At 33.6% G+C, this 144,179-nt stretch overlaps 1 long non-coding RNA gene across 2 annotated transcripts, besides 2 other annotated features; it reads left to right on the plus strand.

The window, feature by feature from the left end:
- Positions 1–20,400: 20,400 nt before the first annotated feature.
- LOC105370301 (uncharacterized) lies at positions 20,401–87,194 on the plus strand. Of its 2 annotated transcripts, none has more exons than XR_931624.1 (3): positions 20,401–20,511; positions 65,145–65,252; positions 87,133–87,194. It is a non-coding gene; the product is annotated as an uncharacterized LOC105370301 (long non-coding RNA). The 2 variants fall into 2 exon arrangements; XR_931623.2 differs by lacking the exon at positions 20,401–20,511 and adding an exon at positions 24,252–24,322.
- Positions 78,669–79,868: an enhancer, noted in NCBI's record as "P300/CBP strongly-dependent group 1 enhancer chr13:87694909-87696108 (GRCh37/hg19 assembly coordinates)". NCBI's record gives its function as "activates an origin of replication core promoter dependent on BRD2, BRD4, P300/CBP, MED14 and CDK7 cofactors, with strong dependence on P300/CBP, by STARR-seq in HCT116 cells {active_cell/tissue: HCT116}" and the evidence as "EXISTENCE:reporter gene assay evidence [ECO:0000049][PMID:35650434]".
- Positions 116,567–117,066: an enhancer, noted in NCBI's record as "H3K4me1 hESC enhancer chr13:87732807-87733306 (GRCh37/hg19 assembly coordinates)". NCBI's record gives its function as "activates a minimal SCP1, AML or CMV promoter by ChIP-STARR-seq in naive H9 embryonic stem cells {active_cell/tissue: H9 hESC(naive)}" and the evidence as "EXISTENCE:reporter gene assay evidence [ECO:0000049][PMID:30033119]".

Genomic DNA, 144,179 nt, shown 5'->3' on the forward strand with positions numbered 1-144,179 from the left:
CAATATAGCATGAGGAAGTTCAAGCTTAAGGTAATTCTCAAGAACAGTGAAAGTTGTAATAAAAGGAAAATGGGAGGAAATATGTGAATTTAATGAAGATAAAGCATAGACTCTAGGTCAGCTAGTTTACAGGAGGAACCACCAGGAAATCATTCTCTTGAACTCGGAACAAATATCAAACATGGATTTCCAAAACTATCCCTTCAAAAGAATTACAGTTTGATACAGTAATACTGTAGAACAGTTTATGCCCTAGGGAACTGTGGAGAACACACATCAATCAGCCAGCAATTAGTGGAATTTAACAGCTGGATTTGGTCAGGGAAAGAAGAACCTGTGCCTCCTGGGGAAGAATAGAGGCTTACCAATGTCTGGGGTGAAAGAATTTAGTAAAATAAGCCAGGCACTCCTATAAAATAAACAAGCCAACAACAAGAGCACATTGCGGAAGGGACAGTGGAAGTGCCCAGAGTGTCAACAATATATTAAATGTTCAATTTTTTTGCTGTGAATTATGAGGCATGCAAAGAAACAAGAAAGTGTGAACCATATTCTTGGAATAAAATTTGTTAATTATGTCCAGAAGTAATTTTTAAAGTACTTTCTGTTTTGCTGGCACAAATTCACCATTCCTATGACAATTCTGATTCACTGTATTAGGTTTATATTGATTGATATTACATTAACCTTTGAAGCTAACTGCTAACAACTACCTTCACCAGGTCTAAACAAGAATAATAATTGACTTCAGGTATAAGTCTCATTTTCTGAAATTAATTGCTTTCATTTATGGTCTTCGGAACTTATAAAGTTACTTAATTCATGCTAACAATATCAAATTTATCTAGAAAAAAATTTAGGAAATCTTATCACAAGATTTTTTAAAAATTATGTACATGTATACCTTACAAAAGAAAATAATATGTATTATATGATGGCTTACATCTTTGAGAAACGACTTCTGAGGCAGAGATTTACATAAACATTAGGGAGTACACTCAAGAACAGCCTCTGTCTGTGAGTGAGTGAAATAGGATTGTGTAGAGGCTGGTGTTTAACTTTAATGCAGTTGCCTTATCTGACCTATATAATACACAGCATATGCTGTAATCAAAACAAAAAATTAAATATATATAATATTTAAATACTATAAAACAGAAAGCCAATAGTTAATAATAAGATGCTATGAATACATCTTTCTCTTTATTTACTCATTACTGATAATTAAAAGTATTTACCTTCTCAAAAATGAAAAAGAAAACAAAAAAAATCAACTTAGGGAAAGAAAATATGTGTATAGCGTTCAATTGATCATTCAACATATATATTTTGTCTACTGAATGTGAGTCAAATATTATACATGAGACTGAGAATAAGTCAGAATTATTCATGAATAACCTGGAGCCATCATAGAAGCAGACATAAAGCCAATATTAATACAAAAATAACTATTTTTAATGTTACCCATTATTCTGAAGGAAAGCTAGAGGGTATTATAAAAGTATGTGTTAGGTTATCAAAGCTCCTTGGTGTGGGGATTAGGGAGTGTTTCCATCAAGAAAGGCCCTGAAGTATGAGTTTGAGTTGATATCAGATATCAAAGGCTAATCAAAATCTCAAGACTAAAAGTAATATGGGGAAGGTAGTTCAAAGAAAATAGCTAAACTTATTTAGGTTATTGGATATATATACCTAAAGACTTTATTATATAGTAATAAAACCATATTATATAGTTTTGTTTTATTAGCCTACATATGTAGACACAGGCTGAACCAATAAGTTTACATTTAAATGAATTATAATCAAAGAATATATCAATTGCCAATATGTACTCAAAAGATGTTGAATGTCTAAAAGATTTATTATTCAGAAAAAACACAGTTAAAGTCCAACATGTTTGCTAATATGAGAAATAAAACAGAATTTCTAACATTATCACTCTTATGTAAGTTTATTATAAAAATTATAACCAATGAAATAATGAAGATTATAATTTAATGACAACAATAACTTTCCTAACAGAAGCAATAAAATTTCCTTCATAATCAGATTTTATATTTAACCACTTAAAACAAAAAGAAGAAACAACTCAACATTATTAAGCTTATAAAGTATTCAATAATGGTAAGTAAGTATGCAAAAATCCATTACTTTTTAAATACAATATATTGTTAGAAGAATGCCATACATACCCGCTATGAGGATTTGCTACAAATGAGAATTAATTTGAAATACATTTTTAGGGGTTATTTAGAATGTTGAAAACGTCTAAATAATCCCTTAAAGCAGTAAAGAAAAAGATAATATTACAGATTAGGAAGTCTAGAAATAGTCATTTATAAATTTTCTCTAAATAAATATGAGTGCCCTAGCCATATAGTTTTTTTTTTTTTCTGGCAATGCAGAGTAGTCTGATCTACACATTAGGACTGTTAACTAGTACTCCTATCATAAATAACTAGGATACTAGAAAAATTAGACAAAATGACAATTTCAAATAGTGACAACAGGTGATAAGAACTGAGAGAACAGGCACAAATGAGGTGAGGGGCATAATTGTACCACCTTTATAATTCATGAATTTCCTGAATACCAGCTTAGGAAGAGGGACCCAAGAAGGTAGTTGTACTCTCACTTAGTTGGAAAGACAGAGATCTACATTTAGAGATGCTTAGTTTCCTTGTGTATGGGGGGCGGAAATGCCGGATGGGAAGAGATGAAACAGATACATAGTTCTAGAAATCTGCATAGAGATCTCCTTGGGTCTTTTGTTGAATAGCAAGTTGTGTATGCTGAAACTGAGTGTGATGGTTACTGTTGAGTGTCATCTTGATTGGGTTGAAAGATGCAAAGTATTGTTCCTGGGTGTGTCTGTGAGGGTGTTGCCAAAGGAGGTTAACATTTGAGTTAGTGGACTGGGAGAGGCAGACCCACCCTTCATCTGGGTGGGCACAATCTAATCAGCTGCCAATTTTGCTAGAAAAAAGCAGACTTGCTGAGTCTTCCAGCCTTCAGATCTTTTTCCCTTGCTGGATGCCTTCTGCCTTCGAACATCAGACTCCAAGTTCTTCAGCTTTTGGACTTTTGGACTTACACCAGTGATTTGCCAGGGGCTCTCGGGCTTTCAGCCACAGACTGAAGTCTGCATTGTCGGCTTACCTACTTTTAAGGTTTTGGGACTCGAACTGGCTTCCTTGATCCTCAGTTTGCAGAGGCCTATTGTGGGACTTCACCCTGTGGTCCTGTGAATGATACTCCTTAAAAAACTCCCCTTTATTTATACATATATGCTATTAGTTCTGTCTCTCTGAAGAACCCTGAGTAATACACTGGGTCTCTGTTAAAAGGGCAATAAACAACTTCTATTAAAAGAAAATGTACTATAGAGCTATATGCTAAGCAATGAGCAGCACAGGACATGTTCAAGTCCCAAACAACCAGAGTGGACACATGTCATTAAAAACACAGGGCATTCTAGAGAGGAAGGCCAGAAAGGCCTCACATTACAAGTTGGAGTCCACTATCTCTAGAGAACGCTACTAACAAAACTTAAATGAAGTTTAAAAATAAACTACAACAGTACAGACGAATGTACACATAAATTAACTACATGCTTATAAAATGTCCACATTATTTGAAAGAAATAGTGCAAAAGTTGGACAAAGTTAATGTTTGCAATGCACTATATCCAGGAGAGATTTCTAGATGAGTGAAGAACCAGGAAAATGGGATCTATAACCAATAGGACATTTAGTCATTAGAAATAGACCCAGAAATGACATAAATGATGGAATTAGCAAGTAACAACTTTAAGATATCAATTTGATAGAGGGGATGACAGATGAATAATCAGACAGGCTGATGGATGGAAGTTCTGGGATTTAAAATAAAATATAAACAGAAGAAGAGAAATAGAAATTACACAGCAGAACCCAGTAAAAATTCCAAGACAGAAGAATAAAATGTCTGGAAAAAATTAACTGGATGGACTTAACAAAATATGTGACAGTGCAGAGAAAAGTTAAGTGAACTTAAAGAAAAATCATAGAAACCATCCAATTGAAGGACAGAGAGAAAAAAAATTGAAAATAAATTGAACATAGCGTCAGAGAACAAATGAGATAATATTAAGCATTGTAATCTATCTGTAGTTGCACTCCCAGAAATAAATGGAAAATTTGGATTTAGAAAAATATTTAAAGATACATTGCCACTTTTTGGAAAATTTAATGGAAATTATAAACACAGCAATCAATAAAGCAAAAGAAAAATCTGCAAATTCATTCACATACACACACACATCCCTCAAAGTGGCAAATTTCTGTAAACAAGTGATGCAGAAAAAATTAATAAAAGCTGCCAGAAGAAAAAAACTTCAGACCAGGCGCAGTGGCTCACGCCTGTAACCCCAGCTCTTTGGGATGCCAAGGCTGGTGGATCAGGAAGTCAGGAGACTGAGACCACCCTGGTCAACATGGTGAAACCTGTCTCTACTAAAAATACAAAAATTAGCTGGGTGTGGTGGCACGTGCCTGTAATCCAGCTGCTGGGGAGGCTGAGGCAGGAGAATTGCTTTAACCCAGGAGGCAGAGATGACAGTGAGCCAAGATCACAGCACTGCACTCCTGCCTGGCACAGAGCGAGACTCAGTCTCAAAAAAAAAAAAAAAAAAGAAAAAAGAAAAAAAAAAAACTTCAAATGCATTCAATGGAACTAAGATAAACACAATTACAGATGTCTCCTTCGAAATAATATAAGATATAACAAAGTGAAAGGATATTTGAAAATCTATAATTAAAAACCTCGAATCTAAAATTCTATACCCAACGAATATGACAAAGTAGTGTCACACATGTAGGAGCTTAAAGAAATTGTTAACAACAGACCTAAATAATAAGAAATTTTAAAGGAAACATTGAGAGTAAAGGAAAACTAGTCTCAATAGAAAGTCAGATTTGTAAAATGAAATTAAGAATATCAGAAACACTCAATGTGTACTAAAGATAAAAAACAGTTCTTTTCCCCTAAATTTTGTCTGCTTTAAAATATAACACAGTTTAAAGTTAAATAATAGCACAGACGTGTAAGTTTAGAATATATGTAGAATTTAATTGTATAACCATAATGACAAAGATGAGGTGTTACAAAATGGAATGTACTGTTTGTTTATGTTTTATTTAAGGTGGTATATTTTTAAAATAATTTCCAGGATTAAAATAATTAAAACCATTATTAAGCAATCATGACAAAAATTTTCTAATACTAGATATAAAAATTCAACATGAGGCTATTACAAGGCTTTTTTCCCAAACAAATATAAATATACGTATCAATGAAAGAGAATGTGACATAAAATATTCAGAAATACGTTAAAAGATGGAATCTTAAATTAGTGAAACAGTCACTAATTCACTGTACAATAAAATATATATGAGAGGATTTTTACAGAAATATGATATCGTAGGCAAACATCCAAGGAGCACAAACATAAAAGCTAGCATTGGTTTACTTGAATGTAGATTATTCCTCCTGCTTGAGTATGAACTGCTTTCATTACATAAATAAAAAGCACACAATGTCTCATTTTCTATCTTCTGTTAAAAGAAAACATTTTTCCTTCTCCATCCAGCATCAATAATAATAATCCATCAAAATCCTTTTGTTGCTTTACTCTGTATCGATATATTATAAAATATTGCTCAAGAATTATTAATCTTTGAACAACTTTAAAAGGCTTATGTATTTTGTTAAATTAAACTCTTTACTATCTAGATTAATTTATCCCTATCAATATATATTCTTGAAATTTTTTTTGCTTTCTCAAAGATCTAATGCTATTAAACTGCTAACTATTGGGGAAAGCTTTAGAAAAACATCTTAATTAAGTTAATGCAAAATTATATTAACTATAACATCTTAAATGTAATAAATATAAAATTAAATGCAAAATAAATTGAAGACAAAGTTTAAAACAGATGCTAAATATTGTAGTAATGTACATCATATATTTTGCATGTAAAGAGAAATAAAATTTAAATAATCCAAATAAAAATACTATTTTTAAAAATTATGTATTAGAAGCAAACAGAAAACAAAAGCCAAAAAAGTGCCAAAGGTGTACATATATTACTTTGGTCATGTATTCTGTGTATATGAAAATGCAAATATTATTTTATTTTATTAACAGTGTTTTATATTTTTATACTGTTCTTTAGTTCACCTTATTGAACATTAAAAGGATATAATAAAATTAAAATCATATTAAAAACTAGTGAAATGTTTGTAACATATCTTATTAAAAAATACACTCAATAGAAAAATGCCAAATGATAAACTTGGTTATATTTACATGAAAAATATATTCAACTTCACTAGAAATTAAATGAATGCAATATTAAACAGAAATTTGGTGCACTTTAATGGTTCAATAGAGATTATTTAGTTAAAATGCTGATGTTTAAGAATTCAGTCATAAGATTTATAATTCACACACAGATTTTACAGATTTTAATTGGCCCTCTGGTAACAGGTATCAAGAGCCTTATATGTGTTTATACCTCTTACGTGGGAGTAAGGGTGAAGAACTGAATTATAGTGATATTACATATCAGTTTGTTTAATGACACTGAAAAATGATGATGCTATGTATATGTAAAATGGTAAAGCAAAATTACATAAAATTCAAACTTTTTGCTTAAGCCACAAAATGCTATTATTCCTATTTTTTTTCAATTTACTCTCTACCCAGACTCAGCCAATTTTCATCAAAGAACTATGGATCTTCAGCTGACTGTGTTGCACCTTCACCCAATAATCTCATCCCACGTCTCAGGAAATAGTGGCGTTAAAGTTTCGTGAGGGTTGATTACCTAGACAGTTCACAAAACAATTTTCATCAGCTGAATAGATCTATGGAGGTTTTTTCTGGGCACAGAGTTTGTTGTGCATAATGCTCTTCTGCTGGAATATAAAGTAAAATGTTTCCTTGTTCATTGGCAAAGACAAAGTAACAAAATTCTGTCAGTATTTGGAATTGTGTTATATAATAATAGCATAGGCATGTTTAAACTAGACAACATATAATATTAAAAACAACAAGCAATATTTTTTGAATTCTTAATTTGTTTCAAACTTGGTGTTTAGCACTGTTTAAATTATTAGTACATCACATTTATTCCTTATAAACCTAAAGACATAAATAAAAACTAATTTGAAATGTACAGTGATAGTTTACAGATTATTTATGCTCTTTCTAAGTTTCCCTGTAAATGCTAAAAATTAACGAAAGGCCTTTCTGACAATACAGTACCATTTAAAAACTTAATTTCATAATGTTTGCACAATTAATAAGATGTTTATTATTAATGTGTTTACTTGTCACTATCTGGTATGTTTTGTGGGTCAATCCAGAGTAAATCTGATTAGAAAAATGTTCACTTAAACTAGCATACATTCCAAATGTGTGTTTTAGATGTTATTCTTAAAATAGTCTATAAATAGAATATATGTTGTCATAATTTATTGCATGCTATTAAACACATATTGTATTTAAATGAAAAAATGCATTTCAATGCCATATTACCTGCTGACTCCTTTTATGTAGTGTGCTATTTTATTGCATCACTTACATAAGATAATTGAAATGATCAGTGATGTAGGTGAGTGGTTAATAATGCTGGCTCTTGAGTCAGAAATTGTTAGTAGACTCCTGGATTCATCAACAATTAAATGTGAGGCACTGAAAAAGCTACTTTACCTTCCTTGCCTTAGTTTTCTCAATGATAAAATAGGATATTATTTTCTTAATCATAGAATGGTTTCCAATATGTAAGAGTACTTGCACGACACCTCCTAGGCATATAAAAATATATCAAGAAATAATCAAACATTGCATCTGAGAAAATATTTATTTTTCATTTTTTGACACTTAAGAACATGATTATATATGTATTACTTTAAGTAAACAAAAGCTATTTTCCCTAGTTTTAATGCTCTTTAATTTCCTTTTCTATTCCTAAAATGCTACCATATTTTATTTCTCCAGATAACCTCTCCTCTAAACAAAAGTCCTGAATAATCAAATTGAGCCAGTATAAGCATTTGGATTATGTATGTATAACAAAGCAGAAAAAATCTGAAATTGAAATTATTATATCATACATCACATGATATTGTGGAAAGACATTCTAGGTTTATATAATACAAATTTAGAGTCTCCATGAAGCATTCTTTAATTTACCTAAAATTATTACAGAAGTATTTCATCCAAAAAATGTTCTGGGGATAAAAATAAAAAGTCTGACATTGAGCTTATGCCTTAATATGTTATTCTTTTATTGAATTAGAAATCAAGAAGATAACATGTCATACTTCAATATAGTGGTAAAAATTAAACAATAGAATATTTAAAATACTCACTTTCCACTTTAATCCTTCTAAAACATTCTGTATGGTGGGTTTCTATTCAGTATACTTTGAGACATAACCCTACTTATCTTCACAAATTGTTTTACATGTATTGATTGTTGGAATGTTCATTCTTTAGAAGTTAGTTTTGTAATAACATGTTTCCAATATTAATTTATGTGGAAAGTGCAAATTACTAATTTGTTGGTGTTTATTACCAGGGGGAAGACAATTTTTCCATGGATGGAAGTGCGTGGGGGAAATGAATCTGTTCCACTTAAGATCATTGGGCATTAGATTCTTGTAAGGAGCATGCAACCTAGGTCCCTCACATGCACAGTTCACAATAGGTTTCACACTCCTATAGAATTTATTGCAGCTGCTGATCTGTCCGGCTCAGGTGGTAATATTCAATTGACAGTGGCTCGCCTCCTGCTGTGTGGCCCAGTTCTTAACAGGCCAGTGGCTTGGGGGTTGGGGACCCCTGATACAGGGTGCATTTGACTTCTGCTTAAGAGGGCAGAGAATAAGCAGAATAACTACTGATCAAGTTTACAGCTAGAATACTCATGCACATCATATGATTTTAATTAACCATATGCATAATTATCTGTTTTATCATATTTAACTTTTTCGTTTTCAGGTTTTACTTCCTCCTACTCTCTTGTTCTGTCTGAAACAGAGTAATTACATGATAAAAGATTCAAAATAATGAATGAATCATAGAAACTATAACAGGTAATGAATGTTGAGACAAGAAGTTACCAGGTTCGTCTTTGTTGTGGGGAAAGATGCAGTTCATTTATGCTGTAGTACATTTGTGTCTGAACTCAGAATCAGAGTTCCTAGAAGACTGTTCTACTTTACAACCTGCAAGAACTTTGTGTTTTCAGAATTTTAAGCCTTAGGGCAGACTTACTCTTTCTGGTAGTGGTTTGAGATCAATTGCCTGTTGCAATGTTCTTCATCTTAGGTTTGCCTTCCCTGAAGTTTTGTGGAAGGGTAGAAACCTGAGAGAGTGCTTGCTGGGATTTGAAGTGTTTACTTTTATACCTGGCATTTATTTTGAAGTTTGGGCATTCTCTGTCTTCAGTTTATGCCAAAGGCATGATTTCCATCCAGGTATTTTTTTTTTCTTACAGCTTTCATTGTTTTGTGAGATAAGATTGAAAAATTTGAACCTTGTAATCTGCCATTGTCTTTAGTTAACCAGTGTCCCCACATGTCACCCTGAAATGAAAACCTTGAAATTATAAGAAAAACAAGGATTTAACAAATGGAAATCCTGGATTTTCTTGAATATTACAACAAAACTAGATTTTAAAAAGTAGTCTGAGAAGCTGAGAATGTTCATGAGCTTACGTCTGCCTCATGTTATGCAGTGAATGAATATGAGAATGTTTATTATAGTCTTAGAAGAGTATTCTTAAAACTGCATAAATGTAAGATGTAGGACTTGAAATAATTTTGAAAGCCGCTCACAATTTTTTTTGTGTTAATGAAGTCAAACATGTTTTCTCATTCCCCAGAATTCCACCTGTCATAGCTAACATAAGTACAAGTTAATTAATAAAATCACGCTGTTTTTTTTTTTTGGAATAGAAGCACTATTCCTAATATTGACTTATGCATGATAATTTTATGATTTAAATTTCAAGTAAAATATTATAGTATATTTTTATGAAATAATCATTATGTTAACATAAAATATTTATACCTTTTGTATATACTTATTTTTTGACAAATAATAATTGTGTATATTTATGGAGTACAATGTAAAATTAGTTGGTGAGGTGAAGGATATTTTAATTAGCTTGATTGAATCTTTCTACAAATGTATACATAAAACAAAATGTCATACTGAAGCTCAATATAAAATATTTTTAATGTGCTTTGTGAATTAATACCTTCTTTTGGATGTTATCTCTCACTGATGGTGGTGGCAGCCTGTCTGGAGCAGCCACTACGGGGATGCCAGCAGCAGCAGGAGAGGCACAGCTGGGACTGCATGCTCTGCGGACCAAATGGGGGCCAGAAACAAGGTGGAGCCCCACCCCTAATGACCTGGTAGGGTGGGAGCCCCGCACTCCCAGTCACAGCTGCAGCCACCCAGCAGCAGCTCTGGACCAGGGCATCCTGGCACTCTTGGGGGCCCAGGAAGCTCCCTGCCCCCACAGGCTTAGAAGTGCCTGCTCCCTCTCCCTGGCCTCTCCCCACTCCTTGTGCCCACTCCAGTGTGGAGCAAAGTTGTGGCCAAGTCCCGGTGCTCTCGTGTGCTGGCCAGATGTGCACACACTCAGGGTGGTGCTGACATGCCAGTCTGCTGCCATCTCAGCCCCCTCCAGAATTTGAGCATCAACAAACACAGGAGGGAGGCCAGGGGGCTGAAGGCAGCTCAGCAAAGATGCCCCTTGGCATGAACAGCCTGGGTTCCATGGACGGCTTCTGGCTAGATGCAGACAGGTTCCTAGGCAGGAAGGGGGAGGTCCCCAGTGAAAGCCCACATTCAGGCCAGGGACAGCCTGAAGCCTGAGGGCCGGGCTGCCTGTTACAGGTGAAGTATGTGGCCTGCAGTGAGATCTTCATTGATAATCATTTGGCTGATCTGATGGTGCTTTCTCCAGGGCTGCCTGTGACCACCCAAGGACTAACAGCATGCACTTTCTCCATTCTGAGAATGTAAAAACCCCAGACTCAGCCAGACTCCCCAACACTCCTTGGGATGACCTGCCTGTGGAAAGGAGCTACCCACTAGGGGTCTCCTCTGCTCTAAGAGCTGAACACTCATTGATGTGACCTGCCTACAGGTTTAAAAATATTAAACTATGGTTTAAAAATATTAAGCTATAATTCCCTAACAGAGATTCACAGAGAAATCGATAATCTTCACTATTAAATTACACACTTCTATGTAATTCATGAATCAAAGAAAATGTTTTAATAAAAACTAAAAAAAATTTTAAACAAAATAGAAAGAAAATACAACGTATCAAAATACAATGGATTCAGCTAATACAGTGCATGCAGGAAAACTTATAGCATTAAATGCTTATATTAGAAAAACAGAGAGGTTTCAAATCAACAATGGAAACTTCCACTTTTGAAAATTAGAAAAAGCATGGAAAAATCAAGTTAAAGCAAGCAGAAAGCAGGAAACAATAAATATATAAATAAAAATCAAAAAAATAAAAATTAAGAACATATAGAAAAACACTGTCTATTTTCACAGACGATAGGATTCTCCATACAGAAATGCAAGGAATCTATAAAAACAAACAAATAAACAAAAAACACTTAAAAATAGAAAATGATTTTTGCAAGGTCCTAGGATACAAAGTCAATCACATTTTTATGTAGTGGAAAAGAGTAAGTGGAGAGTAAAAATAAAAGTTTATAATAACTCAGAAATTATTGGGTATAAGTCTGATAAAATATGTGCAGTTGTGTGTAAAACTACAAAACTCGAATGATAGAAAAAAATGTCTTACATAAATGGGGAGATATAAAATGACCAGAATTAGCAGACTGAACATAAAGATGCGAATTCTATCCAAATTGACCTATGAGTTTACTGATTTCAATAAAACTTTAACAAATTTGTAAAATTTATGTTAGACTGATTCTAAGTTTCTAACTTTTATATATGTGTAAAGCATATAAGGAGAGAAAAAAAAACTAGACTACATAAAGCAATTTTGATTAAAAAGGCTTAAAGTGGGAAGATTTACTTTAATGTTAAGACTTGACTTAAAGTTACAGAAATTGAAACAATGCAGTATTAGTGAATTGGGTAGAAACATAGATCAACAGAGTAGCATGTGAAACCCAAAGATAGATTAATGCAGTCATGGCCAAATGATGATCAAAACAGTTCTCAAACAATTTAATGAAGAAAGAATAGTCTTTTCAAGAGGTTTTCTGGAACAATTATACACCCATGTATCCAAAACTAACAAAACAAAAAAAATTAAATACCTCAAATTCAAACTTTATATAAAAGAAGCAAATCCTGATTACAACATATATAAATGCAAAGCCTAACATATGAAACGTGCAGGAGAAAATCTTAGCGACCTAGGTTTAGACAAAGAATTCTTAGAAGAAGTGTGATTTGTAAAATAAAAAAATCAAATTATTAAAATTTTTGTTTCCACAAAAGATGGTTAAGAGAATGTAAAAGATAACTAACAATTGAATATATTAATAACTACAACTTATAAAGAATGTAAATACACATTCATACATACACAGATATATGTAAAGAACCCTAAGCAGTAAGAAAAGAACTGATCTTATTAAAAATGGGAAAACTATTTGAACTAGCATTCCATTGAGGAGGCAACAAAGATGACAAATATGCATGTGGAAAGATGTTTGAACTGATTATCCTTTAGGGAAATGTAAATTAAAACCATAGTGAAGTATTATGATATATATTTTAGTGTTTAAAATAAAAATGCTGACAATATCAACTACAAACAAGTTTGTGGAGCTGCTGGAACCTGCGTGTATTCCTGGTAAAAATGCAATATAATATAACCACTCTGGAAAACAGTTTGGAATAAAACTGATGACACACTCACTCACCATATGACCAAGCGGTCTTACTCATATGTTTCTGGGAAAAAAATATTCTGTTCAGACAAAAACCTGTGAATGTTTGTGGCAGTTCTATTCAGACAATGTGCCATAATTCAGCAATCAAAACAAGCCAACTTTTGATACATCCAACCACTTGGATGTATTTTTAAAGCATTATATTGAGGGAAGCGCTGGGTTTCAGTTACATGAGGTATGATTCCATTTACAGTAAGATCTGTAACAGGTAAAATTACAGTGTCAGAGAACAGACCAGTGGTTGACATGAGTCATGAGTCAAGTGTGTGAGTGGGTTTGTATGTTGTGAGTGTGTGATTATAAAAAGATAAAACGAAGGAGTTTTGTTGTTGTTGTTGTTGTTGTTGTTGTTGTTGTTTTTGACGGACTCTCACTCTGTCGCCCAGGCTGGAGTGCAGTGGTGCCATCTCGGTTCAAGGCAAGCTCTGCCTCCCAGGTTCATGCCATTCCCCTGCCTTAGCCTCCGGAGTAGCTGGGACTACAGACGCCCGCCACCACAACCGGCTAATTTTTTGTATTTTTAGTAGAGACGGGGTTTCACCATGTTAGCCAGGATGGTCTCCAAAAGTGCTGGGATTACAGGCGTAAAACGAGGGAGATTTTTTAGATTTTTTATTCAATTGATGAATTGAATACTACTATTAATACTACTACTGTAAATGATTGGCATGACAAAAAGGAGCATGCACCCCAGGTGCAAAGAAGAAAACATGAAACCAAAAAAGTAATTTCTAATACATAAAAAAAAATCTATGTTTTCATTTGCCTCACTTCAGTCACCGTATTTATTTTGCTGTCATTTTTACTAGGAAAAAATCTTGTCTCAGTATTCTTTGACTTGACAGATGATTTTAACTAAGACTTAGTTGAGATTCATTAGTATTTCCAACATGTGTGTTCTACAAAGCAATGTGTTAATTCAATGTCAATAGACATATCTTTAGTACATCTTCAAATACATTTTTCAAAGAATTAGCTATCAATAAAACAAAGAAATGGTATGCAATATTACTTTAGTGATTTTCAAGTTTGCTTTTTTGGTTTATTTTATGTTCATGTAGTGATTATTAATCCACCTAATTTTATTGAGAAAATTTAAAATAATCGGTATTTTAAATTATTATTATTATTAATAGTAGTATTCAATTCATCATCATGGTATGTATTTTAACAAAGATAAAAGTGCATAGAGTGGAGAGTGTGTGTCCCTTTCCCACATGTCTTAAGTCTATCCAACCCACAAGTTTACCACTTCTGCAGTTTTAATTATTTATGAATCCTAGGTATTGGGTCATGTATATGTCATACATTACATAAATGTTTCCTCAGTCAAAATAAGATTATAATTTCTGCCTTTTGTTTTTAGTGATTTTATTATTTTACATATATTTTAATTCATCCCAAATTTAGTCTGGCATATAATTCAAATGGTAGTTCTAATTTTTAAAAAATCTCTATATTGAAATATATCATTAATGCAAAAATAAGACAAAATTTTTGAGTGCAGTTTTCTTAATTTTTTACATAGTTTTTTCACGCATGTCAAAATATGACATGTCAAGAAAGGGAATATCACTGATAGCCCTGAACCTCTCTTTGCAACTTACTCCTTGACCTTCCTCCTCCTCAAACATAACCATTGTCCTGACTTATATCATTGTAAACTAACTTTGGTTTATTTTGAACTTTATATAAATTAATATATGTCATATACATTAATTTATTTCTATTTCATTCAGAATTAGATTTGTAAAAAATCTTTAGTATATACTATTTCTTTACATTTCTACACTAAATTATATTTAGCCATTTTACTGCTGGTGGGCATTTGAGTTATTTTCAACTTGTTTATAACTATAAATAATGAATGAATTTTTTGTTTGACATTTTTATTTACTTTTGTATTTTTGGCCATTGTGATGTGTTTGCATTTCTCCTTGGTATATTCCTCAGAGTAGAACTGCTTTGGTGTAAGTTATGGTATATATTAATTTAACCTTTAGTACATGCTACGAAATACTCTCTCAAAGTGTTTATATCTCTACGTATATCACTTTATGTCCCTAAAGGCAGTATATAATAATTCATGTTGATCTATATTCTCAACACTTGATATTGTCAGTTTTTAAGTTTAGCTATTTGGATGTATGGATTGGGCAACATTTGACAAATACTTTAAGGACTGATTAGATTAATTAACTTTTATATGTTTGTTGGTCACTTGGCTATTCTCCATTAATGAAGACCTGTTCAAGTATTTGCCCTTTTTTTTTTAATAGATTTTTCTCCTTTTTTATCTTCTTGATTTGTGGGATGTTTTACATAGTTTAAATGTGAGTTTTTTGTTTTTTTTTTTTTTTTTTTTTTTTTGGTTAAAGGTATACAAATATCTCCCAGCCTGTGACATGCTTCATCATTTTTTAAAGAAATATTTGTGAGAATTTATGGTCACGAATTTAATATCAACACTGTCCTATAAGGTCAGTAGTAGTAGTTTCCAATTAAGAGAGAGTTGTTCTCATTAAATGTATATCATGGCATGTTTATATCTCCTGTCTCCTAGAAATGTATTGTTTTTCCTTTAACATTTAAAACTATATTCCACATGGAATATTTTTGTATGATTTAATGGGGTCCAATTTTTTGCTTTTCTTTTCTCACTTCTTTTTCCTCACATTCTATCATTTCTCACACTCTCTTCTTCTTCTTTATCTCTCACCCTAACCCTCTCTCTTACCTATGTGCATTTAATTGACTTGGCAGCATTTATTTTATTTTAATTTTTAATTTTTACAGGTACATAGTAGGTGTATATATTTATCGATTGCATGAGATATTTTGATACAGAAATATGTGAAATAATCACATTGGAGTAAATGGTATATCCATCACCTCAAGCATTCATAATTTCTTTGAGTTATAAACATTCTTTTAATTCCAAAGTTATTCCAAAATGTGCGACAAATTATTGATGATGATAGTCACCCTGTTGTGATATCAAATATTAGATCTTATTCTTTAATTTAAAATAGTTGTCTTTCCTTCACAGCCCTAGAGTATCAACTTTGATGTTCATTAAAAGTTTAATACAGTTAAATCTTTACCTGGACTCTTTATTCTCTAATTAATTTGCTACATTTATTGATTTGGTTATTTTTATGCCAATATGTGTTTTTAATTTCTGGTGCATTCTGATAAGTATTGATATTTGGTAATGTGATTTCTTAATTAAATTTGCATTCTACCAATGCAATCAATGTAGTCTTTTATTTTCATTTAATTTTTTTGAAATTTTTTTCAATAATATGATATTTAGCAGATTTGTACTTCTTTATTTAGCTTCATTCCCATGTATATAATATTTTTTGGAGCTAGTATGAATAACACCTGTTGAAAAATTTTGTTTTCTAAATATTTTTTGCTGATATAGAGAATTAAAATTAATTTATATATATTAAACTTATACAAGCAGAAGTTTTAATGGTAAATTTCACTCATTAATTGCTAACCTCACTTATTAAATGAATTTATTTTTGTATCTATTATTTTACATTTTCTAAGTGCATAATCTTATGAGCATAATGCTGTTTTATTTCTTTCTCTCTAATCTTAATACTTTAATTAGCTTTAAATGCCTTATTACATTGTTGAATAGAAATTCTTTGAAGGGGCATGATCACTTCAATTTCAGTTTCAGAGAAGTCAGTCAATATTTGAACATTAAGTAGGGTATTAGTCTTTTTAAAAAGCTATTATTTATTTCATTAAGACAATTTCTAGTTTACTAAGCGTTGATAGATCCAACTTTATCTTCCTTTTACTGATAAGAGCTGTTATTTTTATGACCTAATAAATCCTCTTTTATATTTGATCCTTGCCCATTTGGTTTTTAATTTCTTTACTTTAAAATTTTATAAATTTATAATAGTTTACATACTTATGAGATACGTATGATATTTTGATACAAGTATGCTTGCTTTTCCATTTTCTAGTCTTAATGTTTGTCTTTTCAAAATCATTATGTCACTGTGTTTGTTACTGTATCTCATAAATGCTAAAATAGGTAGCCACCCCTCTATGTTATTTTCAGAATGTTTCTGTGTTTTCCCATTTATTTAATTTTTTAAATAAATTTTAACTCTTGTTTGATTTCAAACAAATTATTGTTATTTGATATACTCATAAGTAATTTTTAAAGTATGATTAATATTTAATTTTTATTTCAGGGCTTTTTTTTCCAGTTTCATTATCAGTGTTGACTAATTTACAAAAATTATGGTAGATTTCTTTTTTTCATGCTCTCAAAATAATATTCTATACTTTAACTTTTTTCTCTAATTTTTAATTATAATTTATCTATTAAATGTTTTTTAAATAAGAGTTTTCTGTAGGTATATGAATTCTTTTAAAAACCAATTTATTATTAATAATAATTAGTTTTCTCATATTTTCTATGTTTTGTAAAAAAACTTTGGTAGTTTTTTTTTCATAGAATACTAACTTCATCCAATTCCACAGAATTAAAAAAAAAATTGTTACATTCTGCTTTGAACTTTATTTATAATTTCATCAGCTTATGTGTTGCCTTTGGTTATTACATTTTTCTATTTTATAAAATAACAGAAGTTTTTATATTTAAATTTTATATTTCATTTTTGACTATGTTAGCTAATGGTCTAATTGTGTAGTTTTAAAAATGTGTTTATTAAAGAACCAGCAAATACATGTATTTATAACGTATTTCTTAGTTCTATGGATTAACTTGCTTTCTATTTCATCAATTTTTAATTTAATATTTACTAACTTTTCATCTTTCTTTTTTTCAGGCTTCCTTTGATATATTTTATATATACTTTCTTTCTGAAACTCTTACAATGTATGCTTAATCATTTACTTAATTACCCCACATCTTAAAATACATCTTCAAGAGTACAAATTTTTTGCTGATTAATGTTTCCTAGTTATCTCATTAGTTTTGATGATGTTTTTCAATTCACTCTGTTCTTTTTCAAAACTAATAATTTAATATCAGTTGGTACTTTTCTCTTTGACCCAAGAGTTAAGGTTTTGCTTTTCTCTTTTCCTAATTGATAGAGTATATTTGTTTATTGATTTTGTTTTCTTGTTTTTTGCATTTATTTTAAATGGTTAGTACTCTTTCTATAATTCAGAAATTTTTAATTAGTTTCTTAGGGCCTTTCATAACTCTGCTATCAGATTATCTTTATATGCCACTTGGTTGAATGGACAATGATAATTTCACCTTGTATGGAAGTCAAGCACGCTCAAGACTGTGAATAATGCACTTTCAGCAATCCTGCACTTGGGTAGACTGTTATGTGATGATTTTCACCATGGTCATACTAGTGAATATAAATCAAACTGAATTTACTGAATGTTGAGATACTTAGGAGATTCAGCTTTAGACTTGGATATTAAGCATAAGGGAAATAAAAGCATCTCAATTTTGGGATTTGGAATTATATAATAGATGATGATGCCTTCTATTGCTATGAGGCTGGATATGACCCCCGTTCTTATAATAGGGGAAGCTTTGAGAAAATTAAACAAGAATTTTAGTTTTTAACATGCTAACTTGAAAAAGCTTTTCAAAATATAGGAAAGAAACTTGATTTGGAGGTGTAACTTAGAAGAGTTCAATGTCTGAATGGCATTTAAAGGCGTGGACTAGAATAGATTACCAGATTATCATTATAGGTAGATGAGAGAAGTTAGCCTTGTACACAACCCTATTCTCTCAAAATAAAGTCTCCAGTTGGAGCAATGGCTTTCAAAGAACATGTGTATGAATGGCTGGTGGGCTGAATGAGAAATGATTAGAATATAATGTAAAGAAAGTCAATAAAATGAAATATCTAGAGAAGGCAAGCCTTTACATGTTTGTTCAGAGGGTGAATAAGATGAAACTAGGTAAATGGTTTCTCAACACAGCAATTAGTGGCTTTAGTAAGTCATTTTTGAGACACTTCACCTGATTTAAGTGGGATGAAAAAGATATGATGTACACAAGTATAAACAGAAAACAATTGTAAGAAACTCAGGAGAAAATATACTAATCAGCTGCTACAGTGAAGTATATGCCAAAGGAGGATATTTAATAGGTAGATGAGTTAATATATTATCAGAGAAATTGAGTATGTTTGTATGCTGATGTGAATTACCTATATATACACTAAAATACAATTCATCTTGTAAAAGACAAAGGAGATGGCTATTAGAAAAAGCTTCTTTGAAGAGACAGGATATGAAATTTACAGTAGGGCAGGGGTTGACTTTGAGAGGAGCCAATTCAGCTCATGTAGTACAATCAGAAGAAGAAAAGAGTAGCAGCATGTCCCTGCAAATGTTTGTTCAATTGGAGGCATAAATATGTTGTTCTGCTTCTCTTTTCTCGATGAAGAATAAGCCAAAATAGTATGTTGAAAGGAAGGGAGAGGAATAGCACATGGACAGTTTCACTAACGAAGTGATAGTTGTGAAATTGACATTTCATGAAATGGCAAAGCAGAAATATAACTAAATGCGGTAATATAGGTGGCAATATTGGGTGTTCATTGAGATTTGTGGTAACAAATTTAAAGTAATACAAGTCAGCAGATTTGTGTTACTTTTTTTTCAACAATATTTTGTTGCTCAATTATCCCAGGGAACAATTGTTTTCAAGTAGGGCTGAATTTGTCCCAAGGAAGATAATCAAATGAGAGAGAGGCTAAACCATTAAGAGTGTTCCGAGGAGTGACTTTAATAGTTAGGATAACTAAACTTTTCTTCTTTCTTGAGTTCTGAGCAAGTGAATAGAACAACAGAATTAATAAACTGAAGATAAAACTGTTAGCTTTATTTCTGGGGAAAGTGGCATGGAGGATATGGTTTCCATAGGTGAGGCACAGCATGCTTTCTAATAATTCCTGCCTTACTGCTCAGTTTAGATTATAAAACAGTGCAACAGGATGAAACCTTAAGTATGCACAGTACACTCGCTTACTGAGATTATTACTTTGCACAAACCTAAAGTTTATGGCAAGTGTGTCAAGAAAGTAGGGAAGCATTAGAAAGAAATCTACCCTTCCATGCTCAGGAATTTTGATAGAAAATATAAAAACCCATCCAGAAATCAGTAAGTGGCTGCCACCTACTTCTCACGTAAAACACTCTATCTCTGTGGAGTGATAAATGGGATGATTCAAAAGACCAGGACTATTTAAGGGGAGGAAAATCATCTACATTAAAATAAGAAAAATAGAAAAAAAATGTTCCCCACGTTCCCAAATAATTATATAACGGAATTTAATCAAGTTGTGTTACAAGTCAGATTTAGTATCCAGAAATATTTTTTTTTTCTTTTGCAAGGTGCTGCAATCAAGAGAAAGAGACAGAGCCACACTGACAAGACCACGTTCTAGAGAGAAGGAAATATGAGAGGCTCAAGGGCAGGGCTGTGAGGACAAGCAGGGGAGATGAGATGAGGTAGCATGAATCTCTTCTTTTTTGTACTTTATGTAAAAATTTATTTGACCAAAATGTTTAAAAAGTGATACTATTACATATGATACTACCCAGGAGGTAGCATGAATCTTAACAGCAACAGGAGGTCACCTCTGCTCACAGGTAGCAATGTGACTCGAACCACAGACATGGAGAGAGCTGCCTCCATCCTCTAATGAAATGAAGAGAAAAATTCAGTCTGTTATTGTACTTCAAATTAGACAGGAATGGGAATTTTAGATGAATGCCATTCATTTTCAAGTGTTAGAAATCATATTATCATAAGGAGGAATCAGGATAAATCAAGTATATTTATCTTCACATAATTTCCTGATTGCTCCTCATTACATGGAGAAGATCTGGACTTCGTTAAATTCATTATTTCAAATTTCCTGGGAAATCAAGAGTTGTTGAGGTGAAAAAAGAATTGTATGCTAAATTTTAAAATTCATATTGAAATGATATAAATATTAATAAATAATTAGAATATCTAGAATGCTACTTTATTTTTAACTTTTATATTTTATTAACTAACATTGTTTTACATTATAAATTCTTTTCTATGTTAATGATTTAAGAATTAATAAATAATTTGTATTTGACATTTAATTAAATTTGATATCAAAAATCAATTTACCATACCTTGGAAGAGCCAAGAGTTACTGACAGAAACACATTCTCTGTCAGACTTTTCTCCATTAAAAATAATGAGGTATAATCAATATTTTTTACATCTGTGATTTGAAGTTGAAACTCGGAAAGAACATTTGGACATATATCCTGATTATACAAGGTTATAGATAAAGTCTCACAGAGAGAGTTTTCATTTCCTTTTATCCATGCCCTTGAGTTCAGTAAATTAAATAGACAAATATAGGAAACATTTTTCAACAAATGAGAATCTATTTAATATGACTGAGAAACAATGCAACTTAAAGAAATTTTTAAAACAAATGCTTAGACAATGTAATGTTCTTCTACAGATTTCATTCTGACAGAGTTGTGTTTCTATATTTTAAAAAATATGCAATGATATTAGCTATTGATATTTCAAAGCATTGTATCCTATACTATTGACTTGTAAATAATATGCCTAGTTGCAATGTATGGTGAATGAGTATTCATTGGAATTATTAATTCACAAAAAAGCTGTAACATTTTCATGTAGTTGAGGAAAACATACAGTTGGTCAAAGGATAAAAGCCAGGCATAGACAATAATTTAATACTCACATTATAAATTTACTTTTCAAATGGTAATAATAAATTTTAAAAATTGGAATGTAAAAGGTTTCTCTACACAATATAGTAGCTATAGAATTCTGAGATTACTTATATATATGAACAAGAAGGGATAAAAACTTTGTACTAGCTCTAATAATGGATAAATTATTGATTTGCAGGTTAAAAACAGCAAATATTTGAAATAAAATAATGCATTCAATTTTCAGAAACTTAATGCTAAAAAGAAATTGTTTTTATGATTCTTATATTTATTTAATTTTAACATTGTTTTAAAAAATCTTTCAATATCCCTAATAACAGATGCTTACAGTGAATGTGATAAGAAACTTTTTATAACAGATTAATTGGCTGATTTTACTTCTTCAAGTCTGTAAGATGATGGTAACTTTAAAAATCAATGGCATCTTAAGTTTATGAGGGAAACATATTTTACAATAAAATTAGAATAAAAAGTAAAATTTACCCCCATCGCCTAAGCCAACACTGAATCTTCCTAAAATATTGTTTTGAATATTTTTGAAAAGTCTTTTATATGCTTAATTTTCTAGTCTTTTTGTTCAATTTGTTGCTCCAAATAATTGATTTAGAATCAACTGAGAGTCATTTTGTTAATTTGACTCCTATTTAGGCATCTTACCAACACATACAAATTTAGTTAACTTCATTCTTCAAAACACAAATTGATAGACATGAGATTATCCTTTCCCCTTCCTCCCTTTCTCCTTTCTTTTCTGTCAGATGGCCTTTGTTGCCCTAACCGAAGGCTGCTGTGTGGGAAGCTTCCAAAGCACTCTGTGTGGAATCCATCTGTCTTTTTGTACTTGGAGGCTTTGTTTACATTTATACCTTGTTTGTACACCACTTTAATAACGTGGCTAATCATTTACACAAGTGCTCTGAGACTTTATTCTTTGATCTGGATAGGATTTCCCTTCAGCGTGGGATAAGTACGTACCCATAATGTCATTACAGATAGCAGTGGGCTGTCTGTGGCTTTGTGTTGAATATCTGGGATGTTTTAAAGAATGCCTCTTCCAAGCTTATTCCTTCAAATTGCCCTAAGCTCAGAGTGCTTCTTGGATAAATTCTATTATAATTTGAATAAATATATAACTTAGTGGCTATTTAAATGCTCCCCAGCATAGACAGTGAAGAAATCTACAGTAGTATGAATCCAAAACAAGACTAAATTCAACATGTTAAGAAAAACATTTACCATAAATAAATCTACTTTAACCTAAACAATACAACTAACAAAATATATCTTAAGTTTCTGAAATAAGCATTATGCTTCTGAAGTTTTTGTGAAAAAATAAACATAAGAGAATAGCTGGAAAATAATAGTTTTGAAAATAAATGGTAATACGAAGACCTAACTTTACTGGAAATTGAAATACCTTCTACTGACAGGATGCTTAAGCTAATGCTTCTAAAGCCATAAATACTTATAACAATAAGGCAGAGCTTAAAATACAGAATACCCATGGGAACCTAAACTACACTAAATGTTTCATTTCAAAATAACATGGGAGAATTGATGATTCAGAAAAGTGTTTTACAAGTCATCCTTTAGAAAAATAAATAAGACTAGATATCTATTCATTATTTCAATAACTTCTTCATGAATCAATGACATAAAATTAATGATACATTTAAAATATAAAAATATACAGGAACTCATATTAATAATATTGTAATGGAAGAAGATATTTTAATAATAATGAAATCCGAGGAGCTGCAATGGAAGGACTATGATATTGGACAGATAAAATTTATTAACATATCTGTAGGGCAAAAAAAAAGAAGAAAACCCCTAAACAAAGTAAATTAACCATATAAATATAAAACAATAAGTATGTTTTAAAAACACACTATAAAACAATAAATATATAGTGTATATATAATATACACTACCATGTATATGTATATATATGTATATATAATTTAGGTAAAAACTTGCTAATAGCACACATGGCTATTACAGTTACAAATTTCAGAATACTTAACAGTAAATTTACTTTAATATAATTTTTTATTTTGAATACACAGAGTAATATTTATAGAAATGTATACAAGTATTGTGTATCCACATATTCACATATAAATATGCATATATGCTCAAACACGGTGAGTGAGTTGGAAATACACCTCACTCCTTTTCTGAGGCAAGTGCAATTTGCATTGCATTCTCTGCCACTGTGGAGGTGGGATGGCTATGTGATTTGCTTTGGCCAATGAAGTTTGAGTAGTTGTGGGGATATCTTTGGAACAGATTTCTAGAAGAGCAGTTTTGGCATCAAAAATAATATGTGCTTTAAATTTCCAGGTATAGTTTCAAATTGTACTATAAAAAGGTTGTGTAGACTTACGCTCTGATCATCCTTGCTTCTTAGGAGTTCTTTAAAGCAGAAACATTTAAGATTTATTATTTAACTCGAGAAATTTTCTTTCTTTTGTAAAAGTGGTTGACCTTATTCCAGATAATAAATGTTTCGTCTTGGGTTCCAAGGAGCTGGCTGCATCCAAACTGCAATGAACCTATACCATAGGTAAGAAATAACTTTATATATATATATATACATTATATATATACATATATATACACATTATATACATATATATAATGTGTGTGTGTATATATATATATATATATATATAAACATATAGCAATGAGATACTGAGCATGTTTGCACTGCAGCATAACCTGATATGGTTTGACTGATACTCTGGCTAAATGATAAGTCCTATGTTAAACCATGCTTTCCTTTTTTTATTTATGAAGTTTTGGGAAAGTACCTAAATCTCCCTAACCCTCAGCTTTCTTATATTGAAAGTGTTAAATCCAAGTACTTATATCACACAGTTAATAAATCATAAAGAAAAGTTATGTTTTCCTATTAACTTTTAATAAGAGAAAATTAAAAGTTGAATGTATTTCTGATTCATCACAAAATTAAAAATACTTCCTCCATGTTTTCTCAACATTTTGGAAAACTTTCTTTTTTTTTTTTTTTTTTCTTTTCAGTAATGATTCACAGTTCCCATAGATGTGAATAGGAAATCTAACTAAGATTATCTATTATGTCTTGGGATTCTTGAATAATTTATTTTAACCTTTGTAGTAGAGGGTAATAATATTGCTTAATACTTTATTTGTGAATCTAAATATTAATAATATGAAGACAGTGCAAAAAGATTGTCATTCATATTGAGAAATATTTTCACAGGTATTTCTTAAGGTTTATCAATGGAACTGAAGAAACATCTAACTCCTACATAGGTTTAGACTACAAAACTGATGTTTTGGTTTAAAATGTAGAAACAACTAGAGGTGATTTAGAATTAGTCAATTGAAACTAGCCAAAATATTTTTATTTTTGTTATTGAAAAATTGTGTTTGCTTAAGTTAGATACATTCAAATCAAAGGCTGCTCCTCTGCTTCATTTTAATGTGGTACCCTTAACTGCATGTATTCAGTAGAGACTTGGCTCTGATGCAATCCAAGGTCTATGAAGGGATGTAGTGGATGGGACTAGGTGAAACAAAATCACTTCAAATTTTGAGCATTATCTAGTTGTGACAAATCTATGTAGCTTGCTTCATGAGATGATGCAGCAGGAATTATTTGGTCAAAGAAAGTATATTAATATCATATCTACATTTAACATCAGTCTACTGAAGAAGGACTGATGTGTTGCCTTAGAATAACAATCACTGTCTTGCTAGTAGAAGTCAATACAGCTCAGGCATTAAAACTATTCAAAATAGAGCATGGAATAGTGTGAAAAGTACTACATAATTCAATTATAAAATTTTTTAAAAATGAAACAGAATGTTGGGTCTGTAGATATTTAACCTGATATACATTTTGAGTTAGTAATATTATTATTCGTATCATTAGTAATATAGAGTAAATATATACTTAAAAATTTACTGCTTTCTAAGATATAGGCCTTCCTACACACATTTTGAAATTATTTCCCAATACAGTTACTTAAAGAATGCTGTTCATATACACTAAAGTTGAAATCTATGCTAATATATATTTTAGGACATAGAGGTTCATACAAAAATTTTTGGTTTTCTGGTCCATATTTTCCCAAAGCTTAACTTTAGGTTATATGCTCTTTAATGGTAAAATGATTTATAAGTATATACCTTAAAAATAGATGTCAAAGATGCTAACTGAATAAGTGTGTTTAAAAGTCCTAAAAACATATTTAATCCAGGTTAATCTTTACCAAAGCTAGATTAACTGTCTTATATATAAATTCATTCATGAATTTGACTTCATGTTTAATGAAAAATATTGCTTGAAACATTTGACAGACTTCCTGTAGAATGACTAAAAGAATAGACAATATGCGATATATCATATAGTTTATTCGTCAAGGAGCATTTTATTGCATTTCTTGACTAATAACAACATTCACGAGAAAGACTAGCCCCCAGCATCATACTACATCATTGGTGACAACTAAAGAATAAAACAAACTCATGAATATTTAATGTTTAATAACAACATACAAAATTAGAAACCATAATAACAAGAGAAGATTAGGTATTTGAATTATCTTGTTACTAATCATGTAGCATACATAATAATACTAAAAATGTATTAAAGCAAGATTTTGTAGGTGACAATAATTTAATAAAAAATTTAAAAATAAGACAATTCAATAAACAATGTATAGCAGCAGTATTATCTTCAAATGACAGAAAGTAATTATTATATTATTTACTTCTTGGAGCAGGATTAGTGCTATAAATGAATGCAAACATTAAAATTGGTCTCAGATGACCTAACTACTAATACAAAATACAAAGGCTAATTAAGTCCATTTCATTAAGCGTGAAATGAAGGTTAAACTCCTCTCTCAAAATGAAAAGTGTCACTATTTTAAAATCAAAATCCTACATTGTAGAGCCAACCTTTGACTAAAAAGTAATTACACTATATGTGAGCACTTGTAGGCACAGACTTTTTTATTTTTTAATTACAAAATTTTACTGAGCTTTATTGATAAACTTTTTTATTTGTATTTTTATTTTTTTTGAGACAGACTCTTGCTCAGTCACCTAGGCTAGAGTGCAGTGGCACAATCTTGGCTCACTGCAACCTCCACCTCCCAGGTTCAAGGGATTCTCTTGCCTCAGACTCCCAAGTAGCTGAGATTACAAGCGTGCACCACCACACCTGGCTATTTTTTTGTATTTTTAGTAGAGACAGTGTTTTCCCATGTTGGTCAAGTTGGTCTTGAACTCCTGACCTCAAATTATCCACCCGCCTCGGCCTCTCAAATTGCTGGGATAATAGGCATAAGCCACTGCACCTTGCTTATTGATAAATTTTTAACTAAAAGTTATATGTACTTGATAGAATAAAATCACTTTCACCAACAGTATAAGGAATTGAGCTTTTGCAAATGGCATAATTTTTTATGCAATTGAAATCTTGTTTATTAAGTGTAAATGCTTGCTAGATTAATCACGATATCAGGTTTTTAATAAAATGTCCTGAATATTTTCCTGTCTCTTAAAACACATCTTTTTTAAGTAACCTAATAACGAATCATAAACATCCTTTATTGTATTAGACAGTGATGTATGCAAATAATTATTATTAAAATTAGAAAAAATAGATCTTCCACTTTTGATTAGGATGTAGAAGTATAAAAAGCAAGCTTGTTCTCATGTATATATTTTTAACAGATAGAATAACACCATATATTTCTCACTATGTCATAAAAAAAGGGCCAACATCACAAATTCTTATAGAGCTGATTTACACGAAGAATAAGCCCCTCACAGGGAAGTAGAAAGCTGTTTATTCAATAACAAAGACAAGTGGATAATGTATCTGTTACACAGTATTTCATGTATTTACAATTTTCAACTAGGCGAATATTTCCTAGATAGGGCAAAACTATTAATTATAAAGGAAATTGAATGACAAATTTAATCAAAATAAAAGCAAACATTTATCTAAGACACTATTAAAAATGAAATGTCAAGATACAGACCAAAATAATATTTAGAATGTTTCAGACATATTTATCCAATAAAAGACTTGTGTCAGAATGCATAATTACTCCTAAAAATGAAACAAACAATTAAAAATGAGTAAGCATTTACGAAGACACTTTTCTCTCTCTTTCTCTCTCACACACACACACAATATACAATTTACTGATAAATACAAAAAAATTAATAACTTTATTTTTATTCAAGAAACTTTACATTAAATTATCACAAAATATCACTTGCCTGTAAATATGAAAAGATAAAAGTGTGCTAATCCAAAATGTTGATAAAAATTCGAACAATTGGAATGGTAACACATTTCTGGTCTTATTGTAAAATAGTAAAGCCACTGTTAAAAAATGCCTTTGATCATTTCAATAGCTGCAGAAAAAACAATCATTAAAATTCAGCATTTCTTCTTTACAAAAATTCTCAACAAACTGGAGCACAGAAGGAAGGTATTTCAAAATATATAAAGCCATATACTACAAACCCATAGTTAACATAACACTAAATGGGAAAAAGTTAAAATCATTTTCCCTAAGAACTGGACCAAGACAAGAATGCCCACTTTCACCATTCCTATTTAACATATTACTGGAAGTCCTAGCCAGAGGTGTCATGCAAGAGAAAAAAATAAAAGGCATCCAAATAGTAAAAGAGGAAGTCAAATTTCTCTTTTGCTGATGTAATCTTACACTTAGAAAACTCTAAAGACTTCTCTCAAAGAATTCTAGATTTGATAAATGAATTTAGTAAAGTTTCAGAATAAAACATCAAAGTAATTATATTAGTGGCACTTTTATGCACAAATAATGATCAAGCTGAGAACCAAATCAAGAATTCAATCCCACTTACAACAGCTACAAAATAAATAAAATTACTAGGAATACATTTAACCAAGGAGGTAAAAGATCTCAATAAAGAGAACTGCAAAACACTGATGAAGTAAACCATAGATGACACAAAGAAGTAGAAAGATTTCCCATTCTTATGGATTGGAAGAATCAATAATGCTAAAATAAGCATACTGCCTAAAGCAATCTACAGGTTCCATGAAATTCCTATCAAATTACCAGTGACATTTTTCACAGAATAAGAAAAAATAATCCTAAAATTCATATGGAACCAAAATAGAGCCAATAGCCAGAGCAATCTTAAGTCAAAAAAAAAAAAAAGAAAAAAAATCGAAATCAATCAAAACACACAAATTTAAAAAAAGAGGCATCACATTACTGGGCTTCAAATAATACTAAAAGATTGTAATATCCAAAATAGCATTGTACTGGTATAAAAATAAACCTGTAGATTAATGAAATAGAATAAAGAACCCAGAAATAAAGTCACATGCCTACAACCATCTCATCTTCAACAAAGTTGACAAAAAACTGCACTGAGGAAAGGACATTCTATTAAATAAGTGTTGCTGGGAAAATTGTATATCCATATGCAGAAGAATAAAGTTGGACCCATATCTCTCACGATATATGAAAATTAACTCAAAATATATTAAATACTTAAATGTAACACTTGAGACTATTTCAAGACTATCTGCTCTGGCTATTTGCACTAAGATATAATGAGAAAACCTAGGAAAATCTCTTCTGAACATTGGCCTAGGCAATAACTTATGACTAAGACCTCAAGAGCAAATGCAACGAAACCGAAAATAGACAAATGGGGCTTAATTAAACTAAAAAAAAACCTTCTGTACAACAAAATAAATAATCAACAGAATAAACAATAACTTAAAGAATACAAAAAATATGTACAAACTATGCAGCCAACAAAAAGCTAATATTCAGAATCTACAGGGACCTCAAACAACTCTATAAGAAAAATAGAAGTGGAGAGGGGCCAAGATGGCCAATTAGAAGCAGCTGTGGTCTGCTGCTCTCATGGAGAGCAATGAAAAGTGCCAATGAATTCTGCACCTTCAACTGAGGTATCCAGGTTCTCACACTGGGACTGACTAGGCAGATGCCTCAACCCATGGAGAGTGAGGAAAAGCAAGGTGGGGCAACAGCCCACACAGGAGTGGCATGAAGCCAGGGTAGCCCCCATCCCTAGCCAAGAGAGGTTGTCAATGACTGTGTGACCCTGCCTGGGAAACTATGCTTTTCCTATGAATCTTTCCAACCCATGGATCAGGAGATCCTCTCATGAGCAGACACCGCCAGGTCCTGGGTCCAAAGCACAGAGCTGTGGAGTCTTGTTAGAGTGGCTGCTCACTCACTTTCTAGGGCATGCAGGGAGACCCAGGAGTTTTACATACTCCAGACCTGGGAATTCTGGCAAGGCAAGAGATCCCATGCATTCCCCTAGGAAGTATGCTGAATCCAGGGAGCCAAGTGGCGTTGCTCCACAGGCCTCACTCCCCTGGTACCTCACAAGTTAAAACCCACTTGTTTGGAATTCCAGCCAGCCAGTGGCAGGAGGCAGGAGATGGCCTGAGACAAATTGAGTTCCCGGGGGGAAGGGTGGCCACCATACCTGACGTTCCAGTTGGCTGTCTAGCCTTCCAACACCAGGGACCGGGAGGAATTCCCCACAATGCAGCACAGATGTTGTGCTTGATCGTGGACAATCTACTTCTTTAAATGGGCCCCCAATATACCCCTCAACATTGGGCAGGGCCTCCCTGTGTGAATTTCAGCAACTCCAGCCAGGGTTTTATGGACAGAACTCTGGTATCTCCCTGGGATGGAGACCCTGGTGGATGGGGTAGCCACTGTCTCTTCAGTTCAGCGACATAGCCTTTCCAGGCTGCTGGCTCTGGAGAGGCAGAGCAGTCAGCACAGCACACCTGCTCTGCCAAAGCGCAGCCAGACTGCTTCTTTAAGTGGGTCTCTGATCCCATTCCTCCTGACTGGGTGAGACCTTCCAATAGGGGTCTCCAGACACCTCACACAGGAATGGGTGCCCACCTGAGACAGAGCTCCCAGAGGAAGGGGAAGGCTGCTGTCTTTGCTGTTTCATAGCCTTCACTGGTGACATCACAAGGTGCAGGAGGGACCAAGGTGACTAGGGTCTGGAGTGAATCCCCAGAAAAATGCATCAGCCCTATGGAAGAGGGGCCTTACTGTCAAATGAAATCAATCAGAAAATGACAACAAAAAAGACCCCACAAAAACCCCATTGAAAGGTCAGCAACTTCAAAGATCAAAGGCAGATAAACCCACAAAGATGAGAAAGAATCAATGCAAAAATGCTGAAAACTAAAAAAGCCAGAGTGCTGCTTCTCTTCCAAATGACTGCAGCATTTCTCCAGCAAAGGCACAGAACTGAGTTGAGGCTGAGATGGCTGAATTGTCAGAACAAGGCTTTGGAAAGTGGGTAATAACAAACTTCACTGAGCTAAAGGAGCATGTTCTAACACAATGCAAAGAAGCTAAGAATTATGATAAAACAATACAAGCTGACAACCACAATAGCCAGTTTAGAGAGGAACATAACTGCTCTGATGAAACTGAGAAATGCAACACTAGAAATCCACAATGCAATCACATGTATCAATAGCTGAATAGACCACAAAAATGAAAGAATATCAAAGCTTGAAGACTATCTTCCTGAAATAAGACAGGTAGACAAGAATAGAGGAAAACAAAATAAAAAGGAACAAACAAAACCTCCATGAAATATGGGATTATGTTAAAAGACAGAACCTGAAAGAGACAGAGAATTAAGCCAAGTTGAAAAACATACTTCAGGGTATCATCCAGGAGAACTACCCTAACCTAGCAAGACAGGACAACATTCAAATTCAGAAAATCCATAGAACCCCAGTAAGGTATTCCATGAGAAGATTAACCCCAAGACTCATAATCTTCAGATTCTCTAAAGTTGAAAATAAAATAAAAAAAATGTTAAGAGCAGCCAGAGAGAAAGGCCAGATCACCTACAAAGATAAACCTATTAGACTAACAGCCAACCTCTCAGTGGAAACCCTTCAAGCCAGAAGAGATTGGGGGCCAATATTCAACAATCTTAAAGAATTTCCAACCTAAATTTCATATCTGGCCAAACTAAACTTCAAAAGAGAGGGAGAAATAATATTTTTTTCAAACGAGCAAATATTGAGGGAATACATCACCACTATGCCTGCCTTGCAAGAGCTCCTGAAGGAAGCACTAAATATGGGAACGAAAAACTGTTACCAGCTGCTACAAAAGCACAATGAAGTACACAGACTAGTGACACTATGAAGCAACCACATAAACAACTCTGCAAAATAACCAGCTAGCATCATGATGATGGGATCAAATTCACACATAAAAATATTAACATTAAATGTAAATGGGCTAAATGCCTCCAAAAAAGACACATAATGGCAAGTGGATAAAGAGTCCCATGGTTATGCTCTCTACAACAGACCCATCTCACATGCAAAGACACACAGGCTCAAAATAAAGGGATGGAGGAATATTTACCAAGCCAATGGAAAACAGAAAAAAGCAGGGGTTGCTATCCTAGTTTCTGACAAAACAGACTTTAAACCAACAAAGATCAAACAAGACAAAGGAGGGCATTACATAATGGTAAAGGGTTCAATTTAACAAGAAGAGCTAACTATACTGAATATATATACACACAATACAAGAGCATTCAGCTTCATAAAGCAAGTTCTTAGAGACCTTCAAAGAGTCTACAATAATAGTGGGATATTTTAACACTCCACTGATGATATTAGACAGATCATTGAGACAGAAAATTAACAGATATTCAGGACCTGAACTTAGGTCTGGATCAAGTAGACCTGACAGGTATCCACAGAACTCTCCATCGAAAAACAGCAGAATTACATTCTTCTCATCACCACATGGTACAAAAGAATTTAAATCATAACAAACAGTCTCTCGGACCTCAGCACAATCAAATTAGAGCTCAAGATTAAAAAGCTAACTCAAAACCACAAGACTACATGGAAATTGAACAACCTGCCCCTCAATGACTCATGGGTAAATACTGAAATTAAGGCATAAATCAAGAAGTTCTTTGAAACTAATGAGAACAAAGAGACAACATACCAGAATCTCTAAGACACAGCTAAGGCAGTGTTAAGAGGAAAATTTATAGCACCAAATGCCCACATCAAAAAGCTAGAAAGATCTCAAATTGACAATCTAATATCACACCCAAAAGAACTACAGAACCAAGAGCAAACACACCCCAAAGCTAGCAGAAGACAAGAAATAGCCAAGATGAGAGCACAGATGAAGGAGATAGAAAAATGAAAAATCCTTCAAAACATCAATGAATGCAGGAGCTGGTTTTTTTTTCAAAAAAAAAAAAAAAAAATAGACCACTAGCTAGACTAATAAAGAAAAAAAGAGAAGGGAACCAAACTGACACAATCGGAAATGATAAGGGGAATATCACAAGTGACACCATAGGAATAAAAACAACCATCAGATAATACTGTGAATACCTCTATGCATATAAACTAGAAAATATAAAAGAAATTGATAAATTTCTGGACACATATACTCTCCCGAGACTCAAGCAGGAAGAAATTGATTCCCTGAGTAAACAAATAACAAGTTCTGAAATTGAGGCAGTAGTGAATGGCCTGCCAACCAAAGAAATCCCAGGATCAGATGGATTTATTGCAGAATTCTACCAGAGGTAGTACAAAGAACAGCTGGTACCATTTTACCCAAACTATTTCAAACAATTGAAAAGAAGGGACTCCTCCCTAAGACATCTTATGAGGCCAGCATCTTCCTGATACCAAAATCTGGCAGAGATATAACAAAAACAGAGAACTTCAGCTCAATATCCCTCATGAACATGCATGCAAAAATTCTTAATAAAATACTGGCAAACCAAATCCAGCAGCACATCAAAAAGCTTATCCACCATAATGAAGTCAGTTTCATCCCTGGGATGCAAGATTGATTCAACAAACACAAATCAATAAATGTAATTACTCACATAAAGAGAAATAAAGACAAAAACCACGATTATCTCAATAGATGCAAATAAGGCCTTTGATAAAATTTAACATCGCTTTATTTTAAAAACTTTCAATAAACTAGGTATTGAAGGAACATATCTCAAAAGAATAAGGGTCACATGTAACAAACCCACAACCAATGTCATATTGAATGGGCAAAATCGGGAAGTGTTCCCCTTGAAACACAGCACAAGATCAAGGATACCCTCTCTCACCACTCCTATTCAAAATAGTATTGGAAGTTCTGGTCAGAGAAATCAAGCAAGACAAAGAAATAAATGGTATTTGCATAGGAAGAGAGGGAGTCAAATTGTCTCTGCAGATGACATGATACTGTATCTAGAAAACCCCAGCGACTCAGCACAAAGCTTCTTAAGCTGATTAGCAACTTCAGCAAAGTCTCAGCATACAAAAACAATGTGCAAAAATCGCTACCATTCCTATAAACCAACAGCAGGCAAGCAGAGAGCCAAATTATTGATAAACTCTCATTTACAATTGCTACAAAGAGAATAAAATAAATAGGAATACAGCTAACAAGGGAAGGGAAGGAGCTCTTCAAGGGAAACTACAACCCGCTACTCAAATAAATCAGAGAGGACACAAAAGAATGGGAAAAAAAATTCTATGCTCATGGATAGGAAGAATCAATGTTGTGAAAATAGTAATTTGTAGATTCAATGCTTTTCCCCTTCAACTGCTATTGACATTCTTAACAGAATTAGAAGAAACTATTTTAAAGTTCCCACGGAACCAGAAAAAGCCCAAATAGCCAAGACAATCCTAAGCAAAAAGAATAAAGCTGGAGGCATCAGGCAACCCGACTTCTAACTACACTACCAGGCTACAGTAACCAAAACAGCATAGCACTGGTACAAAAACAGATGTATAGACCAGTGGAATAGAATAGAGAACTCAGAAATAAGACTGCACAGCTACAACCATATGATCTTCTACAAACTTGACAAAAACAAGCAAAGGGGAAATGATTCTGTATTTGATAAATAGTACCGGGAGAACTTGCTAGCCATCTGCAGAAAACTGAAACTGGACCCCTTCCTTACACCTTACACGAAAATTAACTCAAGAGGGATTAAAGGTTTAAATGTAAAGACCCTAAAATAAAATACACAAAAAAATAGAAGAAAATCTAGGTAATACCATTCAGGACATAGACACAGGCAAAGATTTCATGACAAAAACACCAAAAGCAATAGCAGCAAATGCAAAAATCGACAAATGGGATCTAATTAAACTAAAGACCTTCTGCACAGCAAAAGAAACTATCATGATCCAAGCAGACAAGAAATATGAAAAAAAGCTCAATATCACTGATCATTACAGAAAAGCAAATCAAAACCACAATGAGATACCATCTTATGCCAGTTAGAATGATGATTATTGAAAACCCAAGCAACAACAGATGCTGGTGAGGCTGTGGAGAAAAAGGAACACTTTTACACTGTTGGTGGGAATGTAAATAAGTTCAACCACTGTGGAAGACAGTATGGCAAATCCTCAAAGATCTAATGGCAGAAATATCATTAGAACCATCAATCCCATTACTGTGTATATACCCAAAGGAATATAAGTTATTCTATTATAAAGATACATGCACGTGTATGATCATTGCAGCACTATTCACAATAGCAAAGATATGGAATCAACCCAAACACCCATCAATGATAGACTAGATAAAGAAAATGTGGTACCTTGACACCATGGAATACTATGCAGTGAGAAAAAATGACATAATGTCCTTTGCAGGGACATGAATGGAGCTGAAAGATGTTATCTTCAGTAAACTAATGTAGAAACAGAAAACCAACTACCACATGTTCTCACTTATAAGTGGGAGCTGAACAATGAGAACACATGAACCTATGGTGGGGAACAACATACACTGGGGCCTGTCGGGGTGGGGGGAGAGAGAGAATCATGAAGAACAGCTAATGGACACTGGGCTTAATACCTGGGTAATGAGTTGATCTGTGCAGCAAACCACCATCGCACATATTTACCTATGTAACAAACTGCACATGTATGCCGGAAGTTGAAATACAAGTTAAAGGAAAAGAACAACAACAAAGAAAAATAGAAGCAAATAACCTCATTAAAAATTAGGCACAAGACATGAACAGAGATTTTTCAAAAGAAGACATACAAGGGCCAACAAACATATGAAAAAATGTTCAACATTACTAAGCACCAGAGAAATTCAAGTTAACACCCCAATGGGAAACTGTCTTACACCAATCAGAATGGCTATCATTAAAATGTCAAAAAACAACAGATGTTGGTAAGGATGTAGAGAAAAGGGAATGCTTATACACATTAGCTGGAATGTAAATTAGTACAATCTCTATAGAAAATATTACGGGACTGTGCGCGGTGGCTCACACCTGTAATCCCAGCACTTTGGGAGGCCGAGGCAGGTGGATTACCTGAGGTCAGAAATTCGAGACCAGCCTGGCCAACATGACAAAACTCCATCTCTACCCAAAATACAAAAATTAGGCGGGCATGGTGTCGGGTGCCTGTAATCCCAGCTACTTGGGAGGCTGAGGCAGGAGAATCGCTTGAACCCTGGGAGGTAGGGGTTGAGGGGGTAAGAGGGGAAGATTGCAGTGAGCCGAGATCGTGCCACTGCACTCCAGCCTGGCGACAGAGCGAAACTCCATCTCAAATAATAATAATAATAATAATATAGTAAAATAAAGAAAATACTATGAAGATTTCTCAAAGAACTAAAAATTGAACTACTCTTTGATCCAGCAGTCACCCTACTGGGTATCTATGAAAAGGGAAAGAAATACATATTAAAAAGACACCTTTGGGAGGCCGAGGCTGGCGGATCACGAGGTCAGGAGATCAAGACCATCCTGGCTAATACGGTGAAACCCCGTCTCTATTAAAAATACAAAAAATTAGCCAGATGTGGTGGCGGGTGCCTGTGGTCCCAGCTACTTGGGAGGCTGAGGCAGGAGAATGGCGTGAACCCGGGAGGCGGAGCTTGCAGTGAGCCCTGATCGCACCACTGCACTCCAGCCTGGGCGACAGAGTGAGACTCCGTCTCAAAAAAAAAAAAAAAAAAAAAAAAGACACCTGCACTTGCATGTTTACTGCAGCATTTTCAGAATAGCAAAATTATGGAATCAATGTAAATATCCATTAATAGATGACTGAATAAAGAATGAAGAATATGTGGTGTATATATCCCATGGAACTACTCAGACAAAAAAGAATGAAATCATGTCTTTTGCAGCAACATGGATGGAACTGAAGACAATTATCTTAAGTGAAACTTAGAAACTTAGAAAATCAAGTACCATATATTCTGTCTTATAAGAGAGCTAAACAATGTGTACACATAGACATAGAGAGTTGAATAATAGACATTGGGACTCGGATGGGTGGGAGAGGGGTGAGAGATGAAAAATTACCCATTGGGTACAATATACACTATATGGGTGATGGTGGCACTAAAAGCCTGGACTTCACTGCTACACAATGTATTCATGTAAGAAACATGCACTTCTGCCCTGTAAATCTACAAAAAGCTTTAAAAACAAATTGCCAGCAACCAATTTTATGCAAACAATATATCCTTATCAATAATAATTAATAAACTAACAAATGAGTGAAACTGTGCTCTAGAGAATAAAACAGACTTTAGAATTTTTTTAATTAGACTTATTTTTGGAACCCCACACTCATTCTCAATTCTGATGAAGAAAATTAGATTTTTTACACTTGTGACACAAAACACTGAACACTTTAAAAATAATATTCATGCTAAAATTATTTTTCTTTGTACTTTATTATGTCTGAACTAGTTTTTTTAAGAACAAATGTAATATCTATACTTTAAATGCAAGAAAATACATATCTATCAATGATCCAGCAATTCCACTTCACAGATATTTTGCTGGCATAGGCAAACATTTGACCACAAGGTAATCATACAAGAACATTCATAATAGATATTCATAATAGCCCAAATCTGGATGCAAATGTTCACCAACAGGAAAATGATAATCACAGTGTGGTCTATTTCTTCAATGAAATATTTCTCAGGAATACAACTACAGTAGGTATACAGAAAATGCCATGAATACATCTCAGAACCACTATGTTGTATAAAAGATGACAAGCAGGAAAGATAGTATTGTGGTTTCACACTTACATGAATTTTTAAAAGGAGCTAAACTAAACCATGATCATATAAATCAGACAGGTTATTGTGGAGAGTTAAAGGTGGTTGTATAGTAAACAAATAAACTAACAAATGTCACTGAGAGAATTTTCTAAATGAGAGAAATGTATTTATCTTGGTGTGGTGGTAATATGAACATATACATTTGTCAAACTCATCAAAGTATATTTAAAACAGACTTATTTTTTTCTATGGAAATTACACCAGAATAATAATTGTAGAAATTATGTTGCAGGATGTTGGGAACAGAAAATAATGTTATATCAATCATTTCACATAGCTATTTAAAATTTACTCCTGGGAGAAATACGTTTATTAATACTTGAGTCAAAATAATGAGATTTTGAAGCTACATTTTTGTCTCATATTTATTTTTGTTATGATGACTGAGTGGTGGGTAGGCTCAAGGGAATGCAGAGGTATGAAGGAGAAGAGATTGATTAGTGTTTCCTCCAGGGACCTGAGATGTTTGGCATGGAGATTTTCCGGGGATATTTAATGCTACAGAGCAATGCTGTTAGGTGGAAGGGGAAAGTGAGTCTGAGACTATGAGGCTACTTCTTACTATTTGACAAGCTTTTATTATCAGATAAACATGAAGAATTATGATGGATCATGTAATCTCATTTAATCATGTATAGGCAACTAACCAACTAACCCATTCCCCAACGCTTACTTAGGTATAATTTGTATAGTCAGGTGTCCATAACAACATTTTATCAACAACAGATTGCATATACCAGGACAGTCGTGTAAGTGTATAATGGAGATGAAAAATTCATATCACCTAATGACATCATGGCCATTTTAAAGGTACAGTGCAGCACATTACTCCTATGTTTGTGGTGATCCTGGTATGACCAAACCTGCTATGCTGCCAGTTGTATAAAAGCATAGGACATGTAATTATGCACAGTACATAATACTTAATAATGATTATAAATGACTGTGTTACTGGTTTTATGTATTTCCTATGCTACACTTTTATTTTTATTTTAGAGTGTACTCCTTCTACTTAAAAAAATGTAAAACAGCCTCAGGCAAGTCCTTCAGGAGGTATTTTAGAAAAGGCATTGTTATCATAGGCAATGACAGCTCCATGTGTGTTATTGCCCCTGAAGACCTGCCAGTGGGAAAATATGTACAGGTGGAAGACAGTGATATTGATGACCCTTACCCTGCATAGAGCTGGGCTAAAATGTGTTTGTGTCTCACTTTTAAACCAGGAATTATAGAATGTGAAAATAAACACAAAAATAGATAAAGTTTGTAGAAGGATATAAAGAAAAATATTAATATTTGTACAGTTGTACAAGGTTTGTCTTTAAGCTGTGTTATCACAAAAAAGTCAAAAAGTTAAAAAATTTGTTTATAAGAAGGAAAGTTACAATAAGTTAAATTTAAGTTGCAACCAAAGAAAGACTTTTTAAAATAAATTTACTATAACTTAAGTGTACAGTGTTTATAAAATCTGCAGCTGTGTGCAGTAATGTCCTAGGCCTTCACATGCACTCACTATTCATTCACTGACTCATCCAGGGCAACTTCTAGTCCTGTAAGCTCCATTCATGGTAAGTGCCCTACACAGGTATACAATTTTTTGTCTGTATTTTTACTTGACCTCTTCTATGTTTAGTTATGTTGAAATACACAAATACTTACCATTGTGTTGGAATTGTTAACAGTATTCAGAATAATGGCATACAATACAGGTTTGTAGCCTACAAGCAGTAAGGTAAGTCACATAGCCTGAGTGTGTAATAGGCTATAGCATTTAGGTTTGGTAGGTGCACTCCATGATGTTTGCCCAATGACAAAATTGCCTAATGATGCATTTCTTCTCAGAACATATTCCCATTGTTAAATGATGCATGACTGTACTTAATCCTTCCACAGCCTGTTTTCATAGCTCAGCTGCCTTATGTAAGTATAATGCTATATTTTGAATTGCTGTGGGGGCCAGAAATGTTTATATCTCCTAAGTAGAGTGTTAATAGACAGCCTCAAAGTTTGTGAAAACAGAATAATAAATTTTAAAAAGAATAGACTGGATTTCAAAAATTATAAACATTGCTTATTGATTTTATTGGAAGGATGTGGTTTGATACATGGTTTCCAGGTGCTGAAAATTTATTGATTAGTAAATAGATATTTGGCAGTACCCACTATGTGCTAGAACAGTCTCTGTGTAAGATGAGTGATGTTTAGCAGAGGACTTCACTTTTCTGCTGATCTCACTCAGTCCAAGAGTTGATAGCAGCAGCGATGTCCACCTTTATAAGCACATCTTCATATTTTCCAGTTTCCAAATCCGAGGGGTCTGAGGAGTTCATGATGACCTTTCAGCTCTGTCTATTGCTGCCAGTTTCAAGACTCTTTTCAACAGTCTTCCTAAAAGATTTCCTCTTTTATTAGTATAAAGTTAAACTGGGGAAAGATTTAAGAGAATTTAAGACAAGATGGACTTACGTAAGTTGAATATTGTTCAACTTACAACTTCAAGCACCTGAGACACTTTCTCAGCTCACAGGAGCCCACTCATTTCAACCCAAGTGCTTGTACCAGGCAAGTATCAGACAGCCAACCAATTCCTTGCAGGAGTTTTTAACCAGTGTCTGATGGAATTTGTCCCTTGCTTGTGATAAATTTGAGGCATTAACAACACGGCCTCTTAAAGCTACCAAGAAATACTACTATGTTACTCACCTTGAAACCTGCTCAGAAGGAAACACCCTTCTCTTTCCCTGATTCAATTATTTACTCCTTATCAGTAGGCTTGAACGGCTGGAGGTAGGTAGGGTGGTTTGACTGGGGTCATATGTCTGGGGCCCTGGTTTAGATAGTGATCTGGCTTCCTAGGTTTTTCTTCACATTACATCCTCTGTGAACAGAATGTTTCAGCTGAGGTGCACAAAATTATGAAAGAATTATTTTATGACACTAACTCCTAGGTTATTTTGTTATGCAGCAATAGATTACTAGAACACACTAGGAGTGCATCAAACTTCTGTCACCAATATAGTGGATCAATGCAATATTCTCCAGAAGACTAAGATGTTCAGGGTCTTTTGTACTATATGACTAAAAGCAGAAAAATTAAAATATATGCATGAGGCAACTCAGTGGGTATGTACTACTTTCCATGTTAATGTGAACAATGTTTGAGTCTTTTTATTGAAGGGTATCTAAGGAATTGATTCAACAGAACTATATATCAGGTGCCAGAGGCCATTAATTTATTAATCTATAAAATTAAATATAGCACATCTTGCACAGAAAGTGATATTCAATTAAGTCAGAAGTTATGAAATACAATTACTTTTCACCATCTGTTTCTTTTTTGTTTTTATTTATTTAGTTTTTAGAACCTAAACCCATAAATTGAATAGGAATATTATATGGCTGATCACCTCTAGTTACTTACATTTTATATGGTGGCACCTAATTATGTAATTTTACCTGAAATGTCGTAGTTATTCTGACTTACTTTTTGCCTGAAGAAGTAATTTTCAGGGGCTTCCTTTGGTTTATTCCATCATAATGGCTCTTAATCCATAGATTGGCAAGTCATGTGAGTAATTTGTCAGCTACCAATATAGGATTTCAATTATGCACCTAGGAACTGAAGAAATGAACACAGAATGAGTCTTCCTGGAGCTTAATTGGTATGTAGGAGTCATTAATTCAAAGCCTGTTTCCAACAGAAGTTTAAGAAGCTGGGTGTTTCCCTTCCCTCAGTGTACACTCATACCGGGAAACTGGTAAGAGCTGTAGTGTACTTCTAATCTTCAAACTTTCTACTCCCTTGAGGGGTTTAGGCAGAGAGAAAAAAAAACCCTAATTTATAGCATTTTTAAAAAATTCCATGGTGTAAATACACCCACCATGGCTGATTTTAACATACCAACATGATAATATTAAACATGGAGTTGAGCAAAGATGCGAACAATAAGCTCTTGAAAACTGATATAAACTGGTTCCATTACACAACTGGTTAGACGAATGTTTATTGTATAGTTTTTATTTGGTATTACAGGTTCCATCCTCAAGACAATCCAAATCCCCCTTCATTTGACATTATCTGGCTCTAGAAACTGGTTCAAATACAAAAACTGAGTAAATATATATTTTTTTAAATTAGCGGTTGACATCTGCCATCATCTTGCATGATTTTGGTCTTTCTTGACCATACATTCTTGTTTGCTATACATCTATTTTCCCTCAAGAATTATCAATGTCCTTTTACTTACTTTTCATTTATTGTTATATATAATCCCGTTGCACCATTCACTTTCTGTTCCTTATTGTGCTAACTGGATCTTTCAGGGAACATGGTTTTGTGATTCTTTCCTTTTTAATTTCTGTCAATATTCCCACTTTAAAATCACCACCTCTATTAAACCCTCAGAATGCTTGCTACAACTCTTTCGAGAAATATTAATGCTCTTACCCTATTTGACTGGAGTTATGTCATGTCTAATTTTCAAATATCTATCCTATTAGTATATCAAGACCAATTCCAGGTGATTTAGTCAAGATGTTGACTCTTGATTCAGAGGAGGGTTTTCCATATCTTCAAACTTTACCTTTTGTCACTTAATTCTCTGAAACTATTAAATGCTTGATTTTCAGCATAGCTTCACCCTGCCAAGTCAAGTGTTAAGGCCTTCTTATATGTTGTCTTGGACATTCTACTTCCTCAAGTCTTCTGGGCAGTTGACAAAAACAATCCAACTCAACAATGTAAAAATTGCCATTGTACCCATATCTTTTGAAAGCCAGAACTTTCAAATAATCCATTTCTTACTCTTCTACTTGCACCTAATCTGAATCCACCATGGGCAAGGGTTTTACAGACTTTTATTTTATAGTGCCCCATGACTATTACATCTTTATTTACACTAAACAGGTTCTAGTTTTTAATTGCATCAAGTGATCCAGTTTGAGATTTCTAACACGAGGTTATGCTTTCTAAGACCACTGTCAGATAATTGCCTAAGTAATTGTTCTCTCAAAAGTGGAATGTGGGGCAATACTGGAGTATGGGAAGTAGGTAGTTGATTTGAAGAAGGTCCTAGGAAACAGTGTGTGAAAGCAGAGAGGTGAGACCAGAAAGACTAAGGACCGTAAAGAGTGACTTGGCAAATGAATCACTGCCAAAGACAACTGGAGCTCGTGCTTGTTAATGAGCCTTAGAATAATTTTATGCAGGCTTTATTGCTTGAAGCTTGTCAGCAAACATCTCAGAATTTCAGGCTGCCTTATACTTTGACAAAGGAGAGTTTCTGGCTCTAGAGAAATATTTTAGCAAGAAAAAAAGGGTGCTTTAGATGGAAAGCTGACAATTAAAATAGGAGATGCCCACTGTTCTGTCAGAAGAACTCAGGGTGGACCAGTGTGAAAAGAACAATGTAACAATAGCATCTGCTACCAGTGAGGTTCTCAAAATGTTGTCTGTGGACCAGCAGCATCAATATCACCTGTGAAGTTCTTAGTTTCATGTTCTCAGACCTTGTTTAATGATCAGACTTTCCAGAAGCAGAGCCCAGCTAATTGTTTTAATAAGCTTCCCAGGTGCTTACAGTGCTCACTAAAGTTTGAGAATAACTATGATATAGCATTAGATCATTCTAGAATACTTGAATTTTTAGCAAAGTAGTTGGCAATTTTTATACATCTTAGATTTTATATTAAATAAGCGTAATAAAATACAAAGATGACTTTTAAAAGAACATAAGTAGCATTAATAAATTTCAAGCCAGCAAATGAAGAAATGGTTTGAAAAAATAAAATTAACCAAAACTAACTTAAACAGAAATTTTTGACAACCATTTACTTTATAGAGCAAGTGCTGAAAATCAATCTAAAAATGAAACACTGGACCATACCGCTATGCCTACATAGCCAATTTATGCCAAACATTTCATGAATAGTTATTTCTAATATTACAAACCTTTTGTATTCTGGAGAATACACAATATATTAATTTCCTAATGCATTGTGTGAGTCTTCAGATGAAAACAAGACAAGAAAAGATAATAATTGCAGGTCATTGTCATTCATAAAAGCAGATTTAAAGAACTGAAACAAATTTTTAATGAAAAGTGAAATACAAAGACACATAAGAATGCAAAGGCATAAAGGTGGACATTCCCTAGCAGATATCAGTTTTAATTTTGAAACTGTAGTAATTAAGAGCATGTGGTAATGACACAGAATTAGACAAATCAACCACTATAAAAGAGCAAGTACTCAGAAGCAGACTTTGTTCCATAGCAGAATGCTAATAAATGACCATGTAACATGATAAAGCAATGGGAAAGAAAGGAGCTATTGATTAAAGAAATATTAAAAATATGTAAAAAGAAAAACAAAAGCATTTTCAGTCTCAACTATATACAAAAATTAAACTAGTTCAATAATTTAAATATCAAAATCAAGACATTAACATTTCAGAGGAAATATAGATGAATATACATCTGTCTTTGAAGGAGAAAGACAACGCAAAAACATAGCACAGATTATTTATTTAAAAAATAAACTAAAACACATGTTAAATTTAAGTATTCACTTGTTAACCAAAAGATATCTATAAAACCATGAAAATGTCAATTACCAATTGAAAGAAGATATTTGCAACATATAAAATTGACAAATAAGTAATATTAATGATATGCAAACACATTTTAATAATATATGAGAAATATTAAAACTAATAATCAGAGAACTGCAAATAAATGTAAAATTGAAACACTTTTGTAACAATATTATTAGTTTTAAAATGGAATAAGAAACACTATATGTTTGAGATACAATGTGTTTATTTTTTAAAAGGACTAATCTGTTTACTCATTTAAGCAACAATTAGTGTGGACCAACTATGTGCTGGGGCCTACTCTTGACACCTAAAATATACAATCGATTTCACAATGAGAGATCCATACTTTCATTGAGCTTACATTCTTGTGTGGAGCTAATCAATTAAAAGAAGTATTTCAAACAGAATTATCTAATAAAATAAATACAAAGAAAAAAGTTACAGCTAATAAGAAGAATTGGGAGGGCCAAATAGGGGCTACAGGAGTAAGTTTTCAGTATTGAACGTAATGGCCATGGAAGTTTCTTAAGAAAGTGCATTTTAACAGAAATTAAAATGTTAAATTTGGACTTGAGCAGAGTAGTGACATGATCTGACTTGTTTCTAGGAGACCATTGTGTTTTTCATGTTGGTAAAAAAACTTCCAGGAAGCAAAAGTAAAAGTAGGAAGATCAGTCAGGAAATTATGCTGGTGATGCAGGGGAGAGGAAATATGTTTTGAATGACATTTGAAGAGGTGGAGGTAGTTAGGATAGAATAAATTGGGACATAAGTTTTGTTAGAAAAGTATTTAGCCAAAGTAACTGGAAGGAAAAAAATCACTTTAATGAAATGAGGTGTCATCAGATATAGTTTTTTTTTTTTTAATCTCTGAGACTAAATGAAATCACCTCAGAGTGAATGGAATTAGAGAAGCAAAGAAGACCAAGAACTGAGCTGTGGGGATACTAAAAAATAAAAGAAGAGTAGAAATTCATATAGTAGAGTAAGACAGCTGTCAGAAAATAGTAAATCAAGGAAAATATGTGTCACATACTTTACAAATGGAATTGAAACCTGCCCAGTTGTCCCATAGAACTGATGTTTATGGTTTCTTTTGAATAAACATAGAAATGGATTGTCCCAGTCATAAAACTTGAGAAAGTTTCATTTGTCTTATCTGAGTTCCTTTACTCAGGAAACCAACCATCAGGCCTCCCAGATAATATCAAGAAACCGAAACATACCAGATTGTTGCATCTGGACAACAAGATGCCAAACTCCTCACCCATCATGATTACTGTCCATATGCTTCCTGTTGGCCAACTCCTCTTCTTCACTCTTCCCTAATTCCTGTTTTTCCACACAAAATTACATTTTTCCCCAGCTATATAAACCCCTAATTTTAGTCAGTTGAGGAGATGGATTTTGACTGATTTCCCATCTTTTTGCCTTCAGTACACAAATAGAGCCCTCTTTCTTGGCAATACTCATTGTCTCAGTAATTGGCTTTCTTTGCAGTGAACAGCAAGACCTAGACCGAACCCCTAGTGCTTTGGTAAGATTTGGGTCCCTGACCAGGAACGCTTTGCTCATGGCTTGGCTGCTATAGGTAGGGAGAGTTTCAGAAGTCCTCCTAAGCAACTGTCTGACTTTTTCTTTGGCCATTGGTGGGGTTCGGTCTCTTGCCGGCCCCATTGCCGTTGGCCCCAACTGCTTTTCTCATTCCTAAAAAGAACAGCCTTTGAAATTTATCATTTGCATCCAGATGAGTAAGTGACTTTTATGGGTATCAGACAATAGGATTTGCTCCTGTCGATCTGGGTAATTCAGAAGGAATTTCAATAGAACAAAGCAATCACTACAACAATAACAACAAAAAATGATTTAATTACATGGGAAATTATTTGGTCAATAAGCAGCTGAAAATGTAATCAACATCATTATTAAATAGACTTACAAATTTAAAACAAGAAGATAAATATGTCTCTACTCATTTGGCAGAAATTTTGAAGTCTAAAAAGTTCATGCATTCATGAGGATATCACATAATTGACATAGTAATAAAATATTAGTTCAAATTAAAGTTAGTAAATGATTTTTGAGAAAAAAATTTAGGTCATAATAACATTTAAATAAATGGATTATAAATTATGACCTAGCAATTGTACTTCTAGTTAAAAATATATATAAGAGAGGAAGAATATTCATGTCAGCACTTATTTCTAATTTCATTAGAGACAAGATTTTCAAAAGACAAAAAAATAGGTGGTGGAATATTCATATAACACTATACAGAAATGAAAATGAGCAATTTATCTCTCTGCATAATATGGATGGATCTCACAAAATAGCACTGTGCCAAATTGTTTCAAATTAATACATAGAGCATAATATATTTATGTAAAATAAGGATAAGCAACAAGATAATGAAAGACAAAATTTGGAATGATGTCTACCCTTGGGAGAGAGAAGAACTATTGGGTACTATGCCCACTACCAGTGTGATGGGATTGACTATAATCAAATCTCAGTGTCACTCAATATATCCTTGAAACAAAATTGCAAATGTACTTCCTAAATCTAAAATACAAGTAAAAATTTAAAAAATAACAAAAAAGGAGGCATAGCAATATGATGTGTGCTTGTGGTTGTATGTGTCTTTCTGTGTGTATTTGTTTCCTCAAGCAATATTCATCAGCTCAATCCAGGCACAGAATCAGAGAGGAAAAAAAAAAGAAAAACTAACTAGGTTTGGAGTTTTGACAGAGTATGAGAGAGGAAGAAGGAAGAAGAGAGTATTATTCAAATGGAATGCAAAAGGTAACTGTAGTGAGCCATGAAATATAAGGTTAATAAGAAAGAAGAGAGTAAGCAAATGAATACTCAAAGAACAATGCACTGAAATACACAATTTCTAAGAAATGTGTTGGAATTGGAGTGCAAGAGAAACTGAGATGAAACTGTGTGGTTCCCAGATAGTGGAATGCAAAACTACTAGAACTGATAAAGGATACGGACAATAACATCATAGTAGGGTAATCAAGTATTGCACCAGGGGTTGAAAGGAGTGTATTGTACAGTACAATATGGCTTCTATCTATAAAGAGGAGTGAGTTATAAGATCAAACAAAGAAGGAGTTCTGATTTGGGAATGAGAATTTGTTACAGGTATTTTTATTTTCCTTTATTTTGTATGCAGAAAAAGAAGGAGACATATAAAATTATGATAGGTCAACAAGACTACATATGCTCTAGCATTCTGTCTGTCCACATATTTTCCTATAAATCCAACCATTAATCAGAAGAAATATATGGCTAATTAACACCTCAAGCATAATCCATTGCATAAAAAATCAGCCCATGTTATAAATACCATTTTTTCCCAAAAAAGAGTATTTGATCTGTGTATGCGACAACCTAAAAGTTTAATGTTATCTACATCTGGTCTTATTTAGATCAAGAATTTTAAAAACTGTTATTAACTCTCTCAATAATTAATTGTATTGCTACAATCATATAAATTTTGAAAGATAATCTTTGTGGATGCAAGCAAGTAAAAATAAAAAATTTCATATTTCTTTGAATGATTAATTATACAAATGTATTGTAATACAAAGATAATTTATTTTAGTCAAACATACCAGAAAACAAGCATATGGTGACTATAAAATGTATTTCAGTTTACTGATAAATATACTTATTGTTTTATTATTAACAATATTTTATTGAGGCTAATGCACTATTTTAATCATTGCCATGACAATCACCAAACAATCTCTTTATTTTTTTAATCTGTAGCCTGCAACAAAATTTTATTTACTGAAAGACACCTATTGAATAGCAAATATAGAAAAAACGCTTTAGCAAAGATTTAGATCGTTATTCTAAAACACTTGTAACCTAGTTTTTAGGGCAACATGGTGACATTCTTTATTATTATATTACTCTTATTAGATTAAGCTTTGATAAATAAGTTTTTGAGAAGATGTAATGATTAATAATGAGTATGGTACATTTCATATGTAAAATAAAAATTTGCAAGTATAAATATACACAAACAAGTTTCAAATTACAAGTTAAAACTGACTATCAAATGATATATGTGTCACAATTCTATTCCTGTTTTAGGAACAAAGATATCCAAACTGGTAGAGTTTAAAGTTATACTCATAAAATTCAACAGTTCTGTAAGTGGTTATTGGGTGTAATAATGAAGGAAGTCACATCTACTTCCACACTTTGATGCATTTTTGCAATGGTAACAACAGCAACGTACTTGGTTGTATTCTGTAAGAAAGAACCCCACCGTTTCGGCATGTAATCTCCCAACTTTTATCATCATCGAGTCTTCAGTAGGCCAATTCAGTTATGTTAGCCAGATACTTCTGGTTAACAGGGAATGTGCATAGAATTCCCTATCATGATGACATGATGATAACAACTTAGGAATCCTTTAATTTCATGGATTGTACTGAAAACAAAGCACTAAAAGTAGAGAAGGCATACATATATCCAGAATACATGTCTATTCTAGTGAGAAAAAGTCAATGCCCATTCCATGATGGAACTGTTCCAACATAATCAAGCTTACTTACACATGGTAGCTGCCTAGATCATCTGAGCAATGTCAACAAATTGGAGGGTCAGCTGCTGGCAGGATAGGCATTTAGCAGGTCAGCCTTTGTGCAAGGAAGTTCATGTTGTTGATCCCATAGACAACCTCTGTCTATCCTGCCATCACAGTTATTTGTACATGTTCCCACTGAGGAAGCACTGAGGTGATTGGGAAAAGAAGCTAACCGATATCAGTAGGAAATTTCTTCTCATTCACCTCATTATTAGAGCATTTTCTACATTGGAAGCCATTTGGTGAACATTCACCTGAAACACAAATATCTTCACAGTCTTTGCCCAGTTAGAGAGATGCCTAAACATATCGTTTTACCAGAGCTTTTGTGTTACCAGTTTTTCAGTCCTATTCATTCCATTTAGCCAAAACCTTAGTAGCTCACCTGAATTGATGTTGCTCTGTGCTGTAGGCCATATGTAGGACCAGAGAAATTGGACAACCACATTTACTGCTTCAAGAATTTGCATTCACCGCTAACCTTTGGTGATAACCATCCATTCCTGCTTGATCCTAGCCTATCCTGTAGAATTGTTTATAAACCAATGTGTTTTTTCCTCCTAATAAACTGTTTACAAGAAACCAGTTTTCTTGAAGTCATAGGTGTAGATAGAGGGAGCGAAGGCAATGCAGCAGGACTAAGTGTTGAGGAAGCTTGAAGCACTTACTACAAGTGTGCCTAAACCCTTTCATATCATTTCTAGTTGATGATAGGTCATTGCTGTACATTCCTATTCTCGTGACATTTTGTGTCAGATAATATCCAGTCATTTTATGTCCCACAGTTCCGTATTCAGACTTTACCTGATTCTAGGAGCAAGACTGGCTTCATTAAAGCCAGTTTCTCAAAAATAAAATAATTACTGGCAAATGAGCACACAGATAGACATCAGAAACCTAAAAGTCAATGCTGTGATTTTGCCACTGAAAAGCATCTGATGCTTTATACAGTATCCTTACTGACCACAGATTCTTTAAGTACCATGAGGTCTGCTGGTTTATAACAACAAAATGGAACAACACAGTACGGTTTAGCCTGGTTTGGTTGTAGAGATTTCTCTCATCCTCCTCCCCATTCAAAACTGGAATCCTTATGATTACACAATACATGCTTTTCTCAAATGTGGACCACATTACCCATATATTCAAAAAGCCCTACTGGGTGCTGGGCCTGGTGACTCACGCCTAGCACTTTTGGAGGCCGAGGTGGGTGGATCACGAGGTCAGGAGTTCAAGACCAGCCTGGCAAAGATGGTGAAACCCCACATCTCTACTAAAAATACACAAATTACACAAATTAGCCTGGCATGGTGGCGGGCGCCTGTAATCCCAGCTACTTGGGAGGCTGAGGCAGAGAATTGCTTGAACCTGGGAAGCGGAGGTTGCAGTGAGCTGAGACTGCGCCACTGCGCTCCAGCCTGGGCGATAGAGTGAGACTCCATCTCCAAAAAAAAAAAAAAAAAAAGCCCTGCTGGTTATGTCATTTTGTTAGTGCTAGATGACACGAGGCAAATTAACTTGGTTTTACCTTGGAGGAAGATATAGTAACATTTTAAAAAATACTGACCTTAACAGTCTTTCACCAAGGTCTATTCTCAGTTTTTGAATTTGGGTGTGATTTATGTGTAATTATTAGGTATATATGTGTTTGTGCATTTTTTGTCTCATTCTGGAATGCTTCATTTGACAAGCTCTTTTATTCTTGACTATCAAAGACTACAGTAGAATTTCTGGTTGAGTATATCCCATTTTATTTTAATATTCTTGTAAGGCATTCAGTGGAACTTTTGAAACTAGAGCTTGTTTACAAATTTAGGGAAATCATAATTGTATACATATATTTAGAAAAATTATATATAGGGAAATGATATATAGGTATACATATATGTACACCTATATGCATCTCTCAGGTCTACCTCAATTTTATTCTCTCATACATTTGCTATCTTTATATTTTTGTCATATATCCTAGATAATACTTAAATTATATCTTTAAGAACACTGCTTCACTTTTCAACTGTGGTAGTGTATGATTTAACAATTTTGCTGAAATTAATATTTTGATTTTTCTTATTTCTAAAACTTTTATCATGTTTGCTCTTCTTTATTATAGCAATATTCTCTTTCTTTGTAATTCTACCAACTCTGTGCTTTGATGGTCTTTACGGCCTTCTCCCTAATCCTTTTCTCTTATCCTACAATCTCTTTATCAATGTATTAACCCACATAACTTCAAACACAGTTGCACCCCCTAAAATTAGTCATCAACCTGTATCTGTGTGTCTAACTTCAGATGCATAGATCCTGTGCCTTGGAATCAGAAACATCTAAGAGATACATGAACGTTAGTGTGTCCCAACCTGAACTTCTGGTTTTTATACCAACTATATCTAATGGTCTAGTATCATCTATCACCATGAATGATCTTTCATGCAATGTTTCCTCCAGAAACCTCAGAGGAAATAAAACGTCATCATTCTATTTCACCTCTTCATTTCAAACAATTTCAGGCCTTGGTGATTTTCTTTTCATTTATTTATTTATTTATTTAGAGATGGAGTCTTGCTCTGTCGCCCAAGCTGGAGTGCAGTAGCGTGATCTCAGCTAACTACAATCTCCATCTCCTGGGTTCAAGCGATTGTCCTGCCTCAGCCTCCTTCCTGAGTAGCTGGGATTATAGGCGCCCGCCACCACCCCCAGCTAATTTTTGTATTTTTAGTAGAAACAGGGTTTCACGATACTGGCCAGGCTGGTCTTGAACTCTTAACCTCAGGTGATCCGCCAGCCTTGGCCTCCCAAAATGCTGGGATTACAGGCATGAGTCACCGTGCCCAGCCCTTGGAATTTTAATTAGATATGTTTTCCCGATCTTCATTGCCACTATGCTAGACTACGGTGGCATTATATCTCACCAGCGTGCTTGTCTTTTTTATATTCTTCCAATAGATTTTCTAAAGAGCAAGTTAGGTAATTTTTTTTTGATATGTAAGTTTAATGTGTCATTATCCTGAATGAAACAATTCAGTTTCTACTCACTACTTTTAAGTTAGAGGTCAAATATCTTTATATAAGTCAAATGGCTCTCATGATAGGCATCTTTACTCCCTCTGTTGATTCATCACTGTTTTGTTTTTTAATTTATTATTATTATTTTTTAGGTTTGTGGTTACATGTGAAAGTTTGATACATGGGTAAACTCCTGTCATGGGGTTTGTTATACAGATTATTTCATCACCCAGGTATTAAGGTCCACAGCAAATAGTTACGGTGACACTAATTATCAGAAGTTTTTAAAGTTTGTATAATCAAGAGAGGAAAGTACAAAAGAGAGTAGCTAACAACTGAACTTACCCCTATTTACATGCATATTCTTTGTTTGGCTGAGTAGTCACAATTGATTTTAATGTATAAAATAGTAATTTAACATGTATGCTATATATATGTGTGTATGTAATAACAAGAGACAGCTACATAAATATACGTACACATATTCTGACAAATGTCATAGCACACATGAATGTTAACCCTTATTGCTACGACTACTGAAAATTTAGAAGAGCCATTGATTTGGACATTTGTTCTACTTCTACTCATTTATTCTAATGAAAAAAATCTAGAAAATGTGTAACTTCCAAGAATATATGTGTACCTGCTGGCAAAGACTAATGATCTGATCCAATGGGCATTGCATCAGCTGTATAATGAATTCAGTATTATTTAAACCACCATCATTTACTATGAAAAATTATATGAATCATATATTAATATGATAATAAAAGGTTTTATATAAAAGATAAAACCAAAAATTACTAAATGCATACTGAATTAATTTATCAATCAGCAGGCTGGTAAATATACAGATCAACAGAACATTTGAATAGTTAATATCTAATGCTGCTAAGTAAAAACAAGTCCAAATATGGGATCCAGTGTTTTAATGTCATAATAAAAAATGTAATTTAAAATAGTACATATATTTATACTTATATCTAAATCTGCATCTACATATGTGCATGTGCACACATATGTATATCTTTATGTACATATACACTGTAAAACATTAGAATATGTAATATATATAATAATATTACAATTCCTATTTGAAATAAAATGAAAACAAAATGGAGGTATAACACTTGTTTATGGTTGGTTTCTGCAGAATATTGGGACGAGGTTAAAGCTCAGTTGTAAATTCCTGTATTCCACCTGAATACCTCAGATAGGGATCTATGTATTTGAAAATATTCCATGATGCAGTATTCACGGGGAAGTTCTATCTTGGGCAACACATTTTTTAAAAAGGCTTTTTCTCACTATATTTTTTAAATTATTTTTTTTCTTTTTAATTGATTAAGTTTTACTACCTTCATGTGAAATCTCTTCAGCTTTCATTAACATTTTTTTCTCAAGTATTAATGAAATATGACCCACTAATTCACATTTAATTTCCTAGGTGCTACACTAAAGTTGTTGTTTGTGGTCAGTATAGTTTATTATAATTAATTAGAAACTTTTTTAACTTTTATATTAGGTTTGTGGGTACATGGAAAGGTTTGTAACATAGGTAAACACGTGTCATGGGTGTTTGTTGTACAGATTATTTCATCACCCAGGTATTAAGCCCAGTACCCTATAGTTATCTTTTCTCCTCCTCTCCCTCTCCCACCCTCCACCCTCAAGTAGACCCCCGTGTCTGTTGTTTCCTTCTTTGTGTTAATAAGTTCTTATCATTTAGCTCCCACGTATAAGTGAGAACATGTGGTATTTTTTTTAATTTTGGTATTTTCTATAAATTTATTCAGTAGAATGTTTGAGGGTTTGATAAGTAATGCAAACCAAATGTGTCTAGACAGAATTTATTTGCATAGGGAATAATACGTTTCTGATAAGTGAAAAGGTCAGTGTTAAGTGCTGGTGGTTGCTGGGCACCTCAAGGTCAGAAGTCAGATGTAGTTCTTAGAAAGAGAATATAGAGACATATTTTAGGATTATGTTAATTCTCTCATTCTTCATTAAAGCTGTTGTTAAATTGGTGGCTTTCTTTTTCATTTTTTTAATAAAAAACCATGCTGTACACTCATTATCTGTGTAATTTTCCATTAACTGGAAATTTATACAATAATTTCCAGTGTACATAATATGTTTGTTTAATTTTCTAATATTGTACCTCCTTTAGAAATATCATTGAAGCATATGAATCTTAAATCCAAAACTAAAAACTGACTCAATGTTACTCAGTCGATTGTATCCACTTTCCTGACCGGATTGTTTAATGAGATGTAATTTCTTCTTGCTATGTTGACCTGGATAAAGTGGATGGGCAGGCATTGCATGTGATATTACAAAGAACAGGACAGATGGAAGAATAACTTTAAGGGATTCCAATACTAGAAGGTATGTATAACAAATAATTAGAAGGCATACATGACAAATATACAATTATTAGCTGGTGACACTATCTAAATAACATTAAAGTTATTTCCAAATATAATCATAAATATAATATATTTTACAGACTTATAAAAGTCTTGATTAAATTACAGAAATCACTAGTTTCATTCAAGCAACTAAAATACCTTTTGAGGCAGGTGGGTAGAAGAAAAAAATAAGAAAAAAATAAATTATAAACAAATCAAACAACACACCTGCCTCTTTCACAAGAATGTTCTAAGTTTTAGATGAGAAGATATGCAAGAAACTTATTTCATCTTTTCACTCAACAACATTCTGTCATTCAACAATAGTTTACTAATGTGCTCTAGTGCCAAGTATATAATTTCAAAGAAGACAAGAAATATCTTGGTTTTCAAGTAAATTATACACAGGCAGGGGGAAATTAATATAAACAAGCAAATAAAAATAAAATACAATGATTATACAAAATCATAAATAATCTGAAGGAATAAACACAATGGTGTGATTGCCCACAGCTATGTGAAGTAGGGTAATTTAATTTAGACTAGACAGTCAATAAAGATCTAATTGAACATATGATATTTGAGCTGACACCTGAAGAATGAGAAGGAGCCAACCACTCATCCAAAAGAATAACTTTTAATACAGAGAAATAGCACTAGCAGGCCAGAACTACGAGCATTTCATCAAGAAAAAAATAAAATTTCAGGAAAGTGGAAGCGAGTAAGGAGATCATTAGAAAGAAATAATTCTGCAGAGCTAGTTAGAAACCATCACAGGGTAGAAAATTGGCTGTGATTTGCTTTGTGGTATGCTATACAAATACAAAGTCATTAAAATGTTAAGCTGAGTTTGTTGCTACCTAATTCAAAAGACTCTGAGTATTGCATAAAATATTTAGAATATTAATTATTACCAGATAAAAGTCAAGAAGAGTCTACTAATTAGGTGGGTACTGAATTTGAATTAGAAAAATGCATCATCAATACAGACAAAAATAGGTGCCCAGCAATGGTGGATTGGATAAAATATGGTACATATACATGATTAAATACTATGCAGCCATAAAACAGAATGAAATCATGTCTTTTGTGGCAGGAGGGATGCATCTGGAGGCCATTCATTGTCAAATGAAAATGCAGGGACAGGAAACCAAATACCACATGTTCTCACTTATACCTGGGAACTGAACATGGGGTACTCATGGACATAAAGATGGCAATAATGGCAAGACACTGGGAACTTGCTTGAAATAAACAGGGGAAATGGTGGAAAAACTAACTTTTGGGTATTATGCCTACTATATGGGTGATGGAATCATTTGTATCCAAAATCTCAGCATCACACAATATACCCATGTAACAAACCTGAACATGTATCCCCAAAATCTAAAATAAAAGTTGAATTTAAAAAAAAATTAAAATATTTAGCTGAGTGCAGCGGCTCACACCTATATTCCCAGCACTTTGGGTGGCTGACAAGGGCAGATCATGAGGTCAGGAGTTCAAGACCAGCCTGACTAGCATGGCAAAAAACGATGTCTCTACTAAAAATACAAAAATTAGCCGGGTGTGGTGGCGTGCACCTGTAATCCCAGCTACTCAGGAGGCTGAGGCAAGAGAATCGCTTGAACCCAGGTGACGGAGGTTGCAGTGTGCCGAGACCACCCCAGCTGGGAGACAAGAGCGAGATTCTGTCTCAAAAATAAAAATAAAAATAAAATAAAATAAAATATTTTGGATTTAGAACTTTGATGGTTTATTGATGGTTTGGATATTTGACATAAGGAACATAAGACAGTTTCCACTTTTTGACTGATGCAGTTGTTGGATGCTATTTACATTATTGAAATTTATATGGAAAGGAACTGGTTTGGTATAGTAAAAATCTAGTGACATATCAATTCAGAGATAGATATCTCTTAGAAATCAAAGTGAAAATTGCAACCTTCACATTTTATATCTCTTTTTGCACTTTGGTTTTCACCTTAGCAGTAATCATCAACTGATTTTTAACACATTGATCTAACTATGTTCCAGCTTCTTTAGCAGAATGAAAGCTTCATGGGGCTAGTTAATTTGTCTATTCTGTTTAATGCTTTAATGTTATATCCTGATGATATAGAACAGAATAAGTGTTACAATATATGTATTAAATGAATGAATATATATATATAATGAATCTAAATATATATGTAAATATATATAATGAATCTAAAAATATATAAATATATATAATAAATCTAAATATATATATAATGAATCTAAATATATATATAATGAATCTAAATATATATATATATAAATTTTGTTTTCTTGAGACAGAGTTTTGCTCTTATCACCCAGGCTGGAGTGCAATGGCGTGATCTTGGCTCACTGCAAACTTCACCTCTCAGGCTCACGTGATTCTCCTGCCTCAGCCTCCTAAGTAGCTGGGATTACAGGTGCCCCCCACCATGCCTGGCTAATATTTTGTATTTTTAGTAGAGACGGGGTTTCATCATGTTGGCCAGGCTGGCCTCAAACTCCTGACCTCAGGTGAGCCACCTGCCTTGGCCTCCCAAAGTGATGGAATTACAGGCATGAGCCACCGCACCCGGCCTAAATGAATGTAATTTTATGTAGATATTTTATTGTACGAGTCCATAGCACAGGGAAGAGTTTGAGGCTCTGGAAACAATTTTGAAGCTTATCAGCATAGATCCTACATGCTATGGGTTTGGATACAGTGACCTCTGCAGAGAAATTCGGACACAGATTTAAAGTGTTATCAAACCAAATCCATTCCTGAAGTTTCCCAGACTTTAATAGGTGGAAGGATTAGCAAGGAGACCAAGAGAAAAAATACAGAGGAAGAAAAAACAAACAAACGAAAAAACAAACGAAAAAACAAACAAACAAAAAAACAGAAAAACAAAGATAAGTGAAGAGAGAAACCAAACCCTGAAGATGCATGAAAACAAAGACAAATTATTCAAGTGAGACAGAATGGTAGAATATATTCAAATGTGCCGCTAAGCCAGTAAAATGATATCACAAAGTGCCCACTGGATTTGGACAAGTTGTGATCATTGATGAACTGGATAAGTGTAAGGTCAATAAAGGGGAATGAAGTAGATGGACAAGTGAATGGAAAGAGGCATAATTTCTGATATTATGGCTGAAAATGAATCTAGATTTATGAAACTCCTAAAATATTTGATTATTGATATCTATATATCTATCATCTATCTATCGATTTTAATTCATTCATGAGCTAATAAGGTTGTAAGGATATATCATGCCAAATGCAGTAAAGTAAAGCAGTTATCAGCACTGCTTTTCCCCTGAGAAATTTGTTATATAAGAAAAATGTAAACACTGGTTTTCATAGATTCAAATTTTGTGGAAGTGGAGACAACACTTTATGCCAGTACACATGGCAAGTTTAGTAAGATTCTTGCTCATATTATTACAATTCCTAAGGGATACAGCCTTGTCTTAAAGAACCGCAAAAATTAAAAAAAAAGTCAATTTGGCATTTTGTAAAGTGGAGCAGTTTATTCTTAGATAAATTTTAAAGCCAAGCTGACATTCATAGGTCTTTATATACATAATTTGCCTTACTTGGATGTTCGAAAACATCAGCAGATGAAAATATTGAAAGTGATCTGGCACAGTACACACTATTCCAGTGACATGTTCTCTTAAAGCCCAGACCTCATCACTATACAATTCAACTATGTAACCACAAACAATTTGTACCTATAAAGCTATTGAAATTAGAAAATGAATAAATAAACAAATAATAAATAAAATGAAAATATTTAAAGTGATAATAGCCAAGTAAGAAATAGTTTTTAGAGGAATATTGCTTTACACTATTCCTCAGAGTAAACACACAAATATTTTCAAAATAGCATAAACAGCTTAAAGAAAAATAAGTAAATAAGCACAAAAAGAAACAAGGCATGATTTGTGAAAATCAGCAGAAAATGTAGGGAAAAACTGTTCTGCTTGATTTGACATTGGGTATAGTATAAAATAACTATTCCTACAAAGTTTAAATTTAAAAATACAATATAGAATATCTAGAGGAATGAGGAAATTATTGAAATAAGCAGATTTTAAAAAGAGCATATAATTTTTTTTAGAAATTAAGAATATAATTATAGAAAAATAAACCCTAATAAAGTACACTCACTTCTGACTGAGGTAAAAATGGCAGCTGGCTATTCTTTTCTTGCACCAATCAAAGGAAGGAAAAAAACTGAGATACATAAAAATATATAGTTTTTAAAGAAGTAAGAATACTTTGTAAGAAAATCAGATTTAATAAACTGAAATTACAGAGGGACAGCCTTTACAAGGTAAGCAGTTTATCACTGGTATTTCTTCAGAGGCTGTATTTGCTGATTCTGGGCATGGGCTGATTGAACTTCGCCTATAAATAGGTAGCCTGCTGAGGAAAGAAAATCTAGCAAAGATTTGCATGTTTGCAGAGCTCTGCAACAATAATTTTGAAAGTTCTGGAGTCAAAAATGCCTGATTGATTTTATTCCATGGTTCATTAGCTAATTTTTTTTTTCTAAATAGGAGGTGAAGAGTTTCTGGAAGGAAAATATCATTTCTTATAGTCTTGGAATATTTGGAAGAAATAGTCTGATCTAAAGAGAGGAGCCTCTCTCAAACCCAAATGCTGTTTTCTATCTAAGACATTTGCTGTGACTGGATATTGCATGGGGAAGGAAGACAAACTGCAAAACTTGAAACTTCCAAATAACAAACTCCCACAGTTCTCCATTTGAGAAGACAGAAAACAGTCAGATCCTCAAATACAAATCTGTTAGGACTGTTAGGAGTATGCACATAGAACAGAAACAACCAAAGGAGAAGTGATTCTTTCAAAAATTGCAAAAGTTTCCAGACCCGACTAGATCCCTGACTGAATTGAGGTGATCAACCACTCTCTGTCTCCCGGTGGAAAATAAAAATGATCCTCTAAAAGGTATCACTTAGAACTCCTTCTTTTCCTTTCTGTATCTTGCCTAGAATACTATTAAAAAATTAAATGTGGCCGGGCGCGGTGGCTCACGCCTGTAATCCCAGCACTTTGGGAGGCCGAGGCGGGTGGATCATGAGGTCAGGAGATCGAGACCATCCTGGCTAACAAGGTGAAACCCCGTCTCTACTAAAAATACAAAAAATTAGCCGGGCGCGGTGGCGGGCGCCTGTAGTCCCAGCTACTCGGGAGGCTGAGGCAGGAGAATGGCGTGAACCCGGGAAGCGGAGCTTGCAGTGAGCCGAGATTGCGCCACTGCAGTCCGCAGTCCGGCCTGGGCGACAGAGCGAGACTCCGTCTCAAAAAAAAAAAAAAAAAAAAAAAAAAATTACATGTGACAAGACATAGGATAATAATACTGGTAATGAATAGAAATTAATAAACATTGGAATCAAACCTACAGATAACATAGACATTGGGGTTAGTAAATAAAAAATTTAAAATAATCATCATAATAATATAAATACAAAGGTATTAGTAAAAATGCTAGAAAAATAGATAAAATGATGAAGAAAAGTGACATCAATAAAATCAATCACTTCTACATGATACAAATGCTTAAGAAAATATTTTTAAGTAAGAACCCTTTGTATAGGATTAACAGTAGAATGAGGACTTCAAAATATTACTAGTTTACTTGAAAGCAGGTGATTACAAAATATTTAAACTGGAAAAATAGAAAAAGAAAATATCTGTGACACATTCAGAACACAGTACGAGTCTAAAACATGAGTCAACGGAGTTCCAGAAAGAGAGGAGAAAGAACAAATAAAGCAGAAAAGAAAATATATTAAAAAATTATCAAAGGTAGCAACACATAAATTCAAGAAGCTAAGTGAACTCAAAGTGGGAGAAATACAAGGAAAAACATGATTGGAATCATACTGAAACCACTGAAAATGAAAAAGGAAAAGCAATTTTTCAAAGTATCTTGAGGGGAAAAAGACATGTCATCTTAAAGGATCATCAGTAAGATCTGTATCTAAAACAAAAGCAATGATTTGGAAAACATGAAATCGGTCAAATAATTTCAAATACATGCTAATCCAAATATTTAAAAACTATTCTCAATATACATATTCATGGCAAATTAATGTGAAATAATATAATTGCAGACAAAAGAAAACATAGTCTGTCATCAATAGTTCTGCATTACCAGATGTGCTTAGATTGAAACCTACCTTCACTTAACTAGCTAAGTAAATTTTTATAAGTTAATTCATCTCTCTGTCTCAGTTTTATTACCTATAAATATGAGATGTAAATATTGTCTAATTTATAGGGGTATTTAGAGGATTAACTGACTTAAAACATTAAGATTCTTAAATCTATTTTAGGATATAAAATCTTTCTAACATGCTATTTTTCTCAGTATTAAATGTTACAAGCAAAATTACGATTTATGGGTGCAGAGTATCCCATTATTAAATTAATATGCTTTTGTCACTTAGACAATATTATAAGAATACTAAGAGCTAGGTATTGGAATCAATTTAAATCATTTTTCTTGATATAAATCTTCACTTTTCTGCTTTTAGCCTTTATTATGCTGGGCAAGTTATGTTACCTCTTTGTGCCTCTATTTCAGCACCTGTTAAATGCAAATGCCATTTGTAGCTAAAGTATACGGTTGTTGTGAGTTTTAAGCCAGTTAATGTATGTTTAGACATCATCAATTTATAGTAGTAGTTTTTAGTATATGTCATTTATACTCAACACTATAAACAGTCTTGCAATAGCAACTACCACATGTATTGCTATGATCAATTTCCTCAGATAAAATCCTATATTTGGAACTCTGAAGTAAAAAGCTATTAACATCTTAAAGTAATATGCTTCCTCAAATTGCCCTTCAATCAACTCTAGAAATTTAAACACTCACCAGAAATGTAGCAAGTAGCGCATTTATACACATCCTTGATAACAATGAATCCTCTGATTAATTATTATATTCATACCATTTGTTCTGTATTTTACAGCTGAATAAAATAGTTCCTCACATTTTTCTTTACATTTTTCTGTTATTATAACATGATAAATCACTATCATAATACAATGTAATAAATTAACATATTAGGTGGTATTCTAACAGAATTCAATTTCTAAAAGCCATTTGGACTACTAATTAAACACCACAAAACAGACAATTTTTTATCTGCTTATGATTGTCCACATAATATTTATTATAATTATGTCTATTTGATTGGTAAGCAACAATGATATGAATGGATAATTTTCACAGGAAAATGATGACATTCACTCCCTTTAAACTTTTGACTTTTTAAAATTACTAAACCTAATTAAAACTATTTTTCTTCTGATATAAAAGGATGACATACAGTTGTGATTTTATTTCCATTATCTTCTTTGAACTAAAAACAAAATGAAGTAAATGTGCTGAGGCTAATTAAAAGTAGAATGGACACTTTGAACTCATAGATTGTTAGTTTCAGATGTCCTCAGAGATGACTTTAATATGATTTCTCTTCTAATGCTGAAACCCCTTTACAATGTCCCTGATTGTTATGTATTGCACATCAGAAGGGAAATGACTAGTCGTTAGAAAATACTTTCTAATATTGACCCAAGATTTCTCTTTTAGCCACTTTCACTTGCCTGCTTTCAATTCTTCCCTAAGATGTCTTAAGGCATCTTTAGTATATCAGTTTTATAATATTAGAAGAGAGTTTAAAAACCAATAATTTCCTACTTTTTAATAAACCAACTTTATTTTTGGTATTTTAATGCTTTCCGATTTCTACTTATCCTGGCTACTCTCACTGAGGAGCTCAATTTCTCAACATCTTTTTGTACCTAGAAGAAAAACTTTTACATAATTTTATTCAAATTTTCTTAAAAGCCTTACTGAGTATTTAAAATTTTTAAATGACATTTAATTATCTGGGCATTTATTCAATCCACCATGGAATAGTAGTTTAAATACATGGATCTCTCCCCATAAATTCCAGCAACTAAAAGAAACACAGAGGATAACTGAGAAGCATATATATATATATAAATATATAAAATATATATTATATATTATATATAACAAATCAAAATTATTTAATATGCAGCTGTGTATTATTTTATCCTCTACAAAATGTTATTTGAAAAAGTTAAATATGTATGACAATATCCTAGTCTTGACCCTAACCAAACTGAAAATCCTATTAGAAAAAAATTCCACTAGCTCAGTGTACTAAAGATTTAAAAAATGAAAGTCTCTGGAAATATAAATTGAAAGTGATTGCATTGTTTTATTCACAATAACTAAACTTAACTTGGAAACAAATAAAAATTAAGAAGAAATATAAAATCTTTTATAATTATGGTTTAATTAAGTAGAATACAAAAATCGGAAAGAGTAGCAATATTCAACCTTTAGGTACTTTATAGTCAGTGTCTAACTCATATATACATACTTTTTAAAAACGAGGTATCTATCATGAAGTATAATAAAAACTCATCCCAGAGAAACAAAGGATAGGCTTTAAAAAGGCAATTCTTTCTGCTGCTGCAGCTAAAGCTAAAATTGCCCTGCAGGAAATTTTGATTCTCTGGCACATTTAAGTATTTCTCATTTACAAAAGTGAAGTAAGGCAAAAGAACCTGAGGAAAAGCCTCTTTGTTGCATTTTTGTTCACAGCAGTTCCCACAAAAGATCAAATTTTAATGGAAGAAGATTTAATAGATGTTTAGATGATGAGGCAAAAAAATACAACTGCTCCTGCAACTAGTTCTTTTGAAAATGGAGAATCTAAATAATTACTCTTGAGAAATCAGCTTACATGTCTATATCATAGCTTTCCAATTATATATGAATGAATAAAATTGCTGGAGGACATATTTTTTCCCCTCCTTCTCAAAATTGGGTGATAATCTGTTAAAGTCATTGCTAAATGTACCTTCAGATTTGTGGTGTTCTGCTTCTCAACAACCTACTTTAGCTCTTATAAATGCAAGAACATACCCCACATTAATCCTTTCTGCTTAGCCTCTCAGCAGGATAAATTTAAAGCCATCTCAATGGCCCCAAGCAATATTTTTAAAAAGAAGTAAAGAAAAATCCTAATAGGTCATCCCGATCATTCTGATGTCAGAAAAGTAACAATGCTAAATACAACCTTCACTGTTTTATTTCAGACTCATTTTCAAATTCCAAAGTAATAGAGTTTTAATAACAGGAAGATACATTAATGAGGAAAAATGTATACAGTTACGCAAAAGTAGCTCAGTGTGAATTTGCTTGTTATGATACTAAATTTGAGTTACTCATCATACCATCTATACTAAAAGCATGGGTTTGTTCTTAAAATTGATGCATTTGATAAGATGAAATATTCAGATTTATTGTAAATAACAACAGTTATTTAAAATTATGTAAAAGAAATTAACTATACCACAAATAATATAAGAAAATAATTAGTTGAAATTATGTTAATTTTGTCAAAATAAAATGGAAATGTACTTTCAAATATAATTTTGTTAGCAGACCCATAAAATCTATTTTTATTACAATGGACACATACATTAATGTATAAATTATAGGGAAACTTGTATAACCTATATATATATTCTTTACAAATACATGGCATAGATAAACTTAGCTCTTTCTAGATAAAACCTAAAGATATAATAGAGGACTTTACTGTAAATGTATGCTTATAGAGCTTCAAAATTACTAGAAAATTTGAAGTACCAGGTTTTACATATTCTGTTAGAAATTTATTTTTTAAACCATTAGTTCTGGTTCTTTGTGTGGTGTTTGCATGGATATGAGGCTGAGATAATGTATATATTACGAAAAAGAAACAATGCCTGTTCTTTCATACATATAGTCATGGGAAATACGTGATATGATGATTGGAGTTTTTTTGGGGGAGATGCCAACATTTTTTTCCGTTCAAAAGACATAAAGTTTACAGCTGTAAAAGACAGAAGTACACTGTTGTATTTTTTTTAACTTAACATTCTATTTAAATCAAGGGTTATTTTAAACTGATGACAGATTTTCTTAATAACTCATAGAAGAGACCTATAGGTGTTTCCATGAATGAGATAGCATTTTTAAATGTTAAGAATTTTAAAAAATCAATGATGAAGAAAAAGTCTTGATAGTAGAATGTGGATGGAATAGTAGAATGTGCATGGAATAGTAGAATGTGGATGGGATAGTAGAATGTGGAAGGTATCCAAGTTCAAGTGTTAGATATGTTATTATGACCACGCCTTTGAAATTAATTAATCATAATCATTTACTAGCTCTGTGAAATTGCACAGTCCGTATGATAAGAAGCAAAAAATTATCAAACTAAATAATCTATATTATCAATTGGAGATGGTGAAAGGGTGAGCATTAGCAATGTTTTATCAAAATGATTTTATCATCTAATTTTTTCTTCAATGCAACATATAAAATGCATACATATTCTGATCACAATACAAGAATGTTTGTGTCCTGGTTCCCAGTAAGATGAAGTAAGCATATTTTACCTAATTTCTCCCACAGAACACAGAACACAAACATTGAACCTGCTGAGCCTGTATGAAGCTACTATCCCAGGACTGTGAAAAGTAGACTAGTTGAGGAAGAATTCAAGTCGACACTGAACTAGTGGTAAGTTACCAACAATTTGTCCCTGTTTTCAGGGCCAGGACACTACGCAGACATATTTGTGGTTTACACAAAAGTGAGAATTCATGTTCAAAGGAAGAGAACACCACGAAAAGCTTTTGTCTGATTCAAGGAGCTGAAAAGTGAACTCAGGATCACAGAGTGGAGGGATTCACGGAGATTACAACAACGTATTACAAGAGTTGGAACTCTTATAGGTGAATATTCCTTTCTTAGTGGTAAGGCAGTGGTCCCAAGAGGCTGGAACAAACCACTATTGCTCTTAGACCTCTCTCTCTCTTTCTCTATCTCTCTCTCTCTCTCTCTTTCTCTCTCTCTCTCTTTCTCTCTCTCTCCCCTTCTAAAACTTAAAGATTGAGATAGGTATAGTCATCGAAGTGTGCCAGAGATTCTGGTAAGTAAAGCCAAACTTTCTAGATAAAGAAGCAGAAAGAAGAGCCCCAGAGAACCAGAAAGCTCTAGGAAGATTACAAGGCATCAGTGGGTGGGAAAGTGACCCTCTAAAGTTTTCCATGAACTCCTAGGCTCACTCTTGAGCAGAAGCAAAACAAAATGAAACAGAAAACCTCAAAAAATAAATGAAACATATAAAGGAGAATTAAGTGGAAATGTTAACGGACACAACATAAAACAGACTTACTGAAAAATGCACTAGATGAGCTTAACAGCAGGATGAAAATGACAGAAGAGACATTGAACGTCAAGTTAAATCGACAGACATTATCCAATCTGAACAACAGAGATGGAGAAGGTGCAAAAAAGAAGAAGCAATCCTCAGGGACCTGTAAGAAATTAACACCATGATAAATATTTATGTAATAGGAGTTCCAGAAGGAAAGGAGAAAGAAGGTGGTGCTGAAAATATTTACAAGATTAATGGCTGAAAGTTTCCTAGATTTGGCAAAAAACTTAAATCTATAAATTCAAGAAAGTCAGAGAATCTTAAATAACATTAATTCAAATAATGCCATGATTAACTACATAATAACAAAACTGTGCCAGACTAAGAAAAAGAAAAAATTCTGAATGTAGCCAGAGCAAAATGACACATAACCTGCAAGGGAGCAAAAATTTGTAGGACATCAGAGTCCTAATAAAAATATTAATAATAAAGAAAAAGGGACATACTATTTTTAAAGTGGTGAAAGAAAATTCTAGTTCTATTGGATATATAATTTAGAAATGAATATGAAATAAAGACATTTTCAGACGAAGAAAATGTGAGAAAACTTATTATCTGCAAATCTGCTATAAAAGGATTGCTATTAAAATAAATTATTCAGACTGAATGGAAATAATGCCAGTGAGAGACTTGGAGCCTTTGCAGTGAAGTAAGAACAACTAACATGGGCAGATATACTAATTTACCTTTTGAGTTTTTATAACACACTTGATGATTGAAAGCAAAAATTATAGCACTGCCTAACTTGATTTTCACTGGATGTAGATGAAATATATTATAAAACTAATTAGATATACAGGGACTGATATGGTAAATGTTGGTTGCACACAGAGTGTGAAATTTGAGTACATATGTTGCAATCTCCAAAGCAACTACTAAAAGAAACTGGTATTGAGATAAAATCAAAATTATATATCTTAAAATGCATTACTAAAAAATGTTCAAATGACCCAAAGGAAACACAATGTAAATCAGAGGGAACAAAGGAAAACAAATAAGGAAATTATAGAAGTAATTCCAAATGTTTCAATGATTGGAATAATGTAAATGATATAAATGTAAATGACCTAAATACACCAATAAAAAGATAGAAATTGCCAAAAGGGATAAACAATTATTCAACTATATGCTGTCTTAATAATTGATTTCAAACAATTATATATTTTTAAAGTAAAAAAGATAATTAGTGTTTGTATGTTAAGCAAACACTGTATATTAATACAGTATCTCTCATTGCCTAAAAAAGGCAGAGAATGAGCCAGTCCTTACCTGACTTCAAAATCACTTTACCTTCATTGCAGATAGCATGTGCTTATCAAATTCATTTTATCAAATTACTTAAGAATATCAACAAAGGTATTGTTCACTATGTCCTCCTCAGCAGAGAAGAATTGCTGTAAGTCAGGGAAAGTCTGATGTTTCTATGTGAAAACTTCAACCAATTCTATCTTTAATATGACCAGTAAAATAGGCAGCTCTACCTTTTAGAAAATGTTCATTTGCTATTAGATCCAGAAGCTTCTTAAAAGAATCATAAGAGGACATTAATAAAGTCAATGTTAATGCTATGCATTATTATTATTATTATTAGACAGAATTTCGCTCTTGTTGCCCAGGCTGGAGTGCAATGGCGCAAGCTCGACTCGACTCAACCTCTGTCTCCTGGGTTTAACTGATTCTCCTGCCTCAGCCTCCCGAGTAGTTGGAATTACACGCATGTGCCACCACACCCAGCTAATTTTGTATTTTTAGTGGAGATGGGATTTCTCCATGTTGGTCAGGCTGGTCTCGAACTCCCGACCTCAGGTAATCCGCCACCTCAGCCTCCCAAAGTGCCGGATTACAGGTGTGAGCCACTGTGCCCAGCTGCATTATTTTTATTATATATATATTTTTAGATGGAGTCTCACTCTGTTGCCCAGGTTGGAGTGCAAAGCCGTGATCTCAGTTCACTGCAACCTCCGCCTCCCAGGTTCAAGTGATTCTCGTGCCTCAGCCTCCCAAGAAGCTAGGATTACAGGCACCCGTCACCATGCCCAACTAATTTTTGTATTTTTAGTAGAGGCGGGATTTCACCGTGTTGACCAGGCTTGTCTCGACCTCCTGACCTCAGGTGTTCCGCCCGCCTCAGCCTCCCAAAGTTCTGGGATTATGGGGTGAGCCAACTCGCCTAGCCGCTATGCACTATTTTAAGCTGAGCTTTTCTCCTATTCCTAGATCAACTGCATTATCCGTCGTAACTCTTAGTCATTTTAGTAAAATGCATAGTACATTTAAGAATTCAAAAAATATGTATTGAGTTATTTTTGAGTTAGATATTGAAGATAAGTAGAAAACAAAACAGATAAACCCCCTTCCCTTATGAGGTGTTTATCTACTGAAATAACTGTTGGTATATCTCAAAGAAAATGATGTCAACACTAGCAAAATCACTGAAGTATTAATTTTGCCATTTCCTACCCAATATCAAGTAATACCTATTTTTAAATTATAAGTTACTGTCGAAAAAATTATTAAAAATTTTTATGAAAGTCAACATTTCTAAATGTAATCATCTTCTGTTTTTTTTTTCTTTAATAGAAGCTCTGTAGGAAATCCCAAGTCAAAGTATCATTGGCCAAATATTACTTATTGGAAAACTCACATAACTCTAGCAAAAGCAAGAGGATAGATTATCCTCAGCATCAAATTCTAGGTGCTTCACCGTGAAATCTCTTTCACTTCATCTTTTGTCAGTATTTCCCATTCCTTATTGGCTTCTTTCTCCCAAGCAAGTTTCCAACACATGCCAGGAAACAATGCCAGTGGTAAAAACTGAGCATGCTTCTACCCAGAGAAACATGGAGCCCCACTATTAGTTTTGGAAAATTGTTTAGTGTAACTTTGGTGAAATCAAAATCCCTAGATCAATCAATAGATCAGTCAAGGTGATAAGAATTTAAAAAGTGGTAATTATTACATAATTCGTAATTGCACATGCAAAATCAATGTGTCTTTGAAGGAAAGCTGCTGGGCAAGGAAAGCAATACGTGTCTCCAGTATTTGTCTGAACCCCAGGTTAGTTACGCTTTCCATCCATATAGCTTCATTTTGGACTTTATTCTTTGTAATAGCTGACCCTTTATAAGAATACCTAAAGTCAGTTTATAAAATTTATCTAAACTGTACTTCTCAAGCACCTCACATTTGCCTAATTCCAAAGGACAGAGGGATATCAAACCTCTAGCTCTGCACTCTTATATTTCAAGTCGATGAAGAAAATGATTGCTTCAAAGAATATCATTCTCTAATATTTATTATTCTATTTTAGAAAACAAAATCATCTTAGTTTCATACTAAATCTAATCTGTCCATGCAAGCTGACTAGAGCTTATGAAAAAAATTGAAAATCAGATAACAGAAATCATCCACCAGGAAATTAATTATGATCCTTTCCTATGCCTGTATTTTCTGCAATGACTTCTTTAATGGCAACTTCTCCCCGTTAATTGACCTTCTGAATATTTGAAATCATTTAATTTCCATTTCCTTCTCTAACAATTTCATGCAGGAATTACAATGCAGAGATGAGCTCTTCCAGGGACAGAATAAATTTTCTATTTTGACCAGGGCACTCCAAATTTAGGACAGGTCACCGTTAACATCCCAGCTTTTATCTGATTCCCATTTCATGCTATTCTGTCTGCATTGCTTGAGTCTCTGGAGAAGCTTAAGAAATTTTTGGAATGCATTCTACCGGGTGTCTTTCTTCATTCTCCTTCTTTCTTTTTCCTCCTGAATTATTTAGTCCATAAATTGAGGCTTTTGAAAAGGCTCCCCTCTTGTTCGAACATTTCTACCAGCTGGAGAATCATCATCAACAGATTTCTGAACTGAAGCTGCTTCCTTGATGTGTCCAATTTTTGTAACCTTATGCACCCAGTAAGAAACTACATGTACTTAGCCAGGTGGTCCTCCCCAAAGCATCGCCTTCCTTCAGCATTTCAGCTTCCAAGGACTTAAATAACTTGCACTACATCAGTGACTGCAAAAACATTCCAAATTTGCTACCTCCTTCACTATAGCAAGAACATATCCTTTTAATCTTTCTTTAATGTTTAATTTTCCTCTGTTGTTCCTCTAATCCTTTGAAGTAGACACAGCTGTTAAAGATATTTTTAACTTAATTCTCAATTTATCCTTAGTCTACCTCTGCCACGTTTTGCTGGATCAGAGTATCTTCCTCTCTATTTGCTACAGGCCAATACATTGATTTTTCTAACAAAGTATTGCTTTGTGGAGTTGAGAGATGGGAGTTGGCAATTTCAGAGATTTTGACTGCATATTCCCATTAAGTTAGCTCTCACTGCACATGCAGGGATGCAATGTAGAAATTATTCCAATTATCATGTCTATAAATCCTACTTATAGACGATAGGTAGGGGGAATATTATCAGTGGATCTGTAACCCACTGTAAAGCATGGTGTCATTTATTACTTGTTCCTCATAAACCCCCACTCTCACAGGAAGCTCATGGTGATACATGGGTGTCTGGGTATTCATGTCATATCAGAACTTTGTGTTCAACAGTTTTCAAAATTTCTACTCATTCTCCTTTCCTCATCGTACAGTCAACTGACTAAATGGCCATAGGTTCTTTTGGAGAAGAACTGGGGGAATAAGTGTGGATAAGCTTACCATGCAGTTGCAGAATACTTCCTACTAAGCATTCAGACTCCTCTTCAGTCAATGGATTTCACAAGTGAAAACTAATTAAGGTCTGGGAACTGAGAATGTGGCATTTTGGTTGAGGTAACCACTCTCACACCTACATGTGCATCATTGTTGAAGATCCCAAGGGATACCATTATCTATTAACCATCGACACAATTCCCAGCTGGCAGTCTCCTTGCCTGCCCTTCCAAATTTGTTATGTATTACAGTAATTGCAGCCTTCTGGCTCCTGGTAATTAAGTACTGTCAACTGGCCTCTATTAGTGTGGGGTCACATGGATGTTGATGAACTCAGCACTGTAATCACTACTCCTAATGTTTTACCTAGCCGGCAATGAAGAGACATTGCTTGGCTTCCTGTAGCAATGCTGGCATTGCTACACCAACACATTCCTAAAATGCAATTCTCTGGCAGCGAGGTGAGGAAAATAGCCAGAAGATTGTGTTCCACTGGGAAGACAAAAAGAACACACCACTTCCCAAGGATATGAGGAATGCCAGCATGCACATTTCCATCAGCCTCTGTCTTCTTTGGTCTACTGGGAGACAGGACATAATTACACACTTCATGTAAATATAAAAATAATTACCTATTTCTGTCAGCTCACATCCTTAATCAAGCAGCCTCGATATTCAGTATCTGTGATACTCCCATGGTTGACTGTAATATGTCAGTCATGAGTATTTAAATACTCACTAATTCTGTACCTCTAAATACTTGATACTTTATTTTCTGCTCAGCTATGTTTATCTTACAACTACAGGAGATAAAGTACTACTCATAAGCTGCAACATAGGCACTTTGACTCTCAAAATTTATCTGATATTAATCACCTTAAGTCTCTCATCCCTCTGCAGAATGTCAGAAATAACCAGCCATCAATGCTATGGTCCATAATTTTCTAGTACCTGGAGCATTGCCCCTGCAAGCGTAACTCTCGCATGTGTAACATTTCCCAGGGCACCTCAGTGAAGTATTTAGTAAACCTCCACTGCCACACTATATATGCCATACATACAACTCTGGATATCATCATGTCGGCTAACCATGTGATGAGTAAGCGATTTCAGAATGCAGCCTCTTTGCTTCAGATCACTGCTGGAACCACATGCTTTAGTTTGAGTCCTCCAAGAAGCAAAGAAAATAGCATTAAACGTGCAAGAGATTTATTAGGCAAGAGAGAATGGGTGGGAGCCTAAAAAGTTCAGGAAAGTCATCACACCATGAGGCAGGGCTGACTCAGTGAGAAACGTCGGATAGAAAAAAAAGAAATCTTATCGACAGTGGTACAGTACCAACAAAGATATAGCAAGAACAGTGATAAGTTTTCAAGCCTAAGTCATCTGTTGTAAACTAAACTGAAAACTAAATAAAATCCTAAGTCCCCCAACCAACTGAATGGATCCACTCTTGGCCAAGGGGACCCTAAAGAAACCTTAAAACTTGAGTTCCGGGCCGGGCGCGGTGCCTCACGCCTGTAATCCCAGCATGTTGGGAGGCTGAGGCTGGCAGATCATGAGGTCAGGAGATTGAGACCATCCTGGCTAACACGGTGAAGCCTTGTCTCTACAAAAATAAAAAATAAAAAAATTAGCCTGGCGTGGTGGCGGGCGCCTGTAGTCCCAGCTACTCGGGAGGCTGAGGCAGGAGAATGGCATGAACCCGGGAGGCAGAGCTTGCAGTGAGCCGAGATCGCGCCACAGCCTGGGTGACAGAGCGAGACTACGTCTCAAAAAAAAAAAAAAAAAAAAAAAAAAAATTGAGTTCCCAGCCAGGATGGGATGGGAAGCCTGACACATCTTGTTACAGCCCCTACCTTTTTTGTTTAGATGCAACAACTGACCAGCATTAATGTTACAATAGAGGTCATAAGACTAACGGAACAAACCATCTGCGGCAATAAGATATCAAATTATAAACAGGACCTGAGGTCATGCCAAGCAAGGGTTAAGCCATACACCCCGTACGCTTAAAGAACAAACTATGCTCTAATTACCACAAGGCTTTTCTTTTTCTCTGGCAGCTAAACAAGCACTAGCCTTGAGATAAAACAAAATTCAAACAACTGAAGCTCATTACCAGTCACTGACTATCTGACCCTTTGTTCCACAAACCATAACTACAGCTTGGATTGGACAAGAGACTGATTTCTATAACTCTCCTTAGAAGAGGCCACTAACCATGAACTGTTTCTGGCCAGTTTCACAGGGCTGCACATTACCGTGCCTTCCTGTCCCTGCTTCACCTTTTGACATGTAGGATCTAATTGCGATGCCTTCAAATGTTTTCATGGCCGGGCGCCGTGGCTCACGCCTGTAATCCCAGCACTTTTGGGAGGCCGAGCTGGGCGGGATTGCTTGAGCTCAGGAATTCGAGATCAGCCTGGGCAACACTGTGAATCCCCGTCTCTACTAAAAATACAGAAATTACCCGGGAGTGGTGGCACGCGCCTGTGGTCTCAGCTAGCTACTCGGGAGGGTGAGGCAGGAGAATGGCTTGAACCTGGGAGGCGGAGCTTGCAGTGGGCCGAGATCAAGCCACTACCCTCCAGCCTGGGTGACAGTGAGACTCCGTCTTAAAAAAAAAAAATTTTCATATGTTACATACGACTCAGTGAACATGAGTTATATGTAACATGCATGGTTATTTGGTATGCATGTGTTAGAACCACTTTTATAAATAATCAGAAATCCCCCTTAACCTACTGAATATGTATACGTGGCCAACCCATTCAGCATAAATCCCTGTTTCACTCTCCTCTCCCTTGAAGTGCCTGCTAATCTCCTCTGCTGGAGGCTAATATTCCCAGCCTGTCGGAAGGGCAATCTTGAAGATTGTGATGCTTTACAAGAAATAAATAGAAAAGAAATAATTCTCCTTTCCAACTTTATGAAGACCTCTGGATTTTTCAGCTGATAACGTGTGTTATATCTCCCAGGAATGAGATATCTTCACTAACCCTAACAGGGACACTCAGTCCTTGCTGAGAGGATCCTATTGAAAGTATGACCGTGCTGAGTGTGCTGTAATGGACTTCGGGGCACAGCAACTGTGTCCAATGCTCAATTATGTTTCCTGCAGTCAGATATCTGATAGGCACATTTTCACGACAATGATTCCTATTTCCTGACGAGGTTTCATTAGCATGCAACCTCTGCAGTTTCATAAGGTCCCAAGCTGAAGAGACTTTACACTTCATTTAATGCTTCTTAAATTTCTTAATGATTTTAAAAGAAGGAGCCCCACCTTAGGCTCTAGAAATTATATAATTAGTCTTATGTGTTATTGTAACTATAATTAACATTCTAAGAAAACTTGGTCATTTTCACCTAGAGTAGTGTATTTTTGAATAAGAAGTAATTTTCACTTATCAGTCTAACATGTATCTCAACTGATATTTGGTCTATTATGACTTGCAATTACTCTGTTATTGTTTCTCATACGCTCCAACTCTAAAATCCTCCTAGATTTGTTTTCTCATATAAAATATAGTTTTTGTTATCACCCATGCAAATGTTACTTACATTCCAACAGTCTCATGATTCTATAGTGAATTTTACCTTCATTCAAACATCAAATTTGTGTAAAGCACATAATTAGTCCAGCTTTTTAGAATATTATACTCAATAGAATTTACTTTTGACTCCCTTTTGTGTATTTTAGGGAATACCTTTCCAAAATTTGCCATTACCTTCGATTATCTGGGCATTTCATTCAAGTTTGATTTCTGAGTTTATTCCTTTTGTATTTTGATATATGTTTGGCACAGACCTCAAGATATAACAAAATATAATTTATAATCACCTAGATTATGGCTTAAAAGTAACTAACTGTATTAGTTTTTTCTTTTGTATAAAGTTCTAACATTGCCTGGTCATCATAAAATAGTGCCTTTTTCAGAACAATGATTATTTTTTTTCTTCAAGTTGGTTTCGCATTGCTTTTCTTCAGACCATTTCTAATATAATTTTATTACAATGTAAGTTTTCCTTTTCATGTTTAATGTTTAGTATTCCCTTTGAAAAGCTTGATTAATGTTTTTCTATTTCAAATTCTTGTTCTTAAGTCTTTTCATCTTGTCATTGTGTTTTTTATTCAGTTCATAAAGCCAAAATTTTTAAAATTCTTTCTCCTTGTATTTTACAAGAATATTATTAAAGCTGGTCCCTCATTCTAACTTCCAAATATAATAATTTATCTTGATAATAAAGGCCTCCTTTTTATACACATTGGCTAAAAGGCTGCCTTGTAAGCTTTTACCGAATCCAGAGTTTGAGTCATTTAAATTTATAGTCATATGCAAGACTTACTCTATGAACTAACTAGAGGTGATTTGAAAACAAGTAGCGAAAGTTAACTGTGAGGTTGCTGTCAAACCCCTGTGAAAAGTTGGGTACTACGGTCTGAAGTCCACAGGCTCTGTCATCTGGAGAACAGCTGGAGTGACCTCTTGCCAGGAGAAACCTGAGTGTGAGAATCTACATGAACATGTTCCCCCAGTCAACCCTGTGTTTGTGGAAACCATTGCCTATAGAAAATGCTGCATCAGTGGTGTAGCTTTGGTCAATGTTGCAAAGCTTCTATCCACTGTGTTGAGGACAGTTCCCATCATTTTGCAGTGTTTTGACAAAAACATCAACAAAAAATGCTTTTACATGGTAGGCTGCATGATACACATTGATGAAAAATCAGGACAAATACAGTCCCAGCTGTCTGTATATTTTGAAATAGGGTGAGAGAAAAACCTTATATGTTTAGAGGCCTTTGGTCTTGCTCATGTTAACGCCTGTTTATTGGCCATTGTGCACACATCGCCTAAAGTGGATGTAGTCTCAATAACTATTAAGCTTTGCCAACAGCCCATATTTATTTGGTGTGATATTTACTCTCTTCCCAAAGCTTATTTTAACATTTTCAGGAAGCTTGTGCCATGTTTTCAAAAGGAAGTGATTAAACTGGTCTATTTGTACTTGCTTTAATCTAGTCTCATTTGCAATGGATACAGTTAAAATTGCATATTGAATTTTGTCATGGGGATTTTATAATTTCAAAAATTCAAAGGACCTAAATATCTTCTATACTTAATTTCTTTGGTCATTTTTGTTAGCTAACTGATGGTGGGAAGAGTAAAATATAGCTCATAAACAAGCATATGTTTTGGAAGTGTGGGGTTCAAATGGTCATTAGAGAAACATTTTTGAATGTGGTCAAAATGAGCACTAGTATAAAATCAATGAGTTCTTAATAAATAATATTTTATTTTATCTATTCATGATTATAAATGCATAATTAGCCACTGCAAATGCTAATAGGCATGTATAAAGAGCTTTTAATTCCCTTTTCAAGTTAACAATTGAAACTGCTAGTGAAATCAAAGATCAGAAGATATATGGATGTATTGGCAGATCTATTCTACTCTATTAATGCCAAATGTCTGGATTGATTATAAATTCTTATGTCCTCAAAAGGTCTGTTAATACTTACTTCTAAAGATGAAACATACATGTAACTGTGTTTTATTTTCTTTATTATTTTGAATTTTGTTTTTTATCTTTGAATTTCTACTTTATGAATTTTATGATTAATATGCATAGGTATAGAAGTTAAATTATATTGTATAATTTAAAAGTTCTCATGAAAGTGAAATAATTCCAGTAAGATACACTAAAATGTTCAAATTTATAATTCAGGATGAAATAAGAAATCATTATAATGGGTAATTTGGAAGAACATGAAATAGGTAATGCACTGATAATGAAAAAGATTTAAAAAAAGTTTGAGTAATCAAGAGCTAAGCTATATTGAAGATAAAATAAGTTTTTTTTTCTATTGACAGAGGATAATTTGCATATTGGAATCAAAAGAAAAAGTTCCCTGAAAAATCATGATTCTTATAGTAATGACTATAATTCTTATAATACTTTCGATTTACATGACATTTCTAATTAAGATGACCTTCATGATACATATAAAACAGCATCTAGAATATATCAGCAATTATCGTATAATAAGCACTTAATAAATGTTAGGAATAGAAGGCTTTACCAATTCATTTTTTAGCAGGAAGTGAAATTCAACTCAATCCTTTTTTTAAGAAAAAATAGCAATAATTTTGTCTGCATCTGGGGAATCACAGGATATAGTTGCTTTATGCACTACTAGATCTATTGCCCTTTTGAATAAGTCATTAGTAAATCTGATTTTTCTCCACTTTTCAACTAGGTTCCTTTCACATCCACTAAAGTATATTATAGTCATATTGTTAGGGGTAGGTCTCCAAGTTACTGACGGTGAATCTGTAGGGGTCTGCAGAAACCTCAATTCATGCCTCCTCAGAAAAAATAATTCAATTGAAGGGAATAAGACAGAAAAAGAGACCAAGGCAAGTTTCAGAGCAGGAGTAGAAGTTTATTAAAAAACTTTAGAACAGAAAAAAAAAAAAGAAACTACACTTGGAAGAGACCCAAGTGGGCAACTTGATGGACAAGTGTGGCGTTTAACCTTGATTCTAGAACTATACATGCTTGCTCACCTCCAGTGGCTTGCTCCCCTTTCCCTTCATTTTTCCCTAAGGGCAAGCCACCCACATGCACAGTGCTCTCCTTACACTTGGGAGGTGAGCACGCACAGTGCGTTTAGGAAGTTGTACACATGGCCATGTGAGGTTTTCTTCCCTTTTCTGGTGGAATGCCTCCAGAAGACCATACTCCGTCATTTTGTCTCTTAATCTGCATGCCTGGGCTCACTCGCCCAATTCCTGAAATTTTATTGGAAGCAGATTCATTACTAATCTCAAGTATTTTTATCTGTTTGGAAAGTTGCCCCTACCTGGTGCCTATAATCAATTAACACTTTAGTGTGACATGTGTGGACCATTAGAAAATGGCCTCTCCCTGGCACTGGCTGCCAAATTATTTTTAGTGAAGCAGTGTGATAACCGCAGAACCATCACCTGATGGTCACCTGACATTCGTGGTGGGTGGAGGAAGGGAGAGGCCTCTCCTGCCTCGCTCATGCCTGTCTAACTACCTGTAACTACAATATTGCATTAGGACATTCTCGCATGGCTATAAAGGCATACTTGAGACTGAGTAACATATAAAGAAAAGAGGTTTAATTGGCTCACAGTTCTGCAGGCTGTACAGAAAGCATGGTGCTGGCATGTGCTTGGCTTCTGAGGAGCCCTGGGGGAGTTTTTATTGATGGCTGAAGGTGAATTAGGAGCAGGCACATCACAGGGCTTGAGTGAGAGCAAGTGGGTTGGGGGCAGGTGCAACACACTTTTAAACAACTAGATCTCATGCAAACTCACTTGCTATCCTGGGGATAGCACCAAGGCGATAGTGCTAAATCATTCATGAGAAATCCATCCCCATGATCCAATCACCTCCTACCCAGCCCCACCTCTAACATTGGGGATTACATTTCAACATGAGATTTGGAGGGACAAATACCAAAATACATGAAATATGAATTTAAAAAGTGGAGGATTTGATTCAATGAACAACCACCCACAGCTTTGTTTAAAAGTATTTACAGAAAGAGTTGTTTTTGTAAAACAACATATTAAAATAGCATAAATTTAGGATATCTTTAAATAAAAGTTGATTAATTACTTTAAATAGGTAATATTGAGAGAATGAAAAGTCAGTATGCAGTGAACTAGAAGCAACAACTATATTACACTGAGGTATTCCCTAGAATAAAATACGAAGAATTAAAATAGAAATCACATTTTGCAAAAGTATATGGCCTAATTTTCTTTTAAGATGGGCTGAAATCTTCCTGGGGAGGGAATAGATCTGTGATTTTTATTGTTTTTGATTTGATGAGTTAGAGTTTATAGGAAAATAAGAGCAGTGTGAAGTTTTTTAAAGGAGGATCAGAAACTGAACATAAAAGAGAAGTACCAGGGAAGCATAGAATTGTTAAGACATGGCATATCCGTTAGCATAATAAGGGGAATAAAGAGTAAAGAATGTTGTAGTTACTTTATTTGAATATAAATATGTTGTTTTTTGTGCCTGCTAAAGTGACAGAAAAATAATGAACAAAAATACATCAAGTACTGTGGCTTGTAAAACCTTTGTTAAATAAGATAGCCTTCCAAAATCCTCTACAATGCTACTTTATTTCCCATGCCTACAAAAGGATCTTTGCTGTCTGTTACTGGGTTCAAAATGTTCCTTCTTCTTAGCATGATATTCTTAAATTAATATGTGATAATTTATGTAAAACAATTTTAGTTTTTGCATAGGCATCAAGAGTGTTCATTTTCATAATATGAGATGATACATAATTTTTAAATCTTAAGCTTACTTATACAGTGGTCCTACAATGAAATTCTCCAGCTTCAAATTCATTCATAGCCGCACTTTTTCCTTGGATCTGAAATGTTCTGAAAGTAATTTAATTGTCTCTCTCCACTACTTAGTGAATCATATTAGTGACTAAAGATCTCTGAATAAAGGTGAAAAAGGCACTCATAAGTACTGAGTCAACATGAGGAAAGTATTATGTCATTATGATAATAACACAATATATTTGTACAGAGCTTTATAGTTTATGAGGTGCTTTTATGTGCTTTAAATCATTTGATCTGTAAAATAACTCTGAATAAGTAAGGGTATTTTTTATTGCACATTACAGACATATCAGCCTAAAGTAGTGTAAGAATTTAGAGAAATTTGGTGGCTGGCAAGATGGCCAAATAGGAAGAGTTCCGGTCTGCGGATCCAGCGAGATCAACGCAGAAGGATGGCGATTTCTGCATTTCCAACCAAAGTATCTGGCTCATCTCATTGCGACTGGTTAGATAGTGGGAGTGAAAAAAAGAAAAGACCCATCAATGTGCTGTATTCAAGAGACACAAATCACGTGGAAAGACACACATAGGCTCAAAATAAAGGGATGGAGGAATATTTACCAAGCAAATGGAAAGCAAAAAAAAGCAAGGGTGGAAATCTTAGTCTCTGATAAAACAAACTTTAAACAAAGATCATAAAAGACAAAGAAGGGCATTACATACTGGTAAAGGGATTAATGCAAAAAAAAGAGCTAACTCCTAAATATATATGCACCCAATACAGGATCACTCAGATTCAAATAAACAATGGGGAAATATTCCCTATTTAATAAATGGTGTTGGGAAAACTGGCTAGCCATAAATCAAGTTCTTAGAGACCAACAAAGAGACTTAGACTCCCGCACAATATTTGTGGGAGACTTTAACATCCCACTGTCAATATTAGACAGATCAATGGAACAGAAAATTAACAAGGATATTCAGGACATGAACTTAGCTCTGGACCAAGCAGACCTAATAGACATCTAAAGAACTCTCCACCCCAAATCAACAGAATATACCTTCTTCTCAACACCACATCGCATTTATTCTAAAATTGACCAGACAACTGGAAGTAAAATGCTCCTTAGCAAATGCAAAAGAACGGAAATCATAAGAAACAGTCTCAGACCACAGTGCAATCAAACTAGAACTCAGAATTAAGAAACTCACTCAAAACCTCACAACTACATAGAAAATGAACAACCTGCTCCTGAATGACAACTGGGTAAATAATGAAATTAAGGCAGAAATAAATAAGTTCTTTGAAACCAATGAGAACAAAGACAAAACATACCATAATCTCTGGGACACAGCAAAAACAGTGTTTAGAGGGAAATTTATAGCACCAAATACCCACAGAAGAAAGTGGGAAAGATCTAAAATTGACACCCTAACATCACAATTAAAAGAACTACAGAAGCATCAGCAAACAAATTCAAAAGCTAGCAGAAGACAAGAAATAACTAACATCAGAGCAGAACTGAAGGAGATAGAGACAACACACAAAAACGCTTTAAAAATTAGTGAATCCAGGAGCTGTTTTTTTTGAAAAGATTGACAAAATAGATAGACCGCTAGCCAGACTAATAAAGAAGAAAAGAGAGAAGAATCATATAGACACAATAAAAAATGATAAAAGGGATGTCACCATTGATCCCACAGAAATACAAACTACCATCAGAGAATACTATAAACACCTCCATGTAAATAAGCTAGATAATCTAGAAGAAATGGATAAATTCCTGGACACATACACCCTCCCAAGACTAAACCAGGAAGAAGTCAAATCCCTGAATAGACCAATAACAAGTTCTGAAATTGAGGTAGTATTTAACAGCCTACCAACCAAAAAAATCCCAGGACCAGATTGATTCACAGGCGAATTTTACCAGAGGTACAAAGAGGAGCTAGTACCATTCCTTCTGAAACTATTACAAACAATAGAAAAAGAGAGACTCCTCCCTAACTAATTTTAAGGCCAGCGTCATCCTGATACCAAAATCTGGCAGAGACACAACAAAAAAAGAAAATTTCAGGACAATACCCCTAATGAACATCAATGCAAAAATCCTCAATAAAATACTGGCAAACCAAATCCAGCAGCACATCAAAAAGCTGAGTCCACCACGATCAAGTCGGCTTCATCCCTGGGATGCAAGCCTGGTTCAACATATGCAAATCAATAAATGTAATCTATCACATAAACAGAGCTAATGACAGAAACCACATGATTATCTCAATAGATGAAGAAAAGACCTTAGAAAAAATTCAACACTCCTTCATGCTAAAAACTGTCAATAAACTAGGTATTGATGGAGTGTATCTCAAAATAATATGAGCTATTTATGATAAACCCCACCACCAATATCATACTGAATAGGCTAAAGCTGGAAGCATTCCCTTTAAAAACTGGCACAAGACAAGGATGCCCTCTCTCACCACTCCTATTCAACATAGTACTGGAAGTTCTGGCCAGGGCAATCAGGCAAGAGAAAGAAATAAATGGTATTCAAATAGGAAGAAAAGAAGTCAAATTGTCTCTGTTTGCAGATGACATTATTGTATATTTAGAAAACCCCATCATCTCAGCCCAAATTCTCCTTAAGCTGATAAGCAACTTCAGCAAAGTCTCAGGATACAAAATCAATGTGCAAAAATCACAACCATTCATATACACCAATAACAGACAAACAGAGAGCCAAATCATGAGTGAACTCCCATTCACAATTGCTACAAAGAGAATAAAATACCTAGGAATACAACTTACAAGGGATATGAAGGACCTTTTCAAGGAGAACTACAAACCACTGCTCAAGGAAATAAGAGAGGACACAAACAAATGGAAAAACATTCCATGCTCATGGATAGGAAGAATCAATATTGTGAAAATGGCCATACTGCCCAAAGTAATTTATAGATTCAATGCTATCTTCATCAAGCTACCATTGATTTTCTTCACAGAATTAGAAAAAACTACTTTAAATTTCACATGGAACCAAAAAAAGCCCATATTGCCTAGTCAATTCTAAGCCAAAAGAACAAAGCTGGAGGCATCACGCTACCTGACTTCAAACTATACTACAGGCTACTGTAACCAAAACAGCATGGCAATGGTACTGAAACAGATATGTAGACCAATGGAACAGAACAGAGGCCCCAGAAATAACATCACATATCTACAACCCTCTGATCTTTGACAAATATGACATAAACAAGCAATGGGGAAAGGATTCGCTACTTAATAAATGGTATTGGGAAAACTGAACCTGGACCCCTTCCTTACACCTTGTACAAAAATTAACTAACGATAGATTAAAGACTTAAACATAAGACCTAAAACCATAAAAACCCGAGACGAAAACCTAGGCAATACCATTCAGGACATAGACATGGGCAAAGACTTCATGACTAAAACACAAAAACAATGGCAACAAAAGCCAAAATTGACAAATGGGATCTAATTAAATGAAAGAGTTTCTGCACAGCAAAAGAAACTATCATCAGAGTGAACAGGCAACCTACAGGATGGGAGAAAATTTTTGCAATCTATCCGTCTGACAAAGGGTTAATATCTACAAGGAACTTAAACAAATTTACAAGAAAAAAATAAACAACTCCATCAAAAAGTGGGAAAAGGATATGAACAGAGAGTTCTCAAAAGAAGACATTTATGTGGCCAAAAAACATAAAAAAAAAGCTCATCATCCTTGGTCATTAGAGAAATGCAAACAAAACCACAATGAGATGCCATCTCACACCAGTTAGAATGGCAATCATTAAAAAGTCAGGAAACAACAGATCCTGGAGAGGATGTGGAGAAATAGGAACACTTTACACTGTTGGTGGGAGTGAAAATTAGTTCAACCATTGTGAAAGACAGTGTGGCGATTCCTCAAGGATCTAGAACCAGAAATATCATTTGACCCAGCAATCCCATTACTGGGTGTATACCCAAAGATTATAAATCGTTCTACTATAAAGACACATGTACACGTATGTTTATTGCAGCATTTTTCATAATAGCAGAGACTTGGAACCAACCCAAATGCCCATTGGTGATAGACTGGATAAAGAAAATGTGGCACATATACACCATGGAATACTATGTAGCCATAAACAAGGATGAGTTCATGTCCTTTGCAGGGACATAGATGAGGCTGGAAACCATCATTTTCAGCAAACTAATACAGGAACAGAAAACCAAACACTGCTTTTCTCACTCATAAGTGGGAGCTGAACAATGAGAACACATGGACCCAGCGAGGGGAACATCCCACACTGGGGCCTGTTGCAGGGTGAGGGGCTAGGAGAGGGATAACATCAGGAGAAATACCTAATGTAGATGACGGGTTGATGGGTGCAGCAAACCACCCTGGCACATGTATACCTGTGTAACAAACCTGCACATTCTGCACATGTATCCGAGAACTTAAAGTATATTAAAAAAAAGAATTTAGAAGAATTTATATAAAGGTCTTCATCTGATACTTTGAATGCTGTGGTCAGAAATGACTGAAGAACATACAGACAGCAGCTAAAAAGTACTCTCTCTATCTCTCTCTCTTTCTCTCTATCTGTACCCTGCTTTTTCCTATTCCTGTATTTGCTCTCATCCTCCTGCCCTCCTCTATTTCTACTTATTTTATTCATTCTAGTTTTACACATTTATCAGGTATGCAGTATAGAAAATGTCTCCACTGGTAGACTCAAAGCTTTATGTTTTGGGAACAGACAAAGAAAGACTTCTCTTTCTCAATACCCTTTCGAAAATATTTTGTGAAGCATCCCCTAGACCAGCAGGAAGCTTCTGCAAAAACCATTCAGATGAGTGGAAAATAGGGACAAGTCCATTTCACAGAGGGATAAATGAGTCTTATTCTCTAAGAATATCACAAGGTACATAAGAATATCAAACCAAATTTATAAATAAGGAGCCAGGTAAGGCCCAGAGATCTTAATTTATTTTCAACACATTGTATAAAATTTTATCCAAAATATTTATATAAGACTATGTGATTAAATTAATTTGGAATATTACATATCACATATAAACAGTTATTAAGTGATTGCAAAGTAGATGTATGTTATAATTTTTACAACTAACTTAAAGGACTTACCTAGTCTTAGTTTTTAACTTATAGATAATTGAATGAATAGACAAATATATACATGTATATAACACTAGACATACACATATGTATGTATGTAAATATATGTGTATATATACATATATATAATTTATAGTCATGCGTATATTTCTGTTTGTTATTTGCAACTCTAATGGAAACTAATATGTATTGATTAAAAGATCTAGACTGATATATGTTGAATATGAAAACAACTGGTTGTGGTGGCACAATGCTTTAGTCCTCACTACTTGGAAGACTGAGGTAGGAGTATTGCTTGAGTCCTGGAGTTTGAGACTACAGTGCACTATGATCAGGCTTGTGAATAGCCGTTCTGCTCCAGCTTGGGCAACACAGTGAGACTCTGTCACTAAAAAGAAAATAGGGAATGGAAATTTATAACTTTAAAGTTAACAGTATACTATTTGGTTGTCTAAGTTGATCTGTATCCAAAAGAAAAAAACACCAAAATAAGCCAAATTAGCCATCATGGTGGTAGTGTTACCTAAACACCAGGGGGTTAGTCTGGGTCCTGCTGCTCTCCACACAGAAAGCCAATCACTGACACAATGAGTATTGCCAAACAAGAAGGCTTTATTTGGTGCTGCAGCTGAGGAGATGGGAGATCAGTCTTAAATCCATCTCTTTAACTGATTAAATTAGGGGCTTAGAGCAGAAAAGAAAATGTAACAATATATAGGAGAACAGGAATTCAGGAGGGGTAAGGAATTAATCATAATGAATACGGGGCCTGTCATCTCATTGTGTGTACACTATGATCTGGTGAATTTCAGTTCTTTGATGCTTTTTGAGAGACCTGGGGATCCTTTGCTGAGGAAGGAACTCAGATAAAACAAATTTAAGTTCCAAGCTTAAGAACAGATTCTCAATTTCTATATTTATCAAAAAAAAATGGTCTATGAGACTATTGGGTCAGTTTCATTAAGAGACTTACATACTCTAATAAAAGATGTAATCAGGTGTTCTTTGTTCTGAAGTAACTCTAATTTGCTACATAGTCAATATATTTTTGAATATTTCCTGTATGCCAGTCGCTTATCTACCTGCCTTCCAATTATTCACTCAAATAACATCACATGGTAGTCTTTTTAGTGCTCAAACTTCTCTAAATTTTTGTAAGACAGTATGTTTCTAAATTTATTTCCCATTTAGTTAGTCTTAGAGCCTGTTGTTTTGGCTATCGAAAATATTACAGGTAGTAGAATATCAAATAGTCAAGTCTCCTGTCTTCCAAAAATATTTCTGGTATTTCTCAGATACAATATTTAATACTCATAGTTATTCCATAACAATTAACCATATCTATAGTTGGAATACCTATAGGTAACATCATCTTGCAAATAACAATCATTCATGCAAAACTAATTTGTTGATTTGCTTTAAAAGTGCTACACTTCAAGTAAAGACCTACTTAGATAATACAATAATATTCATTTTATTTTTAATGTCATGTGTCATGTGGAGGGAAAAAACTTTTCACATTTTTTCAAATAATGCCTAGGCACTCTGCTGTATGAAGACACTTATTTGATAATTTTATCTGTTGTCATACTCCAGGTAGGGACACAGATGAACATACATGTACACCCACATATGCATTTTTTTTTGCTTTTCTCAAGTATAATTTTATGTTGTGACCTTTATTTATTTTTTTATTTTTGAGTTGGACTATCACTTTGTCAGCAGGTTGGAGTGCAGTGGTGCGATCTTGGCTCACTGCAACCTCCGCCTCCCAGGTTCAAGTGATTCTTATGCCTCAGCTTTCCAAGTAGCTGGGATTACAGGCATGCACCAACATGCCTGGTTTATTTTTGTATTTTTAGTAGAGACAGGGTTTCGCCGTGTTTGCCTGGTTGGTCTCGAACTCCTGACCTCAAGTGATCGCCCGCCTTAGTCTCCCAAAGTGCTGGGATTACAGGGGTAAGCCACCTCACCCAGCCTTTTACGACTTTTAATTAACTCATTTTCTTGTCAAGTTGTTTAAATAAATCTCATATTCGTAAAAGATTTTTCAGCTTGTAGAGAGAAGACAACTATCAGTGTATTTTACAGAAACAACCATTCTCTGTATGACTTTATATACAAATATGCAAATATTTGATGAAATAAAAGTTGCAGAATTAAAATGTTTAATAATGAATTAGAAGTAATCATATCATAATGGTTGAGGATTCCTAATCCAAATATCTGAAATCAAACATAATCCAAAATTCAAAACTTTATAAGTGTTGACATGACTCCACAGGAGGAAAGTTCCATATTTGACCTAATGTGATGAGTTGTAGTCAAAATTTTGTTTTATAAACAAAGTTATTAAAAATATTATCTATCACGCCTGTAATTCCAGCACTTTGGGAGGCCAAGGTGGGCGGATGACCTGAGATCAAGAGTTTGAGACCAGCCTGACCAACATGGAGAAACCCTGTCTCTACTAAAAATACAAAATTAGCTGGACATGGTGGCACATGCCTGTAATCCCACTACTCGGGAGGCTGAGGCAAGAGAATCGCTTCAACCCGGGAAGCTGAGGTTGCAATGAGCCGAGATCGTGCCACTGCACTCCAGCCTGGGCAACAGGAGCAAAACTTTGTCTCAAAAAAAAAAAAAAAGTATCTAATATTACCTGCAGACTATATGTACAAAGTGTATATGAAACATAAATGAATTTTGTGTTTAAACTTGAGTAGTATTCTATAAGATGTATCATTATGTATACACAAAAATTCCAAAATCCCAAAAATCCAAAACTCTAAAACACTTCTTGTCCCAAGCATGTCAGATAAGGGATACTCAACCTGTACTACCACATTTTAGACTTCTTTCAAACAAAGCACTTAATAACAATTGTTTTAAAATAGAACACTGAGATTATGGCAAGTAGAATTAAAGATGTATATTGATAAGTGACTGTTTGAGAAATGTATTTATTTTTATAATTTTGCTTAATGTCAACTGTATTCTATTTATGTAGGTAGAGCTCTCATCATACAGATCGTTGGAAAGTAGCATCCCGACAGTTCTGAGAGAAAAAAAGTGAGTATGCATAAACACAAACACATACACACACACACACGCACAGTTTCTTTTTTGCCATTATTACGGGCTAGCTATTTACTTTGCATTGTCATTTTCTGACTTCTCTTGGACTTCTGAGCTTCAGATACCTGATCAACATTGTGTAAAGGAGACAAGAAGAAAAGAAATTGATTTGTGCTGGCCGGGTACGGTGGCTCACGCCTATAATCCCAGCACTTTGGGAGGCCAAGGCAGGCGGATCACGAGGTCAGGAGATTGAGACCATCCTGGCTAACATGGTGAAACCCCGTCTCTACTAAAAATACAAAAAATTAGCCGGGCGTGGTGGCACACGCCTGTAGTCCCAGCTACTTGGGAGGCTGAGGCAGGAGAACCGCTTGAACCCGGGAGGCAGAGGTTGTAGTGAGCCGAGATCGTGCCACTGCACTCCAGCCTGGGCAACAGAGCGAGACTCCATCTCAAAAAAAAAAAAATTGATTTGTGCCTTAATGCCCACAACTGTGACACATGACATCTTCTATATTCAATGTAGGCTGAAAAATTATATTTTTAACTTTTAAAGAATCAATAGTTTAACAAATATCTCTTCATGAGGTTGGAAATGATAGATCAAAAAGCTTTGGCTTTTGATACAAACCATGATATACAACACCTCTTGAAAATTACTTTTGTAATCAAGACATGTAAACACCTGTCTCTCTCTCTTTCACTCCTTCTCGCTCACTCTCTCTCTCTCTCACACACACACAAACACACAAAGGTAAATGCAAATATAGTAACACATAAATTACTGGAATTTCACTTATTTGTTCCATACTCTTTTAGTTACTCCATAATATGGCTTTAAATACAATTAAGTGTATTTCCCTACTTTTTATTAAGTTCTTCTCATGTCCTTGTGTTAATGTGTGTCCTACCTCAAGATACTTGCTCTGCCAAAAAATAAGATATTTCAAGATAGAAAGTTTTGACCAACTTTTATAATGGAACCCAATACATGAAGAATTCTCTCTTTAAAAATGTTTTTTTTTCTACAAAGAATAGATTTATGTTTTATTGTTAGCAAAATTAGCAATCTATTATTAGCAAAATTAATGAAACTCCAGAAAACATACAGATCAGGTATTATTTGCTGGACCAATAATGACTGGAGTACTAAAGTGATCGGAGTGGAAGTTAGGTAGTAAATTAATTAATACCAGAGACTAAAACAAGGTATAAAAAACACAATGACAGAAAGGAAACAGAGTTATCTTTTGCTGAACTTAGATGAAGATAATAAAAGTAAAAGTTTGTCCTAAGTGAAAACGTAAGTCAAGTCACAAGAAGAAACCAAGAATAAAACTGCGTCATACATAAGATTAAATGCACAATTATACACAGAGTAAGAGAGCATAAATATTCCATGAGTAGTCCCAATAGCAATACCAGTTATAATAGTCAACAGAGTCTGGAAAATATTGTAGTAAAAACAATGAAAATGTATCAGTACTTCAAAAAAGAAAGTGAGATGTTTCTTCTCCATTGCAGGTATGCATGAAACTTTGTTTTTATCCTCTGCCTATTTTCTAATCTGACAGAGGTTCCACCTTCTGAAATCACACTCGTTAAAGCAGCAGGAGGAGAGGACATCAATTACTAGGAAATGTTGCTTAAATACTTCATATAATTTTCCCTCATATCCCTTTGGTCATAGTGACTCATATGGCCACTGCCAACATTAGTGATGATATGGTTTGGCTCTGGTTCTGTGTCTCCACCCAAATCTCACCTCGAATTGTAATCCCCACATGTTGAGGGAGGGACCTGTAATCCCCACGTGTGGAGCTGCAATCCCCACGTGTGGAGGGAGGGAGTTGACTGGATCATGGTGGTGGTTTCCCCCATGCTGTTCTCATGATAATGAGTGAGTTTTCATAAGGTATGATAGTTTTTAAAATGTCTGGCATTTCCCTTGCTTTCATTTCTCTCTCCTGTTGGCATGTGAAGAAGATCCTTGCTTCCCCTTTGTCTTCCACCGTGATTGAAAGTTTCCTGAGCTCTCCCAAGCCATGCTGAACTGTGAGTCAATTAAAACTCTTTCCTTTATAAATTACTCAGTCTCGGGTATTTCTTTATAGCAGTGTGAAAATGGACTAATACAAATGGATATTGTGATTATCTTTTATGTCGATAGTTTGAGGAAAATGTTAGTAATGTATACTATAGCAGTGATTGTGGTAGGTGTTCTGTAACCATTTGTTATAGGCATCACAACACACTCAGATTCATATGCTGAAGTCCAAACTGCCAGTACTGCAGAATGTGATTGTATTTAAGAGATAGGGACACTGAAGAGGTAATTAAGTTAAAATGAGACTAATAGTGTTGGCCCTAATACAATCTGATTGGCATCTTTATAAGAATAAATTATGATGTATGGGGAAACAGGAGGGGTGTGTGTGCGCAGAGATACCACTATGTGAAAAGACAGCAAGAGGAACATCATCTGCAAGCCAAAAAGAGAGGTTTCAGAGGAAAGAACCCTGATCGCACCCTGATTTTGGACTTCGACACTTTAGAACTATGAGAAAATAATTTTCTGTGTTTTAAGCCACTCAGTCTATGAGATTTTGTTATGGCAGCCACAGCCAACGAATATACCAGTTGTACTGAAATTATTGGCCATTTCATAGATAATAGACAATGTTTGAGATTCTTATTATGAGAACCACATGAGAAATTTTTAAATGAAGCAAACAACTTTATAAAAACCTGGCAAATTATTTAATTATTTTCTCAAGTTAAACTACCTTTCTATGAACATGGCATGGTCATTCCTACCTCTGGGTTTATATGTTATATTTATGCTGCTGTGTCAGTTTCCCATTGCTGTTGTAACAAATTAACATGGAATAGTGGCTTAAGGCAACACATATTTATTCATTAACTGAAAGTTCAGGAGGTTAAAATTCAAATTGGGTCTTATTGGGCAAAGTTGAGAAGTTAGAAGAACTGTATTTCTTCTGGAGTCTCTGTAGGCTACTCTTATTTTCTTTACTGTTTCAGCTTCTAGAGGCCATCTGAATTTGGAATTTTGAACCTGTCGTTCATCTTCAAAGGGAATAGGGTAGCTCCTTCCAAAATATTTCAGACTCTAAAGTCTGTTACCACATCTCTTACTCTGATGTTTCTGTCTCTGTTTTAATTTCATTTACAAACACCCTTGTGATTATGTTGGGTCTGCTCTGATACTCCAGGATACTCTTCCCATCTCAATATCCTTAGATTAATCATATCTGCAATGATTCACCATGTAACATAATGTATTCGGGGTTTCCAGAAATTCAACCATTATTCTATCTACCATATATACCTAGAACATTCTTTTTCCCCTTTGCACCTTCTTATAATATAGATCTCAGATTATTTCCTACTCAGGAAACCATCTCTTGCCTTAGCGAACCCATCAGATCTCTGTGTTATAAATGGTTATGGTATTTTATGTATTTCCGTTAAACTGCTTAAACGTAATCACTTGATATAAATAATTCTATATTTATTATTTTTTCTTGTTTTTCTTCATAGAACATATGATGGGAGGGACAAATTCTGCCTTGCTCACTGCAGTGTCCTGAATGCCTTGCACAGTATTTTAGTGATAATATTTAGCAGATGAGTGTTGATTAGATAAAAAACTCACACTGTAATGAATATCTATTAATACTTTAATTAGAATGAATTTATTTTAAGCATTTTAAATATATTTGCAAACGATCGGTGTTACTTCAGAAAATAAGAAAATATTTGGAGTCATACAAACCTATGGCCAAACCTCACTTATTTAGGTCAGTTTCTGGCCATACAATCTTATACAAGATATGGAATGATATATGTAAAAAAGGGATGGTTACATACTCTAAGATTCTTTGGCAATTAAATATCAAAAGTAGCTCCTGTAGTTCCTGGGCACATTTTGAGTACTAAACGAATCACATTCTTCAAAACCGTTTTAACTTGAATAAACTTTATATTTTCTATCATACATTTTTGTTCTTCAGTATTTTATTGTTCAGTTGTTAAAATCTTCATAAATTCACGTTGTAATCATATAATTCTGTGTAAATCTAGCCAAATAACAAGAGGTTCCTATAGTAAATTTTAGGGCTTTCTAGGGCCAGATCCATTGTAAAACTATACTCCAAAACAGAATAAATTCACACATATTTTAACTAGGAAATATAGCAAGTAATGAAAGTCAAAATTGCATATTAATGTATTTAAATTTATAAGCTTATATACTGATTATGTTCTTTATGAATTCTATGTATGTTATTGAAATATTTAGTCTAACACTTGGATCAATTATTATTTGCTATGTGTTTTTCTTTTGTTAGTAGACATAGGTGTTTGGCAGATCAAAAATATGCCTAATTAAACTGTGAATCAAAACATCTAAAACTTGGTAGATGCTCAATAGATGCTGGTGAATGAAATATATGACTTAATATTATATCATATCATAGTTAATATAATTTGGTATCTATCAAGCATCAGGGGAAAAATTTTATGTCTCTCAAAAGACAGAAAAAGTTCACTCATACCCCATTATAATTATTGCAGACAATTCTGATGCCAAAAGAAAATGGTTTACATTTCTGTGATCTTAGGTAAACTAATATAAGCTATGCAAAACTAAACACAGAGAAAAGAAATTCATTTTTTAAAATGCTGAATATATTCATTGCATTTGTAAAACTGGTGCATAATTTGTTGTGAAGCCATAGATGCATGCATACCTTAAATATTTATAAAACTGACTTTATGTCTTAAAATGTTTTTCTATATATAACAGTGGGATTTTATTTCTTCTATTTTAATCAATTACTATTTTTAGGCAAGGTCTTTTTATTGATGCTAAAATGTCAGGGTTCCTGATGATGTCTATTAATCATGAACTTTATGAGATGTGCTACTAAGTGTACACTTTTTAAATAACTAGGTCCGTACCACTTGATTCAAAGTTGGAGCATGTATTCATCTGATATGATGTTGTATTTTGGACAAAAATATTTTGAATTCAGCAAGTATAGTAAAAATTAAACCAAGAAAAGTAATTGAAAAATTTAAATCTTCAGGTAATTAACCTCAGGGTCTTCTTCTACTAGAAGAAAATCAAATACATTTATTTATATTGTACTATAATGTAAATATAAATCACACTAAAATAAAATATAATTATATTAGCAACTTATGTATTTAATACATTTTCTATATTCTTTGTTTCCTATGCAATAAAGATGATAATTTAAATGTTTTGCAGATAAAATAAAATAATGCTATTTTTAGTTATTTTGAATTTTTAGTTGCTTTCTTTATTAAATAATGATGAAGTGAAACCAGCTCCCTATTTTCTGCTATATAGACACACAGCTCCTCCTACAGCTATATGTTATACTTAAAAATTTAGCTATTTTTATTCTCATAGTCTTCCAATAAATGGTCTCTGAAATAGTATTAAAATAATAGTTTTCTGTAGTTGATACTTTGGAATATTGCTGATGTGAGTATTCATTTTTACTCATTTATTTTGTAATTTTAGATAAATGCTATACATATTCAATGTGCATTTCTCAAAGTAAGCATGTAGATTTAAGTTAATAGTTAATATAGCTTGAGGCAAAATTATTATCAAAATACTTTATAAATGCTTCAGCTGAGCATTTTAATACACATCTGAAACAAGTTAAACATTATCCCAAGAGTTCACTCTCAATTAAAGCTTTAAAAAAGAGATAACATAAATTATAAATCAGTATTGCACAAAGCATAGTATTATAATGTCATGGTTGTAAGAACAATAAAGCTTTAAATTTCCCTACAGGCTACTCTTGCCTATTTGGAAATGTTGTTCAAGTTATGCATTGCCTAAAGGGATATATTCGCTATGAACAATACTTTATAAACAAATTGATGTTCTGTATCACAAGTTAGGATTTGATTACTGAAAATGTATATAATGTAAAGCTAATTATAAAACCCCAAGATTTAAATGTAGTTTTTTCAGGGATTTACATTTTTTCTAATTAGGAAGAGGACTTTTCAATATGCAGAGAGCTAGCATTGTGCTTCTACGAAATAGTAAAATAGCTCAAGCCAAGTAACGCTTTCCAAAATTTTTCTCTAACATTTCTATGTGGCTTTAGAGAAATTCCAAAATAGTGCTTAGGATCATATTCTACATAATGCTTATGCCTAAATGAAAATATGCATCACTTTTCTTTCTGAAAATGTCTTTTATGTATAGAGATGCTGTATTTCTAATTAGTGATTCTATAATTAGCAATCTAATTTTGGCTACTCTTGAGAAATAATAAAATGAAATTTTCATTTGCCATTTAGTTTCCCCGGGAATTTCCCAGCCATGCTAAATGACTGCCATGGAGCCACAGATTGAATTGAAAACAAATGTCACACACATTTTTGTGACTTGTAGAATGTCATTAACATTTTGTAAAAAAAAAATAACATATTCTCTAGTCTTCAAGGTGTTTATTATTTTATGCCTCATGATTCTTTCTTATTACTTTACTACTCTTCTTCACTAACAAATTCAAAGCTTTTTAGGACAATCTTTATATCTTAATAAACAAGAATATTAGAAGCTAATGTAAATATTTACCTACATCTCTGAAATGTTCATATCCCTTTTAGAAATCTTTTCACACACCACTTTGTGGTGCTGTGACTATCTAATAAAATAAAGAATAAAACCCTGTCATATAAACTCTACAATGTAGAGCAACGTTCATAGAATGGCATGCTGTGAAAAAAAACAAAGTACTTTTGAAATCAGGCCAATTGGAGTTTGACTACAGTCCCAATATGCTGTGTAACTTTATGACCTTTGCTCTCTGTACTTCCATTTTCTCCCCTAATAAAACATCAACACCCTTTCTTAGGATTATTTATTTCATGAAAAATAGGCAACTCCATGCCTAGCACATAGTGCTGTTCCATACTTGTATTTCTTGGTTACTTTAGAATAAAGTAAAAGTGGAAAGATTTCTTAGATGCAATATAATCTTAGACTTGATAGTTGAATGGAAAATTACAGCAGAAAGATGAGTGGAAGCAAAGATAAAATACACAAAGCTGTGTTGAAACAAACAATTACATCTATTACCACATACAAAATGACTACAAGTCAAAATGAATAGGCTAGAAACGTTCATAGTAGTCAGGTTACGAAGAGCCAGAGGAAAAGATGTGGCTCTTACACTTTAACATGTATCTAATGCACAACTATGGGAAAAATTTAATTACAAAATGGCTAACATTTTGGTAGAATTCTCTCACAGTCCTATTATTTGATTACTTCATCATCATTTACTTACTTGATAAATACATTTATTAATTTATTCAACTCAAGGATTGATTTATCAAAACAAAGCAAGTAATGAAGGCAGGGAGAATGTCATTGTGATAGCAAATCTGAGACATGCTGAGGGATTGAGTTTGGTCTGTGTAATAGGGAAGGTGGGAACAGTATTTCAAAGAAAGATTTAAGGTGTAGTGGTGTTTGTAGGATTTCAATAAGTAATAATCCTGTCTCCTTCCTCAAATATTCCTTCCTTTATTTAATAACACACATTAAACATCTGCTATGTGACAGAACTCCGTTAAGAAAATGTATCTGTTATGTGACGTAATTCCTGCTTTCAAAGACCTGATACTTTAGAAGGGTGGTTCGAAGGCCAAAAAAAAAAAAAAAAAAAAAAAAAAAGACTTATATTTATAAATACTATGAAAAAGAGATAAATAAAGATTACATATTTTTTGGAGAGCAGTTGCAAAAATTATCTCAGTGAAGATGGCATTTAACCATAAACAAAATATTAAAGGAGTAAGTCACACAGTTATCAATGACAATAGTGTTCTAGAAAGATGAATCAACAAGAAAAATGCATGTAAACCATGACCAAATATGTATTTTGTTTAAATCAGTAGTTAAACTATTAGGATTAGAACTGAATAAATGTGGTCAAATAGATGGAACAGAAAGTAACAGAAAAAGCAAGGAACCAAAACAATGTAAAAATTCGTACAGCATGGTGAGGAATTTCATTTTTATACACAGTGAGATTGAAAACTTTTGAACGTTGTTAATCTTATAGATTACTTTGGTTTCCATATGGACTAGTTTGTCAGTAGAGAATAGACGTGGTTATATCGACCAGTGGTTTATTAAAATGGTCCAGGGAAGAAATGTTGGCGGCTTGGACTGGAGTACAGCATAGATGCCATTACAAGTGTTATTTTACATATATTTAAAAGGAACCTGCCATAGGACTTATTGATAGATTGCTTAGACTAGTGATAAAAAGAGAGAGGAAAAATAGAGTCAAGATGAATTTTGTGCTAAGAATATAGCAATTCATTTAATTGACATAGGGAATTTTGAAAGAAAAGTTTTTTTTCTTTCGTTTATTTTCTTGAAAGGATTTTTTAAAAATTGCTTGTGGATACATCATGACTATATTATCTATTCTATATATCCTGTTACAGATAGATAATAAGTCTAGGGCTCTGAGCATAAAACGGGGCTATAAATAAGCATGAAGGAGTCATCAGTAAATAGGTGATATTTAAAGACATGTAACTAAATGAGTTCCTCTAAGGTTTGAATGATCAGATGCAGAAGAAGGAGAGTGATCAAAATGTCTGCTTTATCAATAAAATTATATTCAATAGGAGATGTGAACTTTATGCAGAGCTAAATTGTATCTTCTTTTATAATACGCTTCTGAATTTAAATTGTCCTTTTGCCAGTGTCTGAAGCTACCTTGCAAAACTTAATGCATGTCTGAAAATAAACAAACAAACAAACGAAACGACCAGAATGCACCTCTCTGCAGGAATGAGCTTCAGGAGAGAGTTGAAGAGAAAGGTTTATAACTAGGCATTTTTCAATTAACAATTAGTTAGGGTATTCCTGACAGTAAAGTAATGAGGAGTAAGGAGAGAGAGAGATGTTTTTCTCGTGTGTTCTTGTCATGATTAGTGAAAGAATAATATTCTAATAGTGATGTCCACTGGCATTAAAATATAATTTCAGAAAGGAGATAAGGCTGAGGGAGGAATTTCTGTTAAATCTCTGATTTTCTTTGAGGGTCTATAAAGAATAGCTATTTCACTACATAACAAGGGTGCTCAAGAGCGACATTTATTGTAGTGAAAAAATCCCTAAAATTATCTATTAATGGTCTCATGGGGGATTAGAACAATATTTTCCTAATGTGTTCATGAAATAACACACTTAGAAATAACATCAGTTTATTTATTTATCTGAAACTCAAGATTGGTCTCAGATGTAATTGATCAGCTGAGGAGTCAGTGTTGCAACTTAGGCCACCCCAAGGGATAAGAGTAGCAGTATATTAGACATATATTAGACATACTTGTTTTTTTTTTTTTTTTTTTTTTCTGAGACAGAGTCTCACTCTGTCACCCGGCTGGAGTGCAGTCGCACCATCTCGGCTCACTGCAACCTCCACCTCCCTGGTTCAAGCGATTCTCCTGCCTCAGCTTCCTGAGTAGCTGGGACTACAGGCGCACGCTACCACTCTCAGCTAATTTTTGTATTTTTTAGTAGAGACGGGTTTCACCATGTTGGCCAGGATGGTCTCGATTTTTTGACCTCGTGATCAGCCCACCTCCCAAAATGCTGGGATTACAGGCGCGAGCCACCAAGCCCGGCCTATACGTACTCTATTTCTAATTAAGGCTTATCAGTATACCCCAATGACTCAACATATTATTAGAAATTTTAGAATTTAAAAAATTGTAGAAGAAATAACTATTTCAAATATTGCCCTGAACAAAATAGGACCCTTGCCCTATAAATAAAACATATCTTATTTTACATTTACCATATGAAGAAATCGTCCATGAAGTGTATTCATCTACAGATACCTATTTAAACATGTCTAGTGCCTCAAAAGCAGAGGTGTTTAATAGTAAGCAAAAATTACACTCATCATTTGGCCATTCAAATAACACTCATTATATAACTAAGAGAAATCAATACAATTACTATGTATCCACACTTGACTGACCTTGAATTGAATGTATTGATACAGAAACTAAGCATGTTGCAATGTCTTCTTAATGCTTGATGAACTCCATCAGGTGTAATCACTTCTTGGCAGATTAGAAACGTCTTACTCTTTTCTCGGCTCAACACATCTTCCAGGCATTCTTTAAAACATGTAATTGTGCTGTATGCATATCTATTGAACTCTGTCTAATATTCTGAGGTGCCTGTGCCTATGGAACAATAGTACAATACTCTTTGGAGCTGCATGCCTGACCAACCTTTTAAGAGAAAATTCTTTATAGAAGCTCAGTTGGTACACGGGCTTAGGTTGGGGATTCTATCAGAAACTTCTATTAGACTTTTAAATGTTTGCCACTTTGGGACTACTACACTCAGGCCTGCCTTTGGCAATAGAGAGCAAGAGTACTGGCATCACTTTCCCGTAAAACACCTACAAGCCCATATTTTGAAACATTTTTAAACTTATAATAATAACTGAATACATTTGTAGTTTGTAACTTATAATAATTGGATACATTTGTAGTTTGTAACTTATAATAATAATTGGATACATTTGTAGTTTGTTATTATTATATTAATAATTAAAATATATGGAGAGTATATACATATATTCTTTTTGAATGAAGAAAATGAGTTTAAAAATTTCTCTGGGTAAAGTCATAAACATGCTTAAAATCTAGACAGATATATCAATAACAGCTCTTATAGAATGCTATTTTCAATAATCCTTATTTCTGTATATTTTTTACATGTTATATATGCCAAGATCATTTACTGCATATAATCTCTGAAATGAGAGCTTTAAAATTAGTTGTGCTCCTACTGTTTCACTTTTTAACTCTGTTTCCAAGTTACTAAAGCATAAGGATTTTAGTTGGTAATCCAGTCTGAATGATGTTTCATTACAACTTTGAAGATTGCCTAATTTGAGTAGGGGATTATTTATATTTAGAGCAATAGATGAGGATCAAGCTTAGAAACATAAAGTGTGTTAAGATAACAGAAGTACACTGAGGCTAACTTGTACCTACTAACAAGTTAGTTAGTGTTCACCCTTTCTCAACTCCATGTTCAGTGATGTCACGTGGGTAGCATTACATCAGCCATGGTGGAAGAATTTACAGTACAGAAATGGGCAATACGGTGGACCTTTGAATAACAGGTTGTGAAGTACTCACGTCCATTTATAGGTGGATTTTTCTCAACCTAATGCAACAAAAATATATTTGTGGTATAGAAAATCTCACAAGGATGACCGCAGGGCTTGAGTATGGACATTTCGTATATGTAGGGGTCCTCTGAAACCAATCTCCCATGTATTCCCAGAGATAGCTGTAATTACAAGTCAGTTCCCTTCTCCCTTCCACCTCAGGGTTAGATTTTAACATTTGCTACCCAGCCATCAATCACAGATGTCCTGTGTTTTATTCTTGACAGTTTAGGTCAATTTTGTCCAACCCATGGCCCATAGGCTGCAAGCGGCACAGGACGGCTTTGAATGTGACCCAACACAAACTTGTAAACTTTCTTAAAACATTATGAGATTTTTTTTTGGTGATTTTTTTTAGCTCATCTATTATTGTTAGTGTTATTGTATTTAATTTGTGGCCCAAGACAGTTTTTCTTCTTTCAATGTAGCCCAGGGAAGTCAAAGACCGGAAATTCCTGGTTTAGGCTATATTTGATACACAGTAAATGAAATTAGAAAATTTTATACAGCAAAAATTTATTTATGATTGCTTCAGAAAGAGTAATGTGGAAGCTTTTCTAAGTGTAAATGAGAGTTTTTAAGGAACTAGAGGCAGAGGGCAGGGCAGTGGTTGCTGCAGTATCCTAAAGAAGGATTTGTAAATCTCCAGTTATGGCAGGAGGGCAAATGAAATGAAGAGAGCTTCACAAATGTGTGTTCAGAAAGGTTCATGGACACATACCAGGTTTTAAGCCTAAGCAGCTCTTGTCAACAAATATAGTAAAATTGAGAGGAAAGTGATTTAATTTATAATGAAATAGACATAGGTATATAGATACAAAATCACATGGAGCAGAGAGACTATGTTGTACTTTTTTTATTATTATACTTTAAGTTCTAGGGTACATGTGCACAACGTGCAGGTTTGTTACATATGTATAAATGCGCCATGTTGGTGTGCTGCACCCATTAACTCATCATTTACATTAGATGTATCTCCTAATGCTATCCCTCCCCCCTCCTCCCACCCCAAGACATGCCCCAGTGTGTGATGTTCCCCTTCCTGTGTCCAAGTGTTCTCATTGTTCAATTCCCACCTATGTTGTACTTTTTAAAAAAATATTTCATTCTGGAAATCCTGAATTGGCCTCAAATTATACTCATGAAGGTAGTCTACTCTGCAACCATTCTCTGAGCATAGCACCTGGAGGGACCAAAACAAAACAAAACAAAGAAAGAAAAATGAAAAGAAAAAGAAATTCAATTTTTCCCCCAGAAGAAAATTAGAGAACTTCTTTAACAAATTTTTAACATATTTCTTTTGATTAAATTTGCTTTTTAGTTTCTGCTAAAAATATAAAACATTTTTGAAGATTATGTGTGCATTATGTCTTTTAAATTCTTTCCCTGGAGTTTATCGATTTTTAAAAATTAATATTTATATTTATTTACTCATTTATTTGTTTTGTGACAGGAGGTGGTTTTGTCACCCAGGCTGGAGTACAGTGCCACCATCATAGCTCATTGGAGCCTCTAACTCCTGGGCTCAAGCTGTCCTCCCGCCTCTGAGTAGCTGGAATTTCGTAGTGCACCAATACACCCAGGTAATTTTTTTGTTTTTTTGAAAAGACAATGTCTCACTGTGCTGCCCCAGCCTGGTCTTGAAGTCCCGGGCTCAAGTGATTCTCCCACCTCAGCTTCTCAAAGCAGTGGGATTATAGCCATGGGCCACCACACTCCGTCTTTTACAGACTTAAAAAAAAAATGAATTATGTGATTGAACACACAGATTTGGGGGCCTTAAATCCAGGACTACTTATGCCACTACAGTTGTCACTTGAGATCTGTAATGAATTAGTTACAGGACTTTCTGCGGATACAAAAATATACTGATGCTCAAGCCCAATATAAAAAATGGTGTCATATTTGCATATAAGCTGCACACATCCTCCCAAAATACTAAATAATCTCTAGATTATGTATAATACCTAATACAATGTAAATACTGTGTGAATAGTTGTTATACTGTTATGTTTAGGGAATAATGGCAAAGAAAACAAAGTCTGCAGACACTTTTTATTCCCCAAATATTTTTAATTGGTTTTTGGTTGAATTCAGGAATGCAGAACCCAGCGACAGTGAGGGCCAACTGTACTGTGTTGAACAGACTCATCACGTCCCAGGACATAAGCACATCTCTGTGGGTTTATTTTTATTTTTATTTTTTTAACCAAAGGTGCATAACCAGAATGTAACCAAAAAGGACTAATTGAAGTATATTCTACACAGTAAATGACATGTACTCTGCAAAAATGTCAAGGTCATGAAGGCTGAAGAATGGTTCCAAATTGAAGGAGACTGAAGAAAGACATTACTAAATCCGATGAATGATTCTGAATTGTATCTGGGTCAGCTAGTTGCTTGGCTGCTCTAATAAGGAAGGCTCCACTGGTCTTGGTTCCAAGTTGTAGGTTGAGTCTGGTACCACATGTTCACATTCTCAGCAGCTAACTGAAGCACATTTTTCCACAGTCAAAATTCAAGACAAGTTCAACTGCACAAGGATATTTCAAGTTTCTGCTCACTTCACATCTAAAGTATCTCATTGGCTAAAGCAAGTCACAAGAACAACGCCAATGTCAAGGGGTTCATATGGATGCATAATACTGTCACCACAGGGCAGTGAAGAATTGAGATCAATAATTCAAGCTACCACACTAGCCAAGTGCCTTACACGTTCCTTGGCTCACTACATGGTATAACACACAGTGGCAAATTCCCATCTCAAGTGACAATTAGTGCCAACCACATTGCTGAACCCAGGGACAATGCTGATACTGAATGATCTACTACTGTAAAATCTTTTTACTCTGTTGATGAAGAGGTTGCCATGCCAATGTTCCATAACTATGTTGGTTCTAGGGAAACATAGCTTTTTGGAAATTTACATTTACCTATTAGAAAGTCTGCAAACATCTTATAGCAGAAGTTCCAATTATATGGTCTGGAAAAGTAATTACAGATACGACCAAAAAAGAAACACCAACAACATTGTGAACAAGGGGGTTTAGTAAGCATGAAATATGAGGGTGACAAAGTGAAAAATTCCCAAATTTCCTCAAAAGTGTAAGAAATAAATAATTCTGTCATTTCCATGACAGTTAAAAAGAATAAAAAATGAAGTATTGTTTTTAAAAATAAAGAAAAATAAAACAGTGAAAAAAAATAAGCTAGCTTTAGAGTCACAATGCCCGGATTTAGGTACTGGCTCCAACATGTAGAAGGCCTGTTAACTGATATAAATTATCTCACCTATTCAATTCTTAACATCCTATTCTCTAAATCCAGACAATAGGAAGAATATAGTTCATGGAACTGTTTGAGAATTAAAAGAAGTAATACATATAATTCCCATAGAGTGGTGGCTGGTTGGCCCTATTTAAAAAGCGTTTGGAACTTGTCACTACATTGAAATTATTATTTAATAATTATTTATTATCAATTTTGAGTACAGTAATGAAATGTCATTTATTAGTTTTAAAATAAACAAATATATTACTGATCTTAAAGTTCCTAAGACTTAGTTATATATTATTATATACACATATTACAACATATATTTGATGATAACTATATACATATATACTTTACTATACATCTTATCTATGACAATATACACATAAAATATTGCTGCCATTAGAAAAATTATTGTGTATTTTTTGTTAATAAAATAAATGTGATAATCTGGTTAAGCATTTGGAAGAAAAATAAAGATTATTCTTCCCAGAAACATTTTAGATTATTCTTATAAATACTAATCACTCATATGTTAATAAAAACTGACATATTTTAACATGTAAAATAAAATATTTAAAGGCAGTCAAAATTAGTTAAAACTTTCATCATGTGAGGATGATAACAAAAACTATAAAAATTTTGCAAGTTAACATTCTAGAAGAAAATCACATCTTTTTGTAATAAAACACATAATAAACTTGAATGCAGAGGAATATTGAAAGATTACATTATAATAACTTGTTAATGAATTTGAATTATATACATTTAAATTTTAATTAGCAAAAACAGTTAAAAGTAACAATTTAAATCCTAAAATGTATTATTTTTTCTCAAGTATAAGTAACATATCTAGCCAAGCAAAAAAATGCATATAGATGAACTTCTTTGACCTCGCAGATTAGATCAAGGATCTAAGTGCTTTCCAATAAAATATTTTTATTAATTTATTTTGCTCTACCCTTGATTCGTGAACACTACAGATGAATCCTGTAATAATTCTTTCCCAGTTGAAATTTGTTTTTGGAAAAAAGGTACTTCACTTACTTGTTGTATTAGCTACCTAAACCTCTGTTCAACACATTTCTTAATGCAGGCAGGTATAAATTAATGTGTTGTCTTATCATGTATTCAACACTTACTAACACCATACTTAGTTAATGAATATCTTCTAGATGAAGGACAATGTGCTAGCAACATGAATGGACACTAAATTCAAGGATGTATAATGTGAGACATTAATTTGGTATTTCATCATTTAACTTCATAGAATGTAAGAATTGTAGTGCATTATGAATTACTAATAGCCTGTAAATTCTTAGGGAAATGCTCTCTAGAACAGTCTGATACATCGCAATAGTTCATTTTCCTTTGCAATATCACAACATTGGCTTTTACTATTCATTAAAGAGGAGATTTCTAATATACGAAAGGTGTTTCAATGTTTGGAGGACCAAACAGTATTCATGAGACCACTTTAAGTAATTTCCTAATATCCTGGACCTTACTTAGGCCTTAGGCCTCTCTACTGCCTACATTTTCGCCACAGACAGACTTAATTACCTGCTCAATCATGAACATACGTTTCATCCTTTCTAATCTCTATCGTCTCCATTTAGTGATTTTTTTTAACTCTAAAATTTGAAAAGTCATCCCCATTATTTATAAGTGACAGGGCAACTTGCACTCCTCCCTCTCAGCCTCCTCAAATCATGTATACACACAGAAATGCACAAATCGTCAATATACTACAAACTATTGGTAAAATCAGAATGTACTTTCTGTAGAAACATACCTTCCATTCAATTCCTTTGACTTCTTTCGTAACAGTTAGTCGTTCTTAAGTTCCTGCAGTGATCACATTCATTTTTAGTTCACGTAAACATGAAAGGCTTTACTGACTCACCTGGGAACTGTGATCTCACCACCACTAAGTTATCCTCATGCATTTTTATTGGTTGTAATAATGATAACAATGATGTTCAAACCAAGAATATCAATATGGCAATGTCTGTGATTACTTTGCATGTATTGTTTATTCATGCAACAAAACTAATCTGGCTATTGCAATCTACTTTTAACAAATAGGTGAGAGAGAATTTAAATAATTTGCCCAAGGTAACATAGTCTAGGCTATTTGTTTTATTCAAATCTATCTAACTATCTATATCTATCTATCTATCTATCTATCTATCTATCTATCTATCTATCATCTAATTGTGTAAAACATGCATTTTTTAACTATAATTGGATATATATAAAATAGTCTGTGTATAGTTCTAGAGATTTATTTTATAGCACAGTAACTGTAGTTAATAATAATTATATACTTGAAAACTACTAAGAGAATAGATTTTAAATGTTCTCAAAACAAAAAAGTTAATTAAGTGAAGAGATAATCATATTAATTATCCTGATTTCAGCATTCCACAATGTATACAGATATCAAAACATCACATTGTACCTGATAAATATATGCAATAATAAATATTTCAAATGTTATGATTGTTCCATAATTCCTATATCTTAAGAGGTATGTTATATTTTTCTTTTTTTTAATTTAAGTGTATTTATTAACTCATTAGATTGTAAAATAATTTTAGAGAGGTCTATAATCTCTCTATTATCTTTCTATCTATCTATCTATCTATCTATCATCTATCTATCTATCTATCTATCTATCTATCTATCTATCTATCTACCTAATCCATTGGTTTGCTTGGCATAGTGGCCTGTAAAATAAAATAGTTGCTCATTAGGTGTTGGTTAAATTTAATAGTTGGTAAAAAAAGATACATCAAGGACTACAAATATATTGACTACTTTAACATCATAAAGCCCACTAATAGATCCTGTATAAATTACATTAAATCTTACAGCAGTTTTTTTAGTTTTTTTTTTTTTTTCTAATATATGTGTGTGGGTTGTGATCCTGACAAGCTTCTGAAAAACTCTTAGACTCTGGTTACTGTGGTGATCAAAGATCTGTTTATATAACTGCAATTTCATTTCTCTTGGAGGATCAGAATGAAAAAGAAATTGAGAATTCTTATGCTTGTTTTTCATCATGTTATTTTGTTATAGGGCTGTTGGTATTGGAAATTAGAAATCATAATTTCCAATTTTAGAAAAAGTATTTTGGTTTTATCTGAAATTAAAAAGATTATAAACTTTAGTAGCTTATAGTAATTCACTGATGAAACAATATTTCTAAATATATAAGAATAAATATAAATATAAACTGTTAATAGAGGCACAATAACGGAAGGTATTTCTAATTTTAAGAGAGACATTTAAATAGTTGTTATAAGGTAATATGTTATATTCAGATTACTATGGTGGCAGCAATAATTATAACTGAACCACTGAGATGGGGAAGTGTATGAAAAGAAGAAAGGAGAAAAAAGAAATAAATTTTGACTGCTGTGAAAATACATAATTTTGTAAATTTTATAATATCTTGTGACTATATTATTAAGATCTCCCCCTGTGTTTGAAAGAAGCCAATACGAGTAAGATTCATGAACGTTATGCTTCACTGACTTCTCAGTAGTTCTGCTACTGTTCATCATATATATATTAAGTTATATATTAAATGTACATATATGGAGATATATATATATATATACACACACACACACACACACACACAAACACACACATATATGGTTGGCCCCATTGCAAAAGCTTTTGGAACTTGACACTACATTGAAATTATTATTTAATAATTATTTATTATTAATTTTGAGTAGAGTAATGAAATGCCATTTATTAGTTTTAAAAGAAACAGATATATTAATGAACTTAGAAATGTTCCTGAAAGTTAGTAATATATTATTATATGCATATATTACAACATATATCTCCACCTTTTTGTCCAATAATGCTGTATCTGGCATTCTTTGGTAGTCACTAGCCTTCAAATTTTGGACCATAAGCAACCCAGACAGAATGGGCTTCTTCTGTTAAAAGACATTATAAGGAGAACATCAAATGCCGTACTGAATACATTCACAGAATCATTTTACTGATTTTTTTCATGTTCTCCAAGGTTACAGAATAACTGCTAGCCATTTCCTTACCAGGAAAATAATTCAGAAAAGTATCATAAAAATTAAATTAAGATAAAGATTCTTGAGAGATACAGCCCTGCATTAACTGGACTGTTTATTTTAAAAATCTGTCTAGAAAAAGTGTTTCATTATGTTACTAAATCATGTATTGATTTTGCACTTACCAAATTTTTGAAAATGAAGAGTCAAAGCATTCATTTTGTTGAATTTTAGGACCATTATAATTTATTTAATTTTGCTATCCAGCAAAAGGTAAGCATAATATCAGATACAATCTTATGGCTAGGGTGGAGAATCAAGTAAAACATCACAGTGAATCAAAAAGAAGTAAAAGAAATAAAGCCTCCAATAGGAAATTATCCAATTTGATCTTAAAAATGTTTCTTCTTCTTCTTCTTCTTCTTGTTCTCCTTCTCCTTCTCTTTCTCCTTCTCCTTCTCTTTCTCCTTCTCCTTCTCCTTCCCCTTCCCCTTCCACTTCCCCTTCCCCTTCTCCTTCTTCTCCTTCTTCTCCTTCTTTCCTTCTTTTTTTTTCTTGAGATGGAGTCTCACTCTGTCTCCCAGGCTGGAGTGCAGTGGTGAGATTTCTGTTCACTGCAACTGCCTCCTTCCAGGTTGAAGCTATTCTCCTTCCTAAGCCTGCCAAGTAGCTGGGACTACAGGCGCCTGCCAGCACACCTGGCTAATTTTCGTATTTTAGTAGAGAAGGGGTTTAACCATGTTGGGCGGGCTGTTCTTGAACTCTTGACCTCATGTGATCCACTGCCTCGGCCTCCTAAAGTGCTGGGATTACAAGCATGAGCCACCACACCTGGCCTGTACTTTCTTCTGAATTAGAAAATCAGAAATAAAAAGTCAATACTGTTCATTAACTACCTAGCTAATAATGCAAGATAGTTTCTCAAGGTCATATACACATCGAGGTAAGTTAAATACTATTAAAAACTTGATAATAACTAATGTTAAAGATATGCGATTCGTCCCTTCACTGAGAACTTAGAATGACCATCAAGTAAGTATGATAGCACATGATAAAAAATGGTAAAAAGAAAATGACGCAGAATTTATACACAATAAAGGTGAGTTGTAATATACTCTTAAAATGAATCATGTATATCTTCCTAAATTATAATGAATAGACTTGAAGCATGACAGAATGTAATTAATGCAGTCATACGGTATGTCAAATGCACTTTCCTTAATAGCTAGTTTCAAAAAACTTCATAAGATGTGTGAACCAACCTTACCATATTCATTTGTCATTTCCAATATTGCTGTCACTTGAATGTGTGTGTATATCTATATGTGCATGTGAATATATATGTCTTAATTTTGCTGTCATATTTGCCAATTTCTTTTTGTGATCATCGATTTGAATTTATTGAGTATATTAAGACAATGATTAGACAATTTTAGATCAGACTTTGATTTAAACATACAAATTATTGTATGTATTAAATTAAACATATTATATATTAAATTAAATATTATACATATATCAAATTATTATACATATATCAAATTAAACCATCTTGATAATATCTCCAGAGTAAAATATAGTCTTTTTTCTGGGTTGTTTTCCAAATATGGTTTGTTGATGTTACATTTAAAAAATTAAGGAGTCGTTCAACAGCAAATCCTTCTCTAAAATGCATACAGTAATAAAATATTAAGAAGTCAATAGTGAATGAAAGAGGTAATATAGGTGCAAATAATAATTAGAACAGATAGAGATTCTTTGAGTACATTAGCAAATATTTCTGAAAATCAAGTATAAAATAGATCCTTTACATTTTGAACTTTTATTTTCAAAAATTGCTCAGAAACAACAGAAAAAGTTGGAAAAAGAGAAAAAGGAAGAAAAGTAGAAAGTGGCAAGCTTTCATAAAGTAGTTCGTTCTAAATTCTAAAGAAACGTTAAAAATTTTCTACTTTAACTTTTGTTATTTTATGTCACAGGTTATTTTTCTTGACTTACTGAAATGTATAAGACCAATAAGTGTTGAAATCTCACATCGGTTTGTCAACTAGGCAATGTAGGCTGGACAAATTATCTTTGAACTAGAATTACTATTTGTAATTTCATACTGTATTAGTTTTCCATTGCTACCATAACAAGTTACCACAAATTTGGTAAGTTAAAATAACACAAATTTATTACATCACAGTTCTTAGGTCAGAAGTTTGATGGAGGTTTCATTGGACTAATCAAAGTCTGGACAGGGCTGTGTTTCCTTCCACAGGCTGCCAGAAATAATTCATTCTACAGGAATATTTAATCAATAATTCAGGAATCAATAATTTTGTATTGATTAATTGGCATAGCAAAAATTCAAAGCAAATCAAAACCAAAAAAATATAATTTTGCAAAGTTGCCTTGAAACCACTCTGAGAAGAAGCATTTTTTTTCAAAAATTTCCAGTTGTATCTTAGAGATTTTGTTATGATCCACAAAGAAGCAGGTCAGGTTGGGCGCGGTGGCTGACACCTGTAATCCCAGCACTTTGGGAGGCCAAGACGGGAGGATCACGAGGTTAGGAGATCAAGACCATACTGGCTAACACAGTGAAACCCCGTCTCTGCTAAAAAATACAATAAATTAGCCGGGCGTGGTGGTGGGCGCCTGTAGTCCCAGCTACTCCGGAGGCTGAGGCAGGAGAATGGCGTGAACACGGGAGGCGGAGCTTGCCGTGAGGTAAGATATCGCCACTGCACTCCAGCTTGGGCGACAGAGCGAGACTCCGTCTCAAACAAACAAACACACAAACAAACAAACAAACAAACAATAAAACAGTTCAGATTTTCATAGTCTGTACTCCCCATGTGTCTATCAATCTAAATACCGTGATGAGAATATAATCATAACTCTCAGACAGTTTAAGCAAACTGTTTCTGAAAATTCAGCTATAATATGCTCAAGACACACACACACACACACACACACACACACACACACACATACAGTTTCTCAGGATCACTGAGACAAAGGCAGATAGAAACCAAGTCATAGGTAAAATAAAATTTGTGTTCTCATTGTACAAGTTTATCTTGGGTTTGCATAGCCTAAAAGAGACAGAAAGTCAAATATGATTTGCTCTGTTCTAAAGCCAAAATGGCATGTACACAAAGGTTCAATACTGATAAATTTGATTATTTCTGCAGAAACAAATTAAATATCTACTTGTAAGTACTTTACGCCATTTGTATAATTCCCCTTGTCTCTGAAGTATATATTGATCATAATACTCTCGACCTAACAATTCAGATATTTCCTCAGTTTTCCATTTATCAAAAATAACTTCTAATTCTTCTTCAGGAGTAAAAAATACACTATGTCTAATACGAGTTATATTACTATAAAAATTGAAAATCCAAGGCAATTTAAACCCTTAACTGAAAACAAGACTGTAATCAAGAATATTATTTCTATGGAATTCGGAAAATAAGCCTTTGTCTGAACTGTATTTAAGGCAATTAAGAAAAATTACACATTATGCACATTTTTTTCTTAATGATCTACAATCCCTGAAAAAGAAAACAAGTGGGCTAGAAATGAACAAATAAATAGACACTTTAAAAGTTTTATGATCGGTAATCAAAAGAGTTTCAGAATCATTTGCCAGTAAAGTGATTCATGCCAATTTATAACTTATCCACCTCCTCCAAATTTTGCTAGCTTAAAATTCCATCTGATTTTTTAAAGCATATGTAATAGGTAAGACTATTCAATGTATACCTTCATTTGCTTTATCTGTATATATTTTCAAAGGGCATACTATAATTATTTAGGGAAAATAAGTTTCAAGAATATTGTTTTTTACAATATTGAAGACTGCTACTTCAAACTAAGGGTAAACTATTATAACACAACCATGTGAAAAATTCAAATATCCCTTCCAATTAATCTACACATACTCAGGGTAACTAATGTCCATTAAGTAGAACTACTTTTTTGGAATGGATTATGCTGTTAGCACTTAGTGATAAGAGCTGTTCTAGCTATAAGACCTACCACTTTTTTTCTGTAACCAGACAAAAAAACCAATTGACACAGTAAATTCATTGTAATTTTTTTTTTAAAAAAAGAGAAAAAAGGTTATACCATTTAAGTGATATACCATTTATGCACTTATAAATGGATTATTGCTTTATTGTAACAGCATCATGGAATTTTTCTAGAGTGCATCTGCTTTCATAAACAAACAAGTTAAGAACACTGTAATATTACATCCTCATGCCATAGTCATCCATCGAAATATGCAAAGAAATATAAATTGTCTTGTTACTTTTAGGATGCCACAAAACAATCTTTCCTCTGAAATGTTACATGATACATGATCTATACTATATAGTTATATATTATATATATAGTAAATATAATTATATATACTATATGTATTAGACATAGTTATGTACTATACTATATATACTATATTAATATACAGTATATACTAATACACACTATATTAATATACAGTATATACTAATACACACTATATTAATATACAGTATATACTAATACACACTATATTAATATACAGTATATACTAATACACACTATATTAATATACAGTATATACTAATACACACTATATTAATATACAGTACATACTAATACACACTATATTAATATACAGTACATACTAATACACACTATATTAATATACAGTACATACTAATATACACTATATTAATATACAGTACATACTAATATACACTATATTAATATACAGTACATACTAATATACACTATATTAATATACAGTACATACTAATATACACTATATTAATATACAGTACATACTAATATACACTATATTAATATACAGTACATACCAATATACACTATATTAATATACAGTACATACCAATATACACTATATTAATATACAGTATATACCAATATACACTATATTAATATACAGTATATACCAATATCTACTATATTAATATACAGTAGATACTAATATCTACTATATTAATATATAGTAGATACTAGTATCTACTATATTAATATATAGTATGTACTAGTATCTACTATATTAATATATAATATGTACTAGTATCTACTATATTAATATATAGTATGTACTAGTATCTACTATATTAATATATAGTATGTACTAATATCTACTATATATTAATATATAGTATGTACTAATATCTACTATATATTAATATATACTATATACTAATATCTACTATTTTCAAAAAGTGGTTCCTTAGTAAGAAAATTACAAATGTGGTTTTGTATTGAAAAACAAGAAATCGATCTCCATAATTACAGGATAAGATTCCTTTTGTCAATATCTAGTACTTTTTGTATTTGAAATTCAACAAGGAAAAGACCCTGCGAGGTCTTTGGTGCACCACTTCAATGGTATAAACTTTTTTCTCATTTCTTAAAAAAATTACAATGAATTTACACTATATTATACTATATACTATACTATATAGTATATGGTATAGAGTTATACTACTATAACTAAGTAATTTTTCCTAAAAGATAAATTAAGGTATTGAAAATGTTAATGTGTTTTCAGGGTTTTTCTTCATGATGTTGATTCTTACACTACACTATATTCTATTGTATAAGTTTTCCCTGTTTTCTCCCACTGTATTATATGAAGATTAGAACAAAACATTACCTACTCTAATACACAGAATCAAAATTTCTGAAATCTTCACACTCTAATGTCTATTTGATTATGCGGTATCTATGTTAAAATATTAATATAATATTCAATATTGAAGTTATATATTCTTGGATATTAACAGGGCAATTCTACATCTATATACGATATAATTCAAATTTCTACAAGCACAAAGCTTTATGTTAAAAAATGAAAACATTTTTCTCCTGTTTGTTGACGGTATTAATCCCATGGGTTTCTTGTACACATTTTCACAAAGTTCTGCAACCTGATTTCTACAGGAAATTTCAGATTAATAACTAAACTTATGGATTTGAAGAACAACTGTAGTGAATTCAGAGATTTTACAAATTCTAAATAAAGTCTTAAATGTAATTGATCTACAAGGGACATTGTCAACATACACAGTATTGAACAAGTTATTCTCCTTCAAACCTCGCAGGGTCTTTGCCTTGTTGAATTTCAAATACAAACAGCACTAGATATTGACAAAAGGAATCGTATCTTGTTGTAATTATGGAGATATATTTCTTGCTTTTTCAATACAAAACCACATTTGTAATTTTCTTACTAAGGAACCACTTTTTGAAAATAGATGAATGACACTGACATAACACACCTGTAGCTGGGTCATCAAATCAGACTCACAGCAATTGGAGATCTTAATCATTATTACATTTTACCAATAAATCAAAAGACAGAAGAGATCAAAAGACACAGGTGAAACATAAAGTTTGAGACAGCTCTTGGGTTCATCTTAGCTGTTTGAGTGCACCCAGACTGAGATCCAGCATATGATGTATCTAAGTGATACACAAAGAAGCATCGCTTTCAAAAAGGGACCTATTTCAGTCAGAAAATATTGCCACCTTTTTTTGTCCAATAATGCTGTATCTGACATTCTTCAGTAGTCATCAGCCATATAACATAAATTTCAAATTTTGGACCATAAGCGACACGGACAGAATGTGTTTCTTCTGTTAAAAGACATCATAAGGAGGACATCAAAAGTTTCATGAGTATTTTTACAGAATCATTTTACTGATTCTTATTTTTGTGTTCCCCCAAGGTTACAGACTAGCTGCTATCCCTTTCCTTACCAGGATTATAATTTAGGAAAGTACCATAAAGATTAAAATTAAGATAAGGACTCTTAAGAGATACAGCCCTGCATTAATTGGACTATTTATTTTGAAAAATCTGTCTAGAAATTATATCACATTATATTCCTAAATCATGCATTGATTTTTGCACTTACCAAATTTTTGAAGCTGAATAGTCAAAACATTCATTTTGTTGAATTTTTAGGATCATCATAATTTATTTTATTTTGCTGTCCAACAAAAGGTAAACATAATAGCAGACAAAATCTTATGGGCTAGGAGTGAGAATAAAGTAAAACATCACAGTGAGTCACAAAGACATAAAAGAAATAAAGCCTCCAACAGGAAATGATTAAATTTGATCTTAAGAATGTATTCTGTGCTTTCTTCTTAATTAGAAAATCAGAAATAAAAAGTCAATACTGTTCATTAACTACCCAGCTAATAATGGAAGATAATTTCTCAATGTCAAATACATATCAGGATAAATACTATTAAAAACTTGATATTACATAATGTTAGAGATATGCGATTTGTCTCTTCACTGAGAATTTAGAATGACCATCAAATAAGTATGACAGCACATGATAAAAAAATGGTAAGCAGAAAATGACACAGCACTTATACACGATAAAGGTGAGTTATAATATACTCTTAAAATAGTGTATGTCTTAAATTATAATGAATAAACCTGAAGCATGACAGAATGTAATTAACCCAATGATATGGTATGTCAAGTGCACTTTCCTTAATAGTTTCACAAAACATCATGAGATGCGTGAACCAACCTTACCGTATCCATTAGTCATGTCCAATATTGCTCTTACTTGAGTATGTATAGTCACATATACATATATGTGTCTTAATGTTGCTGTCATATTAGTGAATTTCTTTTTTTGTGATCATCATTGATTTGCATTTACTAAGTACATTAATTAAGAGATTAGACAATTTTAGATCAGACTTTGATTTAAACATACAAATTATTGTATATCCAATATAATTAAAAATAATCCAGTTTTTAAAAATATTACAGATTCTGGCAAATCTTGTAACTTTTATTTTTCTGAAAAGCAGGGGACAATATTACATTTACAGATATCAGTGTGAAGATTTTGAAAACTCAGTACTCAGTACATATTTATTTGATTCACCAGCAAGATGGTGAAATAGGCATTTGTATTTTTCTCCCTCCTTCTTCAACAGATCTTATTAATATGAAAATAAAGTGACATGAAAGGAAACAAACCCACCAAAGTTGAGATTATATATATATAAAAGAAGAGATGTCAGAGGATGAAAGAGTTTAGCATTGTTCCAATACAGGTTCAATATCAGACTGCACTGATAGTGGGAGTCAACTTTCCAGCCAGACCACTGGGGTTTTTCCAACCATAGTATCAACATGAAGAGCATGTGAAACTCAGGCTGAAAACAAGCTCATTAATTACAGGGATAGTTATGAAAGCACTCTACCATTCAGCTCTTGAATTATTTCATCTCAATACAGATGGTATCATAAAGATTAACCCCAGTAAAAATCTGAGGGCTAACCAATAGAGGATCTGAATTAATTGCCTGGAGTCAATTAGGGATTCAGTTGTGAATCCTGGTGTTCCAGGGTTAGATTGTTCTCGTTTGTTTCCAAAAATAAGTTTTTTCTTACCATTAAGCAAAGACAGCCTAGTGGCAATATTTACACAAATCATTTTTTTTTCTTTTTAGGGAAAGACCTGTCAGTGAAACAGATTATCAAATAGATATGTACACACACACACACACACACACACACATTTGATTACATATGCAAACACATAAGAGAGGAATACCATAAATTATTTCTAGAAACACAATCTATTATACATTTTAATATGAATAATAACCAAGGATACCAGCATATAAAAAAATCAGTATAAATGAGAATAACACTTCATCATCGAGGAACAGTTAGCAGAAAATATATAAAAATATATAACAGCTAGTGTCATCACTATGCATTCCTAAAGAACATAAAGAATATGCCCTAAACAAAATACACAACTTCCAAATAAATGTATAAATACAGGCAACAACCTTTTCTGCCATTAATAGCATCAATGATTTTAATCACAACATTGATCAGAAAATGGGTCTCTTGATTAAGCAATCAGTAAGATGACGTTTAATCTTTTGGAGACTTACATCAAGTATAACACTGCAGTTATGGTGAATTACAAATAGATAAAGAGTGTATCAACCCAAATGGCCCAATATTTGACAAGAGATTCCGAGAGAAGAGAGAAAATGTAGAACCTGAAATTTCCAGACTAATCATATATTAGACGTATTCATGGTGTTACAGGCTCCTTCAGGTGTTGCTTCACCAGCCAGAAACCTTTGTTGCCAGCGGCGCCTCTGTTTGAGTTTTGCTACTGCCCGCTGGGCTCATTCGGCACACTTGGCCCGGCAGCCTGCATTGGCTCACCCTACCAACCTCACAAAATTTCATGAGACGTGTGAATCCCATGCCCGCCAAAGGCGAGCCAGATGTGGAGCAGCGAAGGATGTGTGAGCGAGCAAGCGAGGGCTCCGGCCACTGCGCACAGCCAGGTGTGCCGGCGGCTGTGGTGGGGCGGGCATCTCCAGGCGCCGGCACAGGCACCGGCTGCTTGCAAGGCTGTGCCTGGACCAGGCGTACTGCACTGGACTTCTGCTGCAGGCACCAGCGTCTGGCCGAGGGGAATGTGGTGGTGGCTGGAAAGCTTGGAGAGGCCAGGAGTCGCAGAGCCCCAAAGAGGGTGTTACAGTATGGCACAGCCCTGACTCAGGGAACCTTGAGGTCTGGGATCCCAGAAGTGCCACAGCTCTTCTCTCCCTCTCATCTCCTGCATCACGGTGGGCGGCGCATATTTCAGGGGGCTGTGTTTCAGCCCATTTGTGTTATAGCTCTTTCAGCCATGCCACTCTGCTGTGGTCCTAGCTCTTTCAGCCATGCCACTCTGCTGTGGTCCATGGCTCCTGGGCTGGCCTGGCCCCATCACTGCTTCCCATCACGTGGGGCGACTCAGAGGGCGAGAGGGCTATAGTGTTACAGCTCTGGCTTGAGGAATCCTGAGGTCTGGGCCCCGAGAAAGGTCGACACACTTCATTCCTCCAGTCTGGGAGAGTATTCCCCCCGCACCCCCGCCCACGCCACAACTTGGTGAGCCATCCAGGAAAGTGTTACAGCTACTTTTGTTCCCGCCATTCTGCAGGTTCTAAGTTCTTACCGTCTTTTCCAGGAAGAATGAGGTTACATGGACAATTGGAGGGTGAACAAGGAGAAGAGGAGCTTTACTGAGTGACAGAACCACTCTCAGCAGAAGAGGGACCCGAAATGGGCAGCTCCTACCCACAGGCAGGTTGTCCCAATGAGTGTGAGTCTGGCGGAGCCCAGGGATTTTTTATGGGCTCAGAATGGAGGAAGTGTGTGCTGATTGGGCCATGGGTGGTCCCGGAAAAAGCACCACTTGATTGGCTGAAAGGCATCAAGGTTGTTCTCAATTTGAGTCGTGATCAGAACCAGGAGGCTGGCCTTCCAGGTTCAGGCCATTCCTGGCTTGAAGATTCGGCCTCACCGGGGACCCACCCCTTCTTGCCTAGGAACCTGTCTGCCTCCTGCTGTCATCAACATGCTGTCCACTGCACCCAGGCTGTCCATGCCAAGGGTCACATGCAGGCTCGCGCCGAGCTGCCCTCAGCCCCGTCATCTACCTCCCATGCCCTTCAGTGCCCAAAGTTTCGGCCTCAGAAGCAGTTACCAGAGGGGGTCTAAGCAGCAGGTGGCTGGCATGTCAGCGACGCCCTGAGAACACATACACTCGGCCAGGTTGTGACAGTGTCCAGGCTCGGCTATCAGGACACATCCACAGTTTTGCTCCATCAAGGAGCTGGTGCTGGAAGGGGGAAGATGCCAGGGAGCCGGAGCAGGCACTTCTGAGCCTGCAGGGAGCAGGGGACTTCCCGGCCCCTGAGAGCGCAGGGATGCCCAGGTGCGGAGCCACCGTTGAGAGGCTGCAGCTGCATGCGAGGGCGTGGGCTGCCATCCCACCAACTCGGTAGGGCGTGGGGCTTCTGCTGGGATCGTCTGTTTCCGGCCCCCACCTGCTCTGCGGAGTGTGCAGCTCCGGCCAGCCTCTCCCACCGCGGCAGCTGCTGTATATGGCCCACCACCACCATCAAAAAGTTAGGAAAATGTAATGACTCCTTGAAAGTACACCACAAAATAAGTGTCTATGAGGTTGGATTTTAAAATATTGTGTTTTATGTGTATATGAGAGACAGAAAGAGAGAGAGAGAGAGAGAAATAGAATTGGGTCAGCTACAAAGGCAAGAAATCAGACTAATATCAGACTTTTCATCAGTAATACCGGTAGATAAAAGATAATAAAAAAAGGACCGTAATAATTTGGATGTCAATATATCTTGGAAATATTATTTCATATCATATATTATATTAATGAAATTGCATAGGTAATTTAATGACTTTAATAGACAAACAGATTTAAAAAATACGCTCATCATTTATTCTTTTTGAGAAAACAAAACACAACTTCAGTCCAACATTAATATTCAAATTAAGAAAGAGAGAATTTAGAACAACAACAACAAAAAAAAAAAAAACAGAAAAGACCAAACTGAAAATGAGCCAGGATTGTTGTTAAAATTCAAAACAAAACAAATTAGGATAAAGGTACGCTGTATAAAAAGCATTTTTTTTTTCAATTTGAAAGGCAATAGGTATAAAAATAGCTTCTAATGATGGAAAAGTATCACAAGCTACAGATAAAATACATATAATTTGTATTACCTTAATGAAAAATAAACCCTTATTCTCTCGGTGAAAGCAGTTAGAGTCTCTGAATGAAAAATCTTTGTAAAATAAAGTCATCATCAAAATATAAAAGAGGCCAAAAATAAAACATTATTTAAAAGAGTTGGTGTATAAAAAAGCATAATCCTTTGTATGATATGTTTCTTCTGTGCCTATTTTCTTGAGAAGAAAATCTAAAAAAAAAGAAAAATTCTTCTTGACATTGGCCTTGGCAGAAAATTCATGGATAAGACTTCAAAAAAATCCAAAAAAAGGTTAAATGGGACTTAATTAAACTAAAATTATTCTGCACATCAAAAAATAATCTATAGATTGAGCAAAAAACCTGCATAAAGTAGGATGTATTTGCGAACTATGTATCCAACAAATGACTAATATCCAGAGACTACGAAGATCTGAAACAACTCAAGATAAAAATAAATTCATTTAAAAGTGGGTAGAGATGGAAGCAACCTAAGTGTCCACCAGCAGACTATGCATAAATAAAACATAGTACCTATACACAATGGAGTACTATTCAGCCATAAAAAAAGAATTGAGATCCTGTCATGTTTCAGGACAAGATGAAGGTATTTCATAGCACATCAGGGTGACTATAGTCAACAATAAGTTAGCATATGTTTAAAAATAACTAAAAGAGTAGAATTGGATATTTTGTAACACAAAGAAAGGATAAATGCTCGAAGTGATGGATATTTTATCTACCCTGATGTGACTATTAAGCATCGTGTGCCTGTGTGAAAAGTCTCATGTACCTCATAAATATGTACACCTACTATCTACCCACAACAATTAAATATAAAATATTTATTAAGATTAAAAAAGTAGTGGGCAAAGGATATGAACAGACATTTTCAAAAGAAGACATAAAAATGACCAAGAAAATGATAAAAAATTCAACATCACTAATCATTTGAAAATAACTAAAACTATGATGAGATACCATCTTACACCAGTCAGAGTGACATCTATTCAACAGTAAAAAATGATAGATGCTGGTGAGGATGGAGTGAAAAGAAAACACTTATTCACTCTTGGAGAAAGTGTAAGTTAGTATAACCTCTATGAAAAACAGTATCAGTCATGCACTATCCAGTTTACTATTATCTCCGATTATATGACATGAGTTCTCATTTATTTCTGTTGATGGTCTTGCCTCTTTAGTTATCTGTTTTTGCAATGTTGCTATAATATTTTTCATAACTTTATGGAATACAGTGTAACTATGACCTATCTTGATAATTTAAAAGTAAATGCATACCTGAGAGACTTTTTAAAGTAGATAAGAAGAAATATTAAGTTGAGGGGAACATGAGGGTCACACATGATGAGTAATCTATAAATAGGTTTTTATAAATGAATAGATTAAAAGATGAAGTCTCATGGATACTATTAAAAATTGAAAGATAACTCAAAAAGCACATGAAAAGTATAAAATTCAATCACTTAAAGGAAAGGAGAGGTAATCGTGTTTGTAGGCAATTTGAATATTTAATTTTCAAAGTGGGATGTCAATATATTATTTAATGTCTAATCAGTGGTCTTTATGGGAGCTATTACCCCCTACCATCCACAGAACATTCTGCAATATCTTGAGTTATTCTGATGGAAATTGCTTTGATTGGAGTAGGGCAACTACAGGCAACTAGAGAATAGAGACCAGGGATGCTCCAAAACTTCCTTCAAGGCACAAGAAAGCCCTCTGCAATAAGAATCATCTGGTTCAAAATCCTAATATTTCTGAGGATATGAAATTTTATCAAGTTAGTATATCCAGGCAGGACAGAGCATGACAGCATAAGATTTTATCACACTACTAAGAATGGCACACAATTTAAAACTTATTAATGATTTTAATGGAATTTCCATTTACCATTTTTGAACCATGACTGACCACAGGCAATCAAAGCCACAGAAAGCCAACCCGTGGGTAAGTGGATACTATTACATAGGATTTTGAGTTAACAATTCTCTTCTTTCAACATCTGAAAAACATTTTGCCACTTCCATCTGAACTCATGGTTTTGGGCAACAAACCTCCTGCCTTCTAATTTTTTCTCTGATATCACTTAAACCTGGCTGCTTTCAAAATAGTTTGATTATAGTTTATACAAGCTTAATTATGAAGTGTATTGGCATGGATTTCTTTGAGGTTATTCTGGTAGACCTTGGTCTGGTTCTTGAATCTGTACTTTTATTTATGTATCTTGCCAAATTTGGGAAATTTTTCACCAGTATTTCTTAGAATATAATTTTCGCCCCACTCATTCTTCTACCCTTTCTGTTTTCCAATGTTAAAAAATTAGATTTTATGTTATAAATGCCTCTTTAATTTTTCAGGGCGTTTTCTGAAAAAAAGAATGTTGCACAGATTCAGTAATAACTATTGTTCTTTTTTTTTCAACCACTGACTTTTTTTCTTGTCTTCTCCATTTTGTTACTATTGAGCCCATAATCTGAATTTATTGTATTTTCAGTTCTTTCATTTTTTATATCTTCTATTGTTTGTAAAGACTTTCTATTTCTTTCCTAACACTTCCAATTTTTTTTCACTTGTTTCATTCATGCTCATAATTGCTCACTGAAGCTTCTTTATCATGGCTTCTTCAAAATCTTGTCAGATAATTCTACCATTTTGGTGTTGGTATCTATTGGGTGACTTTCTTAATTTAGGTTGAGATCTTGATTATTGGTATGATTAATACTTTCTTTTGAAATATGGATGTTTTTATACACTGTCATGTGACCCTGAATCTTAATCTCCTGTTTCAGCTGACATTTTCCGACACTGGTTAGCATGGAAATGGGGAAGGTTCTGCTTCGTTACTGATAGGTGAAAGTACAAGTTCAGGTTCTCCACTATAAGTTATTTGACAGGCAACAAGCTATTGTCTTCCTTATTGAAGGGCAGGTGTGAGTTTAACTTAGTTTACACTGACACCATGTGGGACAAGCTGTGTCAAAGCTCTGACTCTCCCCTATACCTCTTCTGACATTGTGCCAGTGGAGAGAGGGATAGCGCAATAATGATATCCTGGCTTCTAAACTGACCTTCTTTGAGGTCACTTCAGGGATATTGGGATGCCTTGTTACAGTGGGGTGAAGCTCACGCTTCCCACTCAGGTTTTGCTTGCATGTGCGGGATTTAGGTTAATGTTTTTTTTGTTGTTGTTTGTTTCTTTTTTGTTGTTGTTTGTTTCTCCGTGTTGTTTAGATGTAGGGGATTGGTTATTTCTGAAAGTTGTCTGTTATGCTAGCTGCACTCTTCCTGATGTTTTGACTAGAGACAGGTGAGTCTGTGGGGGATAGGGGAGCTAGCTATGGTATTTGTGTTGTCAGTTTCTTCAAGTCAAAATCTGAATTTTTGTGGGAAAAAAAGGAAACCTTAGTGAACTCAGCATCTTGTCTTTTTGAGGGTCACCAAGTCCTCTCTCCAACTTTTTAGAGCCTTCTTATGTATTTTTGACATGCTTTGTCCAGTTTTTATATTTGTACTTATTGAAAGAAAGAGAGGACATGTATCAATTCCATCTTCCTGGAAACCAAATTTTTTGTAAATATTAATTTTAAGTTCTATTGATCTATATATTATCGTATTTTTATTATGCATTTGATCTATGCTTAAAATTCTGTTTGTAGGGTATAATGTACTCAATTTATAAACATTTACATGTGTTTATATGTTTATAAATTGAGTAGATTATACCATACAATTTATAAACATTTACATATCTAAAAGTTGATTAATTCACGAAATAGTGATCTGTTGAGTAACTATTACATAAAAGAAATTAGTCTGGATGTTGAATTATGAGTATATACTAACATGATACTCATATTTTAGTTGGAGAAGCTATAAAATGAAAAGAAACTTACAAAATAAAATGAATATCTAGGATAATGTCAGGAAATAACTTTTCAATCAAATATATTCCTTTTATTCAGTAAACTTCCAAGAATTTTTTTGATGAGTTGAAAATTGGGCCATGATATGAATAAAGAATTAATTCCTATTTCTTGTGAACCAAAATGATACCTACCTCTCCTTCTCTCTTGCCATAGTACAAATTTGACTTCTCTATGTTGTTATCATGACAGAGGAGCCTGAGGTCATTCTGATATTTTATCTTCCATATCCTTTATTCAACTTTTGAAATATATATTTTAATGTTGACATTCAGAAATTTTATTAGAAGATACCTAGTTGCTAATTTATTTTCCATTTGTTGATTTTGTTTAATACCCCATAAAATGTCTTCACATAAAGTATATATTTACTTAGCACAGGAAATTTATTTTTAACTCTTCACTGTATTGTTGTTTACATTTTTTACATTTACTTCTGTAATTTCTACTATACAAATTTCAAAAAACTATTTTCCAACTTTCTTATAATGTTTGCTCATCAATATTAGTTTGGGAATCCTTTTATTTTGAATTAGGAAGAGTGCTAGAGCTGATCCCTGTGTCTCTGTCGCAGTGTTGGTAGGTATATTAACTATTAGTGCTATATTTTCAAGTTCAGTAATTATGTTTTTCTTGTGAAATAATATTCTGATACATATTTCCTCTTTTATATGTATTATACATAATACACATATTTAAAGTATATGCATATATACTATATATTTTTTATATTTTGTATATATAACGTACATATATGTATATATTCCTTTTTAATCTTATTTGGAATACAACATTTTTGCAAGAATTCATTATTTTTATTATGTTGATTCTGTTATATCAAGGACCATTTAATATAATTGCTTATAATCATTCCATGATTTATGTTAATAAAAAATTAGAAGTGCTTTTGTATATTTTCATTTGTAAAAAAAGTTGTCCTGTAACTTTTTTCCTGAAATTGATTTTATAATGGAATATTTTCAGAGACTGGATTGGCCCATTTTTAAATCATTTTATACCTGTCAATGAGGAGATATATATATATATATATATATATATATGTATATTTTACTTCATTCTGGAATTCTCTAGTGTGAATATTAGGGAACTTTTACCCTCTCATTATTTGTCTTCCTGCTCTTGTTCCAGGTCCCTTACCTGGAAATTTAGCATTTATTTCAGAAATTAATTTTAATGTGAAGAATAATGAATAAATTGCTGGAAGCAGTTAGGTGGTTTTTAACCTTGCCATAAGACTAGGTGATTCTTGTTTTTTATTTTATTTATTTATTTTTTTGAGACGGAGTCTCGCTCTGTCGCCCAGGCTGGAGTGCAGTGGCTCAATCTCCGCTCATTGCAAGCTCCGCCTCCCGGGTTCACGCCATTCTCCTGCCTCAGACTCCGGAGTAGCTGGGACTACAGGCACCCGCCTCCACGCCCTGCTAATTTTTTGTATTTTTAGTAGAGACGGGGTTTCACCGTGTTAGCCAGGATGGTCTCGATCTCCTGACCTCGTGATCTGCCCGCCTCGGCCTCCCAAAGTGTTGGAATTACAGGCATGAGCCACCGCGCCGGGCCGATTCTTGTTTTTATTAAATCTATTTCTATGTTGGTTTTGACAACTTTCACTTACTTAGCGTGATGCAACCTCTATTCTCCCTACTATCTGCCTTTTAAAAATCACATTTAAGCAAGGTCCTCTAATTTGGGTACCTCAGTCCACAGGAAGCAAAACTTGGACATGAAAACTATTGTCAATGTTTCAGTGCAAGAATCAAGTAGAATTCCAGACATTCTTTTCATAAACTCCCTGTACTAATCCTACTTCATGCTAAAAAAATCTTAATAGTATCATCACAACAATGTTTCCATTTGAGATTTTTCTGAACGAATTAGACAGTTATTCCCTCTCTTTGTAACAATTAGTCTTATTTTTCTTGCATCTATATGCCTTTGGGATTCTGAAAAGGCTTTGGGTTAAAAGCAGACATTTGATTTCTACATTGTTAGTTCTTAATTAAATATTTTGTCCATTATTTATTTTTAATATAATAAATATCTACCTGAAAACTTGTATGAAAATATTAAATATCACTTTATTATTTTTCAATATGTAAATGATTTATAATTTTATGACATGTTGGATATTAGAGTACATAAATTCGTTTCAGTAGAAGCATTGCTTTACATTAGAAGGAATATTATTTACCTAATTAGAGTATTCTTTTCATGAAGGATTTCAAAGGTTTTTTTTTGTTTTATTGTGCATTTGTTTTTGTCAAAAACAGACCAAATATAAAGAAATGTAGAGATTAAACCATTGCAAGGCCTGAAATTAGCTACTACCTGCTTAATATTAAGTGATAAAGACCCGATTTCTTCTTAAAATACTTATCTAAGAAGTGATTTTATTAGAGTTCAAGCAAAATACTTAATATCCTGGCTATTTTACTCTTACTTTGAGGCAACCCTTGTTTCCTTTTTGAAAATGTGTTTATGTGTACGTGTGTGTGTTATCAACTTGGAAGTTTCAAAATTATATGGAACTCTGTTTCTCCTTGAGTCACCCTGCTGTGGAGTGTAAATAAATCTAACCAGCTATTTCCTCAGGCTTATCTGTGTGTCTAACTCCAGTGGAGGTACATGGAAGAACATCCATCTGAGAAGTAAATGAATTGTTCTGCAAACCATGCCTTACTGTTAAAATGACGCTATTAAATTCTCAGCTTCATACTTAAAACATCAGCAGGTGGTTTATAATTTTAAAATAAAATATTTAATAAATTACTTGAATGTGTACCTAATTTATAATATGTGATTTAGTAAAATTATTTATAAATAAAATAGACCCGAGACTAAGAAGCAATGTAATATTTTATTAATTTTGGAGCAAAGCGAGGTTGTTGCTTTACATGTCCTACTTTTCTCTGACAAATGCTAATCCAGTTTCATTTTGCCATGCCTTAAAGACTAAGTCAAAATTCATAATTGATAAGAAAAATTGAGTTTTATTATTAGCAACATATCTCCATTTTCTCCTACTTAAGAGTAGTTAAAAAAATCATTAACTATACACATTGAAACCCTCAAATACTACAAGGTTACACACAGAAATGAAACACTAGTCTTATATAATTTATTCCATAGAGAAATAGTATTTTTTAAAATTTACAACTACAGCATTCATTGCCATGTTGAGTATTAGATGGACACACAACTACATATTTACATATGTTTATAACATTTTTTAGTCTTAACTGAATTGCAAATATTTATTTTTAATTGAGTACATTACATTCTATTGCAATACTATAAATGTTGTCAAGATTATTACTGAAATACAGTATCTTATTAATTTAAAAGCTCACACATATGGATTTGAGGTTAACTGATGACATTACAGAATATTTACTGAATATAGAAGAATTATTTTTTGTTTTGTTTTGTTTTAGTTTTTTGGAATCAGTCTTATATCTTACTGTGTCCCCCAGGCCAGAGTGAGTGGCATAGTGGCATGATCCTGGATCGCTCAAGCGATCCTCACACTTCAGCCTCCCGAATAGCTGGGGCCACAGACATGCACCACCATATCTGGCTAATTTTTCTATATTTGTAAAGATGAGGTTTCACCATGTTACTCAGGCTGGTCTCGAAATCCTGGCCTCCAGTGACTCACCTTGCCTTGACCTCCAAAACTGCTGGGATTACAGGCATGACCTGCCGCGCCCAGCCCAAACATAATGAGCTCTAAATTTTAGCAAGCAGTTCTTAGGATGGTCAATCATGAAATTCAAGAGGATCTCTATCTGATGTTATGCTAATATACTAATATAACTAATATCCTAATAACCAATATACTAATCAGTGGACAAAGGTAACATTAAAATGAAAAAGAGTAATTTATTTGCAGAGGTATTTTAATGTCACACTTTGTTTTAATTTCAAGCATATCATATTTCATATCATTGGACTGTGCTGGTTATCAATTTATTGAATTAGAACTCCACATTCATATTTCATTGCTTGCAGTGCAATAATATAGTTTGGCTCTCTAAACATTTTTCCCATGATGCCTCGCACAATCTTAAAATTTACAGGTAGAAGGTATTGGAGGTTCCTTGAAGGAGAAAGTGGCTTCTCTCCTTCATTCCATTGTGCTTGCGTTCCCTTTTCTCATCTGTCATGACTTCGATATGGAGAATGTTCATAGTCACTCACCCCCATCCTGTTTCAACATCTCCTCAGGAAACGGCTTCCCAGTGAGTTTCCCTGAGTTCATGGCAAGTTGCATGGTAAGTCAGAAAGCAGAATTCCAACAATGTCCTTAGGCTTTCCTAAGCATCTCTGCACAAGGTTTTCAGTTAATTTAATCAGCACAACAGAGGATTGTTCACTGCTTGGTTGTCCTAACTTATGGTACCTCCATGACTTTCCCATCCAGTAACTCAAGGCCAAAAACTCTTCAACACAGTCTGAAATTCGGGTTCTGATTGGAATTGAAGGAGCTTTTTCATTTGTTTTTCTTTGTTTCCTCTGTTTCAGCCCTCAAGAGAGTGGTTCTTCCCTATATTTGATATTCTTTTATTCATTAGTGTTCTTTTAATAATTCACATTTAACCTGTAGTTATTATTTACATGTTAACTTTTCTCTGTCAAATTGTTGTATGGTTTCTATCGCTTGACTTCCCTAAAAGATACATGCATTAACACAGAAAAACAATTAAATTTGACACTAAACTATTTCAAAGTCAGACAATGATCAGATCACTAAGAATAGCCAAAACTATTATTTTACACTCTTTTCTTGTTGCTATCTGCTTTATGCAATATCAGTATCATTCAATGCAATTTTTTAAAAGGCAGGAATATGAAATGAGAAGGAAAAAACCTTCAAATAAACTTATTTTTTTCAACACTGAGATCAAATACACGATTATGGATCAGAGTGCCTTCCAGCTCTGAGGATGTGGCTGTCCTGTTTTTAAACGTTGGCCAACTCATTGCTCAATGTATTTTCTTTCTTGTCTGGAATACACAGGTTTAAAAATACATCTGCATCTAATTTTAAATGTGTACATATCTTGTATTAACTTTTAAAAAGCAATTAGTCTCAATAAACCGACCTATTTCAATCATAATGATATTTCCATTGCTTTACCAGTTCTGGTCTTTTAACTTTTTAACACTGAGCCTTTTTTTTTTCTTAGTTTGATTCCCTGAAAGTTCATTAATAGAGAAAGAGTCTTTAAGAAACAAGTAATATTTTAAGACAGTAATTTGGGAAATTAGATATGGAATTGATGCTCTTAAATGTAGTAATCAGACCATTCTTTGAAAGCTTAATGATGGATTCAACACATGTTAAGCATACAAAATCACAAGAATATACAATAATATATGTTTGGCAAAAGTTCTAAAGTTGGGAAGAGTTGTTAAAATTTTGATTAGAAAATAATTTTTTGTATCCCACAAATTAGTACCAATCAGTAAAGTTGAGAATGGGATGACATTAAAATAGTGACAATTAACAGCTTTTTTATATGAAGTATATATAAGTATATATATGAGGTCTATATATTGGATCTACCTCAATAGTCACAACAACACCTTAATGGAAGGTAACTTTCTTACTACTCTTATAGGTGAAGAAGTATAGATTTGTAGTTCATGCAGTATGTCCAAAGTCACACAATTAATAAGTGACAGAGGGATGGTTTAAAATCAAGTTATTTAAACTTACAGTTCATATTATTTATATTTAACTTATTGGTTTAAAAATCAAGTTAGTCCATTTTTCTAAATTTTAATAAAAACTATTCACAAATATATTTGCTTTATATTTATAAAAATGATAAATATGATTTCAGGTAAAGAAAAATTGAATCCCTTAAATTACTCAGGTTTATTACAAAATTAGATATATTAAAATTACAATCAATATTCCAAAAATTATTCAATGGACAGCAATAAAAGAAAGAATAGAGAGATATAAGAATGGGAATTTTCACTGATCATTTTCTATATCCACCCCAAACACTATATCATGTAAGCTGGAAATGCTAGTCTTTGAAATATTTTAAAACAATGTTGAATGATTATTAACTTTTTCAGATTATGTTTGCTTGTGAATAATAGAGCTTTATAATAAAAAGATGTAAACAAGATACATTTTATTTTTCTTCCAGGACTGCTATAACATTTCTACCACATAAAGTTCTTAGCAACTTAGGTTCCATTTCTTGAGCTTGATGGGTGACATCATTCTGACAGTTAACATCTTGCCAGTTGGGTTTTCCTGGAATCAACTCGGAATTAAAGATGGGTGTGAAAGAAATTTATTAGCATTTACTCTTAGGATATATGTCTTAGTAGGAAGGAGAGGAAGCAGCACTGAACAGAGGATAAATCTGGCTGCAAAGCTGTTACAACAAGGTCTCTTCTCACAGTACAGGGAGCTCTGTAGCTATAATAGCTTTTCAGAGTTGTCCAGTGTTGGATCAAGAGGCTGGGGCTTTCTACCCACATTAATCGCTCACTAAATGCAGGGTGCTATGAAAACGTGGTGGGATCTTGGTCAAGATGACTTACGTCCTCCCAAGAGAGCAATACTCTAAGGTGGAAGGATAACTCCTTCTTCCTTGACGAGTGGCTCTGAAAGCACAACTCTGAATCTACTAGAGACCCTGTGGTCTAGTTTCTAATTTCAGACAGAAACAAGGAGAAAGTATGAATGAGAAAGTATTGTACTGAAATTTTTATAAAGTTTAAACTGTAACAAAATACTTCTACTTATATATTATTAGCCTGAACTTATTATTATAATGATCCCTCTTAAAATAAGAGATTATAAATATGTATTTATTTACAATACATTAAATTTGTCCAGCTGAAAATTGGAGAGGGAATTTATTAAAATAGATGAAAGGTGTGTATATAATAAGAATTAGCTCTATTTGGTACATCATAGAAACAAGAATTCTGAATCAGAGTGGAAATAACTTGCCAGGGTCAGATGTCCATTTATTAAACTCCTAATTGCACTAGCCTATGTCTATTTTCTTTCCACTACCAACAATTACCTTTCTAAGGTAAGTAAGATGAATGTATGAACAACTCAGTTTCTAATCAATTACAGTAAGTTACATATTCAAAGGGAAGCTACTGGGAATACCAAATAAATGCTTTCAAAATCATGCAATTATATCGTACTGCTCCTATTTAATTACAGGCAACATCAATATTTTGATGTAAGTAGGCAATTCATTTCCTCTTTCATTTCATATTTGAGATGCTGATGCTCAGATAGTATCTGACAGCACATAATCTGATAGTAAATAGTAAAATAATTCAAGCTGCATACAAATGTTATTTTTTATCTTCTTTTAAAATTATTTCATTTTTTTGCTTTTTCTGAAGACCAAATGATCAAAAATATTATGTTTTTAAAATTCTTAAATAACAAATTCATAATCAATTTTATTATACTTTAAATATCACATCGTGTAATACCCAAATCTTGTTAAGACTATTTTAAATCTAAAGATGTCTGGTGCAGAACCAAAATTTTTGATAGAATATAAATCTGTATACATTAGAATAACTAAAATTGTAGTTTATTGTAAATGTGTAGAAAAATATCACATAATCTACGTATGAGGAGTGTCATAAGGTTAGTCTTACTCAGTTTGTCTCTAAATTGAAGGTTGCTTTAGAGATAACAGCCAAATTCAAACACTCATTTTAGTGCTTCAGCATCCATGTTATTTTGCTTCATTCTATGTATCGTTTCCTTTTTTGTCTTTCTTGAGTGAGATTTTTTTTTTCTCTTGGTACAATCAGCTGTGGCCAGAGGGAATAAATTTACAAAGCTAAGAAGGGGCAGGTTCTCTGTAATTGGAAAACCATCCATAAACAAGTTCTAGAAGAAGTAGTTTACATTGCTGTATTATATTGCTATATTTTATTTCCGTCTACTTTATATTGATTAAATGATCTATTGTTAATTAGTTAAATTCTGCGAATAATTTCTAAATGTATTTAGAAAATAGAAGATAAAGTACTTAGTGAATGGAAACAAAACATATTAATATGAATAAAATCTGTCTAATTAAAGTAAACCGTATTCAGCTCGAGTCATGTGTGTGTTTACAGATGATTCAAGTTATTCCCAGTAGTTATGTTCTATAAATTTGGCTGAGCACTGAAGGAGTAAATACTGAAGAGTGCTTGTGGCTGGAATAGAGGTTAAGGGTCCTGTGAGACACCCATGACAACACCTTTGTCAACCAATGAATGCATAACCTTGTTTAATGTGCATTTCTTTTAAAAGGCATCTTATTTAATAAATATTGGTGATTCATTAACATAGAACTGGCCAAAAGCATTATATCTCATACCTCAATGTAGCTTATTTAACAAAAACATTTCCCCTTAAGGCATATCACAGCCATTCTGAGCTTAGGAAAAGTAGATTACACTTCAGTACTATACTCAGAGTCCACTTTAAACAGGAAAATCACCAACAAAAAGCACAAAAATGCAAAAAAATGTAATCCTAAATGTACTTTAAAAGGACCCTTGTTTACAGTATGAGGACTAAAACAAAAAGGTAGAGCACTGCCTTGTTTAGCTTCAGCTGGGAACTGTGTGTCAGGTGACTAAAATTGTTCAGTGCTGTCCGCATATCCATGAATGATGGTAAAAGCACCAGGTGTGTTGATTTTGGGGTTACACATAAATGTTAAACTTGTAAAACTGGCATATTTGCAAATACAGAGTCCATAAATACTGAGGATTTTTTAAACATATACACATTACTTTCTTTTAAAATAAAACATGTGTTACCCTAAATGTTTATGCCATATCAACATGATGGACTAGTAATATTTTTCAGTAACATACAGATATGGGCACAAAAAGTTTTACATCAATTTATCTATATACTTACCCCTTAAAAAGTCCTCATGAATTTAATTAGTAAAAATAATTGTTTTCTTATATGTTAAGACGTTTGTTATAACATAGAGGAGTAGAGTTTGACCAATTCACTCCAAATGTTGAGTGATTTTTTTATGTACTTGAAAAACAATTTATAAGTAACAAAATTTTCTGCTAATTGGAGTGCTAGCAAATGTTGGAGTTACACTTGAAAGCAAAAATGCAGTCCTTACTACTTCATATGTGCTTGTCTGAGACTGCTTTTATTAAGTCTAAGATGAGACAAGATTTGAGTTTAAAATTACATAGACTAGCCAGACAGGCAAACTAAAAGAAGACAGGAGGCAGGGAAGTTGAGAGGGGTCTCAGAAAGTTACTAGCAGGCATTCTCTGATTCTGTTTTTCTTTGCAGGTTTGTGATTGGTGACTTCACAGAAGGTTTTCAGGCACATGCTGAGAAGTCTAATTAAGAGAGTTATCTCCATTTGTGCAGGCTTGAGGGGGTACTTCAATCAAGTAGAACCTGTTGAAGTGTGAATAGGACGAGCAGGGGAAGTTGAAGTGTCATCAGGAGAAATAAGTTGGCTGTCGACCAAGAAGTGTCACAGGACAACTTTACTCTAGCAAAAATGTCTCCAGTTTCGTAAGAAGAGTTGGGGCAGAAAGAGCTTTTACCAGCACACTGGAAATTAATCTGTTTCTCAGGAATAACTTACAGAGCCCTCAGATGCCAGTTAGTTCAAATGTCAATTTATTATTTTGCAATGAGAAGGCAACTTACTCTTCTCATCTGAATAATATATTTTCTCCACTGAGGATGGATTTCCTTTAGATGTTGACACATTTTTCAATAATTGATTGATAGTCATAAAATCTAAATAAGGAGAAAATTTTAATAATAAATCCTGATAGTCTGATGCATGAATATTCTCAGTAGAAATATTCCTGCCTGCAGAATGAGGTAAGCCATATATCTCATATATCTTCACATCTGGCTACAGAAAACTGACAGTGACATTATTTGTTTCTCCAACCTCATTTTTTCTCTCTCTCTCTTTGTATTACTGACTAGTTCTTTTAACTGATCTATTTTGGAAGAGTATCTGGGAGTATTAATAAAACTATCCTTATAAACTTTATAAAATTAACTATTAACCAGGAAAGAAGGAAGGGGGAGAAACCAAAATAAACCAAGCTTGTAGCACATTCAGCAAATTGATCATTAGGTCAGCTTACTTTCTAACTCAGTCTCTCATAGTTAGTCGTTCAGTGCCTATTGCCTCAGAATCATGCAGACCCTATCATAAGAGTATAGTTCTTCTTAACTGTTCTGTAGATAACAATGTGAACTTTATGAAACATTAAGTTTCCCCTTTGAGAGATTCTTTCACGTCCTGCATACCAGTGAAACTGCGGATGTCAGTTGGTCTGAAGGACTCTGTGGACAACAGCTCATCTGAAGGACCTCATTGATGCCAGCTGGTCTGAAGGACCCAGTAGGAGCTGACGGACCTAATAGTGAAGTTTCAAAATCTGGGTGATTTCATTCTCCTTACCCTAACCAATCAATGAACTCAATTTTCCAGCCCCTTTCACTCTATGATCCTATTTTAAAAATCTTGGCCCAGAAATCCTTGGTGAAATGAATCTGAAGGTCTCTTCCCATCTCTTCCCTAGGTGTCCTGCAATCATTAAACTCTTTCTCTGCTGCAGATCCTTCTGTCTCAGTGTATTGGTGTGTCACTGCATAGCAGGCATATATATGACCTATTGGTCCTACAGCGTTAATATGCAGTTTTATCCCAAGAACTTGGAGGTAAGTTAACCTGTAAAAATAATAAATCAGGCAAACCTGATGCCACAGAAATAGTTAGCAATCTGAAAATACAGCAATAATTTATCAGTGTATGCTAGGTAGCTTGGGAAGCCTGGAATTAAAAATGATAGTTTTCTAGCAGTAACTTGATGAAAATTTATTCAGGGAGTATGTCACAGTTACATTTTGTTAGCTAAAATTTGACCTTTTCTTTCTTGTTTTTTTACTTTTATTTCTTTAAGAGATTGTATGTTCACAGCATTGGATTAAAATCCTGGTTCACAACTTATACCCATCATTGCATTGTGCAAGATTTTATGTGTGTATCTATATGTGTATGTGTATGTGTGTATGTATGTATGTATATATGTGTCTGTCTATTGATCTATTGATCGATCGATTGATCTATTAATTTAAAAAGTACCATATAGCGGAATGTTAGAACAAAGACAATAAGTTAACTTAATCACCATGTGGTCATTCCCTATTTTCTTTTCTTCATTCTCCCTCTACATTTATCTTTATTATAAATCTTGTGATCATTTTTTTATATACATAATTTGAATTATCTATGTAGAGGATAAAACTACATGTGAGATGTTTCCACTATACCTGTGAAGAAATCCACAAAGATTCAATTTCCTCTAGTATTGAGAGAGAGCAGCAGAGCAAGCAACTGGGTGGGAGTGTTGAGCCCAGTTTTGCTTAGAAACTCCATAAATATCTTCTGATTTCAAGCTCACCTCACAATCTAATAAATATACAGCAAGTTTCCAAGTAAATTGCCTAGAGATAAAAATGTTCTAACAGCTTTAAAGTTTTGTCTTATTAAATGTTTGCATTTTTCATTATAAATTTAACAGATATTGTCATTATAATTTGGCATGCCTTGTAGCATATTTAGAAGAGAATACACAGAGAGTTCAATTCTTTGAATATTAGTGCTGGAAATGCAATTGTTGTGTTGAATGCTTGATTTGAAATTAAAACATTTTTCAGAGAATTTTAAGGAAAAAAATGAACATACTAGAATTATTTTTCAAAATATTGCTAAAAAATAAGAATTAAGAGCCAAAATATTAAATAGCCTAGGCTTCAGGATTTTAATCAAATCCAAACAATGTCACTTAAAAGTTATATATGCCTTTTAATTCACATAGCAATAATATTTTAATCACTTTACTGATGTATGTTTGACATAAATAAGGCTCTCTATATTTAATATATACAACTTGATTAGTATAGAGGTAAGTAAACACCCATAAAACCATCACCACAATCTATGCCATATCTGTTACCTCCTAGTTTCCTCTTGCCTTCTTATTTATTATTTTTGCGGTTAGAATACTTAACGTATGTGCTCTGTTAGCATTTTTTTAAATACACAATTACAGCATTGTTAACTACAGTCACCATGCTGTACAGTAGAATTCTAGGATTAATTCATCTTGTATAATTGAAACGTTGTACTCTCCAAATCTTAATTGTAATAACATTCCAAGTTCTTGAAATTAATAACTATATTACTAAAGCACCTATCATAGGGCTGGGCATATAACAAGTGCTCAATATATAATGATATTTTTCCTTCTTCTCTTTTTCATTACCAGGTACATTTTTCTATGTTCAACCAAAATATCATCTTATGTTTTATTTCTTTACATCACATTCAATTGCATGTCAATAAATGATACTTAAATTGCATGCCAGTTGAATGTGATGTAAAGAAATAAAACATAAGATGACATATTGGTTGAACATATGTCGAACAAAATAATTGTTATGATGAAAACTCTCGTATAATGCATTGTTGGGTGAGTACATCATGTTCTAGATCATATAAAAGCTTGCTCTTCTCTAAGAATACTTGGGATCTTAGGACCATGTCACTGAATTGACTGTGACAGCCTTACTTCTATGGAACATTGGTCTGCACACAGATGACACTACGCTCTCTGCCATCCCAAATATGTAACCATTCAGTAATATTATCCAGAAATCTGTCATTCTGAAAACTAACCTCAAAGGATGTATAACACAGGCTGGAATCTACTGTGGGTAAATGAATTGAGACTGCAGCGCATCTTGTTGATCTCCTAAGCTAAGCACCTAATCATTAGTACTAATCAGATTTAGAGACTTAATTAAGAATGCAGCTTGATTAGAAAAAAAAATATTAAAAAGAAGGAATAAAACCTGTGATCAGTACACAATACAAGGCATTGGCAATAAATGTAGTTGTGGGATTACTTGACCCCTGCAACATCCATAAGAGTTTAATCTATTTCATGTAAGTAAATTTTTATTGGCAAATTTCTAGAGAATGAAACCATTTATGACACTCTCTCATCTTGAATTTTGTGTGAAAGAAACAGCCACCAAATCTTTAGATTTGAAGCAATTAAAAATAAATATTGTTTTGCAATATTACAGAATCAGCTGCTAATTTAAGGATGGCTCAAAAAACAGTATGCCTCAAGGTATAGTTTATGGAACATCTACAAATTAATCATCTGGCCTGCCTGTACAAAATTAAGATTTCAAGTATCTGTTTAGGTTAATTGGTATATAAACCCTGGGATTCTATGCGTATTGAGGTACTCAGATAATTTGTATGCATGAGCACCAATGTCCCAGGTAATCTTGGGAAAATGACCAAAACAAGGAGAGAGATATTATTTAGAGGCCATTAAAAAAAAAAAAAGAGGACCACTTGAAGCTAGAACCACATACTGACATTCAATACATTCAATATAGGCAGAGAGTGGCACTTTTGAGGCTTATTCCTCTAGAGGTGTAATCACAAATATAACTATTCTTAAAGACAGCTGTTGCTTTCTCTTATTAAAAAAAAAAAAAAAGATACTAGGCTGGGCATAACGGTTCACACCTGTAATCCCAGCACTTTGGGAGGCTGAGGGAGGTGGATCACCTGAGGTCTGGAGTTCGAGACCAGCCTGACCAACATGGAGAAACCCCGTCTCTACTAAAAATACAAAATTAGCCAGGCGTGGTGGCGCAGGCCTTTAATCCCAGCTACTCAGGAGGCTGAGGCAGGTGAATTGCTTGAACCTGTGAGGTGGAGGTTGCAGTAAACTGAGATCGTGCCATTGCAACAAGAGTGAAACTCCATCTCAACAACAACAAAAAAGATACTAATAATAAGTGATAAAAATTGTGATAAATATTTGATTAACAATAATAGAATCCATTGATCAGGCTGTAGGGAATAGGCATTCATATTTTACTGTTTTGAGTGTAAATGAAACAACCATTGTGGAAACAAACTTAGAAATAGCTATCAATATTAAAAATGAATTTATCCATCGAATCACCAACTCACTATTAAAAACATATCCTTTAGGTATAAGTGCATATATACGTAATCATTTATATATAGATCTCTTCATTGCAACATTATTTATAATAGCAAAAGATGAAACAATTCACAATGCTGCAATATGAGATTCGATGAATAAAAATAAAATGTTACACTTACACAATGAAGAATACTGCATCTGAAAAAATTAGGATGCTGTCTGTGTATTGATATGAAAGTAATGCAAGATAGACTGATTAAAACAACAACGACAACAAATTATAGAAGAGTATATGTAATATACTAACATGAAAAAAGTGGAGTTTGAAAAAACATATCCATATTTGCCCTAAGAAAATCTGGTTGTTTTTATAAGAGACTACAAAAAGTAGGTTTGTTTTCATAAATTATATTTTATCTGAGAAAAATAATACTTCTGTGTATTTATGGAGTACAATATGATGTTATGTTACATGTATAAATTGTTGAATGATTATATTAGGCTATTTTTTCTTTGTGATGACATCTCTTAAATTTCTTTAAACAATTTTGAACTATATAATACATTATAATAACTTTAGTATTTTTATGGGAAATTTAGGAGAAGAGTAGATGTCAGGACAGGATTGGGGCAAAATGTCTCAAACTATAGAGCATTTTATGTCCCTTTGCTTTTTGACTTACGTTAATATATATCACGGCAAAACTAACTTGCTATAAAGTGTTTTATCTCAAAAGTAAAACCAAATCCTTGTTACAAAAAAGTGGATGTATTCTTTACATCACTTTCTCTTTTACTAGTACTTAACATATATCAAAGATTGTCAGCAGATAAAACGACAAGGAAATTTGAACAAGCATTAAATTGATCCACATGAACATTGATTAAATTATCATTTAATGCTTAAATTATTCTTACATTTTTACTATCTTCTTTTTGCATCATTTGTTCCCTGCCTTTCTGAAGAGAGGTTTGGATAATGAATCTGTTTTGGATTACTCCTGTGAATTTATATTTTATCTATTCTGTTTCCTTAGACATGTGAAAGTTGTCAGACTACAAAGAGGATTTTTCACATGGACCAATGTGAACACATGATTTACTTGAAGCTGCAAGTAGCAAGACCAGAAATATCTATAACAGTGCTTGTTCCCGCTGGAATGAACTAGATTGAACTGTAATTTTCCGTTTAATTTCATTCCTCGCATTTAGTGTAGTCAGTCAGAATCCAAATCTAAATCGGTCTCAATCAAGTTTATATGCAGCAATTTGGCAGCTGAAGAAACATTATTCAAAACCCTAGTTGGCCATGCCTGTAGCATCTATTTCAACTGAAATGGAGACAAGAAACTTAGAGTAAAACTGTTCAAAATATTTCCTTTGTACGCATGAATAACCAAAATATTCTTAGACTAGAAATTTGCAAGTAAATTCAAAAATATATATTTGTCAAATTTAGTGGGGAAAAAGTTCCCATTTTAGGAAAACATAATAAGCTACATTTTTCATTAGTGTTTTTTTTTTTTTTGGCAGTCCCAACCTTATCTGGAGAACTAAAAATTATATATCAACTAAACTAAATGTCTTATTTACGTCATATATATTTGAAATATACTATTCTAAAGTGAATCAATGAATCATGACATTGTACGATCTGGTTGTTCACAAAAGATTGCTTTTCAGAGGTTCATGATATCTATAGTACTTATTATTATTTTGAATTAAAAACATAAATAAAGCTATCGGTGCTTGACTTTCCCCATTTGCAAATTTAAAAGTGGAATTCCAATAACTTATTTGCCTATATTTAAGTTATATGATACTCTGTGGTTCTTAAAGATTTTGCTAAATTATGTATTCCTCAAGGTAACTCTGTAAGATAGAGTCATTATCACTATTTTCATTCACTGGTGAGAAAATTAAAACACATGGGCATTAATTAATTTTTCTTATTCCTATCAATAATATAATTTCTATGCAGCCTTGGAATTTTCAATATCAACAATTGCCTTTAGGAGATGACATGCAATGATTATTTATAAAATAGAAAGCATTGATATTAATATTGGACTTTTACGTATTTTCACCTCTAGAAATAATACCTCCATGCCTGGGTATTACTTAGGTACACCTACATGTTTTAGCCTCTCTTTAAATTGTGCTTTGTTACACACTCACAACTCATTTGTTACTTCTTATTTACTTTTATATACTTGACAACTTCTGAACAGAACTATCTATACATTTTTTTAATTGGATATTCCATTCAAATTTTGTGGTTTATGTCTGAAACAAAATATTTAAACAAGGATCATTTGACTTACTCTTTTCCAACTTGGATATACTTGATTTCTTTCTGTTGCCTAGTTGCTCTCGCTAGGTCCTCCCACACTATGTTAAATAAAAGTGGCAAAAGTGGGCATCCTTGTCTTGTTCTAGATCTTAGGGGAAAGTCTTCAGTTTTTCCCTGTTTAGTACAATACTAGCTGTGGATTTGTCATCTATGACTTTTATTGTGTTGAGGTATATTTCTTCTATACCCAGTTTTTTGAGAGTTTTTAATCATGAAGAACTGTTGAATTTTATTGAATGCTTTTTTAGCATCAATTGAAATGGTCATATGGTTGTGGTCCTTCATTCTGTTGATACCTTGTATCACATTTATTGCTTTGCATATGTTGAACCATGCCTGCATCCACGGGATGAAACTCACTTGATCATGATGAATGATCATTTTAATGTGTTGAATTCATTTTCTAGTGTTGTGTTGAGAATTTTTGCAACTATGTTCATCAGATATATATTTGTTTGTTTTCTGCTCTTAGTCATTGTCTGGTTGTAGTATAAGGGTAATATTGGCCTGGTAGGATGTGTTTGGAAGTATTTCCTCCTCCTCAATTTTTAATAGTATGAGTAGGATGAGCATTAGTTCTTTAAATGTTTGGTAGAATTCAGCAGTGAAGCTATCAGGTCCTGGAATTTTCTTTAAATGAAGACGTTTTATCATTGCTTCTTAGAGGAACAGAGACAGGGAAATATTGGGTAGAAGAGGGCAGTTCTTTGGCAAAGGCCCCACCCTCATGCCTGAAGACCCGTGGCCCTAAATGAGAACAGGCATTTCTGTTTTCACACCCAAAAAGTTGCCTTTTGGCCCACCACACACCCTATCCTTCCCTATATAAACCCTGAATCCCAAGCTCCAGATGAGACCCACAAGTGAGGAGAAGAGGAGGCAAGCAGATCAGCAGACCAGTGAACCAGCAGACCAGCCAATCAATGACAATGGAAAGATGCTGCAGAGAAAGAGAAAATAGAAGGGATGTCTGGGAACTGAGGGGAGTTCACCCATGGGCCGTCAGAAAACAGTCAGCTGCTGGGTGGCCCAACTCCGGGGAAGACCACCTTCCCATTCCTTCACTCCTTCTGGCTCCCCATCCATCTCACTGAGGACCACCTGTACCACTCAATAAAACCCTGCATTCATCCTTTGAGCCTGAACATGATCTGATTCTTTGGGGACATTGGGAAAGAGCTCAGAATACAGAAGGATGTCACACTGGCACACTGCCCTTGCGATAAGGCAGGATCCATTGAACTGATTAAAACACAAGCTGTCTGCAGACAGTAAAGCTAAAGGAGCACACTTTAACACACGCCCTCTTGGGCTTAAGGAGTCGCAGACAGCCACCCCTAGAAGCTGCCAGAGGACTGAGAGCCCAAAGCACTCACCCTTGCCTCTGCATCTGCCCGACTGCATGCTCCCCCTAGGAGTTTGAGCTGTGGGGCAACAAAACAGGTGAGCCAGACCCCTCTTGCATGTCCTGTCCCTCAAGGGGAATCAGGGAAATCTCTCATTTTACTTCTATCTCATTACTTGTTATTGGTGTATTCATGTTTTGGATTTCTTCATGGGTCAATCTTGGTAGGTTGTATATGTCTAGGAATTTATTCTTTTATATCAGATTTTCCAATTTATTTGTATACATTAATAGTTGCTGTAGGCCAGGTGTGGTTACTCATGCTTGTAATCCCTCCACTTCAGGAGGCTGAGGTGGGTGGATCATCTGAGGTCAGGAGTTCAAGACCAGCCTGGCCAACATGGTGAAACCCCACCTCTACTAAAAATACAAAAATTAGCTGGGCATGGTGGCAGGCGCCAGTAATCCCAGCTACTCAAGAAGCTGAGGCAGGAGAATCGCTTGAACCCAGGAGGCGGAGGTCATGGTGAGCCGAGATCGCACCATTACACTCCAGCCTGGGAAACAAGAGTGAAATTTCATTAAAAAATAAAAAAGGACTATTAGAGACTGTAACAGTCTCTAATAATCCTTTGAATTCCCAAGTTATCAGTTATAATGTCTCTTTTTTCATCTCTGGTTTTAATTATTTGGTCCTTATTTCCTTTTTCCTTTAGTCTGGCTCAAAGTTTGTTGATCTTTTAGAAAAAAACTTTTTGTTTTGCAGATCTTTTGTATTAGTCTCAATTTTATTTATTTCTCTTCTGATATTTATTATTTCTTTTCTTCTACTAATTTTGGATTTGTTTTTTTCTTGCATTAATAGTTTTTTAAGATACATAGAATATTTATTTGAAGTTTTTTAAAACTTTTTTTTTACATAGGTGTTTATTGCTATAAACTTCCCTCTTAGTACTGCTTTTGCAGTATGTGATAAGTTTTGGCATGTTGTGTTTCTATTTTCATTTGTTTAAAAAAATTTTTATTTTTGTCCTAATTTCTTCATTAGCCCAATTTTCATTCAAGAGCACATTGTTTAATTTCCATTTGTTTGCAAAATTTCTAAAGTTCTCCTTGTTATTGATTTCTAGTTTTATTCCATTGCGGTGAGAGAAGATATTTGATATGATTTTAATATTTTTGAATTTCTTAAGATATCTTTTGTGGCCTAATATGTGGTCTAGTTTTGAGAATGTTATATGTTTTGAGAATGTTATATGTTTTGAGAATGCTGAGAAGAAGAATGTGTATTCTGCAGCTGTTGGATAAAATATTGTGTAAATTTCTATTAGGTCCATTTGGTCTATAGCACACATTAAGTCCACTGTTTGTTGATTTTCTGTATGGATGATACACCCAATGATTAAAGTGGGGTGTTGAAGACCCTGCTATTATTGTAATATGCTGTATATCTCTTTTTAGCTCTAATAATATTTGTTTGATATATCTAGGTTCTCCAGTATTGAATGCATAGATATTTACAATTGTTATCTCTTCTTGCTGAATTTATCCCTTTTTATTATATAATGACCTTTCAAACAGAACAGAGAACCCAGAAATGAATCCATGCATTTACAGACAGCTTATTTTTGACAAAGGTGTAAAAATTATACATTGGGGAATTGTCAGTCTCTTCAATAAACGTACTGTAAAATTAGATATCCATATGCTGAAGAATGTAACTAGACCCCTATCTCTCATTATATACAAAAATATAATCAAATGGATTTAAGGCCTCCACGTAAGACTTGAAACTGAAACTATTAGAAGAAAACATTGGGGAAATACTGTAGGACATTGGTCTTAAAAACAATTTTTTAATATGAACTTAGAAGCACAGGCAACCAAAGCAAAAACAGACAAATGGGATCACATCAAGCTAAAAAGCTTCTGCACAGCAAAGGAAACAAACAAAGTAGAGAGATACCCACAGAATGGGAGAAAATATTTGCGAACTGCCTGTTTAACAAGGCATTTATAACCAGACTATATAAAGAGCTCAAACAACTCAATAGGAAAAAAAAATCTGATTAAAAATTGGTAAAAAGTCTAAATTGACATTTATCAAAACAACACATGCAAATAGCCAACACGTATATTTATCAAATGCTCAACATTAATGATCAGAAAAATGCAAATCAAAAGTATAATGGGATATTATCTCACCCTAGTTAAAATTACTTTTATCCAAAGACAAGCAATAATTTATGCTGGTGAGGTTGTGCAGAAAATAAAATTCTTTCTCCTCTTACACTGTTGGTGAATGTAAATTAATACAGTCACTATGGTAAACATTATGGGATTTCCTCAAAAAACTATAAATAGATCTACATATGATCCAGCAATTCCACTGTTGAGTATGTATCCAAAAGAAAGGAAGCCAGGCTATCAAAAAGATGTCTGTGATCCCATATTTATTGCAGCACTAGTCACAATAGCTAAGATATAGAATCAAGTTAAGTGTCCATCAGTGAATGAATGAATAAAGAAAAGGTGGTACATATATACAATGCAACATTATTCAGCCATAAAAGTATTGAAATACTGTATGGAGCTGAAAGGTATTGTGTTAAGTGGCGTAAGCTAGGCACAGAAAGACAATTATCACATGTTCTCACTCTTTAGTGGGAGCTAAAAAAAAAATTGAATTCAATGAGAGAGAATGGCATGTTAGTTACCAGAAGCTAGAAAGAGCAGTGAGGAGTAGAGGATAAAGTGAGGATGGTTAACAGGCACAAAAATATAGTTAGCTACAATGAAAAAGATCTACTCCTTGGTAGCACAATATGACAACTATAATTAACAATAATACATTGTGTATTTTAAAATAACCAAAAGATTGAAATTGGACTGTTTCTAATCTTCCTAACACACAGAAAAATGGTAAATGTTTGAGGTGATTGATATCCCAATTACACTTATTTTATCATTATACAATGATGCCTACATCACAATATCACATTTACTCCATAAATATATACAACTATTATGTATCCATAATGATATTTTAAATTTTTAAAAAATAAATCAAGATATTTATCTTTAAAATTTAGGCATTGTCAATGCTAAAAGGGAATGTAAAGAATAGTTAATATTTACATTATGAATGCATATTAAGTTTCATTATAATAACATCAAAATACAAATTTTAATGAAAATTAAAACTTATAATGTACATAATTTTACAAAAGATACATAAAATTTACAAAAAATAATGCAATTTAATAAAATTTTATAAAAGACTACAAATCAATGAAATATTCATTTCACATGAACCCCATAAATATGTGCCACTATTATGTATTCATAAGTAAAAATTTAAAAATTCAAAAATTAGTGATGTTTACAAATAGGGACTTTAAAAGTAATGCAACCCAACAACGTTTCTTAAAATTATAACATCTTTGTAAATTTCAATCACACTATTACACAATATTTGTCAAGTTAAAAGTGATATTTTATTCCCTTAAAGCTTACATAACTGATAAATTTTCTAGATATATTTTGAAAAAAATAACAAATTAACACATTTTTAGGAAATACTTTGGTTAGCAGGGCCTTTAGCTTTAATTATTTGTATTCTACAAATGTAGACTATGGAGAGAAATTTAGGAAGAATGCAACATATTACTAAGCATAGTGACCAGCTTTTAAAATAGATCTCTTGAATTTATTTTTCTTAATGGAAATTTTTTATCCTTTGACCAACATCTGCCCAATCCTCTGTTCCCCAACCACCTCAGTCCTTGGTAACCACCAGCCTACTCTAGTTCTAGGAGATCAACTTTTTAGATTCCACACATGAGTGAGATCATGCACTATTTTTCTTTCTATGCCTTGGTCATTTCACTTAACGTCCTCCAGGTTCACATATATTGTTGCAAATGACAGAATTTCCTTCTTCCTTATAGCTAAATAGTATTCCCTTGGGTGCATATATTGTATTCCTGAAAAATGCTAATAGGGTGCATGTAAAGTGTTCTCACCACAAAAACAATAACTAAGTGAGGTAATGTGCATGTTACTTAGCTAGGTTGAGTCATTCCACAATATTTATATACTGCAAAACATCATGCTGTACACAGTAAATACATACAATTTTACCTGTCACCTCAAAAGTAATTAAATTTATAAAAATCAGGGATAATTTCTTCTCTGAAAATAAGAAGTTAATCATATCTTTCAGAGACTGACAAATTCTTCCTAGAGCTGATTTTAGAAGATTGGGTATAAATATTTAGCTCTTCTTTTTGGAGTGGGTATGCTAAGAGGGTATTCAGATATCAGAAGATCCTTACAGATACAGGTTGCCTTCCATTATTTTTCCTTCTCCCCTCTGTGGTCATATTCTGAGAAGGGGAGTTAAAATTCAGGTGTAATGCTTCTATGGAGACAAATGAGCTACTCATTTTGGCTAACCCTTTGGGAACATATGTGATTAAACTTTATCAGTGGAGGAAAACTGTGTGACTTCAGTAATTTCTCTTTATTATTCTTTTACTCCTCTCCTTAAGGTGGGGAGATTAGAGAGCAGATATATTTCCAGAGTGCCACTGAAGGCTATAACGGGAATTAAACAACCCACAACACTCTTGGAGGAAAAGCTGTTTAAAGCTTCACTGAGGAATCTTGGCCTCTACCCAGTATTTAGTGATGGCAGGACAGAAAAATGGTGGAGTGGGAGGTTGTGGCAGAGTGTAGTGGCAGCAGAGAGTTACTCATTAGGAGGCAAGACATGAAGTCGTGTGATGACCAAGACATCTGGGGGGCAGTGGTTTGTCTTCTGAATCCTGAAAGCACCAGAACTCTTGTGATAAATAACAAGGGGGATTTTAAAGCTTTACTTTCATTAGCTTGACCAAGTCATTGCACTCATTGGTTACTATAATGAATGAGTGAAGGAGTTTAGCATCAGAGATAATAAGTAACAGTGTCATTAAATGAGAAAATTGTTGAATTATTAGTGTTAGGGCTGAACAATCTCTACCATTTTCTCAAAGTGA

This window comes from Homo sapiens, chromosome 13 (assembly GCF_000001405.40).
Source record: "Homo sapiens chromosome 13, GRCh38.p14 Primary Assembly".
Lineage (NCBI taxonomy): Eukaryota > Metazoa > Chordata > Mammalia > Primates > Hominidae > Homo > Homo sapiens.